Source organism: Acomys minous (assembly GCF_964271855.1).
Source record: "Acomys minous genome assembly, chromosome: 7".
NCBI classification, from domain to species: domain Eukaryota; kingdom Metazoa; phylum Chordata; class Mammalia; order Rodentia; family Muridae; genus Acomys; species Acomys minous.
This window is the reverse complement of record NC_140488.1, coordinates 35,626,659-35,770,837: the sequence shown is the minus strand read 5'-3', so window position 1 is coordinate 35,770,837 and position 144,179 is coordinate 35,626,659. Positions and strand designations below refer to the sequence as shown.

General features: G+C 38.2%; 1 protein-coding gene across 2 annotated transcripts; it reads right to left on the bottom strand.

Moving 5' to 3' along the window:
- Nucleotides 1-41,783: 41,783 nt before the first annotated feature.
- SLC6A14 (solute carrier family 6 member 14) lies at nt 41,784-110,352 on the bottom strand. Of its 2 annotated transcripts, none has more exons than XM_084788414.1 (14): nt 110,239-110,352; nt 71,294-71,450; nt 68,637-68,768; nt 66,800-66,964; nt 65,445-65,580; nt 60,703-60,835; nt 58,807-58,947; nt 52,397-52,625; nt 50,532-50,657; nt 48,203-48,321; nt 47,597-47,696; nt 47,243-47,352; nt 44,297-44,464; nt 41,784-43,343 (listed from the first exon to the last, which is right to left on the bottom strand). In XM_084788414.1, exons 1-14 carry the CDS (start codon nt 110,299-110,301, stop codon nt 43,197-43,199), a joined length of 1,926 nt encoding a protein of 641 aa, XP_084644540.1. In that variant the 5' UTR covers nt 110,302-110,352; the 3' UTR covers nt 41,784-43,196. The 2 variants fall into 2 exon arrangements, with proteins under 2 accessions (XP_084644540.1, XP_084644541.1); XM_084788415.1 differs by lacking the exon at nt 110,239-110,352 and adding an exon at nt 72,451-72,618.
- Between the last annotated feature and the right edge of the window lie 33,827 nt (nt 110,353-144,179).

The window sequence follows — 144,179 nt, the reverse complement described above, 5'->3', positions numbered from 1 at the left end:
AAGGGATGGATATTTTAAAGAAAGAACCAAAATGTGAATCTTAGGAAATCAACAGCCCAACTGTCAAAAAAAGACTAGGTGAAGTGGAAGACAGAATGCGGAGGCTTATAAAGACAGGTCTTTTGAAATATCACATTCACGCATAATCAAGAAAAAAATAAAATTAGCAAAGTTGGGCAAGGTAACGCATGCCTATAATCTCAACAATCAGAAGACTGCAGCAGGAACATTGCCATGAAGTGCTGAGCAGCTTAGGCTATACAGCCATTACCGAGGCAGTCAGTGCTAAATAACAAGACATAGTATTTTTTTTTAAGCAAGAAAGAACAAAAAGAAAGACAGATACAAACAAACAAATGAAACAAGCTTTGAGTAAATGATGAAGCATTTTTTCACTGATTTATCTAAAGCAAATTAAATAAAGATTAAGGACACAATAAATCTATTCTATGAAATGCTATAAGAAAACATACTTAATGTGAATGATACCTCCTGCAGGCAAGCAGGTAAGAACCACTGTGACTCAGTGCCTATCTGCACTACGCTCTCTCTGTCAGCTTCCAGAGAAAGCAAGCTGCACCTGCAGCAGTGATAAACACTGTCACGAAAGTGCCTTTTCTCTCACATACCAACATGCCAACATACAAGAACATAAAAAGTTTAAGCAGACTTCAGGGACAAGCTGAGGTCCATAGTAACTACCAGGCAACATCTTACAGTCTCCACTGCCCCTTCACCATAGAACACTGAGGCCAAGGGCTCCTGCTTTCCACTTCCCTACACAACACCAACCCACCAAGACTTGACAAAGCAAACTTAGAGAGCACTAAGGAGAATTCTGAGAACCACACTAATTAACTCAGTACAGGTTTGCCACAAACTCACTCCACAAATTATTGAACTTAAATGGACCATTGTTGTTAGTTGCTTAATATGGTATTTGAATAATAGTTATAGCTAACAGCTGTGGTTTTTAGTAATACAAAGACTTCACCAGGCACCCGGAACTCCTGGACTGAGAATATAACTTTTAATGTACTTCCATGCTACCACAACCTAGACCCATTTGAACACTGGAAATATTTCAACTGAAAGAACATGGCTGATAAAAACTCCAAGCAATGAAACAAGCCTAGATGTATATGTCTCAACACAGTAATGTAAGAAACATGAAAATCCAAGGGGCCATATCTCCTCTAAAAATTACTAATCCCACAGTAATGGCTCCAGTGAGAGTGAATTAGATAAAGTCCCAAAGACATCAAAGGAATGTTTATAAGTATATTAAAAGAAGAAAATAAACTCATAAATGAAGTCCAAGAGAACATAAACAATACTACAAGAAAAAAAAACTCTGAATGAAATAAGGAAGTCAAAACAAGATATTAAAGCAGAATTCAGCAAAGAGGTAGAAAAGTTCAACAAAAAATCCCCACAAGCTAAATAAAGAGTTCAATGGAAAGTCTCACCAATATAATGGACCAAGGAGAAAACAAAATATCTGAGGTTGAAGACAGGATGGACAAATCAGAACATTGCAGCAAAGGCAAAAGAAAGTAAAGAATGAATGGGATGTTCAAGGTATTAAGTACCCTGTGAAAATACAAAGTCTAAGAATCACAAGAATAGCTCTGACAGTATAGAAAATATTCTCAACAAATTCACAGTAGAAAATTTCCCAAATTTAGTGAAAGAGACAGGAGATGACCAGTGTACCACAGAGACAAGATTAAAAATATGAGACCCCCCATCACATTATAATAAAACTACAGAAGATTGTACATTGATTGGAAATAACAAGAGAGAATCACAAGGTCACATACAAAGTTGGGCCCGTCAGAATAGCTCTAGATTTCTCAACAGAAATTTTAGAAGCCAGGAGAGCTTGGAATGATGTATTTCAGGTTCTGAAAGACAGCTGACAGCCCAGACTACTATGCCTAGCAAAGCTATTTGTCATAACAGATTTTAAAAAGATTTCCACTGTTTAAAAAAAAAAGAGCTAAAGGAGTTCATGACCACTAACATAGCTCTATAGAAAAGCACTTGAAGGAGTCCTTCAGACTGAAGAAAAAGACAAGCACCTGTGAGGTCACAGGAAAGAATAATGCATGCTTGAATAATGGTTAAGCAAGAGAGGAATTAAAAAGCACAAAACCTGGAGAAGCAAAGGCAGGCAGCTCTCTGTGAGTTCAAGACCAGGCTGGTCTATGTAGTGAGTTTAGGAACAGCAAGGAGACCCTGTTGTAGAATATTTGATTCCATTGTAATCCCTGAGATTGTGAACTGTAACAACCTGTCTTTGATTCCATTGTGATCTCTGAGATTGTGAACTGTAAAAACCTGTCTTTTGTTTAGTGCAGTGGAGCCCTAATACACACTTTTAATCCAAAAGCTTTCTGTACACACGATTCAATAAAGTTAACGCTAGGTCAAGTGGTGGAGCAAGAAACCAGCTGACAGGGATTAAAGAGTAGGAGGGAGTTTGCATCTAGGGGTATTTAAGACAGTAGAAGGAGCTCTTTAGCTCTTTAGCTTTTAGCTCTTCAGCTTCTTGGCCTTTGGCTTTTTGGGCTTTTCGGAGTTTGAGCTAGCAAGCCTTTGGTGTTGGGTATTTTTATTTTTATTGTTTTGTTTTGCTTTTGTTTTTCCAAACAGGGTTTCTCTCTGTACCCTTGGCTGTCCTGGACTCACTTTGTAGACCATGCTGGCCTCAAACTCACAGTGATTCCACTGCCTCTGCCTCCTGAGTGCTGGGATTAAAGGCATGTGCCACCACCACTTGGGTTTTTTGTTTTTAATACCCCATACTCACCAACTGTCAGATCATCCCAACCAAAATAAATAAATAAACAGAGAAACATCTGACTTAAATGGCAATAAATGGGTTCAACAGACATTTATAGAGGATCATTCAAATACTACAGAATACATATTCTTTTCAGCAGTCTATGGTACTGTATGTGATGTATATTACACATTTCAACACAAATCAAGTCTTAACAAATAGAAAATTAAAACAATTCCTAGTGTTCTATGTAATAAAATTGAATAAAATTGCACGCCAATAGTAAGGGAAAGTATAGAATATATACATACTCATGGAGAGTAAATAATATACTGTGGAATGATGAATGGTCATTGAAGACATCAAGAAGGAAATAAAGACATTCCTGGATTTAAAAGAAAATTAATTCACATCAAGGAAAAGCCTGTGAGATACAATGAAAACAGTCTTAGGAGGGATGTGCTTACATTAAAAAAAAATAAAGGGATCTTAAATAAAAAAAACTTGCTAATACATCTTAAGGCCTTGAAAAAAACATAAGTCTAATCCAAAATCACTGGACAGAGGTTAATAATTAAAATAACAGTAAAAATTAATAAAATGGAAATGAAAATAAAGAGAATGAAAAGAATCAATGAAATGAAGACTTCACTGAAGAGATGAGTAAGATTAGCCAACCCTTAGCTAAATGAATCCAAGGGAAGCAAACCCAATGATCATAATTAGAGAGAGAATAGAAGCCCATTACAAAGGACACCAGTGAAATTCAGAAAATCATTAAGATATCAATTAAGCTATATTTTCCACTAAACTGGAAAATTCCAAATATATGTATGAATTTCTAAATACTTATAAACTATCAAATTTAAACCAAGAATAGATGAGTAAACAGATTTACAAAAAGAAGACCATGAAAAAAAGGACATGACATCAGAAAGAGGAATGTAGCTAGAGAGGTGTGTGGGAATGGCTGGAAGGTGGAATAGAGGTTTGATATGATCAGAACACATTGTAAATATGGGTGAAATTCTCAAAAGGTAGTAAAGTTTTTTAAAGTCTCCCATTGGGGGAAAAAATACCTATGTGGATTCACTGCTAAATTTTTCTAGATCTTCGACTAATTATCGCCAATGGCAAATTTACTTCACTCTAGAGATGCAGGCATAGATCATGGCTTTGAGTTTTGGAATGTGGATGTTTAACTTGGAATGTCTGAAAAGATCTGGAAGCTAGAAAGGAGCCAGACATTAATGGACATGGAATAGTAGAGCACATGAAATGTGAAAATGCAGGGAGGGAATACGAGAAGTGACTAGATACAAACAAGGAGGAAGTGAAAAATAAGGGATATAGGTGGGTGAGAAAAAGCTCAATGAAAACGAAGATTTATGAAGAAGCCGCATGGAAACTCACTAATTCATAAGCTAATTAAAAACATAATTTTAAAAAGTCAACAGAGGTACCCTGTATAGGTGGATAATATTGATTTCAGAAATCAAGTTATTTTTAAAAAGTCTTTATTACTGAAGACACCACATACTTTGATTATAGGTCATAGGTAACTCAAGACAGAACTGAGATTGAAGCTTACTCCTTACCAAAAAAAAAGTGTCAGAAATTGTAATGCAGGTGAGAAAAGTCATCAATAATTTTACTCAACTGTGGACCTTGAATTGAACAACGTCAACATGCCAGGCAGGATGTGTACACTGGGGAAATAGTGTCATCACTGTTATTGGGGTAACCAGTTGTTTTCTCAGTGTGTCCAAGGCTTCCTAGTACTGTAGATTAGTCAAATACCCATGGCTGCAGAACTCATAGCCATAAGGAGAATTCTACAGCTTTTGTATTCTTAATGGGAAGGTTGTCAACCTGCTTCCTATAAATATTTATGTTTACGCCCATAACTCGGAGCTACTCTCAGCCTTGGTCAGAGCAATTTTTTTTTTAATAAATTCTGGTTAATGTGAAGACTTGTTTCTGGTCAAAAGTTTTGAGACTACGTGGTTGTTGAGTAATCAATGGGACATCAAATTCACCCCCTCCCAAGAGTCAGCGAACACTGCAGACGAGAAGGAAGCAGAATGTAAGAGCTAGACAATAGGGAAGAGGGCTATGAACTGCTGTCCTCTGGGCATGACATGGCCATCATACTCATGATCTCACAGCATCTGCAGTTGCCTACACAAGGCCTACATAACATTGTTCATGATGGCCAATCCGTGATAGGGGACAAACTCGTGATATCATTATCTTCAGTGCTACAGCCACTAGTGAGTTGCCTCTTCTTCAGTGGCTAGCTCCATACCGATGCCCACGAGGGTAGCCCTCAGTACACTCGGTGAGTCAAAGAACAAATATAACAGGACAAAATGAAATGTCCATTTAAGAAAGAGTTGTTAGGAAGAGTAGGCTTGGCATGACTGTGAGGAAAGCTAAGAAAGGACAGGGGATTGCACCACGATGCATTATATGCTTATGTGAAATCGTCAAATAATAACTTAAAAATAAATATATAAGAAATGAATGGAAGTAGAAAGTGTTGTATTCTGTGAGATAATCAAGGTTCGGAAAGACAAAAATATTTGTTTCTCATTTGTACACTCCGGCTTCTAAATTTTATATGTGGATACTAACACGAGAGTGAATGTATGTAGAAGTCAAGAGACTAGAAACGGTCCTCTGAGATTGGAAAAATAATCTTTAAGTATCAGGAAGATGTGGAAACAAATAGGATATGAAAGTCAAAATGAGACTATTTCAGGGAGAGGAAAAATCTGAGCAAAGTAGTGGGCAGGGAGACGGAGGAGGAGCAGACTGAAAGGGTCACTCGGAATTAAAGATGTGTGATGAACCCACATTTTTATCGCAGCAGTGTAGCTGGGTAAAACTTCTCCCAGAAGCTGTAGGTTAATAAATAAAAATTCCAGTGCTAGTATTAAAATACATCTCTATAAATTATTAGGAAGCCTCCTGAGGACCCTGAAACAATACAAGTTATTGCTACTGTTCTTGGTGCTCCATCAAAACTAGATGGTAATACCCAATTAAAAAAAAAAATACAACAGTTTGATTATAGTCCATAAAGAATTCAACCTACAACTGAACTACATGCTTTAATGCTCAGCTTTCACAGGCCCAAAGATATTATAAGGTATTCTAAGGAATAAAATTATCAACAGTATTTTTAACAAATTATGGCCCTTGTCTACTAGACTACTGATATGTCAGGCAAGATGTAACCATTAGTGTAATAGTAGTATGAGGGCTATGGGGGTACCAAACCACATTTTGATTAGAAATTGATCTCTGGTACTGTAAAATTGGTAAAAATCTCATGGCTGGGGAAGCCATAGACCCTAGCACTAAACTACTACCACTACTATTACTATTACTATTACTGTTACTGTTACTGTTACTGTTATTGTTACTACCACTACTACTACCACTAGTACCACTACCAAAACCACCACCATAACTGCCAGTCGTAGTTACTACTTTTGTTTTGCTAATGGACATGTTCTACCCATCAAACTGCCTTCTGCATATTTATGTTTATTGCCATAAGATTACTACAGCTGTCAGCTTTGGTTAGAAAATCTGCTTCTTGGAGTTGGTGCTCAGAGGAGATTTAAGTGCTGAGCATAAATGACAGTTTGAATACTCAGCTGTAAGTAGGACATCTATCTCACTTTACCCCACAAAAGATGACAGGAGAGAATATAAAAGACAAAAGAAGGATCAGTATTTTGGAATACATTCTGGCATATATGGCATGGCCATTGTAATCAGGGACTCAGAGAAACTGCCATTATCTACATAAGATATGGACATGATTGGGCCTGTCAACATTCCATTATGAGGAGTGAGAGGAACTCCTGAGGCCCAACCCTTCCCTAAGGATTTCTAGAGAGTTGATGGTTGCTTAGTGATAGAGAGAGAGTTTCTTCAGTAGTATAGCTACAGGCAACTTACCCAGGGTCCTGTAAATAAATGTTCACCACAAGTTCCTAAGCAACCTTAAGTAAACTCACTAGGTCACAGAAAAAAAATTGAATGAAAAGAGAAGGGTTTAGAAAGTTGAAGGGGATCTGTTGGAGTGGGAAGAGGCAAGGGTAATGAGAGGTGAATATTATCAAAATATATTACATGTATAAAAATGTCATAATGACTCCCTTATTATTTATAATTACTACTTAAAATTAGAAAATCAAATGTCCATAATCTTAGTGAAATCATGAATATCCATTTAGTGGAGTATTTTAGAATTCTAAATAGTAATGACCAGAAAAGATTTTCCTATGACATACTATAATCAAACTGTCAGAAGCACAGAGCAAAGACAGTATTTTAAATCTACAATGAAAAAGTACTGTCCCATTTAAAAAGCCATCTTATAATTCTTAATAGCATATTTCTCAGCTGCAAACCTGTAGTCCAGAAAGTGATTGAATGTCATATTCTAAACTCTGAAAAAAAGTAAAGCCCTCTGAATATCACCATGCTCAGCAAGGCCAGTGATTAGAAATTACGGTGAAAATAAAGCCTCAAATAAGCAGAAACTGGTGGAATCCATAAGCAAACTTTGCTTTAAAATGCTGCTTAAAAGAGCACTATATCCAGAATTGAAAGAAATATGACTACCATTATTATATGTTGTAGCTTGCAGAATATCTTACTAGACAAGTACAGCCAAACAAAATCAGAAAAAGACATGAATCAAATGCTATCAATATAAAAATGTCAGACCACAAACTCATGTGAGGAAATAACAACTGATATTTAAAGTACTCTAAAGGATGCAAATGAAAGGATAATATATCTGTACCTTTCAATAATGACTCCAAATATAAGTGGAATTAATTATCTACTTACAAACGTTGCCTTCAAGAAAATCATTTTATCAACAAAGACATACAAAGACTGAAAATGAAAGGATGAATAAATGATACCTAAACAAATGAACACCTAAAGCAAACAGAAGTCACTATACCTATAGTTGACAAAACAGATATTAAAACAAAAAAGTCATAAGGATTGAAGATGGTCACTGTATAATGATAAAGATATCAATTTATAAAAGACATATAACAACTATTAATCTATGTGTACATAATTGGAACACTCTGTTGCTTTATTATTATTAAACATTAAGAGCCAGAAGGATGTCAACACAATAATAATTTGAAATTTAAATTGCAATAAATTGGAAAACTTAGAACTGAGTAAATTTTTGCAAGTGTATAACTTACTAAAATTAAGAACATGCAATGAAATTAAAACAGTAATAATATCCCAACAAAATTGTCCAGGACATAATGTATTTAATGCTGACCCTTAACAAACTAATATTAATGATCCTGAAAGTACTGCAAAAATAGTAAGGAAAGTAATGCTAACAAACTCATGTTTTGAAACCAGTTATTAATTTGGTACCAAACCCAGACAAGAACACAACAAAGCTTTATTATCTAAATGATGTTTTGAGAAGCTGTTTAAGGTAGTAAGGAATCCCCTGGCTCACAATTCCAGGTTACAGTTAATCCCTGTGGGGAGGGCCAGGTATTTGTGATTATTTAAATGAGAATGATCCCACAGCATTTATTTATTTGAATGCTTCATCCCCATTTAGTGGAACTGTTTGGGAAGGCTTAGGAGTGTGGCCTTGTTAGAGAAGATCTGTCATGGGTGTGGTTGTGAATCAGATGTGAGCGTTCAGCTACTGCTCTAGGACCAGCCTTGTTTACCTGCAGCCACAATTCCCTCTAGGATGGTCATGGACTCTACTGCCCTCTGAACTGTGAGAACCAATAAACTCCTTCTTCTAGAAGTTGTCTTGGCCTGGTGTCTTAGAATAGCAATAGAAAAGTAACAAAGACAGCATCAAAAGGACAGGAACTTGAAATAGCATCTCTAGGCAAGAGCCTAGAGCAATAAATAAATATATACAAGCTAGTATTCATCTTTACGTCTCATTTTCATTCAGTCCAAGCTATAGCACACAAAATGATGTTGTCCACATTCAAGGTATATCCTTCCACCTAATTTATAACAATTAAGAAAATTCCTCAAGTACTATAATGACTACATATGAAGTAAATGGGAGATCTTGTCTTTTTCCTGATTTTAGTGGAATTTCCTTCGGCTTCTCTCAAAAAACTTGAAGTCTTCTCTAGAGCAATAAGATGCTTAAAGTAATGCCCTTAGCCATCAAGGAAATGCAAAACAAAACTACTTTGAGATTTCATCTTATACATTTTACACAAGACAGAATGGCTACATCAATTTAAAAAGTGATAATTCATGCTGGTGAAGATGTAGAGTAAGGGGAACAGTCATACAATGCTGGTAAGGAGTGCAAACATATAACTACTATGGAAATCAGTGTAGTGGTTTCTCAAGAACATGGGAATTGATCTACCTCAAGATCAACTAAACTCTTAGGTATATACCCAAAGGATGCTTTCTCTCACCACAAAGACACTTGCTCAATCATGTTTGTTGCTACTTTATTCATAACAGCCAGAAACCTGGATGTTACTCAAGAGAAAAAATAGATAAAGAAACTATGATACATTCACAATATGGACTATTACTCAGCCTTTAGAAAATGAAATTTGCAGGCAAATGGACAGAAATAGAAAAAAAAATATCCTGAGTGACATATCCCAGACCCAGAAAGACAAGTACGTTACGTATTTTTATATGCAGACATTGGCTGTTAATGTAATAAATGAACTAACAGTCCACAGAAGCACAGAGGTTGGGTATTGAGGGAGGGACTTGGGGGGTCAGATAGGTCTTTGTAGGAAAAAAATGAAGTATACACTTATGGATGGATAAAGGAAGAGGAATGGAACAGGAGGGTCAAGCAGAGAGGGAGGAGCATGATGAGGGGAGGAATACAGGGAGAGATAGCTAAAACGAAGAGTCATTTGATGAATGATATGGACCCAAAATACACTAGAAGCCTCCAAAATATATATGTATATGAAGGGGAATCTAAATGAAATTTTCAAATAATGGAGGAGACAGAGCCACAACTAGGTATCTCTTGTCACCAAGGGAAGCCTCCAGTACTGGGACTGGGTTATATCTGAGTTGTTGTCCAAAGGAGTCCTATGGGAAGCTCCCAAACAACCCAGGCCATTTCCAAGACTATAGATTGCCCTCCTCCTCAAACTGATAGCAAGGCCCTATTACTGAAGAAAACATTTAAAAAACTAATTGAACATGGAGAAATCAATCTGGGGCTGACATACACCCTTTACTGCTATGGGCTAGTGATCTTCATACAAGGAGGTACTGTGCATGCTATCAAAGTAGAAACATAAACACCAACCTAGCCACAAACCCTTTGATCTACAGTTATGTTTTGACTGAAATATATGATAGTACAATGGTGGCACAAAGTTTGTCAGAGTAACTAGCCAATAATTGAGTTGACTTAAGGCTCACTCCATTAAATGGAACCTATAACACACACTCCATGGGTGACAAAGTACTTGTCACAAAGTCTCTAAAAACTTGAGGTTAAGTATCCCAGGGACTTAGAAGTAAACCAATACTACTGTTCTACTAAAGTAACATACATATAAAATGACTCTTAATGACATTCTGCTATATAGATCAATGCCTTACTCAACCATCACCACAGATGCTTCCTTCCTTCTGCAGCAGATGGGAACCAACGCAGAGACACAAAACCACACGATATGCAGAGAGTGAGAGACTTTGGAATACTCAGCCTTCACTGGGATTTCTCCATCCAATCCCTTTCCTCAAGGCTCTGGGAAACCTTCAGAAAAGGAGACAAAAAGAGTGCAAGAGTTAGAGAGGATGAAGGACACCAAGGAAACAAGCCCCTTCTAAATCAACAGTATAGATGCAGATATGAACCACAGATACTGAGGCTGAATGCAGAAGGCCTGTACCTGTCTGGACCAAATGGGGCCTTAGAGCAGATAGAAGTAAAGAAATGCTCCCATCCCTAATCCAGATGCAATCTCCAATTGAAAACCATTTGCAAATAAAAAGTTACTTTTCTCCAAGGGAGGTTTACTATTAAGAGGAGGCTGCAAATTAAGCAGTAGATGGCCAGCAACAACAAAAAAAATACAAAAACAACAACAAAACAAATGTAATGACATCTTTGAAAGTTCCTTGTCCATAATAACATGTCATGGTGTTTTCCTTTCTTTTACTTTTATCCTTTTTATTATTTTTATTATTTATTTTTTTCTCTTTTTACCCTACATTTCCTTTGCATATATATTATGATTTCCAGTTTTCTGTTTTTAATGGGATTCCTGAGTGTGTAAATAAGTAGGTTTCTAAATCTATATCTGTTTCTTCTGCCTTTTCCTGAGCTCTTTTACTTATGTTTGTTTCTTTTACCTATTATGATGTGTTTCTCTTTATTTTGTTTTATTGTTATACCTTGGAAGCCTCTTTTTAATAAGAAATAGAAAGTGAACAGATCTGGATGAGAGGAAAGGAAGTGAGAAGAGTAGAGGAAGGAGAATCCATAATCGGGGGGGGGAACCTATTTTCAATAAAAGGAAAAATGTTTAATCACAAAATAGTAAGAAAATTTAAAAAAAAAAAAGAAAACTAAGCATGCATTGGGCATCTGGGCAGTAAGCAATGTCCCTGTACAGCCTCTACTCTAGTTCCTGCCTCCAGATTTTGGTCTGGAGTTCCTGGCCTGACTTCCATGGATGATGGACTATAAGGTGTAGGATACAAATAATTGCTTTTCTCTCCAAGTTGGTTTTGGGTCATGATGTTTATGCAGGAAATAGAAACCCTAACTAAGGCAGGGGCTAAAGAGCATCTCCCCTGATGCAAGCTTCAGATGCTAGTAGTTCCTCAGTCAGAGACGAAATTTGAAAACCATTTTCATATGCGCACTCCAACTTGCATTGTGGGCACCTCCCCCATAGCATCATCAACTGCCACTAACTCATTGTAAAGACTAAGCTTGTCATGCACCTCCCCCACTGTAGTTTCAACTGCCTATAACTGCTCAGTAAGGGGCAGGCCCTGGAGAGCACCTCCCTGGAACAGCTTTAGTGGCTAATAGCAACTCAGATAGGGTCAGTAAAACATCCTATCTAAGACGGCCTCCTCAGAGCTTCATCTGTCAGCAGCTCCTCAGCAAGGAATATGTCCCGGAGAGCACCTGCTCCCTGAAGCTTCAACTGTCAATATTGTATAAGTGAGGGACAGGTCCTGGAACTTACTTTCCACTGTCGATTCTACTGCCAGGAAGCCCTCGGTAAGTAAGGATAGTGTATTAGGATTTTCTAGAGGAACAGAACGTGTAGAATGACTCTATATCTATAGAAAGGGGAATTATTAGAATAAGTAAATAATTAGAGCTAAGTAAATATGTTTTATATATTTAAATAAATATTTAATTGACTCAAATAAATAAAATTTATCAGAATAAATAAATAGGCAGGACCAGCTGGGCCACAGTGTTCCAGCCAATCCAACAATGGCTGTCTGCCAATGGGAGGTCCATGAGTGCAGTTGGTGTCCAGTCTGTGAGGCTGGATGTCTCAGCTGGTCTTCAGTCTACACTAGAATCCAGAGAAGTGGGCTCTAATGCCAGTGAAGGAATTGACTTGCTAGTGATAGTGAGGTTAAGTAGGCAAAGAGAGACCAAGCCTTCTTCTTCTATGTCCTTTTTATATAGTCTGTCAGCAGAAGGTGTGACCCAGACTAAAGGTGGAATTTCCCATCTCAAAAAAAATCTGGATTCAAGGTGTTTGTTTCTTCCCACCTCAGAAGATCTGGATTAAAAATGGGTTTTCTCTCTTCAAATTATTTAGCTAAGAAAACAAAATCCCTCACAGGTATGCCCAGCCATTTCAGTTGCAGTTAATTCCAGATGTCATCAAGTTGACAATCAACAATAACTGTCATACAGGCTGGAAAGCATGTCCTTTATGGGTGTTTTAACTGTCATTAGCTCCTTGCTGAGGAATATTTCCTCTCCTTTCACAGCTTCAACAACTAGCAGCTATTCAGTAAGAGACAATGACTTGAAAACATCCTTTATGACAGCTTCAACTGCCTATAGCTGTGCAATAAGAGGGCTTGCGCTTGCTCTTTTTTGTTTGTTTTTGTTTTGTTCTGTTCTGTTTTTTCAACGTAACACAAGCTAGCATCATCAGATGGGACGAAAACTCAATTCAGAAACTACCTTCTAAAGATTGGCTTGAAGCTAACCCCTGAGGGTGTTGTCTTTATTGAGGATTACTTGGTGTGGATGGGTCTAGCTCACTGTGGGAAATGCTAGAAAATGTATAAAACTAGAAACTGTGAAGTGAACTATGTCAGACTCAGCCAGATGAATAATATATTTTCTCTTAAATACGAAGTATAATTTTTAAAGACATGAATTATTTGGATATGGCTCAGTGGTCAAGTACTTTCTTAGACTTTTTGAGTCTCACAACAAAGGTCATGAAGAAAATGTGTGGTGACATATGCCTTTAATTTTAGTATTTAGGAGGTAGAGACAGACAGGTCTTTGTGAATTTGAGGCTAGCCTTGTCTACATAACAAGTTCCACGACAGTCAGGGTTACATAGAGATACCCTGTCTGATTGAGTTTAAGGCCCAATCCATGAAATATATATAACCCATGACAGACACTGCCCATGTGACCAAGACCCTAAGAATGGATAGGTTGTTGGTCTAGGAGAAAACCAAGCACAATTGTTCTGCTAAAGGATCAAAGCAATACAAAGATTCCTGATGACATTCAGATAAACTCATAAATCATTGCCTTGCTCAGTTACCATTTTAAAAAATCCTCTTCTTGGGAATGGGAACTAATACAGAGACCCACAACTGGACAACATGCAGTAAGCAAAACATTTTGAAACACTCAGTCCTAAATGGAATCTTTTCATCAAACTCTTCCCCTCGGGACTCAGGAAACTATGCGGAAGAGGAGGCAGAAAAATTGCAAACACTAGAGGAGATGGATGACAGCCCTTGTGTTGCTTCCACGTACAATGGGACTGATGGTCATATAAACTCACAGAGACTATGGCAGTCTGTATTGGGCTTGCACAGACTTAAGCACAATGGGGTCTCCCCATTGATGGGGAAATGGGCACGGACTCTCCTTTCTCTAACTAAGAAACAATCTCCATGTGACAAAGGAAAAAATTACTTCTCTCCAGTGAAGTCTCACTGGGTATATTAACCACCCTTAAGGACATAAGGTTAGGCCCCATGTACAGCAGTACATGGAAACACAAAACGAATTTAATGGTACTTTTGTCTCATATCCTTTGTTTGGGTGATGGATGCTTTGTTTTGTTTTGTTTTGCTTTGCTTTGTTTTGTTTTGGGTTTTTTTTTTTTTTGCTTTATTTTTGTTGCTGGTTTGTTGGTTTTTGTTGTTGTTGTTGTTGTTGTTTGTTTGTTTGTTTGTTTGTTTTTATCTTAGTGGCTCTTTTTTTCCAGTTTTTCATTTTCATGGAGTGTGTGTGTGTGTGTGTCTGCAAGTGTGTTGCTTATATTTTTTCTTTTGTTTGCCTGCTTGTTTTCTGAAGAGAATGAGAAAGAGTGTAGACTTGGGTGAGTGGGAATGTGGTTCAGATCTGGGAGAAGCTGGGTGGGGTAAACTGAAATTATATGACACAAGCGTAGAGACACACACCTTTAACCCCAGCACTCTGGATATAGAGACAGGCGGTTCTCTTTGAGTTCGAGACCACCCTTATCTACATAACAAGCTCCAGGACAGCCAGAGTTGCATAGTTAGATCCTTCCTTGAAAGAGACAAACAAGCAAACATCAAAAATGAATGTATCATATTAATTTTTTATTAGAAACTTACACAAAACATGAAAATAGAAGGAACTGTATTTTGGAGGAAGGACTGTGTAGCAGAATGGGAGAGGTAACAAGAAACAAGACAGGAATATGATCAAAGTGCATTATATATATTTATGAAATGTAACAATGAAATAATTAGCATACTTTATAAATGCAAATAAGTACATATATAAGGAAATAAAGCATGCTAACTATCAAATTTTCAAATAAAATAAAATAAATAGTATTAAAATGTGAAAACTAGGGCCTGGAGAAATGGCGCAACAGTTAAGATTGCTTGTTCTTCCAGAGGACCTGAATTTGGTTCCCAGCACCTACTTCAGGCAGCATACAACCACCTGCAGCTCCCCTCTAAAGGATATGACTCTCCTTGCCTTTGTGGGTACATTCACACATATGGCAACCACTCAACACTGGCACATACAAATACACACAAATAAATCTTTTTAAAAATAAAAAGTGAAGGCTATATCAAACAATTTCTGAGGGTGAAATGAAATTGGTAAAATAACAGATTCAATATACAGAATAATTAGCTTTACGTACATCAATAGGAAATTTCCTAAGAAATAACTTCTAAAAGCAACTTGAAAACAAAACAAAACAAAAACATAGGAATAAATTTAAAGCAGTAAAATACCTACATTATAGAAGTTACAACACAAGGAAAAAATGTAAAATTAGAGTACTAAAAGTGAAGTAAACCACCTACGTTCCTGGAGCTTTAATGTCTTAATATTTCTATACAAACCAAAGTCATCTACATATTCAATGCAACACCATCAATATACCAATGACCTTGTTCCCAAAAGTATTTTTAAAAACTATCCTAAAATCCATATGAATACACAAAAATCCACAAAGAGCCAATCTTGAACAAGATCACAATACCTATTTTTTTATTTAAATTTTTTGAGAGTTTGATACAGAGATACTCTATTCACATCATTTCCACCTATCTCTATCCCCCTTCCAAATCCCCTAACATCCTCTAACTCCCTCTCAAATTCATGACATTTTTTCATTTGTTATAGATAGATAAATTGATAGATAGATAGATGGATAGATAGATAGATAGATGGATGGACAGACAAATGGACAGATGTTTAGATAGATAGACAGATAGATAGATAGATAGATAGATAGATAGATAGATAGATAGATGGATAGATGGATAGATAGATAGATGGATAGATGGACAGATGGATGGACAGACAAATGGACAGATGTTTAGATAGATAGACAGATAGATAGATAGATAGATAGATAGATAGATAGATAGATAGATGGATAGATGGACAGATGGATGGACAGACAAATGGACAGATGTTTAGATAGATAGATAGATAGATAGATAGATAGATAGATAGATAGATAGATAGACAGACATATAATTTGAATGAAATTATGACAATGGGGTAATAATGCTCTCTCCAAGAGCCATAAACTAACAAAATCCAGAGTGCCAGGGATAGGAAACATACCTTCAAGTTTTTGCTAAGGATCAAAGAAACAGCTAAAATAATATAGGTCATTGCTGGTACCTCCTCAAAGTTAAAGGTAAAACTATTGCTGAAGAAAACACTCCAACCATAGGATTTAGATGAATGAATGTGGAACCTCCATGATTACTAGCTCTCATTGTATTAGAAGATCCTATGCAGGTACCCAGAGAGAAAGGTAATCACTAGTCCTACCCAGGTGTCATTCTATGAACCACAACAATGATCAGCATATCACAATATCCCCAAGGATTCACTAGTGCCACTTATATCTTGGAGGCAGCCACAGCTGTCTAATTGGACTAAAGGCTTGTTCAATAGGAAGAAACCATACTTGGTATGGTAACTATCCACATAGCCAAACTATCCACAGCTAGTGAGGCCATGGACCCTAGAGGAGAATCTTCTACTACTACTTTCTGAAGGGGAAATAAATATGTTTTGTTGTTGTTGTTGTTGTTTAGATCACAGGTGGGGCATGAGAAAAAGGCTTGTAAGAAAGCAGGTGATGTTTATTCCCTTAGAAGTCGAACCACCATGTGAGGGAGATTGGTTATTAGTCAGCTGAAAAACATCCTTGAACAAATTCTGAGAGGAGGTATAAATGTGAGCCAAAAACAGAAAGCAGGGTCTTTGGAGACTTGGGATACTTTTGGCTGTTCATCGCTCCACTTCAAGATGCTCCTAGAGAGAACCACTTGAAGGAAGGCTTCAGGGCTCTGGCTGAGGCTCAGGGTTCTGGTTGCTCCAGGTCCCAGAAGAAGAAATCCTGCTGATTACACCATGAGAATCGTTCCTTACAGGGTCATTATTGTATTCCTTAATCTCCTTTTCCTATCGTTTAGGTTAGTCGGGTTATAAGTGAGGTACTCTCAGTTAATAAGTTCGTAATAAAATATAGTTGTTAAGAAAGTTGAGCTTACAACTTTCCTAAACCTAATTTTTTGGCTGTTTGGTTTGGTTTGGTTTTCCTAGACAGGTTTTTGTGCAACCCTGGATAGCCTGTACGTAGACCAGGCTGGTCTCTAACTCAGAGATTTACCTGCCTCTCTATCCTGGGTGCTGAAATTAAAGGCATTCACCATCACACCTGGCTAAAATCTAAACATTAGATACTTATCTTATATCTACAAATAAGCATATCTCTCACCTCTCATCAAAGAAACATCTATTTCACTGTATGGGAACCATCACAGTAATCCACAAGTAAAAATGAAGACAATAACAGACCATAAATTACTGAATCCCAGTTGATTCATCTATACTGATACCTGGTTTTAAGACATAATATAGATTCACAGTAACCAAAACAAAGTTTTATCTGTTTAAAAACAGACACATGAACAAAAGTATTTTAACAAATAGAAAATGCAGGAATGCCTCAGGCATCCATCGCCTTCATACATAACTACCCTGAATGTGCCTGATATCAGAAGCTAAGCAAGATCAGTCTTCTTTTGTGCTTGTATGATAGACCAAAAATCTTCCTTACATCTATGTAGTACTGGTTAGACACAAAGTTTCCAAATATGTGCACTAGAAAACAGACAGCTTCTTCTACAAATGGTGCCAAGAAAACTATATTCTCATGTAACATACTGGAAGTTTTCTTTCCCTCATTTTTCCCATTGTACAAAAGTAAATTCATCATTTGTAGATGTATTTTTTAAAGCTATTTTTACCTTGGATCCCTTAAACCTCTTACTCCCTATCCTCCCCAATCCCTTCCAATACCCCAACACTAGGTAGGAGAGAAAGGTTAGTGGGAAAAGAGGGTGTAGTTTTTCTTAGCTACTTCCTCCTGTTTTGGGTCTTCCTTCCTCAGGGGAAGTTCAATCTCCATTTTAGGATCTCCTCACATTGCATGAACATCAACCAGTAGTAGCAGGGGTAGGGGTGAGGAATCAACAGCCTTCTTCCTTCTTGGAGCCCCCAGTCTCTCTCTGGGTCTGGCATTTATCCTAACTGGAAAAGGCCATACCCCCACATGAGGCAGTTCACAGCTGACAAAGATCGTGCAACCCCTCTTGAGGCAATTATCAGCTGTGGACAAACTAGAGCAGGCCTCAAATCTCATACCTGGGATTAAAACAAAAATATGCTTACATGAACCAAAACTTCCACAACAATCATTGAACAAAGACCTAAATATAAAACTTCAAGTTCTGAGGCTACTAAAAGAAGAGATAGGAGAAAAATTTAAGATTTTTGTGTAAGAAATAGTGTTCTAGATAGATTTCAAAAAATAGAACAAAACCCAAACATCAACAAATGGAATGCTATAGAGCTAAAAGGGCTCAGAGCAAAGGAAATGATCGACAGAGTAAAACAACAACTTTCAGAATGGGAGAGATGTCTCTAAGCTACATACTGGAATGATTAATTCCCAGAATACATAAAAATATAAAAGACCTTGATGATCCTAACTCAAATAATCCAACTTAAAAATGGGCAAATGATCTAAACAGACATTTCTCAAAAGTAAAATTCCAAATGGCCAATAAATATACAAAAATGTTCAACATCATTAGCCATCTAGAAAATGTGAATCAAATTTACACTGAAATAACATTTCATCCTATTTAAATGGTTATAATTAAGAGATGTGAATAAAAGTGAATTCTCATATACTGTTTGTGGGAATGAAATTTAGTACACCCATTATGAAGACAACTAAATGTAAAGCTAGCATATGATCTTGGGCATGCTTAATGAAATGAAGTCAATATACAAAAGACACCCCAGTATACCCATGTTTACTTGCTACTATTCATAATATGTGTCACCCTGGGTACCCATCAACAAATGAATGCATAGAGAAAATATAGGGTATTTAACCAAAGACTGGTATCATTCATCCATGAAGAATAAAATCATGTCACTTACAGCAAAATGAATGAACTTGCAGGATAGCTCCCTAAGTAAAAGTATGTAAAAGATGAAAATAAACCTGCTGTCCTTCCTCTAATCAGAGGAAGGACAGCAGGTTACCAAGAAGAGACTTGATACCCTATGATCATATAGAGGGGGAGGTAATCCCCCTCAGCAACAGTCATAGGGGAGGGGAATAAGGGGAAATTGGGAGGGAGGGAAGAATGGGAGGATACAAGGGATGGGATAACCATTGAGATGTAACAAGAATAAATTAATAAAGGAGGAAAAAAGATGAAAATAAATATCACATATTGTCTCTCAAATATGAAAAAACAAACAGTTGATCTGTAATCAGGATGGAAAGATGTTAGGGATTAAGGATATTCTGATTTGCTTCTGTCACGATGATAAACATCATATCCAAAATCAACTTGTTGAGAGAAGTCAGGGCAGGAACTCAAGGCAGAAATTGAAGCAAAGGCCATGAAGAAATAAACTATTGGCTTGTTCTCCATGACCTTCACAGCTACCTTCTTTATATGAACCAGGATCACATGACTTGGGATGGCACTGCTTACAATAAATGTCCCACTGACACACCCACAGCACAAACTGATGGAGGAAAAATTGAGGTCTCCTCTTCTTAGGTATGTCAAGGACAGGAAGAAAAAGGAAGAAGGTGGTTAGATAGAACTGTATTCAGTTATGCAAAGATAACAATGAAGTCTATTAATATGCAACATTGATGTGTAGTAGTATAAAAATGCATATTAAATAATGGTAAACTCAAATATTCAAACAAGGAAAAATCATGTGATGTTTGAATTTCTGCTGAATAATTAGTATATATACCACCACCACATAGAATTATTATTTTAAGAATCTTGTGTTTATATATAAACTTCAATTTGTCTTTTCTGTATTGATCAGGTTGGACATTGTTAATTTCTTATTTCATATGTTTAATAGTTTTCTCCTAGGATTTTCATGCTTACTCTGAGTTCCAGTCTTTTCCCACATCTATATATTCCTATAGTAACACCACAGTGTTTTAAAAAGTTTCTTTGATATGTTTTTTTCTGTAAGCAAATATATTCTGTTTAACTTATTTTTTTAAAAAAAAATACTTTTTGGCTTTCTCATTTTAAAAACTTCCAGATGAATGTTAAAATTCTTTCTCAACTTTCAAAAATCCTTTAGGGATTTCAGTCTGAATAACAGTAATCTTACATCTGAGTTTAGGAAAATTTGACATGTTTATTATGTTTAGTCTTCCCATCCAGGAACATGTTATTCTTCCACAAAAATTTACATAAATCTTATCTCTTCCAGCACAGTTTTGCAACTCCGTGCAGCTCATTTTTATTGTTTGATTTTGAGTGTTTTATATATTATGTTGTCGTTGAAAGTAGATCTTTTGTTTTCTCATGTATTTGCCAACTAAATGGTTGTTAACATATAAGATTTTTATTTTTGCATTTGCCACTTTACTAAAAAACTGTCATTAAACCTAAGATTTTTATGTTTGATCTTTTATGATTTTATGTGAATATTTCTTACTGCATTTACTGTAATATTTAAAAAATAATAATAAACTAACATACTGATAGATCATGCATTTTGATTTCTAATTATAGTACTGCTAGTATAACATCATTAAAGATGACATTGGCCATTGTTTTTATCTGAATTTCACTTTTTTGTTTGTTTGTTTGTTTGAGACAGGGTTTCTCTGTGTAGACTTGGCTGTCCTGGCCTCATTTTGTAGGCCAGGCTGACCTCAAACTTACCACGATCCACCTGCCTCTGTCTCCTGAATGCTGGGATTAAAGGTGTGCGCCACCACCCCTGGCCTGAATGTCATGATTTTGAGGATATATGCTTTTATAACGAGGATTTTAAAAAACATGTGCTAGAGCTGGAGAGATGGTTCTGCCGTTAAGAACAAGACAGGAAAGACACTTACTTCAAACGAGACGAAAGCAGATGGTCAACTCACTATGAATGTAACATGTATGGAACTCATTATTCTCATGATTGTCACATGGTTCTAGCTGCTGTATGTAGTTTGTTTTATACATGTGTAATAAAATAAAAGTATTTTTAAAAAATAAAAAAAGAAAATATCTTTCAATTGTCTCATAATCTATACATTTTCTGATGACTTGAGACATAATCTGTGTATTGCTATTGTCCCATTGCAATGTTTCCTTTTCTCTCATGTGTTTTATGACATCCTTTTTATTTCAGATTTAGGATGTTTATTACCTATGATGTATATAGTTTTTGTTGAGATATAAATTTCCATGTTCACTGAAAAAAAATAAAAGAACATCTGTTTTTCTTGCAGAGGACACAGGTTTGGTTACCAGCACCCACATGATGGTCCATAACCGTACCCTAAGGATCCAGCAAATCTGATTCATTCTTTTGACCTCCACATGTCCAGGCCTTTATGCTATGTACATACTTTCATAGAAACAAAATACCAATACACACAAAACAAAATATGAAATTTGTGGGGGTTTTGTTGTTGTTGTTGTTGTTGTTGTTGGTTTTGAAAGATAAGGTTTCTCTGTGTAGCCCTGGCTGTCCTGGAACTCACTCTGTAGACCAGATTGGCTGAGAACTCACAGAGATCCATATACCTCTGCCTCCTGAATGGGATTAAAGGCATATATATCAATGCCTGGCAAATTTGTTTGATTTTTTAAATAAAAGCATATGCTTTATGTTGTTAATTAAAAATGTTTGTTGAAACTCAACAAATTCTTGTGCAAATTGGTGTAGTTTCATAATACAAATTTCATTTGGTCATATCTTCATGTTAATAATATCATTTTTGTGATTTGCCTTGATATTTTACTTTGGAATGCTATTCTCATTTTACACATACTCATTTTTAACTCACAATGTATTTAGCAAGATTTTCCAGCAAAAATTCTTCATAGTAGAAACATCTTATTAGGAAAATATTGTTATAAAATGTAATAGTCAGAAAATGTAATAACATAGATGTCCCTCAAGAGACGAATGGATAAAGAAACTGTGGTACATTTACACAATGGAATACTACTCAGTTATTAAAAACAAGGAAATTTTGAAATTTTCAGGCAAATGGATGAAACTATAAATGATCATCCTGAGGTAACCCAGACCCAGACACACATAGTGTATACTCACTTAAAAGCAGATTTTAGCCATATAGTATAGGATAAATATACTACATTTCACAGACCCAAAGAAGATAAGTAACAAGGAGACCCCCAAGGGAGGATGTTTAAATCTCTCTCAGAAGAGGAAATAGAATAGACAACAGAAGAAATTGAAGAGAAGGAACAACGTAGGAAAGGAAACACAGAGAGAAATGAGGGTGGAGATCAGACCTGGAAAAAAAGGGGTCGGCAGGACAGAAGACAGTAGAGAAACTGTGGGCAGGGGCATTTCTTTAACAAGCTGAAAACCTATGACAAGGTAGCCTTCTGGGAGGATATGAGGAGGAGTTCTAGCTGAGACTTCTAGTAGCAGAGGTCAGGGAGACTGAAGAAGACACTGCCTCACTTAGATAGGACTCCTTGTAAAGGGATGGGAACACCAACCCACCCACAAAATCTACAATCCAAAATGTACCCTGCCTACAAGATTTTCAGGGATAGAGAAAAGATTGAGGGACTGTCCAACCAATGCCTGGCCCAACCTAAGAGACATGGGAAAGAGCCAACTCCTGACACTATTAATAATACTCTGCTATGCTCACAGACAGGAGCCTAGCACAGCTGTCCTCTGAGAGGCTCTACCCAGCAGCAGATCGAAACAAATGCTGAGACTCATAGTCAAACATTGGGCAAAGCATAAGGAGGCATGTGGAAAAGTTCAAGGAAGGAAAAAAGAAACTGGAGGGTTCAGGAGCTCCACAAGAACACCAACAGAGCCAACTAACCAGGGCCCAGAGGGTGTTGCAGAAAATGAAGCCCCAACCAAAGACCATGAATAGACTGGACCTAGGCCTCCTACACAAACATAGCAGATGGGCAGCTCAGGCTTCCTCTAGGTCCCCTAGTAAGGTGAGTGGCAACTGTCTCTGACATAGACCTGGTTGCCTGTGGGGCTGCCTTGCCAGGTCCCAGGGAAAAAGGATGTACTCAGTCCTGATAGGACTTAATATGCTGTGGTGGGTGGCTAAAGAGGGGTTCCCCTCTTCTGATAAGTAAAGGAGGGGGATAGGAGGAAGAGGGAGGGAGGTTGGGACCAGGAGGAGAGGAGAGGGTGGGCTACAGTCAGATGTAAAATGAATAAATATATTAATTAATTAATTAATTAAACATATTAGGAAACCATTGTTATTAAATTTAATCTGATATTTCTTGAAATTATCAGATACATATATAATTCTTCAAGAGCATAAAAGCACCATAATTAATGTCAGTTGTATTTTTTTCTTTAGAACACTAGTAGTGGGATGATTTTGTATTTTATTTAATGCCATAAGCATATAATATTGCATAGTACTTGAACAAAATAGAAATGCATTAAATGCTCATTGAGAAAATGTGGAATACTGAATATACTAGACTATTTTTGGAGTATGTTTGTAAATGCTTTTCAATTTGTGTCACATTTAGCTCTATAAAGATATTTTAGGCCAATACACAAACAAGTAAAATGAAATAGTTTTTACATTTACAACTAAGGTAGACCATATATCTTATTCTCTTAGTAAACACAGCAAAAGCAATTTCTTTCTCAAGTACCTTAGTATGGTCCAGACCAAAAGGTCACCAAAAATTAAATTTAAATGTCATTCAAAGTAACATAACATGACATAGAATGAAACATTAGTTATAATAGGTATCCTATTGAGGTTACATAAACTTTTTACTTTAATCATATAGTAAACCATTTTGTAACGTCAAGAACAAGATGAAAATAGAGAGTCATAAAAGTTGTGTTGTGTGACTTTTTCACAACATACATACTTCATCCATTTTTAAAAGAAAAAAGAACATGATCTAATAATTTTTCCTCATATATGACCAATTTTAATTTCACATTTTGTTTTATTTATGTGCATATGTGCATGCCTGAGTGAGTTTATTTACCCCAGGAGCATGCAGGTGCCACAGAGGCCAGAAAAGAATACTCAGTATCCTGAAACTAGAGTTAACGGTGGTTTTAAGTTGCATGATTAAGGATGCTGGGTCGTTCTTGCCCCATATGACTAATTTAAGTATCTCCAACACACAATGCTATTGTAATTTATATGCAGTGATTTATGATTGTGGTGTTGTAGATCGGAGATCTGTAGCATGTTTTACTACTGCTCCATGTATTTACTTGAATGAATAATGTCATGCAACTCCAACTATTAAATATTCCACAGTTAAAATTATTAGAGCAACACAAAGAATGTATTAATTAACTACATCTGCAGTGTTCCCTGTTGATGAAATGTGTGATAAAAGAACATATGATCAGAAAGAAAACTTTGACATAGAAGTTTCTTAGTCATTTTTATTTTAATTGATATCAGTTCCTAAACCAAAAAGAAAGGAATATGTTTCTGTGTAGACTGTCAGAATTTAGTTTTGTAGGATACACTTGGTATGCTCTGCTTTTCTCTCGGTCAACATAAAGTTATGTCAGTTAATAGAAACATGTCAAAATACAGTCAGTTCAGTGAATCCTACTGCATGGCCATGAGCAGTCATGATCTATCCTAGTTCTAGGAGACTGAAATAGGGAAAGAAGAACTAATTTTGACAATTTTCATTAAGTTGTGATTGAAGAGATAAATTGGTGATATTCTGAAATAATTAAGACAACAGTGCTTCTTTTCCCTAATGCACAAATATCAGTAGAATGTTTCACCAACGGATGACCTCACTTTTTGGTCCATTAGCACAAGATTAGGTAGTGTATGAGAGAAAACCTACATCATCTCATATAAAAGGTGTTACAGTTTGATGGATAGCCTAATGACAATTCTTTATTCTCCCATCTTTAGCAACATAATTATAAATTTTATCTAGTTGTACTGGTCACTCATTTCTTAGCTTCATTTGCAGCAAGCTTCAGCTATATACATACATTCTGATTAATGAAACAAAAGTGGTTCCATCACAATTTGGGGAAAATATTCATACAACATAGCAATTACGTCATTCTTCTGCTTTCAAGTGAGAGCAATTAAGCAGCCATCTTAGATCATGATGTAGAAGATGTATTCAGGCAATGGCAAGCTGTTTTGGGTCCCAGATGGATTTTTAAGTCTCTCCTCCTTGTGTCAGATTTTCTGTCTCCTAATCAACTGAGATTATCTATTGAAGTTGTTGTATCTTAGGCTTTGGAGTGTAACTCAGTAGAGTGTTTGCTTGGTGTGCATGAGATCTTGGCTGCAGTTCCCTCTATTACATAAACCCGGCATGGTGGCACATATTCATAATTTTAGCACTCGGGATGAAGAGAGAAAGATAAAAAGTTCAAGGTAATTCACAGCTTTGTAACAAGTTTGAGGTCAACATGAAATATTTATGTCCTTGTCTCAGTAATATTCGTTTTCTATATAAATGATCTTGACTACAACTGAATCTAAACCTAAATGAAAGAGAAACAATTTTCAAAGAAACCATGATGATGTTACTCCTAAATATTTAGCACATGAGGACAAGGTAAAATACCCAAAATCTTTTTATCTATTTTAATACATGTAAAGCTCAGAAGTATACAAAAAGACAATGATACCACCATAGATTAGCATTTTCTTTTTTGGGGGGACGGATTCGAGACAGGGTGTCTCTGTGTAGCCTTGGCTGTCCTGGACTTGCTTTGTAGACCAGGCTGGCCTCGAACTCACAGCGATCTGCCTACCAATGCCTCCCGAGTGCTGGGATTAAAGACTCATTCGAAAATTGGGCAGCACCAGTGCCAGGGCTAGGATCTTGTGAAGCATAAAAAAGAGAAGGCTAGCTGAGCACCAGCATTCATCACCTCCTGTTTCCAGATCACAATGCATTGTGACCAGCCTCTTCGAGCTTCTGCTGCCTTAGCTTCTCTATGACAAGGAACTGTACCTTGAACACTGAGCCCAAATAAACCACAAGTTGTTCTGAACAGCAGAAAAGTAACTAAGACACATATAAAACCCATAAAAGATATTTCTCCACTCTATTGCCACCTGACCAACCTGATGGCCTACAATGTATTTGGTAAAGGCATTGATCTATGACTTTTCTCTTGTTCTGTGGGAAAAACAATTTCCACAGGGAAACATCATTCTGTTTCTGGGCCATGCTTACTTGTATTTGGCTCAGAATAAACTATCTCTTATTATCTTTGGGAAAAGTTGTGTTTTGCATTGAGAATTTTGGAGTCCAATATTTTAAAAAATATTTTATTAATTTATTCATATTACATCTCAATGGTTATCCCATCCCTTGTATCCTCCCATTTCTCCCTCCCTCCCATTTTCCCCTTACTCCCCTCCCCTATGACTGTGACTGAGGGGGACCTCCTCCCCCTGTATATGCTCATAGGGTATCAAGTCTCTTCTTGGTAGCCTGCTACGCTTCCTCTGAGTGCCACCAGGTCTCCCCATCCAGTGGACGTGGTCAAATGTGAGGCACGAGAGTTCGTGTGAAAGTCAGACCCCACTCTCCACTCAACTGTGGAGAATGTCCTGTCCATTGGCCATATCTGGGTAGGAGTTCGAAGTTTACGGTCTGTATTGTCCTTGGCTGGTGCCATAGTTTGAGGGGGGCCCCTGGGCCCAGATCCGCCCATCATAATGTTCTTCTTGTAGGTTTCTAGAACCCTCTGGATCCTTCTATTTCCCCATTCTCTCTTGCTTCTCTTACCTAGAGTTAAATTATTTCTTTTGAGCACTAAGCTAGAAGTCATGGGCAATAAACCAGAAGATGATTAATAGGAATTATACTTTAAATGAAATTTTATAGCATCTAAAAATAATAGAATTGTTAACTTATAAGAACTTAGAGTTTTGAAGACTAAAATTTTTATAAAGATGTTCAAAATAGAAAACCAATTGAAATTTTAGATGCTGCATCAAAACTAAAGATAAATAGTAAATCTAAACTCCATGCTTCCATCTATTCTCCATGCTTGTGTTCTCCACAAGAACAATTTGAGTTTCCTCCTCCATCACCATCTCCTTCCCTCTTCTCTCTAACATTCACCAAAGGAAAAGTTTAATACAAAGGGGAAATATTCCCCTCCGTCATAGACCTAGGGGAGGGAATAGGGTGAAAGCAGGAGGGAGGGAAGAACGAGAGGATACAAGTGATGGGATAACAATTGAGATGTAATCTAAATAAATTAATAAAATAAAATTAAAAAAAATAAAAAAGGAAATATTATTATGAACTTATTTAAGATAAAACCTAAAGGGACAGGAGACCCTTAAATTAGCTATGTTCTTTAAACAAAAGATTAGCTAGAAACTTTACTTATGGGGTTTCCTGATATATCTCGTTTTGAAAACAAAGTGGGAACATTTTTCTAACTTATTAGCAATAGTTTGCTGACTTATATAAATGACTACAGCTATTGGCTTCAGGAAGCAAAGCCTAGGAGTGTCTCCATTTAGGAAATTGGAGAAAGACCCTATGCACTTTAAGAAAACAGGAGTTAAAGGTAAAGCTTCCTACAAAACATTAAGATAAGATACTTACTCTACACACTGTTGCCAGAAATATTCCAAGAAGCTATTCATAAGACTAGAAAGTCAGTGTAAGATAAGGCTGAGAGAAATTATAAATGACTTCCATATGCCTGTTGATTATTTTATGTACATGGGTCTTTGCCCTCAGCCTAGCTATCTCTCTAGTTCAGCAAGGCCAACGTGTACTGCTACCAAGCATCCTAGCCTGAGCTCAATCCATGAACACAGAATATATCTCCAGTGTGGGAGTGTGTAAGTGGTAGAGATGCATCCCTTCTGCATCTCCTCTACCTTGTTCCCTCCTAACATCCGCAATATCAGAATAATACATTAATTATTTTTTAAAGATTTATTTAACATGTATGAGTATTTACCTACTTGTATGTGTGTGCACCAATTGGGTACCTGGTTCCCAGGGAACCCACAGGAAACTGTGAGATCCTCTGAAATTAAAATTGAACATAGTTGTGAGCCACCATGTGAGTGTTGAGAACTAAACCTGTGTCCCATGCAAAGAGTACCCAGTACTCTTCACCACTGAGCTATCTTTCCAATTCTTGGGAATTTTATACATGCATACAGTGAAACATAATCTAACCCCAATTCTCCCTCCAACTCCCTAGGCTCCTCCAACACAGTTCCCTCCCAATTCTATCCCCTTTCTTTATAATCCATTAAGTGCAATTAGCGATGCTCATATGTGTATGGGAGTACGGACGCCTACTAGAGCATGAGAAAACTATTGGTGGCCATGTTTTTGTTTGTTTGTTTTTGTTTTAAGAATGATTCACCCACCCTTACCAGTTTCAACTGCCAACAGCTCCTCCCTCCTAGCAGTTTGAACTGCCAACAGCTCCTCCCTCAAAGCAGTTGGAACTGCCAACAGCTCTTCAATATGGAATAGGGCCCAGGGATCTCCTCCCCAGTGACAGTTTCAACTGCCAACAGCAACTTGGTGAAGAATAGGGCCCAGAGAGCTCCTCCCCTATGGCAGTTTCTCCTTCTCTAACTGCTGGATATTTGACTAGATTGATCTTGTTCCTAGGTCTTATGAGTTCATGAGTACAACACCCATGTCATGTGCAGCAATTTACAGTTGATAGCAATCCTTCCCAGCTTCTAGCTCTTACATTCTTTATGTCTTCTCTTCCATTGTGCACCCTGAGCCTTGGTTGGGGGTGAGGAGAATGAAGAGAATGTCACATTTAGAGCTAAGCATTTAATCTCTTATTCTCCACATTTTAAACGTCTATGCCTTTCAGCACTGACTGCTGCCAATTGCAAAAAGAAACTTCTCTGGCCAATACTGAGAGCAGATCTATGGATATGAATATTTAGAAAACATTATGACAATTGCACAAAATATAAATAGGAGTTTCTATGGTAGAAGCTATGAATTTCCCAGTTGTGAGCTTTTGACAAGGATTGCAGTACTAAGCGAAATAAAACTATTTTAAAAAAATCACCAGAAAAAAATATAACAACAAAACCCTCCTGTATTACAGGCTTCAGATTCTATCAGAATTTAGTTACCCCATAATAGTCATGTGTTGTAGCACATGGGTAAACCATTGCTGTCTTTTCTCCCCTAGAAGCCGGCATAGCTCTTTCTGGCACTATAAAAATGAGACAGCAGGGAGGAAGCCAAACACACTCTTTCTGAGATGTTTTAAACTATTATTTTATTTATGTGTATTGATATTTTGCCTGCTTCTGTGTCTGTGTAGCACTTGCATGTTCACAGGGTCCAAAAGAGGCTATCCCATTCCCTGAGACTGAAGTTACAGATGGTTGTGGATAATGATGTAAATGCTGGGAATCAAACATGTGTCCTCTTGTAGAGGATCAATAGTCGTAACTACTGAGCCATCTTGACAGCCCTCTGAGGTGTTTTTTTAATTACTAAAATTCTTTGTAATAATTTTTATGTTTTGTATGGTTCAGCCTATGAAAATGATTTCACATTTGTCAAGCTTCCTGATATTGGCATACCATCTTCACATGAGAAAAAATAAGATCTTGACTAAATGCTTTCTTTAGGAATAGATACTTGAGAAAGCACACAGTCCATGGAGTTATCAAGTTGAACTCACATTGTTAGAAACCCAGAGCAGGATCACCAAAGTAGAACACTGAAATCCACCATTATTTCCTTTTGAGCATGAAAGATAATACTTAATTGTGGCTAGAAGGAAGGAAAGTCACTATCAGGCAAAAGGCAAATGTTTCAGCAAACTTGACAACACTTGAAGTTATCAAGCCTGAGAAGTAAAACAAACAAACAAAAAAACAAACCAAAACAAAAACAAAAAACAAAACACCAAAACAGCAACAACAAAACCCAAAGCCACACAAAGAGCCTAATAAATCTGTGGTATAGCACATGCTGTTGATCCCAGCACTTGGGAGGTAGAGACAGGCCAATTTTCTGTGGGTTCAAGGCCAGACTGGTGTACAGAGTGAATTACAAGCTAAGCAGAGCTATATAGTCAGACCTATTGTCCAAAATAAAATGAAATAGAAGTAAATTAAAAGGAAAGACGTTATCAGATTTTTTAAAAAGTCAAACTGTTTCATTACCACCAGACCTGTCCCACATGAAATATTATCAAGAGTCCTCTGACTTGAAAGCAAGTGCCACTAGATAGTAATTTACAACATGAAAGCATAAAGTACTTCTCTAAAAGTAGATAGATGAGCAAGTGCAAAAACAAACACAAATTTAGTTTGTTCTTCTATTTGCTTAGTGCCATAACATTTAAAAGACAGAAGCACAAATTAAATTTATGTTAGATATGTGTAAGCATTTATTTGTGGCATCAACAACATAATGAGGTTAAAGGAGCACTAAGTTAATGAAGTTATTCATATACTAAGATATAATGGAGTGGTTGCTTGCTGCTCATCCATGGGACCAGAGTTCAGTTCCTAGCAACCAGATTGGGCAGTTTACTACCACATAGAACTTCAAATCCAGCAAATCCAGTGTTCTCTTCTGGCCTCTGTGGACATACACACAGAGACCTATATTAAAAAGAAAATAATAAATTCTTGGAACTGGAAAGTCAGCTTGGGAGTTAGGAACATTGGATTCACTTATAGAAGGCCCTGGATCAGTTCTCAGAACCTACATGGTAAACTCACAATAGACTATAACTAGAGTTCCAGGGTCTCTGGCCCTTCTTGATTCTTGGAGCACTAAGTATGTACATGGTATACAAGCATACATGCAAAACAAACACAAAATATTATGTATTATACATACAATATATAAAATATTTTGAAATAGTCAAATTTTACTTTTATTTAATTTAATTTTTGATACTATTTCAATGTATATATACATATATATGATAAAAGTTTAAATCTTTTTAAATTAAAAATGTAATGGAAAAATTTCAGATTTTTACCTATTGGTAAGTGGATCATATATGCCATGTAAGTTTATTCATCTATAATGAAAAAATCATATTATGAAATGGATGAAACTGGAAGACAAAAGAAAAAGTCAATATACTGGGCAAAGTAACCCATGCTCCACGAAGAATGCTGTATTCTCTCATGTTGATCCTAGTTTTGACCCTTTGGTTCTGGTTGTTTAACACAGAGTACTTGTTAAAGCCGAAAAACTAAAATTAGGAAAGAGTTATGAGGAGATTTCCGTAAGAAAAAGGATATGTGTAGAACATAAGTAAAGGGAAAGAAAAGAGATAGAAGAGTGTGGGCAGAGAGGTTTAAGCAGAAAGGAAGGTGGAAGGATTGAAAAGAAAAGTGTGTGCAAAGGTGGGGAGAACTAAGAAGGATAAAGGGTGTATACAGAAGCCAAGAGGAAGCCTACTGTCTTGTAACCCAAATAAAAAAATATAAAAGAGGGACTGGAGATAGCTATGCAGCATGAGTAGATGGCAAAGCTCCTAGATAATACAGATTACTGAACATAGTTCCCAGTCCCCGATATCAAATACCTCCACAGGAGTGGTTCAAGGAAGCCACGGAAGCTCCCAAAACAATACAAGCTCTTGTCAATCCTCTTGGCTGCCCACCAGAACTAATGGATAAGATCATATTATGGAAGCCATTAGCATATCATGATTGTAAGATACACGGAAAACAGGCTGGCACAGGGCTGGAAGCTTCCCAGTGCTGGCTGTCTTTCATTTCACCTGAGAGTGCTGAGTGGGCAACTGAGGGGGAAAGAGACTCCAATAGTCTTGCTGAGCTGTGAACCCTTTGAACCAGAATTTCAACCTCCTGGGTCAGATATGTCCAGCTGCATGAGAGGCTTGACTGTGGTGGGTGTAGCCAACTGCCTTCTGATTGGCTTTCAGGCCTGCTCCGTCGGGGAGTAAGGTGGCAGCACATGTCTGGTACTGTAAGTCCTGGTAATAATCCTGGCCTGGGCAGGTTTTAGGCCCAGGAAAGTAACTTATTATTGATGTTTAAGAAAATTGACAAAACAAAAAACTGCCTTTTTGTAAAAAAAAAAACAAAAAAAACTAATTCTTTCATATAATGCATCCCTACTGTAGCCTCCCCCTCCACTCTTACAAGGTCCCCCACCTCCTCTGTTCCTCAGATCCACTTCTCCATTTCCCTTCAGAAAAGAGCAGGCCTCTCAGGGGTATCAAGTGAACATGGCATGACAAGCTACAATAAGACTAGGCACAAGGCCTCATATCAGGACTGGATTAGGCAACCCAGTAAGAGGAAGTATGTCCCCAAAGAAGACAAAAGAGACAGAGACAGCCCCTGATCCCACTGTTAAGAGTCCTACAAACACCTCAAGGTAAACAACCAAAGCATGTATGCAGAGAATCTAGTGCAGACCCGTGCAGGCTCCATGATTGTTTTTTGAGTCTCTGTGAGACCCCATGAGCCCTACTTGGTTGATTTTGTGGCCCATGTCCTCCTGGTGTCCTCAACCCCTCTGGCTTCTACCTTAATCTTCTACCTCTTCTGTGTGGATCCCCTGTCTCTACCTAGTGTTTGGCTGTGTGTCTCTATCTGCTCCCATCAGTTGTTGGAGGAAGCCTTTCTGGTGATGATTGGGCTGGGCACCAATCTAAGAGTATAGCAGAATATCATTAGTAATCATTTTATTCTTTTGGGGGCCAATTGTATTTGGGTTTTATCCTCAGTAGGGCTTCTAGCTTCTGGTTCCTGGCTGTCCAGGCAGTGTCCAACATGAGTTCCCTCTCATGCCTTGGACCTCAAGTCAGACCAATCATTGGTTGGCCACTCCCACAAGTTCTAAGTCATCATTGCCCCAACCAACACATCTTGCAGCCAGAACAGGTTGTGGGTCAAAGGTTTTGTGGCTAGGTTGCTGTCCCAGTCCCACCAGAAAACTGCCTTCCAAAAACTGATCCCAGTTTTAATAAGAGAAGCTGGCCCCTTCAAAGAACAGCGATGAGTGTGATGCCCATGAATGTAAGGATGTAAAGAATAAGCAACAGTCATAAAGCTCAGCCCAAAAGAAATATCTTTCTTATACCACACCCTCTGAGGTTCAGGAAACATGCAGAATATGGAAAGTTGGAACATAAGGCAAAGGTCTATGAAACATATTCTCTAGGTTTAGACAAATACTGCAATTATAAATTGACAACTAAAGTTACCAGCAGTGGGAACACACAAGATTTACTCTATAAATAACAAGAAAAAGAAGGAGGGTTGTTCATAGCACCTTACCCTTTACCTCTGAACTTTTGCCTATTGATAGTCATAGAAAGGAAAAACCACTGTCCTTAGATGTGTATGCACTGGTCAGTCCACCAAGCTCCAATAGCTAGCTTCAAACTCATAGTGGCACGGAGAACCCTGGTTAACCTTTTGTGCCATAAAATAAAATACAATCATCATAAAAATAAGAATGTTATGACCATCTTCCAAAATGATCCTTGAGCCTTAGGTTCAGAAGCTGTAGATGGATCAAAAATAGGACTGGGTTTCAGAGCTCTATGTTTTGATGTGTTATGGTTTTCTGTAATTGTCTCCATCCAAAGAGACATTTCCTTGATGAGGAGTGAGGACCTCACTTGTCTGTGTGTATAAGGACAAATGTTTAGAGTGTAGTTAGGGATTGTGCTGGTTTAGGAAAGTGTAAGTAGGTTCTTTACCAGGATCCCTGACATTAGTAGCCCTGGCTAGTTGGTTATCGCCAAGGGATGGACATCACCACTGTTCCCTTAGGGTTTTCTTGCCCTGCTGGTTGCTGTTCTTGTAGTTCATCGCTGGGTGGGACAATTTGTTGTTTCACTCCTTTGGAAACTTGCCTGATGACACTTCCTAATACAGTAAAAGCTAGTCTTCAGGGGGAAGCCTCTGGATCCTGTGTCTGAAGTATACGGTGTCTTCAGCAATAGTGATTTACATTCCTTCTCCAATGGGCAACCAAGGGCAACACACCATGACTTTTCAGAGGACAGGAAAAAATTCAGTGCAGTCTATGTGGTCATCATTGCTTTGATACCAAATTCAAAAATAGTGTTACAAAAAATATACACTCATATTTTCAAAAGATCTATATGCTTTACAAAATGTATGTCAAAAGAGTATGAAATTTTGACCTTTACTCTGTCATATAAGGAAGCTTGGAAATTACCATTCCTTATTTATTTGTTTATTTATTTATTTATTTATTTATTTATTCTTTTTTTTTTGAGCTAGGGTTTCTCTGTGTAGCCTTGGCTATCCCAGACTCACTTTGTAGACCAGGCTGGCCTTGACCTCACAGAGATCTGTGTTCCTCTGCCTAATGAGTGCTGGGATTAAAAACACATGCCACCATGTCTAGCTCCATTCCATATTTACATGGCTTTTAAAAATAAATCAAAATAAATCACTGGAATGCAATAGTTTTCCCCAGATCTACAAGAGAAAGAAAGCCACAGAACAAATTATCATCCCTTACATTTCAGAGACAATAGGTGAGTACAGAAAGATCACAACTTAGCAGTGTAGAAACACACAGGCAACAACTCACACAGGAAATACTGCCAGCCTAGGAAAATCTGAACTGAGAAACGGCTAGAGACTCTATATGAACATGACTGATTGCCAAGCTCTGGGGCAAGGGGACAGTCCTATGGAGAACTTAAAATTTTGATGAGTTGTTATCCCTGAAATGTCATCATGATCTGATAGAGAATCTTGCAGGAAAACTTTCTCAAAACAACATGGCACCAACATAAAAACAGCAAAATGAGCTAAGAGATTGTGAACAAGAGCTTGGAAATGAATCTTTTCATGTATGGCCAACTGATTTTCAAGACGTGTGCTAAAGGCCATTGCTGAGGAATTGGTTGTCTTTTCAAGGAGTACCACTGGGAAAACTGTATAGCCTCATGCAGCAGGTAAAAGAACTCACCTCTCACAATATATAAATATTACCTCAAAATAGCTAGGATAGGGGTAAAATTATAAAACTCTAGAAGAAAACATATGGGAAAATGTGGTGACTTTGGATCTGGCAACAAGTCTTAGGATATGATACCAAAAGCAAGCCCACAAAGGATAAATAAGGTGGATAAACTGAAGCTCACATTTACTTTAGGGTCTACAGTTTAAACAGCATATCAGTGGGACAACTTGAATCTGTGTCTCTGGGCCATGCTGACTTACATGTTGCTGATAATAAATAACCTCTTATCCTTTCTGGGGTGAGAGTTTGTTTTGTGTGTAGTTTGGTATCTTTTAGGACCTCTAGGAAAATATGTATATGTGATGTGTGTGTATGTGTGTGTGTTGTGTGTGTGACCTGATAGAGACCCCGACAGGTCCTGTGCTTGCTGCTTCAGGCTCTGTGAGTTCATATGTACCTTGCTTAGTTGATTCAGATGGCCTGTTCTCCTGATGTCCTCCATTACTTCTGGCTTTTATACTGTTTCTGCCTCCTCTTCTGTGTGAAAACCCCAGCTCTGAGGAGAGGAATTTGATGGAGACCTCCCATTTAGACTCTCTCTCAGCATAATGTCTGGTAGTGGATCTCTGCATCTGTTCCCATCTGTTGTCAGAGGGAGCCTCCCTCATGATTACTGAAGAAGGTGCTGAGGATAGCAGTTTATTGATGCTTTATGTGGGACCAGTACTCTTTGTTTTTAAATACATCTTTTGAGGAGTATTATTTTGTTTTACCCTAGGCTGCTGGGATATCTTGTCTCTGGTTTGGTTAACCAAGCTGTGTCAGGTTTCGTCTCATGCTGTGGACCTTAAACCATCAGGTGGCTATTCCCACAAATTTTGTTCCACCATTGTCCTAGCATATTTTGTAGGAAGGACAGATTGTAGGTGGAGGGTTTTGTGGCTGGGTTGATATCCATGTTTCTCTTTTGGTAGCTGGCAAAATATCACCCCAAGCCCAAGGGACTAGAACGAAGGGGTGAAGGCTTATGTAGACACCCAAAACTACTTTTAAATTCCATTTTACGTTCACTTGAATGGCTAAAAGCAATAGCACAAGTGATAGCTCATGCTGGTGAAGATGTGGCATATCACCCCGAGAGGTAACCCAGACCCACAAAGATGAATATGATATGTATTCACTTATATGTCGATATTAGCTGTTAAGTTACAGTTCAGAGACCCAGAGAGGGGTCAAGGAGAGATGCATTGACCTCCCTGGGAGGTGAAAATAGAATAGGTTGTATGAGCACACTGGGAGCAGGTGGGGATGGGAGCTGGGGTCAGGTGGGGCCCAGAGATGCAAGGCAAGGGAGTAGCTGGAAATAGAGTGCAGGGAGAGGTGGCTGAAATTGGAGGGCATTTGATAGGTGGTGTGGAAGCTCCTAAAATCTATGAAGGTGATCTGCCCTGCCTGACACCCCTCGAGACAGCATTTCTCTGTGTAGCCTTGACTATCCTGGACTTGCTTTGTAGACCAGGCTGGCCTCGAACTCACAGCGATCTGCCTGCCTCTGCCTCTCGAGTGTTATGATTAAAGGCGTGCACCACCGTGCCCGGCTTACCAAGGTGATCCTTTTTTTAAAATTTTAATTAATTTATTCATATTACATCTCAATGGTTATCCCATCTCTTGTATCCTCCCATTCCTCCCTCCCTCCCACTTTCACTCTATTTCCTTCCCCTATGTCTGTGACCCAAGGGGACCTCCTCCCCCACCATATGGTCATAGGGTATCAAGTCTCATCTTGGCAGCCTGCTTCCCTTCCTCTGTGTGCCCAGGCCTCCCCACCAAGGGGAGGTGGTCAAATATGGGGCACCAGAGTTCATGTCAGAGTCAGTCTCCGCTCTCCACACAACTGTGGAGAATGTCCTATCCATTGGCTAGATCTGGGTAGGGTTTCAATGTTTACTGCATGTATTGTCCTTGGTTGGTACAGTAGCTTGAGCAGACCCCCTGGGCCCCAATCTGCCTGTCATGATGTTCTTCTTGTAGGTTTCGAGGACCCTCTGGATCCTTCTATTTCCCCATTCTCCCCTACTTCTTTCACCTAGAGTCCCAATAGGAGGTCCCCTCATCTATCTTGATCTGGTAAGTCTTAATGAGGATTCCTAGTAAAGGGAGATAGGGAGTATCAGGTAGCCATCAGACAAACTTCCAAGCAGTGGGTTTGGCTTACATTCAGTTGAGTTGTTGACCAAGGTCACATGAAAATCCTCCAAACAACCCACACTAATGCTGAGACAATGGGTTGCTCTCTGGAAACTGACAGTGGGACCCCATTGCCTAGGTCAACAACCAAACAACTCATTAAGCCTGGAGTATTCCCGTTGTGCTTTAAAAAACAGCAAACAAAAAAACATTGCTCAAGTAAGCGATGGATGTTACAGCAAAGACAGACATCTTTAAGGGACAAAGGAAGGATGAAAGCTTTTTTTACATCACACATGTGATGGGTCTGTGTTCTTTTCAGCATCTTTCTGATGGAATCTCAAGCTCCCTCACTCTTTCTCTCTATTCTATTGACCTGGTCCTACACCCAGTCAGGCAGTGCCCAGGGCACCCTGCTGGCCAGGATGGTTCTGCCAGAGGACCCTGATTATGAGGTCTCATGTGCGTAGATAATGAGGAGCCGTGATGTCACCCGCAGTACATAAGGCACGGCGGCAGGCAGCTCATGCCAGTTATCACCTGGTGGTGTAGGGGAAAGCAGCTCTTTGGTGGCACGCTCCGCAAGCTTTCCTATTAGATCCAGCTACTGCTCTTGCTCCCTCCTCCTAGTGCCTGCACTAGGGCTCAGGGAGCGACCATGAGCATCGTACTCATCCTCGCGGTTGGTATTTTGATCGCTTTCTTTGTGTCATGTTTGAAGAAACTTTATCAGGTAAGCTGCCTAAGTTTAGACTGCCCTAAGATTACACTGGCTGAATATGTGGATGGGCTTATGATTATAAGATCACAGAAACAGGAAAGAAACCAAGAGAAGAGCACCAAATATGGCTGGCCCTCTCTACACTGCCCCGGCACTTGATGTCTCTCTGGTTTGTGCTTCCCAGGCTTTCATCAATGTATTCAATAGTTATGGGCAGTTAGTAGATACATATAGGTCACTAATGAGTTGATTGACTTTCCAGCGAACCTCTCACAAACCATGAGAGAACAGGAGAACTGAAAGTGCCTGTTCCCCCGAATCATAGGTTAAAAATGGACCCCTTTTCCACTGTAGCTTCTCCCCTTGCACCTTACAACATCCTTCTGGGAACTGTATAGATATACATGAAGATTTCTTCGCTAAACTTGAGTGCCCTGGTGTTTAAAGTCGTTAAGTGTTTTGACATAGGATTTGGGCCAGGGATGGAGGTACTACCATCTTTCTAAGGCACTAACAAGGCACTTTGCCTTTGCAAGGTGAACTCCATACTTTCCATTGAATCTGTGCCTGAACAAAACACACTTGGGAATCAATATTTCCTTTCAACACATTTTCAATCTCTAGGTCTTACCCAGAAACTGTCAATTTGTCTACCTAGATTCTCATGAGGTAGAATTGGGAACTTCCTTGGTGGTAGTCCTTTTGGGAGTGTGCTCAATAACAGCGCATCTGGTACATATCGTGATTTAAGTTTTAGAGACATCTCAATACTGACTTTTGTAACTTACTAGAAGCATCCCATCAGCAGTGAAAATGGGTTACTTTTTCCCTACATCATTGGGTAATTGTGTTCTCATTTTTCTTGATGGTGGCCATTCTGACTGGCATGAGATGGAACCTCAAAGTTGTTTTAATTTGCATTTCCCTAGTGGTTAGGGAAATGAACCATTTTTTAAAATATTTACTGGTCATTTGTGTTTTATCTTTAATTTTACTAGCTCATTTGTGGATCCATGGGAGAGGTTAGCAGTTTAAAATTTGTAGTTCTTTGTAAAAATTAGTTATTAGTTCCCTCTTTGACATATAGCTGGCAAAGATTTTCTCCCATTCTGTAAGCTATTTGCTCCACTAATACTTTAGTTTCTGTGCAAAAACATTTTAATTTCATGTAGTTCTGTTGTTACCACTTGGGATTCTTGTCTTATTGCAGTCTCGTTTCAGAAAGTTCCTGCATTTCAGAAAGTTCCTGCCTCCCTATATCTTGAATTATATATTCCCTACCTTTTAACATGCACAAAAATCAGTTCAAAGTGGACCAAATATCTTACTTTAAAACCACAGTTTCATTATAGGAATTAATCCGTCTTCTCTTGTTTTTCATATTGCTTTCTAAGGCATCCCATTCCATAGCCAATTCCTGTTTATTCTGTTTTGCTTTTCTTCTGCTGTAGTTTCATTAAGCTAATTAAGTGTGATTACCTTTACAGACAACTGCATGAACGGCCACCATAATACCATTTATTTTATTTTATTTTCTATTTATAAGCTTACAAACTGGGAATTTTGTATATACTCAGTTATTTCAGGTCTAAATGTGGATTTCCTAGTGTTTAAGGTTTCAAGTGCAGTGCTTTTACATAGAAGTCAAGGGCATGGGTGGAGGAGGCTACTGGACTTCCTGGAAATTTTATGTAAAAATATTGCACTTTGGATAACAAAGCAAGTTCTGTGAGGTTTTCCCTCAGTCCATATATAAGCAAAACATATTTGTGACTCAGTGACCCCCTTCAAAACATTTCTAATCTCTAGCTCTTAGGGTGAAGCAGTTGGTTTTTTAATAACTAAATTGGTATGAGATGGGATCCAGGAATTGCCAGGCTCTGATAAACCACAACAGCATAATTTCTTTTCCAGGTAATCATGTATAAAAGATCATGTGGGCCATCTTTCCCAGTTGGAAGAGAAACTTATTTAGCCTCCAACACCAATGAATACATCCCACTCAACAATTTCACCTACAGAGCTTTAACTAGTCGAACTCAAGTAACTCCCATCAGAAACAAAACTGTGTTTAACATGCAAGTTTTGGATTATCAACATGACAGAACAGGGAACTTTGTGTTCCTCAAGGGATTATACAGCTGTGTGAAGATCAATAAGAAACCCCGTGAAAGGGTTCCTGAGTATTCTGACAGCGACTGACAACAATTGAAACTCAGATGGAATCTGATTTTGGCTCTTGCTAAAGAAACATTAAAGGAGTGAAGATGTCAGATACAGACTCGGCTCTTATTTCTTTGCTATGTTTTGTTTTAAGAATCAATTACAACCAGGGGTGGTTGTGGTGCATACCTTTAATCCCAGCACTCTGGAGGCAGAGGCAGGCAGATCTCTGTGATTTCGAGGCCAGGCTGGTCTACAAAGTGAGTCCAGGACAGCCAAGGCTACACAGAGAGACCCTGTCTCAGAAAAAAAAAAAAAGAATCAATTACATGCATTGGCTAACACACACACACATATATATATATATATAATTATTAAATATATAGTACATAATGTATATAATTAATAATATACACTTAATTATATATAATAGGGAAAAGATGTAGAAGCATGCAGTACAAGAAGGAAAGGCACTTCAAATAGCAATGATAACTTCACTTAAGTTTAATTTTTCATCTCATGGATTGCAGTTTATTATTGCATTTGTTTACAAGTTTCATCAAGAGGAAGAATTACATGGACCTGTTGTCTATTATGCAGATGACTGCTTTCTATTATTATAAAATCTTTATAATGAAGGGTTGTTATTTTCTATCTTGCAGTATATGTTTTCCATAAATTAAAATGGTGATTAAATCTATTTTTCAACTGGGCGTGGTGGCACAGCCTTAAATCTCAGCACTTGGGAGCAAGAGGAAGGCAGATTGATGTGAGTTTGAGGCCAGCCTGGTCTACAAAGTGAGTCCGGGACAGCCAAGGCTACACCGAGAAACCATGTTTCAAAAAAAAAAATCTATTTTTCACACTTGAAGGTGGTGATACAAGTTCTTCAACTACTACTTTTGGACAGCTTCTGAAAAACAATTATTGCCATTATATCCTCTACCCAAATTTCTCTACAGATATCAAAAGTCCACTCTAAAATTTGCATGCACATATTTAGTTGGTGAAAATTCTAAGCCTCAAAATATAATGGGAGAATGTTTTAATACAATTTGAATTACAATGAAGAAAACTTTTTCTAAGCCTAAACTTGCCATCTATCTCACATAATAGTCTATAAAACAAAGCATAACTATGATTTAATCTCTGTATTCCTGCTCACAGCATTGGATCTATCTACAAAGATAGCCTTCAGAGTAGCAATACAAGTCTTATCATTGAGATGAATTACTTGTAGGCCTATTGTTATGCCTTCATGCCACCTTCTTTCAGAATCATGTGTACTAATTAAAGAGATGCCTTAATCAGTTAGAAGGAGGAAATATGATTGTGAGAAATTTGTTCCTTCTTGGTACTGACTTGCCCAGTACAAAATAGCTAGCAGTATATAGTGTACTTCAGCGTTATTTGTTTTTGAGTAACAGATCCCTTTGATGTTTCTATGAAAACAGTGGACTAGCCCCCCCAAAAAAATGCAAATACAAACCCACTGAAAATGATACAATGTCAATATTGTAATCTCCTAAAGCTCAGCATAACTCTTGAAATTTTCCTTATATATTCATGGTAAACTTTAATATCCTAAGCTGTGATATTTAAACCATATGTCAAAAATACATAATAAAGGACAAATCATCATTTTTGAGGAAACCAAGGTATAAAATTTTTATTAGTGACAATTAACAATTAACATCAATTAATGTATAAATGCTTTGTTACTCTTAGGCAAAAATGAAGCCATAAAAGACAAGTTTATTGCCATTCATCTTATAGACATATCATCAAAAAATGCCAGATTTAAATTCATCTAATCAATAAAAATTTTATAAACATTCTATTTGCGGTTAAGTGTAGAACTCATAGAATGTAATGAACTATTTGTTCTTTAATGCAATAAAAAAAATGAATTGTGCTTGTATTCCAAATACAACCTAAAGAAGAAAAAGATATTATGAAGGGTAAGTACCAAAAATTACAATATTTGATTTCTTAGAATTATCCCTTTGTGGCAACCTGTTCCTCATTTTTTGTCTCATTTCATGCTAAACAAACAATATAATACAAAGTTTACATAGAACACCTGAACCAGATGACATGTTTAGTCATATTTGGGTCATGGGTATTAAACAGCAACCCTCATATGATGTACAGTCCTTTTCCTACATATTTGTGACACTTCTTTTTTAAAAGAGATTTATTCATTTTTACTTTGTGTATGGGTGTTTTACTTGCATGTATTTGCACCATGTGCATGCAGTGTCATAGAAATCAGAAGAGGACATTGGATCTCCTCGAGTTGGAGTTACAGATGGTATAAGTCACCATGTGGATGCTGAGAATGAAACCTACATCTTCTGCAAAAGCCATTACTCCTAACTACTGAGAAATCTCTCCAGGTCCCATTTGTGACATTTATGAGTGAGGACTTTAATTGTGTACTACTCGCCCTTAATTACACTGAGTTATTATTTATCCCTTATATGAAAAAAGTACATATTAAGAATATAGAAACAGGCCAGGTGTGGTGGCATAGGCCATTGGTCCCAGCGGAGGCACATGGATCACTGTGAGTTCAAGGCCAGTCTGGTTTACAAAGTGAGTCCCGGACAGCCAGGGCTATACAAAGAATCCCTGTCTCAAAAAAAAAAAAAAAAAAAAAAAAAAAAAAAAAAAAAAAAAAAGAATACCGAAACAAATATGTCTTAAAAATTACAAAGTACAAAGTATGACTATTCCCTAAGTAATCATCTCACAGGAAACTTTCAGTATACTAAAAAAATACAGTAATATTTACAAATGTCATTGTAAAATAGAACTGGGTATATGTACTAACAAATAGCTAATCCTAAAGGTAAACAAGTACATTACTAAAAACTGGAAGATTCACATTTTTATATTTCATTCTTGATTAAGTAAAAAGAGTACTTACAACCCTGCACTGAGCATGACATCTACATTTCCCTGCTTGATTTGCATACAAATAAATTAAATTCCCCTACTCTATAAAATCACATTATCTTAACAATCGGATATTTTCTCAAGAGTGTCATCTCATTCTGGTTTGTCACTGCCACTAATAGTCGGGATTTCGTGGTCAGTCTCTCTTTCAGATTCAGCCATGTCTTTGTATCTCTCCCCACGATGTTTTTCCAGGTATGGACCCCAGTTAGAAGCTGGTCTACAGCAGCTTGCAATACGCTGAAACGCAACAACAAAAATCTTGTTTTAGAACTTAAGTGCTATCATCCTGAAAAAAAAATCTAATATCAAACTACACTTTTGTTGTTAAGTGACTTTGATAGCAACAATGACATAACAATCATAGAAAAATAGTGATAGCCTAAATTCTTACAACACCACCTAACAAGAAATTGTAATAAAAATGTTATTAATTGTTAATAAAATTATCCTACTAAACCAAAAATAATAATTTCAGAATTAAAACATATGAATGGTGTCACTGAGTCAGTTTTCCTCTTGTGATCAGATGAAGGGCTAAATTATTTTGCACTGGAATATGTTTCAAAAACCAAGAAAATAGAGTTTCAGGTACTGAACCATTTATTTGGCTCTGTTCTTCGATAAGCACAGAAAAATTGACTCTCCTAAGCCTATCTTGTTGTTCTACTATGAAGATTTGATCAACTCTATCATTGTAGGCTTCTGTGGAAGAAAGATGATTCAAGGACTACAAAGGATGCAAGACAGTTTACCAAGATCATCCAATTAAGTACAATTTAGTTACACTATTAGACTCTGTATTATAACCGTATGAAGATTAAAAAGTAGAGATTACGTATAGAAGAAGCAAATGAGTCATTTGTTTTTTGACACCAATAAGGATAACTGTACAGAGTTTAATGTCCTGAAGAGTGTAATAGGGACTGAGGATACAATAATGAACTTCTATAAGGAATTTACAAGTAAAATACAAGTAGATACACAAATTCATATATATATATATATATATATATATATATATATATATATATATGCATATATAACAAGATATTGTCAAACATAATATTGGGTTTAGAAGTAGAGGAAAAGAAGAGAGTCATTTCATCCCATGTGTTGTCTTATCTCTTCTATGTAATTAATTTTCATTTTATCACAGGTGCTTATACAAAATTAGGGTTAAATGTGCTTACCTGAATGATGTTTCCTTCAGCCTGAGCTATTTTTATGATCGCCATAATTGGTATCCAAATGATGCAAAAAATAATCATACACCAGCCTAGAGCAACTCCCCAGTTAGGATATGGAATATCACCATACTCAGGTCTGTGAAATTTCACCAGTGACCAGACTAGAATGGCCTAAGTAAGTAAAACATCAAAAAATTAAAGATTAAACTTTGTGTTATAGATGAATCATAATTTGAAATTTATCAAATAATAAAATGAAGCTGATATTAAGAAACTAAGATAAATGAGTAACAAGCCAGAAGATAATAATATGAAGTGAACCAAATTTCTATTTTAACTTTAAAGAAATTCTGAAAAATTTAAAGCACCCATTTATTAATAAAAGACCTATTTATTCAATGTGTATGTCACAATGCTTGATTATACATTATACATAAAAAAATCAGGTGTGTTTTACTGTCAACCCTCTATGGTTTTTTCTTTTGTATTATTTCATGTGTGTGGTTGTTTTTTCCTGTAAGTATTATTTCCTGTGCATCCTTTGTGAGCCTAGTGCCCATGGATACCAGAGGAGGAATTCAAGTTCAGACAGTTGTAAGCTGCTATCTGGATGCTGGAAATAAACCTGGTTCCTTTGGAACAGCACCCAGTGTGCATAGACTCTGAGCCATATGGCAAGCCTAATTTTTTCTTTTCTTTTTGGAAATAGGTTCCACCTATTTCCTGGCTGGCCTGGATATAGACCTGGCTGGCCCCAAACTCAGAAGCAAATTCCTGTCAAAATTGTAAAGAATTATTCATCATAAGGCTGAATATAGTTCAGTGTATACATGTGTTGCATTTTCTTATTTTTACTTTTGTCTGTTTCATATATATATATTCTCACTCTATAGCCCAGGTTTGCCTTGAACTTACTGTAGCCCATGCTGGACCTGAAATCACAGAATTCATTCTGCTTTAACTTCCTGAATGCTTGTGTTGCCAATGTGAGCCACATTGCCTTGCCTTGCCTCATTTGCTTTATGTAGTTGCCCATTGGCAGACACCTAAGCTAGTTCCACTTGTTGGCTATAGTAATAGTGCTGTAGCAAATGCTGGAGTACAGACATCTCCAAAACATATTGATTTCATCTTTTTTAAATATATCCAATGAATGGTGAAATTGTTGTACTCTTGCATACTGTTTCTCAGAATGTGAATTAGTACAGTCACAACAGAAGGCATTAGAGAGCTTTCTTAAAACTAGTGAAAAAAAATAGAATTACCTTCTCCAACACTCCTCTTGTGGGTATATATACAAGAAGGTTACACTACTAGCATGGCTTCATTCTATGCTATAAGGTAGCCAGCATGTGTGAAAAATCCGGTGAGAATGTACAAGTGCACTTAGAGATGTTTTTGACCTTAACAACTGTTATTCGTTGCACAAGAAACTATTTTCTCCCCCACACAACTCAAATTTAAACACATAGTACTGGCACATGTTATCCAAAGCACAATTCCCTCCTAGGGTCTTCTTGAGAAAAAAAACAAATTCGATATAAGTTCAAGAAGTGTGGCAAAAACCTGAGATCTGTCTGAAATCTCAGCATTCAATGAATTGAGGCAGGAGAATCAGAAGATCAAGGTCATGTGTAGCTACATACCAATTTCAAGACAAGCCTGAGATACAAAAGCCTCTCCCTCACAAAAGGTGATAAAATTCATTTCAATCAGCAATTCTCAAGCCAAGAGTTGCAACCCTCCTGGGGGTCAAATGGCCCTTTCACAGGGCTTAAGTATCAGAAAGCACAATTGTTTTCACTACAAAGTGAGTCCGGGACAGCCAAGGCTACACAGCGAGAAACCCTGTCTCGAAAAACAAACAAACAAAAATAAAGTGATAGACCAGATGGAAACTGTAAGGAAGCGGTGGATGACATGGTGAGATGGAGTGATCCGTGTATCTCAACCCAGTGTAGGAAAGAGAACAAGAAACCAAATCTAAACGTCAGGCCACATAACTGATGAAAACATATGGCAGTCCCAGTCATATCACAAGCCAACAGTTCTCACAAGTCTTGGATCCATTTGTAGGATTTGATGAGACAGTGACACATTGTGTGTGATAGGTCAGCATGGGAGAAGAAATCTATTTTGTCACTCCCCAAGTCATGTACAGCTACCTCTGCCTCTTGAATGCTGGGATTAAATGTGTGCATCACCATGCCCAGCTCTGAATATTATTTATTTGAGAAAAGGGTTATTTAAAGAAATCATCTGGCTGAATGGTGGTGGCGCACACCTTTAATCCCAGCACTTGGAAGGCAGAGACAGGAAAATCTCTGAGTTCAAAGCCACTCTGGTCAAAAGAGAGAGTGCCAGGACAACTAGGACTAAACAGAGATGTCTCAAAAACAAACAAACAAAAAAACAATATAATGAAAAATAAAGACACCATGTGCAGCTGGACGTGGTGGCACACGCCTTTAATCCCAGCACTTGGGAGGCAGAGGCAGGTGGATTGCTGTGAGTTTGAGGCCAGCCTGGTCTACAAAGCAAGTCCAGGACAGCCAAGGCTACACAGAGAGACCCTGTCTTGATAAACCAAAAACAGCAACAACAAAAAGACACCATATTGTTCTGGTCAGGCTTTGTGTTTTCTAGAAGAGAACTAAAGAAATGACTCATCATCTCTCTCAGACAATGAGTTATTTTATGATTTGCTTTGGTTAATCGTACTTGTATGGGCAATATTTAAACCCCATGGCTTCAAAAATAACATTGCAAAGGCATTTTAATACAGAGAGTGTGAAGAAACCAGCAGGGGAAAAAAAAACACAAACTAGAAAACTCTCCCAAACTATTTACTTATTTTCCCTAATGGAAAATGGTCTCCAAGTTCCTCACTAACATTTAAAGGTATGCATTATAGTATTAACACCAAATTCGATGCATATTGTTACTTACAGACAACAGAATGGGAGTGATGACAAACCAGCAAGCTTTCCACCAGAGCCAGAATATCCATCTCTTTGCTCCAATCATCATTTCTATATCTTCAATGAATCTATTCCCTCCTGAAGAAAACAATTTCGGACTATGAGTTCTTTTTATACCTTTTATAGGGATGGGGTTTGCCACCCAAATTACCCTTCTTCATTTAAACACTTTACTAAACTGCAACATTGAAGCATACACCTGGAATTCCATTTCATTCATATCGTACTTTGCTCAATAGATTGCCTTTTACTATTATATGTGCAATTATAAGTAGGATGATTATGTATAAGACTTATAAGCAAATCTGTAATCACCACTTACCATAAATCCAGATGATTCCTGCAATTTCCAAGATAGCGGCAATCAAAATCCCCCATCCAGCACAGAAATGATCTATCAGATGAACCCAGTAAATTCCAGCCTACAAGAAAACAAAACAAAAAAACAAACACACTAGTTACTTACAATTATTTTTAAAGTATTGGTTTATTTTGTGAAGTATTTAAATAGAATATGTTAAAAATAGTATATGAAAGGTAAATTTAAAGTATAAACTCAAATGTGTGTTTAATTATCTAAAAACCAAAAGGGCTTTTAAGAAATAGTATATTACAACATTAGCAAAATATAAGCATTTAGAATAGTTGGTTATATGAATAGCATATTGTATCTATGAGCTCTGTAATAGCCACCAAGAAAATATAGCTTATAATCATTTTGTTACTTGAAAAAAAGTCAGTTTTGGGTCTCCTCCTCTGAAAAACAAATACTAGCAAAGTTACAAAGGAGAAAATGGCTGAAATTTGGAAAACATAAATCCAAATAGAAATTCAACCTGTCATGAAACACCCCCTTTAACCTTAGCATATTTGTTTAGATTTTAAACTATATTCCAATTGTCTACAGAAGGTAAAATCTATACTGTACCTGAGTCACACAGACGAGACCAAGGAGAAACAAAACCAAACAGCAACCCAAAGTTATAGGAACCCTCATGCGTTTCATTGTTTGGGGAAATAAATCCTGAATTGTTGTCGTAATTGTTTCTAGAGGACACAATAGAGGGTTACAGTTCAACTGAGCAAGACAAATCAAATAATTCAATTTCTATTAGTCAAATTTACACAAATAAGCTAGATGTAAACTGGGCATTGTTCTTTTCTAACAGTCAATAAGATCTTTTCTCTTAGTCCCTGGACTTAGTTCCCAGTAGACAGAGAAAGGAGAGAGACATACAGAAAAAGAAGAGGATAAGACAGGGAAGAGAGGAGAAAATAGAGGATGAGAGGAGGAAGAGAGGACAAGGAAAGAGAAGGGCTGAGAAGGAGAGAAGAAAAAGGAGGGAGGAATGAGGAATAGTGTTTACTAAACATGGACTTGTCTAAAATCAGAAAAGTATATAAATGAAAATATATATAATATATTTGATTTTTTGAATGTTTTGGAAATCAACCAGAGGAACCTTGATTTTGTCCTAGGAAGAATAAAGTTTTAAAAATGTGTTGTATAAGACAATGATATAAAAATTATTTCAGATTTTCCAGTTGTATGCCATAGGGAAATTTCTTTTCTGTACATAGAATCATAGTGTATGTAATTTGTGTGTATGAGCATGCACACATGCATGTGCACATGCTCAGCCACAAATGGGCCATCTATATCACACATACACAAGGTTTAGAGACCATGTGTACAGAAGAGGGGAAAATATTTTAAGAGCCCTAGAAGTCATGAAGGTCTGGAGCAAATGGTTGTCTTCTGGTCATGACAGAGTCTACACACTCTTAAAAGTCACATCAGCTGTGGTTGCCTCCACGAAATCAACATTCCAGCAGGGAGCGGGAGGGGCCATGTGTTCCTACCATTAACTGAAAAGTTAGTGACAGTTGATGGCTTCTAGAGGAGTCAGTTTTCTGTAAAGGTGTGGAGGTTGATCCATGCTGTGGCGCATGACCTCAAACCTACTATGTATATGGGCAGGACAAGTTGAACTCCATGGCTTATTAAACAAAAGAAAAAATGTGGAGGTAATATCCCAAAGATGAGAGGAGGCAAGTTGAATGTGATCTAAATACATAATATGAAATTTCCAAAGAATTAATTAAAATATAATATTTTCAAACTTATTTCAAATTTTCTAGTTGTCTACCATTAGGAAATTCCTTTTGCATACAAAAACCCATACATAAGGTGAACATTCACTGTGTGAAATTTATGTTTCTGTGTGCGAGTACATGAAAGCACATGTGTAGTGGTCATGTGCACATGTGTGTTCCATGTAAGTGGGCAGAAGGCAATCTCATTTGTCATTTCTCAAGGGTTTCCCACATCATTTTTCTGAGACACAGATTCTTGGTGAACTTGGATCTCACAGATTGACTCTACTGAATAACCAGTGAGCTTCCAAGGGCTAGGCTTTCTGCAGTGCCATTTTCTCAAGAATTTATGAGGATACTGGAGATCAAAGCATGGTCATGAAGAGAGCTCAGCAATTACTTTCCCAATTAAGACCACTTCTCCAGCTGCAGTGTGTAGAATTTTTAAAAGAGGAATTAAAATACCCATAAATAGGATGATATATTATCAATTAACTAGATTTATGTGTCTTGTTAAAGTAGCATATATACCATGAAATTTCATGTTTAGATGAAATAAAATTATGCTACCTATAGATATGTGATATATATATATATATTTGTGTATCACATGTGTGCACACATATACACATGGACAAAATAGGACACTATGGTGACAATTGCCTCTACAAAAAAAAGAGAATTATGTTACTGTTTTTTTTTTTAAATCTGAAGCAAGAACCAAGTTTTCAGGGTGAAATGAGATTTTTCAAGGAACTGTCCCTAGGTACAAGGGGCAGGGAAGAGAAAGTGGTGGCTATCTTGACATTGTTTGGTTTAGTGTACATTTAATTGAGAAACAAATACAAAACTCTGAGTAAAGTAGCCAACAATTGACCCCCCAAAATACCTATCTGGAGCACCTACAATGAATCATTGATGGTTTTTGAGTGTCAAGTATAAAAGTATATTGTATTTTTATGTATTTTATTTTTTAATTAAAACAATTCATGAAGTTCATTTTGTTTTGTTTTGTTCTTTTTTTTTTTTTGAAGTTCATTTTTGTTAATAGGACCTAAAAGGAGTTTCTATTATAAAGCCTACAATATGAAATAGGATGTTTCCAAATAAAGAAAAAAGGAATAAAATATCAATTATTCTATACCAAAAGGATTACTTACCAATCGAAGCAAACTGAGAATCCAGACCTAATGTTAAAAGCATGAAGAAAAATAATATGGACCAGAATGGACCACCTGGGAGTTGAGCCAGAGCTTCTGGATAGGCAATGAAAGCCAAATCGAACCCTAAGAAAGTGTGTGGGATCTTAAATTAATTGCCAAGAAAATATACACATTTGAACATTGTTTAAAAACTCCATCATGCCTTGTAATCCACGACATACTTCTTTATCAATTAACTTATTAAAATGGTTTGCTTGGAGGCCAGAGAGATGTCTTCCCGGGTAAAAGCACTTGCCATTCAAGCTTCATGACCTGAGTTCAATTCCCAAAGGCTATGATGGAAGAAGAGAATGGTCCTCTGACCTCTAAGCAAACACTGTGACATGCACGATGCTGTTCTAGGTATCTCTCTTTTTTCTCCCATACACAGTAATAATAGATAAATATTAAACTGTTACACAAATATGAGTGTGTGGCATAAATTAAGATATTAATACAAGTTTTTCATGACAGTTGCTTTAGAACTTTAAATATTTTTTTGAGACAGGGTTTCTCTGTGTAGCCTTGGCTGTCCTGAACTCACTTTGTAGACCAGGCTGGCCTCGAACTCACAGCGATCTGCCTGCCTCTGCCTCCCGAGTGCTGGGATTAAAGGCATATTCCACCATTCCTGGCTGGAATGAATTTGTTTCCCATGATCTTGACAAATGTTTATCCATAATTATTATGAGTAATACTATTTAAGTTTATAGATACATGAAATAGTGAATATAATAAAGCTCTTGATGTACTCTCAGTTTTGATTTGATGCTACCTTTAAAAGCACTTTGTAGTTTGTTACAACTCTTCTATGTTACCCTCGGTTTTAAGTACTTTCATTTTCTCTACCTTCCTAGAGGACTGACATAGAACTCATAGCATTAGCTTTTAAACTAGGTTTTACCGCCTTCTAAATATTTACACTTGTGTAAGACATAGTGTTTCTGTGTATCAGTGCACTATGAAGAAATGGACACTAAATGATCTCCAATTTCCCTTCTTATACAGGAATCATTCATCATTCATCAATATTTCTATTATACTCAATATATAATAAAAATTTCCAAGAGGTTCCTGCTTAAAGAATCCTAGAATTCCTTTTCTATGAGTCTTTAGCCAGATAGTAAGCAACTCATAACTATTATGTTTAAGGGTCGAAGGCCATTAGACAGATTCCTTGAAAGCCAGACACAATTATACACTGAATCACTTGAACCTTCATATTATATAGATAAGCTTAAAAGTTTAAACTCAAGCTGTAATTCCTTCTGGGTAAATTGGGTCATAATTGTTTCTCTCATAAAGTGAGAGCATGCTTACCATAATACCTGAACCCTGTCACTGTGTGTTGCATGGTTCATATTAAGGATTAAATAAAATACAGGAAAAAAATGTCTTCTTTTGTCATTTTTAGACAATGTCTCATGCAGCCTCAGCTGGCCTTAGTTTCTCTCAGTAAATAAGACTAGTCTTGAACTTCTAATCCTCTTATCTCTACTTCTAAAGTGCTGTGATTACATCCATATAACACCACATCTAGTTTATGAGGTGCTTAAAATAAAACCCAGGGCATTGTGCATTCTTGGCAAGCACTCTACCAACTAAACTCTGTTCCCAACATTGGTCTTCTTGAGTAACTGTTCCCTAAAACACTCTTGTACATCCAGATGTTTTAGGAACTATTATATTAAAATAAATTATGTCAGATAAACCAAGAAAATACAATAACTCTAATCATAAGTATAGATGACTGCAAATTATACCAGAGTTTCATAAGTGAGCAATATTCAATTAATGACTTGGTAGCGTCCAGATTTAGATACCTGATTTTACAACTTGGGAGACTTCCTTTTCAGATATATGAGCCATGTGTCCCAATATAGAAAAAATAGCAAACCCAGCAAACACACTAGTGAGGCAGTTTGTCAAACAAACTATAATGGCATCAGAGTAACAGTTGTTGTTGAACTTGTTGTAAGATGACAGAGCGACTAAGCCACCCCAAGCCACAGAAAGGGAATAAAATATCTGAGTGGCAGCATCCTTCCAAACCTGTAAAAGAAAAATTTTCAAAGTTTTAAACATGTGCTCTTAAATTTAATTCATATAAAATAGTTTACAAGTAAATATGGATGTATATTAAAAAATAATGAAACGAAAGCCTAAATGTCTACCATCAAGATGAGGATAACAATGGTATGCATCATTTAATGTCGCTGCATGTTTCTTTCATGCTCTAGTAGTCACTGTGACTCTGACTGAGGGCTTTATACTTTCCTCTTTCATTATATGTGTGTTTTTTTTTTTCAAGACAGGATCTTGTTACAGCCTCTGGCTATCTTGGAACTAGCTTGATAGACCAGGCTGGCCTCAAATTCAGAGATCTACTTGCCTCTGCCTCCCAGGTGCTTGGAATTAAATTCATGCACCACCACTGCCTGGATATTCTTTATATTTAGCTTTGAATGTTTAGAGCTCATAGAAGCAATTTACACAACTGGCCTTCGTAATCCAGATTCAAGGTATTTAATCATTACCAAATAGAGCCTTATAAAATTTCAATTGGACGCCGTTTATATTTCTGTAATTTCAAAATTAAAGACTAGAGACGGGTTCATATGGTTTAACTAAAACTATGTCATTCTAATAGACAATCATGAAAACTCTGAAAGGGAGATGGGTGGACAGGGATGGTAGAGAGATAAGGAGTGAAGGTTGTCAGTATGCATGGTACACATGTACAAAAGTGTAACACAATTAAATTTTAAAAATAAACTGTCAGAGCTGGGCGTGGTGGCACACACCTTTAATCCCAGCACTCGGGAGGCAGAGGCAGGCAGATCACTGTGAGTTCGAGGCCAGCCTGGTCTACAAAGCGAGTTGAGGACAGCCAAGATAGAATAGAGAAACCCTGTCTCGAAAAAAATAAAATAAATAAAATAAAATGTCTTCGCAATCATTTTCCACTTGTTTATACCCCACAGTAAATGTTACAACTTATTCTTTCTCCTGTTAACTGATACCAGGTTGCTTAAAGTTTTGCTATGATGCAGCTTTGAATACTCTTGTATCTTCTGCTCATATAGGTGAGGATGTGGAAGGTCAAAGCTGCTATGTATCATCTTTTACTGACTCTTGCCAGGATATCCTCCAGAATGTCCCCACTGGTTAGCCCTCTCATCAGCTGAAGATGAGAGGTGCCATTCCTCTATATCGCTGTTTCTCAACTTGTGATTCATAACAGTAGCAAAATTACAGTTATGAAGTAACAAAGAAAATAATTTTGCAGTTCGGGGGAGGTCACCATAACATGAGGAACTATATTAAAGGGTTGTAGCATTTGGAAGGTTGAGAACCACTGCTTTAAACACTTGTAATTCTGGCTCTGAGAGTTGATACTCTCTTTGGCCTCTGTGCACACAGGTGCACATGAGTGAACACACACATAAATCAATCAATAAATCTTTTTTTTTAAGATAGCAGATTTTAAAACCTGTAGTATGGGTCTAACCTATAGACTAGTATTTCTCAACCTGTGGGTCGCAACCCCCTCTTGAGCACCATATATCAGATATTTATATTACTATTCATAATGGTGGCAAAATTACAGTTATGAAGTTGTCACAAAAATATTTTTATGGTTAGGGGTCACCACAACATGGGGAACTGTATTAAAGGGTCAAAGCATTTGGAAGGCTGAGGAACACTGCTCCAAAATTTTTGTCAATACTTGGTCAGATTTTTTCATATGACCTAGTTGAATATTTTGAATTAAGGGTTTTGATTACAATTGTTACTTACCACAAGTTAACATTTTCCCATGAGGTTTTTTTGTTGTTGTTTGTTTGTTTGTTTGTTTGTTTGTTTTTGTAAAATTTCTGTTGAAATACTTCACATTTTTTCTATTGTTTGCTGTATTTGATTTCTAGGAAATCTTGAATCCCACCCTCTCCTCTCTAAAATGGGGTTTGTGTAGACCAGGCTGATCTGGAATACCATAGATGGAGCTCTGAGATCTGCCTTTAAAGTACCTGGTGGAATTTAAGCTATGCATAGCACACCACACCCAGGAACTCAGTTTTGAAACTAAATTCTAAGTTTTGTGTGTTGTGTATCTTGAGTGTTCTTCCCCTCCAAACCTGTGGATTATTGTTTGTTGTCTTTACTTGGTGTCCTTCAATGAGCCAAAGTACTTTTGTTCCTGTTGTTTCATGAAGCTGAAAGTATTCAGCTTTGCTTACCCGTGTGTTTGCTTATCTGTGCTGTCTAAAAACAAAGCTTAGCTCAAATCAAATTAAACAGTTTTTCTTACAATTAAAAATGTTCAATTCCCCTGAAATTTATGTTTCACATATTAATTACATACATGTTACACATAATATATGTAACACTTTCCACTTCACACTATTTTCAACTGCTTGAGGATAACTGACATTGTAAATTGTATCAACTAGACAACAGTGACTTCCATTGGATCATGCATCCCTTCCAGACTGAAACGAGTTGCTACCTCTGCTGTATACCAAGTTCTGTTTCTTCGTCTTTATAGTTTTTAGATTACTATCCTGTAACACCTATCTGTATATCTATTCCTATGCTAAAACCATGTGATTTTAATTACTACAGCATTATAGTGCTTTTGTAATACTGTTTTATGCCTGCGTGACAGTTTCTCCACACTTTATATCTGTGGTGGAAATTTGATTGGAATTCTACTTGTTCTAGATACCAATATAACATTAAAACCACATTAATCCTTAGCAAGGATATTACTAGACAGACCACCCTGGCTCTGTGCTCTTTGTCTAATTCCACTCCTTTAATCATTATTGATGTCACAATTGGCCTTTCCTACCACTTTGTTACAGGCCAGTGGTTAAGTAAGAGATTTATTCAAGTTAATCTATTTTAAGACTTGAATTCTTTAGAAAGAAAAAAAAATCTACATATACAGATTTCAAATAATAGAGGTTATCTAACCAAAAGTCTCTTTTCAGTCGCTTAACATCACACTGAGTAGTGGAAGGCAGGCTGAATAGCATGGCTCTATATGAATAACAATTCTGGTGCTAGAATGAAAAAGAATACATTTACATCCAAAATATTCATCCCATGTTACCTCAATTTAATCTCTTTAACTCATTGGTATGTATGAGCAATAACAATAATAGCTAGAAAAGTGTTCCATAATTGTTATTATGAGAAATGATCATAGTGTGATTTCATTTACTATAGAGATGCTAAAAACAATAATTTTTATTTGAGTATTATTTCAATTGAAACAAGTTTCCTAGGGGGTAAAAATCACTGGATCTTCAAAATATACTTTTCACGCTAGATTATATAGATATATAAAGTCAGTATAAAGGGAGATGCATATGCAGGTAGATAAGTAGATAGATCTTTATAGACCAAGGTAATTTCATTTAGATATAAGAAAATCATGTTAGAAATAAGATAACCTTATTTCTTTGGCTGTGGTCCCCATCTCATGCTTCTGCTGATCTCTGAGCCTCTGCACTTGATGTACATGTGATTTAAGAAAAGCTGAGGTGGATGAGTCACACCAGTGTTGAGAAAGAATGCTAATCTGAGAAAAACTACTGTCATCACCACTGACTCCCCCAAACATGGGCTGTGGTCATTTGCTATGAGGAGTGGAGGAGTAAGAGGGCTAAATTGCATGTTTCACAAGGAGCTTTAAATGCAGGCCTGATTCTTTTTTAATAATAGAGACTCAGAAACAGAGACAAGTATAAAATGCATATGAAAACTTCAAGATAGTTTCAAGGGAGTATGAAGCCCAGGTGTCTGAAGCTTATAAAAAGCTACTTAGGCATATGAAAGGGGCTTTTCATCTGTGGTCAAAGCTATGGGGTTTAAGGAAAGTGGAAGGTGTACTTCTTAGGGAAAATGAAATAACTATACTGTGATGTACTATCAATAGTTAAAATAATTATACACCAGCTCACATCTACATGAGTTTTTTTAATGTCCCCAGTATATTAACTTATTTTATCATGTTTAATAACCTAAGAGGAAATGATCTTCTAGTTGGGAATGGATTAGTAAGCAAGGTTAAAAAGAATAAGGACTAAGACTAATTAAGAGATGCAGTAAGATGCCCTGTGGACACATCAAAGTACAGTAATCTCCAAGAATATAAAAATAAGGCATGATGGTTCTAAAATAATTAGAAATGGTGTGGTTAGTCATTTGATGGAAATTATAGAGTTCTTAAAAAATCAGAGTTTACATTTCAAGCTTTCAAAAATTAAATGAGAGATTTCCATAACTGAAACTGATCAACTTGATGTTGATTTTCAGAAAAATGCTACAACAACTGAATAAATATTTGATTTGTAAGTATTTTAAAAAGAAAATGTTGGTTGGAGAGATGGCTCAGCGGTTAAGAGCACTGACTGCTCTTCCAGAGGTCCTGAGTTCAATTCTCAGCAACCACATGGTAGCTCATAGCCATCTATAATGAGGTCTGATGCCCTCTTCTGGTGTGCAGCTGTACATGCAGATATAACATTGTATACATAATAAATAAATAAATATTTAAAATAAACAAATAAATAATAAAAAATTAAAAATAAAATATCAATGGCTGAAAGTCAGTATGATTTTTATGTAAAATACAATGGAAATTTTAAACTATTTTGGATAGCACCACTACCATGGCAGGTACTATTAGCATAAGTTTTTGCTTCAATTTTAATATAAGATTGAAAGTAAGCTAAATATGCACCAAGAATGTAATATAACTACTAAAAACATGTGAGCCTCCTATGGCTCTATCAACAGAATCATGGTGGCTGGATAAGCTTATTGTTAATGCTCTACAGTTAATATTGTAAAGCATTTTATGTGCCCATGATATACAGCCATTGTGTGAAAATAGACTAAACTTACAAGACATTTTTTTAGAGCTAAAGAGATGACTGTGAATAAGAAAACTTACTGCTAAACCTTATGATCCAAGTTCCCTGTAACCAACATAATGGAAGGCGAGAACTGACTCCCTAAAATTGCCTTCTGATTTCCACATGTGCACCATGTCATGTGTGTCCCCCAAACATACAAAATAAATAAACTTTTAAAGGGAAAAATTCAAAGTATAAGCTGTGTGTCATGATGCACGCCTTTAATCCCAGCACTTGGGAGGCAGATTGCTTTGAGTTCCAGGCCAGCCTGGTCTACAATGTGAGTCCAGGACAGCCAAGGCTACACAGAGAAACCCTGTCTCAAACAAAAAAAAAAAACAAGAGAGAGAGAGAGAGAGAGAGAGAGAGAGAGAGAGAGAGAGAGAGAAAGGAAAAGAAAAATCAAAGTATATATAATATATGTGTAGAATAGTTTTTTTTAATATGGAGAGGTTTACTAAAAAGCATGGGGAGAGAAGGAAAAGGGGACCCCCAGAGAGAGACAGACAAAGACAGAGACAGAGGAAGAGTGGAACAAGAAGAGAGCTAGTTTTATTTCTTAATTACTTAATCCATGTCAAGTTTTTGTTATAACTCTATAATACACTGAGCAAGACTTCATCTTATCTTTGACATATTAAATATTCAAGATAACAAAATTTATATTAGGCCAAACTTTCTCTGGTATTCATTTTTTTTTTCAAGACAGGGATTCTCTGTGTAGCCTTGGCTGTCCTGGACTCACTTTGTAAACCAGGCTGGCTTCGAACTCACAGTGATCTGCCTGCCTCTGCCTCCCTAGTGCTGGGATTAAAGGCGTGCGCCACCATGCCCAGTTTTTCTCTGGTATTCTTTAAAGCTACTGGAAGAGTGTTCAACAAGTCCTATAATATTAGCTTTTAATTTGAAGATGTTAGCATACGAAATATTCTTTTTTTTAAATTTTTTTTTTCTTTTCAAGACAGGGTCTCTCTGTGTAGCCTTGGCTGTCCTGGACTCACTCTTTAGACCAGGCTGGCCTCGAACTCACAGCGATCCGCCTGCCTCTGCCTCCCGAGTGCTGGGATTAAAGGCGTGCGCCACCACGCCCAGCTCACGAAATATTCTTTTACTCAAAATAGTAAACCCCAAAAATGTGTTGGTCAAATAAAATAAGTTACATTAATACAATAGCTAAAACTGATCTTAGTTCCAGCGAGAGTATTAGTGCCATTACATACTTTAATCAGATGTTCTAATGGGTAGAAACTCTAATTGTTTAACTGCATATGATCTTTAAATTTTAAATCCAAATTAATTCTTACCTCTGCTTCTCTGAGTTTTGTAAAATTTGACTGTTCTCCAATGTAATATGAAATGCCTTTTGATGCACCCTCCAAAGTTGCGCCTCGTATTAACAGAATGAAAAGGACCAAATACGGGAAAAGAGCTGTAAAATATACCACCTATCAAATAGAACAACTAAAAGTTAATGACACTTTAAAATCATGGCATATCCCTTTCTATGAGTAAAATTAGTAGCCAGTTGCAATTAGTGAAATAATTTACTCCAGGTTTCAAATGATATCAGTACAACTTAGTATAACTTCTTTTTTATGTACTCTCCACTCCAAAAGTGAATCCATTTTTTTCTTTTTTATTGTTATTTAATTAATTTATTTGGATTACAACTCAATTGTTATCCCATCACCTGTATCCTAAGGACAATACAAGTAGTAACCATTGAACCCCTACTCTGATCTACCCAGTGGACAGGACATTCTCCACAGTTATGTGGAGAGAAGGGACTGACTCTGACATAAACTATGCTGCCCCCTATTTGGCCACCTCCCCTTGGTGGGGAGGCCTGGTGGCCCTCAAAGAATGAATCCATTTTTAAGTGCTTTGATGTAGAGAGCAGTATTTCTAAGGTTCATGCTATAAGCAAACAATATATCAGCAATGATGGCTTGGGCTCTAGATCAAGCACTGTCCAAGTGGATCCTTACACATGCCCAAGGGGACTGAGTGTCTCCTCTCAGTAAACTTTTGCACTGGACTAAGAAATGTAAAGCTAGGAATGTTAGGCTATTCAGTCCCCAACTTAAAGGAAAATATGTCCTAGTACATGTCTCGATCTCACGAGAGTTTCACTAAAGTGAATACAGAGCATGCTGACCACATGTTATTTAATGTTACCATTAAGAGAGAATGAGTGTATACACGCAGCACACTGCACGTAGCACACCACTCCTGTGTTAGATTGCACAGGCTTTCAAATGAACAGATAGTAGCTCTTGAGGCTAGCTATACAATAACATGTAATTTCCTTGATTCACACATATCTTGTTAATAATATGCTTAAGGAAATAATGTAAATAAGTCACCCAAGAGACCAATAAATACCAATTGCCTAATTAAAATTGCCTTTAATAGACTTGCAAGAAAACATTACATCATAAAGGAACTAAAGGTTTCAAAAATATACAAATGGAGCCGATAGGAAAGTTTCCACTAGGTTTGAAATATTTGTAGTAGTTTTTTTTTTAAAGAAACCACATGTCATTGCATTCACGTCATTCAAAATGCTAGAGGACACTAATAAGTGTATGCAATTATTTCTGCTTTTGAGTTTTTAGCTAACATCACTTTGGTTGATTAGAAACATGTAAAATTACACTTTTCTAGGTAATATGCAATTCTTCACAGGAAATTATTTCTGTTCTTTTAAGTTGCAACTGAGCTCTCTGGTTTGTTTTGTTTTGTTTTTTAAATGAAGAGGGAAAAGGTTAATGCTTCTCAGAAGAGGACTCTTCAGTGACAGAGAAGATTCTTACTCCATTGGGAAAAAGTAATTCAAATGAATGATTACATATTTTTCTGTCTTCAACTGATGCTATTATCCTAGAAAACATTCTACACCGAACATCATTCAACATGTTTATTTTGGGACAGAAATTTTAAAACCATATTCTTAGGCCCCAGAATGCCATCTCAGCTAGTAGGGTCTGAGTTTCAAGCAATTGTACAAGGCTTATGTTAATTTTTCTTTCTTTTTAACAATAGCAATGACCATATGTATATGCTTAAAATGCAAATGTCTTGCATAAAAAAGCTTTCAAGGATTTGAATATTCTTATTATACAAAAAATCCATTAATAGTATTTGATGGAACTACAATAAAGTTGGCAACTGTATCACTAACATGACTTCCAACTTACCTTGCCAGAGGACTTGATTCCTTTAAACAGTGCTGCTCCAACTATGATCCAAGCAAGAAGAAGACAAAGTGCTAAATACCACACAATTCCGCCAGTTTCATCTATTCCACTTGACCTCTGAAGTGCCACTTTACTGAAATACATTAGACATTTTATAAGCATAGATTCAATTCTTTGCTTAAAAACTAGACTTCATAATGTGTTTATCCAAAGGGTATTCAGAATATCATATCTTAGACTTGTAAGCCTTTTATTGATAGACAATGTTTTATGAAGAGACAAATATTATTCCTTCAAAATGCAGACTTTGAACCTCAAGCTTATCCAAAGGCAGTCCACATTTCAAGCACCTACAATAAGGCTTTAGTCATGATTTCCTGCCAACATTTTTTATCTCCTGTATATAAAGAAATTAAACTTTTATCTGGTAGCTTCTTGTGACTCAATGTGGTATTTCCTCAAAATAAATTTATGAATAAGACATTTAATATTGCATTATGTATTTACTTCTTCAAAACTTGTATGTGAAATCGAATTGAAATGGCCTGATTCTTCATATATTCAATGATTTTTTGTAAAATTTCATTATTTCCCAGAGTAACATGCATACGTCTATAATGCCAGTTCTGAAGCTAGACAGATGGTTCAAAGAAGAGTCCCTTCTACTCTTCCAAAGGACCTGGATTAGGTTCTCAGCGCTCACATCAAGGGTCTCACAACAACCTCCTGTAACTCTGGTCCCAGGGAGATCTGATACTCTAGCCTTTGTAAGCACCGGTACTCACATGCCCTCTCTCTCTCTCTCTCTCTCTCTCTCTCTCTCCCCTGCTCTGTCACTCTCCTTCTTGCTCTCTTGCTCTCAAATAATAATTTAAAAACTTAAAAAAATCAGAACCTCAATTTTTAGTGTGATAATTGGAAACATTTAAAAACTCAAAATGTCAAGGGACAGGATAATCATTGAGATGTAATATGAATAAATTAATAAATTTTTTAAAAGAAAAATAAATAAATAAATAAGTAGAAACTCAAAATGTTAAAGCACCATGTTTGAGAATATATTATTGAGAGTCTTCAAAATAATTAAAATATTAAAATATTCATCATATCCTCTAGCAGTCCCACTATTTGGTGTATATTCAATAGAAATGGCATCAGGATATCCAAAAGACAACAACAGTGCAAAGTTTATCATAGCTTTCAAAGAAGGATTGTAGTGCTTTGTCATACCTTTTTGTGTCTGAGTATTTGGCAGTGGACAACTAATTACAGTGACCTTCCCTGAGGAAGACTACCTTTTCTGCTCCTAGCTTCACTCAGTTCCCTATGGTACTTTTTGTAGGGTTGAGACCATATAGCCATCTCCTCCTCCACTTTCATATGTCCACTGGTATCATCCTTGTTCAGCTCACTTTTAAGTAATCATGTCACTGAAGCTTTATAGGTGTAGTTTCTGACTTTACTAGAATACATAATTTCTTTTGGAGGGAGGTTCAAGACACAGTTTCTCTGTGTAGCCTTGGCTGTCCTGGACCTACTTTGTAGAGCAGGCTGGCTTTGAACTCACAAAGATCAATCTGCCTCTGCCTCTGCCTCCTGAGTGCTAGATTAAAGGTGTGTGCTACCACGCCCGGCAATTGGAGACCTAATTTCACAGCAACAGAAACCACTTGATCCCTTTGCTTTTACAATCTGGCACAGCCATATCTAATGGGATGAGTGAAAGTCATAAAGCCAGCACAGCTGCTTGACAAAGATCCAGCAAAGCTAAGCTGAATGATACAATCACTGTGGTGAGGTCTTTGAATTTTGGTCTTGATCTCCATGTGTTGAATGGGTTGGGGAGGGGAGCAGCTTTTAATATTGTACAACTTGGAGATATTGGATTGATGGGAAATTTCTTATGAAGCATTTATGCCTTCTGCTTCTATTATGCCAAACTGCTTCTAAGTTTTCCCGGAAAAGTCCTGAGCATACTATCCCTCCCACTTTTAGGGGAGATATCCTTATCTGGTCCTACTTGAAGGTCTTCCTTATGCCCTGGAACTTGTGACTCAAATAAAGATATCAGAGACCTTATGATGCTCTGACTCCCAAGATACTCTCGGAATATCTGCTCCTGCACTTACTCAGGAACAAGATATTCAGAACAAAGTAAACTCAAAATGGTAAATAAGACTTGGTGGGCTAGAAAGCTGGCAGCAAATCAAATTAACGCTCCTTCCTACTACCGATGGACAAAGAATGGTGTGGCTAAATGGTAAAAGAATGAAGTATTAAGATCCCCCTTTCCAGCTGAACAGTGGTGGTGCACGCCTTTAATCCCAGCATTCAGGAAGCAGAAGCAGAAGAGTCTGTGAGTTCAAGGCCAGCCTGGTTTACAAAGCAAGTTCCAGGACAGCCAGGGCTATGCAGAGAATCCCTGTCTTAATAAAGAAGATCCCCCTTTCCTAGAAAATTTAGCTCATGCAGGACCACTGTGGTATCATACGACCAAGCAACAAAAGAATACCAAGATTAGACATATAAGTAAATTCTACAAATACATAAGATATAAACATTGTATTATGCCAGAAAATGAATAATAGCTTCAGCAGTTTTGGCTTGAAGATTTTTCTTGGGCCTTGTGACAATTCGTACCCTGACCATTAAAAGTTGATAATACATTGCTTGGGACATGGCAATCTGCACAGGCCAGCTTGGAGATTTTCTTTCTGTCTAATGTCCTTGAAACTCTGCAAGATTGCTAAAAGTTGGGTTGTGGGGTTGATGAGGGAAAATGATTGCAAAAGATAACTCTGTGCCTTCAATCCCAGCACTCGGGAGGTGGAGGCAGTGGAATCGCTGTGAGTTCGAGGCCAGCCTGGTCTACAAAGTGAGTCCAGGACAGCCAAGATTACACAGAGAGACCCTATCTTAAAAAATGGAAAAGGAAAAACTTAAAAAAGATATAAAAAGATAACTCTGTTCTCTCACAGTTTATCAATAATGACTAATGACCAAGAAGAAGTTTAAACACATCCAGGAAACAAAAATGATATAATCTCTATTTTGGAACAATATGAATATACCCCTGCCTACTGAATTCTGTATGGATAAAGAAACACCCCAATTGACAGTCAGTTAGGATTTAAGGCTCCCCCGACCCCAGTGCCTGACTCCCTTCTCCCTTGACATCTCCTTATCTCCTCTGCAGGACCTGACCATTGTAGAGGCTAGCCTTTGCAATAATTTTTTGTGCCTCCTCCTTCCAAAATGTTCCCTGAGCCTTGACTGTGGAAGTGGTGATTGTTACTTTGAAGATTTTTTAGTGTGTATTACAGAGCTTTTTAATTTTTTTTTATTTTTTAATTTGTTCATTTTAACATCCTGATTGTAGCCCCCTCCCTCGTCTCTTCCCACTCCCACCCTCCTTCCCTCATGCTCCCTCCCCCCTCCCCTAGACCTCAGAGAGGGGGAGCCCTCCTCCTCTAACATCTGACCTCAGCCTATCAAGTCTCATCTGGACTGCCTGCATCCTCTTCCTCTGTGGCCTGGCTAGGCTGCCCCACCAGGGGGAAGTGATTAACAAGTGGGCACTAGAGTCCATATCGGAGGCAGCTCCTACTCTCCATCTTATAAGACCCACAAGGAGATTATGATGCCTATCTACTGCATCTGAGCAGAGGGTCTAGGTCCTCACCATGTTTGGTTCTTGGTTGATGCATCAGCTTCTGCAACACTGACACCCACTCCATCCCTCCTCCCCCCCCCCCACGCCTGTATTTGTTGGCTCCGTTGGTCTCCTTGTGGGAGCTCCTATCCCCTCCAGGTCCTTGCGTATGTATATATGAGCCATATGTATGTCTGGTGCCCATATAGGCTAAAAGAGGGTATTGGATCCTCTAGCACTTGGGTTCCAGAGACTTATGAGCCACCATGTGGAACCCAAAAGCTGGCCCTCTGCAAAAACAGAGAATGCTCTTAAACTCTGAGTCATCTTTCCAGACCCTAATAGTTTATCATTAAATTTTTCTTATTATATTCAAAATTTATATTTTGTGTGGATGTATGAGGATGTACATTCCACTGCACATGGGTGGTAGTCAGAGGACAACTTTCAGGAGTCAGTTCTCTCCTTCTACCATGTGGTTGCCAGATATCAAACTGAGATTCTCTGGTTTAGCAGCAGACACCTTTATGTGCCCATAGATCTCCTGTGCTCTACAGTTCCCTAACACTAACATTTAACTAATCATTATTAGTAAACCATTACTTCCAGTGATGTATGTATGCACTGAACAGCTAACTTGTAAAAGATACATTGTCAACAGTGAGCTAACTTTTCAGATAATTTAATTCATCTAGGTTAGGTAAACATTTGAACCAAATAAAATACTTATCTGTCATAGTTCTCCTGGCTACTTATGTGCATTAAAATGAGGAAAGGTATATAAACAGAAATATGTTCAACTCACATTATATACTTGTAGGAAAACTATAAAATAAAATGGGAGAAGGAAGCTAACCAATAGTTCATGTGGTTCTTAAAACCCTTCAATAATACCTGTTTAAGAAGCCAATGAAAGCCGGGCATGGTGGAGCACACCTGTAAACCCAGCACTCAGGAGGCAGAGACAGGTGTATCTCTGTGAGTTCGAAGCCAGCCTGACCTACAAAGGAAGTGCAGGACACACAGAAACCCTGTCTCAAAACCCACCCCCCCACACACACAAAAAAAGAAGAAGCCAATCAATACTTACTCCCAATACTGTTCACTGGGCAGTTGTCCTGGCTGAGAAACTTCACTATTATTCAAGCAGGTCAAATTGTTGATATTTACCCAGGTTATGTTCATAAACATCTCTCCTGCGTTTGTACTCACATTACAGCCAGTTACTACAAAAATGATAAATAAATAAATAAATAAATAAATAAATAAATACTATAGATACATAGATAGATCTATATGCGTAGCTGTATAAGAATGCTTTTGTGCAGGGGATACAAAGATTTTAATGGAAAATACTTAAGTTCATATTTAAATTGTTACTTAGTAAGGGTAGAAAAAAATTACGAACAGAATAAAGCATGCAACATTCAATACATCAAATCTTCTCTACAACCAGTATAATAATACTAGCTACCATTTAAACTGTGGTCATACCTAGCACTGGGGAGGCAGAGGCAGAGGCAGGCAGATCGCTGTAAGTTCCAGGCCAGCCTGGTCTACAAAGTGAATCTAGGACAGCCAAGGCTACACATGGAGACCCTGTCTAGAAAAACCAAAAAGAAGAAAATAAAATAAAATAAACTGTGGTCATATGTATAATAAAAGCTGCTATAGAATAACAGTTACTTTAGTTGAGGTTTAGTGTTTAACAGAACTTTCAGTAAGAAGGCGATTTAAGCAATCTCCATGGATACGCTGACCCCTTTAAACCCTTCAAACGCATTAAAGTTACATAAATTTACCCTCTGATTGGTATGGATAATCCCAACTGCAACATACTCCAGTATTAATGCTACATTATCTCATTCTTTACTACTACTATCTACTGGTGTTTGTTTTGGCTTTTTTTTTTTTTTTTTTTTTTTTTTGGTTTTCAAGACAGGGTTTCTCTGTGTAGCCTTGGCTGTCCTGGGCTCTCTTTGTAGGCCAAGCTGGTTTGAAACTCACAGAGACCCACCTATGTCTGCCTCCCAAGTGTTGGGATTAAAGGTGTGTGCCACCATGCCTGGCTTCCTGTTGTTAAAGATAGAAAACTGTTTAAAAACTACTGCCTCATTTTTTGTTATCTCCTGCATAGAACTTCGATTTGCAAGAGGTACTTCTAGATGTGGCCTTGCCTTTCATAAAGTCACACTGAAATTAGTTAGAAAATTATTTAATTGCACTCAGGAGGCAGAGGCAGGCAGATCGCTGTGAGTTTGAGGCCAGCCTGGTCTACAAAGTAAGTCCAAGACAGCCAAGGCTACACAGTGCAACCCTGTTTGGAAAACCAAAAGAAAAAAGAAAAAAAGAAAAAGAAAACGATTTATTATGTAAACTTATTTGAGCAATATAACAGAATTATGCAGTTAGTAATATTTTAAAAGTTAAGAGAATGAAATTTACCTATTGGGGATCTGCTACAGTTTTCGTCTGCCCAAGAAGAGGAACAATTGGCCCATGGCAGTACACTTCGAAAAGAAGCAAACAAGTAGTAAAGGCTGTAGGCAATGATGACATTATAGTAGATTGTCACAAAAACGGATATCAGGACCATCGTGATTCCCACACCTGGAAAACAAAAGAATTAAAAAGTGAAATTTGTCTTGCTGACCCATAAAAAGAGCTGCACTTGATTTCCACAAAGTATACACAAAAGCTATAATAAAAATATCTTTTCTGCATAACTAACTCGATGTTGTAATTCAGAAAAAAGGTGTATCTGGCATGGAGGGGTGTTACTCTCTCAATACATTTCTTCCTAAATTTCCTAAATGTAAAAGAATGTATTGTTATTGCTTCAAATTATATTTGTGTGTGTGTGTGTGTGTGTGCGCGTGCGCGCGTGCACGCACACACCTGTGAGTATGCACACATACTGCAGGTGCTTGCAGAGGACAGAGGCATTGAATCCTCTGGAGCTGGAGTTACAGGAGGCCCTGAAACATTGCAGGTGCTGGGGCCCAAATGTGGGTCTTCTGGAAGAGCAAAGTGCTTATAACTGCTGAGTCATCTCTCCAGATTCTTCTTCCCCAAAGGTAGAACAATTTTTATCCCTGGCATTTGGAAAATGTTTTCAGGTGGTGAGAAAGGTTACCACAGCTAAGGGACAAAGTCCATGTGTATACACAAAACATATACAAAAGAATCAACATCATCTTTGCCTTAGACTGTCATTTTTGTATTTTTTAATTGAAAGAGAAAACTATTGTTCCTGTACTCTGTGATGTTTGAATTGTATACATATTGTAGAATAAATTAACCTTCTAATTAGCAAGCACATTGCCTCCGGTGACTATTGTTTTATTGGTAAGAATTCTTTTTTTTTTTTTTTTTGGTTTTTCAAGACAGGGTTTCTCTGTGCAGCCTTGGCTGTCCTGGACTCACTTTGTAGACCAGGCTGGCCTCGAACTCACAGTCATCCGCCTGCCTCTGCCTCCCGAGTGCTGGGATTACAGGCGTGCACCACCATGCCTGACTGTTGGTAAGAATTTTTAATGGTGCACTATCTTCACTTATGAGATTATAATATACAAATATAATATATGTCATCAACTATAGTCACCATGCTTTGATTCTTTGTTTTTTATTCTCCAATTTATAAATCTATAGGTTGTAGCTCTCTTAAATTTATTTCTTTTTTTTTTATCTCCAAGACAAGGTTTCTTTGTATAGCTCTGCCTGTCCAGGAAGTCACTCTAAAGACCAGGCTGGCCTTGAACTCACAGGGATCTGCCTTCCTCTGCCTCCTGAGTGATTGGATTTAAGGTGGGCACCACTACCACCTGGCAAATTTATTTCTCTCAACTATAACACATAACTTTTTAAAAAACCAATATGGCTTCCTCTTTATCCATTTCTACCTCTGAGCATTCTGTGCTCAACTTTTATGATTCAAAGGTGTCAGAATTTTAAATTCAGTTTTTTTCCACAAAGCAGAAACTGTTATATTTGCATCTAAACCAGTGGTTCTCAACCCTTGTAATGCTGTGACCCTTTGACCCTTTAATATAGTTCCTCATGTTGTGGTGACCGCCAAGCATAACATTTTTTTCACTGCTACTTTATAACTCCAAGTTTGTTGTTTTTGAGTTGTAATGTAAATATTTCATATGCAGATGGTCTTAAGCAACCCCTATGAAAGAGTCATTTGCCTTCCCCCACACAAAAGGAGTTTTAACCCACAGATTGAGAACCGTTGATTTAGACCAACAGTCATGGTGTTTAAGTCTTAAATACCAACCTTGAAACAGTGGCAGAATCCTCCAAATTGAAACTGGACCTAAGCTAGCAAATTGTCCCAGTGAACATTCCAAGAAGAACAAAGGTAAACCAGCCAGCGCCAACATAATTGTATAGGGAATCAAGAAAGCACCTAAAAAGCAAAAAGATAAATATACTAATATATTTGAAGGTCTTGTGGACATTTTGACAAATAGCATAACATTTTAAAGTGTCCTAATATAGTAGAATTTGACTGATCTGGTTTGAGGTGCAAAATGTATTACTTTTAATGAGAAAGTACTGAATTGTAGTAACTGAGTTTCTCATTAACCAACTGGGGATAGAAATGTTACCTAAAAAAGTTACGGCACCTATTAAAAACAATAGCCTATAAAATGTCAGTGAGTGTAGCTGAAAGATCAGACATTGTAGAGCCAGATAAATATATATTAAAATGATAGCTTTATCATCTTATATTTATTTGACCTAGGGAAATTTTCTAACCTGTGAATCTTGCATTCTTATAAAATGGGAACTCAATACTATCCATCAATTTCTGTTAACAGTTCAAATGCTGGGCCTTTGGCAGTTAATAGTGAAATTTACTCATTGACTGATGAAACAATGGCAACACTTTAAGTATGTGACATGTTTTTAGTGTTAGTTCCCCTCCCTTTCTCTTTCTTTCCTTCTTCCTTTCTCAGCAATACATGGATTACTTTTAAAATGTAAGATGTAAATGGTAAGTAGGGTTCAGAATGGAAATTACTGAAAATATGTATATAGCTCCATTAATAGCCAATAAGGCTCTTTATTCAATGTTAATAAGAAAAGTACTGGTATTTTTAGAAGACTCTGCTCTTTTGAGACTTATTCAATTAACTTCCAATATGACAAGAATTAATCTCCTACATGATTATATTAGGCCCCTCCCTCCCCTTTTTTTGTTTAACTTCTTCCACCCATATTTGGGACATGATATTGCTCATTAAAATGTTTACCAAACTATAAAATCAAACAGAGACATAATGTTAAATATCCTAGCCAAACATTTTAGAAATCTTGGCAACAGTTAATAAAAACAAGACAGAGATCCTCAATGAATGAAAACAGGCTTATGGGTTATTACACTTCATTTACTCTGTTACAATTTTCCCTAATTATTTTCCTTGCTACTCATGAACTTTAAAAGGACTTAAAGAATGTTGATTAGCTATTACACAAATAATGTGATCTTTATTGTTCCATGTTAACTTTTAGAGGAAACAGGAGAAAAATAGGCAATGGCATATGAAAAATAAAATTGTTTCATTTGCATCACATTTTAAAATGCTCTATTAAAATCAGTCTAAATCATTTCCTGGAAAGTTGTGGTGATTATTGGTTGAATGTATGATGTCAAGTAACAGTGTATATCTTATTGTAAACACAATTATAAGAAGCTCAAAGGAGCCTTAGGACACAGACACCAAAAAGATCGTGATTATTGACTCATTTGCCAACTAATATTTACTTCGAAACCACTACTAGATGACCTAAGTCCTGGATGAGGGAATTTAAGCTACCCACAATTAAAGTGTTTAATAAACAGAGCTCCTTTCTTGAGTCTCTGAGGGTCAGTGTGAGTGTTTTAATACACTCAGTTAACGAGAAATGTGGTTGAAACATCACCACACAAAATCCTATTGTGCCAGGAGAAAAATAATTATACTGGCAAAATTTCAATGGTATTCAATTATGAAATACAGGCACATGTCACCTCTATCCTTCTAACCGAACCTGTAAGCACAAGTAAGTTAAAATGGTGTAAGTGAAAAGCTGTTTCCACATTACTAGAGTATTGTGCAACTCATTTTCTTTCACTGTGTGTTGCCTTACTTATTTTTGTATTTTTACTGAGCAGACCTTAACAATTTATAAGGTCTAAAAAGTATTATTTTTGAAAAAAATATAGCTTTGAACTAAATTCTATTGTATTTTATTTTTATTCTACTGGTCAGTGGAATTTGAAATAACTGAATATTGCAACTTGAAATATTATTTTATAACTATTTCTGTTCAGGCTGAAATTATAAAAATGCCTTACTCTAGCCAAGGAAACAATTTACTTGAGCTTTTAAAAAGAGCTAGAATTTCCTACTTTTTCATACTTCTAAATCAAGCAAATCTTAATTTGAGTCTGGACACATTTTTGAAAGTCCTAGTTGATGATTATATGGTTTCTCAAACAAACTCAGAAGTACTGCATGTAATAACTTTTTTTTTTTTTTTAGTTTTTCGAGACAGGGTTTCTCTGTGTATCCTTGACTGTCCTAGACTCAGTTTGTAGACCAGGCTGGCCTTGAACTGACAGTGGTCTGCCTGTCTCTGCCTCTCAAGTACTGGCATTAAAGGCGTGCGCCACCACCAGCTGCATGTAATAACTTTTATCAAGTTTATATCTGAGAGGTTTCTGAAGCAGCTTCCAAAGTTGAACTCACAGTCAATTAATAAATGTTTTGTTTATTTCTCATCCTCTTTACTAACTCAAAGTACCATATACATCTCTTTAGTTCATCATATTTCATTATATACACGTGTGACATTCTTTAAGAATATTATATACAATTATATATGCTATATTACTTTAAAATTATGTAACATCCCACTGGAATAAGAATGGAAGGGAAAGCCTACCTCCGCCGTTGTTGTAGGTCAGATATGGGAATCTCCACACATTTCCCAATCCCACTGCATATCCAACCATAGACAGAAGATAATCTGATTTTTTGGACCAGTTACCACGTTCCTGGTTTTCATCAACATGGAAGTTCTCAGATGAAGCTGTCACTTTCTAAACAAGGAAATTATTATCAACATCTTCCCTTCCTGTTATTGTTAGACATTCCACAGAAACCTATTTTCTTAAGTCCACAGAGTTACAGAAAGGAAGGGTGAAAAACTCATTGGGAGTTGTTTTCAAAATCAAGAGATTTCTCCATTCCAAGTACTAACCAGGACCAACCCTACTGAGCTTCTAAGACTAGATTGGAAGCATTCAGAGTGGTAAACCTATAGGCAAAACTAAGAAGTTTGCTGCTGGTAGGTACTTTTACTTAGCATTTGCTTCTTCAAATTAAAAAAAAAATCTGTAAGTAGATATTTTTACTGTCCCTTCAGCTAAGATCACCCAAGTTTAACATCACAAACATGAAAAGCAAACGAAAGTAGACACGTGTCAAATACAAAAGTTTTGAGTATAAATTAGGAAGAGTCAACATTTCTGAGATTATATCAGGTCGTTGAGAAATATCAGATATAGCATCTAATTAAATGAAAATCATTTCATACTCTTTATGGAATCCATATACTTTTTATGTCCCGATAGCTTCTCTCCCTGCCTTAGAACGCATTATCAGGGCTTTCCTAAAATCACAGAACAATATACAGAGCCTTTCCCCCCAGGCGGAGCACATTCTGTCTTTCTCTACTTGGGGAGGGGTTCGTTCCCAACCTGTTAGCTGCTTGAGTATGGAATGCTCCTAGGGTCAGATAAGGACAGTACATTTTTTGCATTTCCCTGCAGCATATGAGCACAGCGTAGAGAAAGACAAAGAACAGTATTCTGTAGGTGTTCCCAAGGTACACAGGTTCAGGTGCTCCTGAGTTTTCTAACTACCAGCATAAAAGTTGTTTTTCACGTCGACACTGTGTTAATATAGCAGGCATACTTGAAAAGAGTTGAAGAGAAAGAAATACGCAAAATAGTGAGCAGCTACAGAACGCAAAAATTAAGACTCTCCCCTCTCTTTTCCCTTCTCTGCCCCCACCTCCAGAAACTTCCAGACCCCTACCTCCTTCGCTCTGCACTTGAAGAAACTCGGGCACTTCAATCTGTCCATGGTTCACTCACTCCCTTGGCGTGCTCCGCCTCGTCTCTTCTCACAGTCTGGCTGAGCTCGCCTGGTGGCAGGTGCACACTCCCGCGTTGCTACCTGCCAAAGTGAGCCACCTTGCCCAGGGGTGGGACCATTTATGGAGGGAGGCGCTCTCCTCCCCCTCCCTGACGCCCAGTCCTTTCAATTACCGGAAGGGACCAAAGTGAGCCTCTGGTTTTTCCCCCAGGTAATCCTGCATGTAGCAATTCCCTGCCCCGGCCCTAGGAAAGGGCTGGGCTCTGAGCAAGTGAGCTGTGCAGCCAGAGCCAAAGAAGACTGACAACTTTTGACTCAGAGCTCTGCAGGTGCCTTAGCAGGCTTGCCTCCTTTCCTGGATTCCCGGCTTCTTTCTAACCTTGCTTCGCAGTCAGGTCTCTGTCCCGGGGCCAAGTGCTGATCTCCCCCAGTGCTAGAAGTGGGAGACACCCAATAAGTGGGGTTCATTTCGTTTGCTATGATTTTTATGAACAGACCAGACAGCTCGGGGCCTTCTGATTTCCCAAAGTTTTGCCCCTCATTCTAAAGCTCTTCACCATCTGGGGCAAATGCTGCTCCCAGAGGGGAAAGCCCCTGAATTGGGCACCTTGAAATGTAGCCAGTTAAGATAAGATTACCCCGCTGCCTGTACCTGAAAAGAACGACTTTGAATCTACGTCCTGAGCTCCTTTCTCAGCCTTCGGAATAGTTTTGCTTTTTACAAGGATTGCTTTGTGTAGTATTTCAAAGAAGCCAAACACAAACAAATTATTGAGCAGGTTTATGGGAAATTCGAACCCTAACAAAAGCCTTCACTATGCGAGAAAGGTGAGGCCTAGAAAGTAAACTGTAAGGAAACAACAACCCAGCTTAACCACAAAGGAAGGACTTAACTGCAATTCTGATCACCAGCGCAGCAACTCTTCATCAAAAGTTCAGAGAATCTACATTCAGTCTATCCATGGAAGAGGTGATGACAGTTCGACTAAATTGTACAAAGTCATGCAAACAGACAACCAGGGGAGAGCCAAAGTTTCATCTAGGCATAGTTCATTTGTTCCATGCTGGCTGACAAGGATTTTTCATTTAAAATAGAAATATGCCCTCAGGAGTCCAGGAGGCTAGAAAGGGATATATAGAGAGTGTGAGCATAGTGAGTGTGAGCATAGTGAGTGTGAGCATAATGTTGCTTTGATCTTGGTGGTGAATATCACACAGGCTTGTTTGGCTTTTTACGTGCACACTTCCTTACATCACATACACATAAGTGTATGTGGAGAGAGAGAGAGAGAGAGAGAGAGAGAGAGAGAGAGAGCACTCAAATGTCCCCTTAATAATATTCTAGACTGCTGGTATGATCTAAAGGCTAGGATAAAGGAATTATTAGCCTATCTTAGCCATAGGGGGAAAAGGTAGTGTGAAAGGATTTATAGAAGAGCTAAAAAGCCAATTGAAGACTCATCATGTGCCAGGGTAAACAGCTGGTATCTAAGGAAGTAGAAGGAGAAAAGACTCCTGGTGACAGGCAAATTATAGGGAGCATGATATATATATGAAACAGACAGCCTTCCACAGTAGATAGCTTTCTGTCATTTTTGAGATTAGAGCAACTGAGGCACAAAAGTTATGATGAAGGCTATTTTAGTGAGTATACATTTTGTAGTTTCTTGGGAGGGAACATTCATCCCATTACTAGGCATGACACTTAATTACCTGGCTGCCTACTTATCTGCATGATATCATCCCTTGCCAGTCTTGGTCACTAACGCTTAAGCTTGTGTGTCCTATTCTGTACATGGTGTTTCTCACCTATGTGACTTTACTCATGGTATTTTTTTCTCCTGGAAATTCCCACAGTCCTTATTTGGTTAGCTACTATTCACTCACTGTTTAAACCCGTGCTTAACCATCATCTTCTCTGGATCTTTCCCACAGTTTCTTTCTGTATTACAACAGACCCTATTTAGATGCTTTTCTGCATTCTTATGCTACCCTACATTCTTTTGAAATTGTGTGAAATCATTTGCCTACAGTCCTGTAAACCATAAGGCCTTTGACTACATGAAGACGACCTGAAGCCTCCTTGTATTCTAAGCACTAGAGCGCACTGCAGTTCAGAAAATGTCCATCATTTGACTCGAAGCTATGTGTTGTAGTGCAGGCCTCTAATCCTAGGTGGGAGGAGCAGGATTTTACTGTCATCTTGGGCTACATAAAGAGTTCAAGACCTGTCTGGGTTATAGGGCACTATTTCCAAATAAACAAGAATGTGACTCAGGTAGGTCTTTTAATGACTTTACTATCAAAGCAAAGGAAACCAAAACTGGTATCAAGAATTCACTTTCCAGGACGACCGAGAGAGCTCAGCTGTTAAAAGGACTTGCTTATGCAGATGACCCAGAATGGGTTCTCAGAACCTACATTAAGCAGCTCACAACTGCTTGTAACTCCCACTCCAGAAGATCCAAGGCCATATTCTCACCTCCTAGGGCACTTGCACATATAAGGTGCACACTCAGACAAACACATTCACATACAAAAAATAAAAATATATATTTTTTAAATAATTCATTTTTCAAGACATCAAGTAGTGGCAGGGGGATATTTTGTCTCCTTTAGGTACAGCATATCAATTGATGGACAAATCACACTTTCCAATTGTGTGTTTGGAAATGAGAAGGAAGATAGAAGTGGAATTTCTGAAATGGCTTATGTCCTGATGTCCTAAATTCAATACCCCGGGCCCACCTAGTGGCAAACGGAGAGCATACTTCTGAAAGCTGTCTTCTAATTTTTAACATACATGCATAGTGTCTCTCACACACACACACACACACACACACACACACACACAGAGAGAGAGAGAGAGAGAGAGAGAGAGAGAGAGAGAGAGAGAGAGAGAGAGAGAGAATATGAACTATAGAAAATGAGTACACAAAACGACAGAATGACGAAGAACTGTACAAACTCATTCACAGGAATGTGAACGAGCAGGTGTGGGAGCTCTTAAGAATAGTGTGATGAGGAAGGGTGTGGTCGCACATGCCTATAATCCCAGCACTCAGGAGGCAGAGGCGGACGGACCCTTATGAGTTCAAGGCCAGTCTGGTGCACAAAGACAGTACAGGAAAGTCAAGGTCATACAGAGAACCCCTCGGAAAAACAGACAACAAAGTTCGTGAAAGACTGAATGTACACAGGCTGTGGAATGAAAGCCTACACTATAGTCCAATAGGCAATAATAAAGTGATAATTAACTTGGGAATGACACATAACAAGCTCTGCTTTGGCTGTGAAAGAAAATCACACAAAAAACAAACAAACAAACCTAAATGAAAAGTAGTGACCCCCATTCAGTGTGTTGTGCAGTGATCAACTTTCAAATAATGGATATCTCTTCCTTGACACATACATACCACAACCAGAATATAATTAATTACCTTTTAAAAAGCACTATTGTCAGCAACTGGGAGATTTATTTAGAAGTAAGTTGCCAACATGTAAAAATCAGTGTCTAAATGTAATTTTTTTCAATAAACTAGGTTAAAAAAATTTAATCTAACATGTTGTATTTTCTATGAAGCAAGATTTTATTCAGATAAGATAGTCACTGGACTAGAATGTTTGTATAGGGTGTAAAAGGTCCTGGATTCATTTCCCAGAATTAGTGTGGGGAGAAGAAAGGGAGGGAAGAAGGGGAGGAAGAATGAGGAAGGAAGGGTGGAAAGGAAAGAGAAAGAGGTAGATCTGTCACCTACATCATACTTCCAGAGGGAGTGCTAATGACTTCGTAGTGCTAAACCAGTGAATAAGCGGACAGAGAATTCACATAGTGGATATAAAGGTTAGCAAGCCAGAGAAACTCGAAACAAAACAGTAGCTCATGGAATCTTAAGATTTATTTATTTATTTATGTATTATGTATATAGTATGTCACCTACATGTCAGAAGAGGGTACCAGATCTCATTATAGATGGCTGTTAGCCACCATGTGGTTGCTGGGAATTGAACTCAGGACCTTTGGAAGAGCAGCCACCTCTGAGCCATCTCTCCAGCTCCCAGATCATGGAGTCTTAATTCCATACCGGTTTTTTTTTGTTTGTTTGTTTGTTTCTAAATTCAGAAGGCAAATCTATAAAAGGTCATGATTTTTATTTTTATTTTTGCATTGGGCATAACATACCACAAAGCTTTTTGTAAAGTTCCAACTAACTTTATATTAAAGTGGATGTACATAGCAAAAGTACACAAGGTAAGTTGGACAGATCGATGAATTTTCACAGATCTCATGTTCCTGTCTGACTGGCAACATATGCAATACCAGCATATTAGAAGACTCCACATTACCTTTGCAAGTTTAACTTGAGTTTTGTTTTTGTTTGTTTTTTGAGACAGGGTTTCTCTGTGTAGCCTTGGCTGTCCTAGCCTCATTTTGTAGACCAGGCTGGCCTCCAACTCACAGCAATCTGCCTGCCTCTGCCTCCTGAGTGCTGGGATTAAAGGTGTGCGCCACCACTCCTAGCTTTATTGAGAACACTGTAAATTACTTCTTTGTTTTGTTTTTGCAAGACTGGGTTTCTATATGTGATAACTCTTGCTTTCCTGGACTCACTTTGTAGACCAGGCTGACCTTGTAGTCTCAGTGATTCGCTGGCCTTTGCCTCTTGAGTGCTGGGATTAAAGGTGTGCACCACCACGCTCGGCTACTACAATTACTTTTGACAACTTGTGAGCCTTAATGAATAGAAAATGATAACATATAGACTTCTTGAGACATCTAGCTTTTATTTTTAATTATATGTTAATTATATTTGAATTATGCAAAGAGATGTAGATGCATGGGCAGGCAGGTACCTATGATGCTTCTAGACGTCTGATCCCCTTAGAGCTGGAGCTTCCGGATCAGTTAGTATGTTCAATGTTTTATTTTAATGAGAAACTAAGGGCAACAACTTCTTAGAAGATTTCCTCGGCATCCTTGAGGCATAGAGCTTGTTATTCTATTCGTGTTAGTGATAACATGAAATAATCAAGCATCATTTGACTTTCCATATCAAATAGACTTCTGTACCCAAATGAAATTCCAGTTAGCCTTTGTCTCAGTAAGACAATATATTTCTCTCTATACAGTCTGTGAAGAAGGTAGAACTTAGTCCACATCTGTGCCTCCATCCCATGTGTGTCTCACATTGTGAATGCACAGGAGCCAATTGTGAGAAGTGTGGATTCAGCTGAGGCCTATGAGGACAGTCATTGTTGAGTGCTCCAGGACAGCTAGATTTCAGCAGCTACATTAAAATATAGACACATTCTTCTCAAAATATTCCAGACAAATAAGGTTTGGAGCCTAAGGAAAATATAGATGTGTAGCTAACCATCAGATATAATAATGCACCTTTTCCCTAAATCTCTCAAACCAAATTAAATCCTTAATGTGACATATTTGAATTAACTAGACAATGGAGATGATTCAGCTTTGGGGGAATTCTTTAGTAGAAAAACTAAGAAGTTTTCTCTTCTGGGACTGAAAAGCCCTCTTTTTTTTTTTCAGTACAGCAATATTTATTCTTTCATTCACACTGAAACTGAACATGAGTAGCCACCAGACTCACTCTTTTTTATCTTTTATTTTTCGTTCTTTTCTCTTTTCTTTTTTATTTTAGTTTTTTGAGACAGGGTTTCTCTGTGCTATTTCGACAGTCCTAGACTCCCTTTGTAGACCAGGCTGGCCTCAAACTCACAGAGATCCACTTGCCTCTGCCTCCTGAGTGCTAGGATTACAGGTATGTGCCACCACACCCAGCTCAGCCCCACTCTTGAAATTGTTCATACTAGTGAATATTTTACCTTGATCAGGTTAGTTGATACTATTGTATTCAACTTTTAAATGTGTTGCTGCATGGGATGCTGATTTCTGGTTTTCATAAACAGTACTGAACTTTATCTGAAATATGTGCTGTGGCTTTTAAAGTCCATGCCCTTAAGGATCTTTTGCTAGCCAGGCATGTGGCGCACACCCTTAATCCCAGCACTCAGGAGGCAGAGGCCGGCAGATAGATGTGATTCCAGGCCAGCCTGTTCTACAAAGTGAGACCAAGACAGCCAAAACTGCACAGAGAAACCCTGTCTCAAAAAAAAAAAGAAAGAAAAAGAAAAAAAAGAAAAGAAAAAAGAATATTTGCTTAGCGGGGCACAGTGGCACACATTTGCAATCCCAGCACTTAGGGAGGTAGAGGCAGGAGGATCTCTGTAAATTTGAGGCCAGCCTGGTCTACAAAGCAATCCAGGATAGCCAAGGTTAACACAGAGAAACACTGTCTCGAAAAACCAAAAGCCAAAACAAAACAAAAAAGCCATCCCACCAAAGACAGTCATTATTTCCATATGATCCACAGAATAACTGTTCTGGTGATCTACCTGAAAAAATAAACATGAAAATTTTCCCTATGGAGCCTACTTGTAATTTGTTCACTACTGGATTACTGCAAAGAGATGAAACTAAATGAACAAATAAGAGTTGCTGACACTGTGTTCACGTAGTCCTTTTTGATAGCTTTCTCTGTGATTAGGGTTAAAGTGTATCACTACATATTCTAAAGCAGTGCAAAAGGACGTGCTACAAGCCAAACCAACCATGAGAAAAAAGTATAGCTTCAATGCTTCTCGCTTGGCTGAAGCTCTTTAATGTGGAAGTGCCATGCAGTAGAATGTGAATGTGTGAGTAATACAATGCGAATTTGTTTGCCATGCCCCCCCTAAACATCAAATCTTCTTTTTACTAAAATTGACACCCAGAAGCCTATCTGAGGCATTCTTCATTAATGAACTTTCTGTTCTTAATTAATATGACATTTGATTTGGTTTTGCTTTATCACAGTCAATGCTGCACCTAACAGTAACAATGTGACTATATGTAACAATAATAATAACCACCATCACATGATGAACCTTTCTTTTCAACACCTACCATATATATACCATGCCCTACATAATCAATCATCAAAACAGCTCACCTCCAAAAAAGTACTAACATTATTCCTATTTTTACAGGTGAACAAAGCAGCCACAGAGAAGTGAAGCAACTGTCTAAAATCATAAAAGTTGAAGAATGTTGGGCTGGCATTCAGTTCGGGTAACAAAACCTATCCTGTTCCCAAATAATTATACTGTGGTGTGTGGATGTGCCTGGTACCCATTTCAGCATTTTCTCATTGTTCAATGACTTCTTTCTTGACTCTTAACATTCCTGCTTCTTGTTTACTTCTTCTCCGCCTACTGAATCTTGCCTCACCCAGTCCTTGTTCTAAACTATTTTCCCTTTCTAGGTAAGCTTCCTTCTTCTGCCCTTCCCCTCTCCATCTCTCCTTAAAACACAAAGGGCAATTAGTGTGCAACCTCTAGCCTGAATAGATAACACCATAATACCTACTGATATCTCACTGCTGAAGTCAGGACATCCTTCTCAGGAAGCTACTGAAGGGAGCCAGGGTGAGCCCATGAGGGAGCCCATTGGATCCGTTTCCTAGGTTTTACTGTCTGCAGTCGGTGATTAGTTTATGAAAATGGCACCAAGACTCCTACCAACACCCATGAGAAGAGTTACAAATCAAGTGAAGTTCAGCTCTGTAATTGGGATTCTTATAGTTCTTAATATCATTGAGGTGCATCAATCATTTACTAGTGCTCTGGGTGCCCATGACCCTGTGTTGTTGGGATCCGGTTGTTTTCAGCCTTAAGAGCGGTGATACACCTGTCCTGTAATTACACAACACCAGCTAATGCCACGGTGTGGGTTATGGCCTGACTCATTTGTTTAGAGCTTTTATGTCTAGAAATGAAGGAAGCTTTGTGAAGAAAAAATATCAGAAAATATTACTTGAAAGTACAGAAAATTAAAAACCACTCTCTTTAACACTTTATTAGATTCTTTGACCAGCTGGAGTTGCTCATTCCAATGATGTGCCCTGAGTGAAATAGGTACCATATGTATTAGGTCTATTTGTCTAAATTGTTAAGAAAAAGCCACTCGTATGGCTATTATGTGACTTCTTTATGAAAGGAAAGTTAGGAATCTAACAAATGTCAATTTTATGAAAAATTGCTTATTCTAACTAGATAGCATCTAGGAAACAGGAAACTTCCTATACTGATATCCACTTCATCAAACATTGGTAGGTACAATGAACATGTTTTTTTTTCTTGATACTTCCCTAACCAAGATATATTCAGTTTCCATTTTGCTTAAGAAGGGTTTCATGTATCGGGAGGCAGAGGCAGGTGGATTGCTGTGAGTTCAAGGCCAGCCTGGTCTACAAAATGAGTCCAGGACAGCCAAGGCTACACAGAGAAACTCGGTCTTGAAAAACTAAAAAGAAAGAAAGAAAGAAAGAAAGAAAGGAAGGAAGGAAGGAAGGGAAGGAGGGAAAGGCTTAGGTTATTCAGGCCACCAAGATGACACATAGGAATAGAGGCACTTGCTACTCAAGTTTTAGGAGATTCAGGTTTGACCCCTGCGCCCATGGTGGGAGGAGGGAATTAATTCCCAGAAATTGTCCTTTGACCTACACACATACACAACCATCAGACATGATAATATTTATTTTAAGAACAAAATAATCAAATAAAGAACTGAAATTTCAATTGAATGCAATTCACTATTCTTCCTCCTACCCCCCTGGTACTGCCACACTTCACTTCAAGGAGCTTGACAAGTCAAGGACTATAAATTGCTCTTTGCCTTCTGACCTGTCTTTTCAGAGTCCCTTTGTCCTCTGCAGGGTCCAAGGTGGGAAGAGTTATTGATACAAGCTGTGCTCAACTGCCACCGAATCACTGGCTACAAATGGCTGGTTAGCAACAACCGCTACATGTTAACTATTTAAAGCGTTGGTGCCTGGAAATTTTCTGGAGCCATATAAACATGTAGCGTCTACTGCCCTGTTCTAGGCAGTAGACCTCTTGGGCTAGGGATACAGCTCCAAACAAATTTGGGTTGGAAAATATTGTGAACTCTGTGCAATTTCTCTTGGCTTCTTCCTCTTATAGTCTTCCAGAAAACCTCTGGTTGCTGAGAACACCTTCATCACTTGGCAGCCCCCCTTGGGTTATATACCATCCAGAAGACTCAATCCTGGCTCACTTTGGCAATGCACTTGACCGATAGGAGACACATGCATGCTTTTTAATGAGAAACTTGAGTTCGGTCAGTTCTAGCGACACTTCTATTCTTTATTTTGCTGCTAATATTTTCCTTTGTTTTCAAATAGTCATAGAAGAGAATAAAAGGGCCTACTAGATAAGAAGTAGTTTTTTAAAAACAAAAAAAAGCATGCCAATATCAACTTTTATCCAGACAAGCAGTTATCTCACAGTCCCCTTTACCTTTACCCAGCCTTGAAACACTTTAAGAAAGGAAAAACCTATGGCACATATGTTTTATCATATAAAGTCTCACATGACCTTCCTAATAATGCCATGAAATAGAGAGCAAAGGGGTCAGTGTCTCCTTTTTCCACAGGAAGAACCTAAAGCACCAGGAGTATAGTACTCTACAAGGGAGTGTTTCCAAAATCCTTAAGAATTGGATGGATGACTCACTAGTTAAACTTATTTGCTATTCTTCCTAAGGACCAGAGTTTAGTTCCTAGCACCCAGGTCAGGCTGCTCACAGGCTGGAACTGAGAGTTCAGCTCCAGAGGAATCCAGCATTCTCTTCTGAACCTCTAAGACACCTACCTGCACTCACAGATATGCATAACTACACATAAACAGAAAAAGTTAAAATATTTTAAGTTTTTTATATTGAGTGGCAGTGGCAGAAATAAACTCGGTTTTCTTGTTTCCGTTGGCCTTTTGCCGCCAGGAGTTTGGTCTTACTTTTGTAAATTGTATTCATACAGATGAAGACTTTCTGAACTTCTATGGTAAAGTTTGCCTTGGGCAGGGTTGACTAAAAACAACAACAAAAACTTTATGCCGAATTTCATCATTGTACTATTGCAAGGTTCTGACATATTCATTATACTAGGGACTATGTCTATAAGGAATCAGTAGTCTTTCCAAAGGGTATGAAGATACCAAACAAGATAGTGGGTAAATAAGCAGTAAAATGTAATAAATATTTCAGTGTTCAAATTATTAAAATACTTAGAAACCATTAGGGCTTAGGAGACAACATCAGTATAACCAGACAAGAATTACTGTAAAATAGCAGAATGCTAGTCAAAAGACACCTAAAGTTTTTCGAGTAGAGCTAGAGGTAAAAGAAATGACTGGGCTATATTGCCATAGAGTTAGTTTGGCAAGGAACCTTGCTTTATTCACTGATACACCCCCATTGCCTTGAAAAAACTCTCAGTAAATACTTGTACTTTTCTGAGTTTGAGAATAGATCATTAAATTCATATATTACTCTGTGGCAAAAAAGGGAAAACTTTAGGATTCTTATCAAAAAAGGGAAATATTCCTAGAATTTTCTATAAGATACACATATTAGTTTATCTCCTTCAGCAAAAACAGACCATCACAAACTAGATCAATTATAGCCCATAGTATTTTGTTTCACTTGTAAGTTTTGGTGACTGAGAAGTTCAGAAACATGGCATTGGAAGTGCTGCATCCCAAAATAGCTGAAAGGCAAGAAAGCCTGTACACGACAGAGAGGAAATCAGGCAGAACTAATCTTTTCAACCAGGACTTTGTTTCCAATAATAAGGGCATCAATCTATTCATGAGAGCAGAACGCTCCAGAACTATCCGCCTCCCCGATACCATTAAAACGGCAAGGCAATTTCAACATCAATTCTGAAGGGAACATCTGAACCCAAACCCTAACTGTCCAGAACTATTGTAGCTTCCATTTTGGATGAGTGTTTCTTCTATACCTTACTTTGTCTGAGACTATCTCAAAGTAAAGAGAAACTGGAGGACTAAGAAGGTGGCTCAGCAGTTAAGCACTGGCTGCTTTGCTGGAGGACATGGGCTAGATTCCCAGCGCCCATGTGGCAGCTCATCGCCATCTGTAACACCAGTTCCTGGCTATCCAACACCTTCTTCTGGCCTCCTTTGTCACCAGGCATGCATGTGCTGATCAGACATACATACAGAAAAACATGAAATTTATGAAAAATAAGATTTTTTTAAATATAAAAAAGAGAATCTGTAGAGTAAACTGTGTTATATTCCCAGCCTGCTTTTTTTTTCTTTTGAAACAGAAGTAAAGGTAGAGAGGTAGGAGGATCAGAAGGTCAAGGTCGTCCTCAGCTATATACCAAGTTCCAGGCCTATGTGGACACAGGAGATTATACATCAAAAATGACATGAAATGAAGGAAAAGAAAATTAGGAACAAATACACAGACATATTTTTTTTAAATGATAAGCTATTATTCCAAAATAGCAAAAGTTAACTTTTTCCAGGTGATTGAATTATTAATTTACACACATTTTTCATAGCTAAAAGTATAACTTTTAAACCTGTGTCTGACCCTACATTCCAATTTGTTCTGGAAAGACAGAACGTGAACAGGAACATAGAAATAAATAATAATGATATGAGTGCAATGAAGGGGCCATACGAGTAGGTATTTAATGAACTAGGCATAGATACCCTTGGCCTAATCCTGGGATAATCTTCTCATTCTCTCTATATTTAATGTTTTTGTCCCTGTAGAGCTATCCATGAAAGTAACCACCGAGCACAAAAGGCAACAATTAGAGTCAAATGTTCAAATTACATCAGTCCACTGACTGATGTCCCTATGAAGAATGAGGGTGATATGTACAGTTCTAAGTATGGGGATCCCCTAGAATCTACCCTATCTATTCTTCTGTTTCCTCACCATAACATTGTTTGGAAATTTATTAATGTTTTATGTAAACTTGATTTCATGTCATGTACTTTAATCATATTGATCCCCCTACCCCAACTCCTCCCAGATCCTCTTCGCCTTCCCACCTACCAACTTCATGCTCTTTGCCTCTCTCAAAAACAAAAACAAAAGACCAAGCCAGGCATGGTGGCGCACCCCTTTAATCCTAGCACTCAGGAGGCAGAGGCAGGCTGATCGTTGTGAGTTCAAGGCCAGCCTGATCTACAAAGAGAGTCCAGGACAGCCAAGCTAACACAGTGAGAGAGAGAGACCGTGTCTCAAACACACACACACACACACACACACACACACACACACACACACACACACACACACACACACACACACAAGACCCAAACCATAGAGTCCATTTGTGTTAGCCAACTACTCCTGGCCATGGCACCTTCTCTGGAGTGATATACCCAGTGACACTGGATTGGGGACTAGTGATCTCCCCTTTCCCAGCACGTATCAACTGCAAATAGCTTCTTGATTGGGAATTGGACTCTCTTTATGTCGACTTCCTCTTCTCAGTACTAGTACTTTGTCTGTTTTGAATTTAGGCAGGCCTTGTGCAAGCAAGCCTTCACAGTCACTGGGTCAGTTCATATGTAAATCAGTCTTGCCCTGTCTGAGAGACACTGTTTCCTTGGAGTCACCTACCACCTCTGGCTGTTCTTTCTGCTTACTCTTCCTTGTACGTTCCTGATACTTGACCGGAGGGACTGAGAGCTCCAAATTCTCTCACCCTCTCTGCTTTGTAGAGTTGAGGGTCTGCATTCAAGTAACTGGAACTTAGGAATGTTAAGTATTTGCTGTCCTCCCTCTCAACGTCTTGATTGGGACTATTAGGAGAAAGGGGTGCCAGTCCTCAAAGAGCACTTCTTTGCTGGCTCACTTTCTGGGGACATTAATCCAAGCTGGGTAGCTGAAGGAGGAGTGGCTTTTCTGAGAGCTCTGTGCCCTTAGCCTTTCTTTCACCCTTGCACCCACTCTCTGTACTGTCAATTGCTCAGACACAATCTCAGAGAACTGAAGCATGAAAGGCCTGCAGCATGGCTATTTCAGGATACAAACTATACGCCGATTAGATAAGTTGATAGCGCACAGATGTATTATCTGAATTAGTGAGACACTGCTTGCTTGCTAATTAGCCCTTTCAAGAACCTGTTGCTTTAGGTTTTCTCCAAGGCTCAATGGTGCACATATTTGCCCTCTTCTTTGCTAATTGACTGTCAGGCTTACCCCTCAGTGCTAAGGGAAAACTTGATTTTTATTAAATACGCCAAGGCAGACAAAATAGGTCATGCGCGGATTCCTAGAAAAGGAAGAAAATTTGCTGTGAGTTGGAGGGCATTGGTGGCCAACCTAGGCTAAAAATTGAGATTCTGTTCTCAAAAGAAAGTGGTCTAAAACTTCCTAACATCTAGTATATGTGCTAGCTACTACTATTAAAAGTCATCTTTTGTTTACATTTTAATAAAGAAAATTCAGAGTAAAACAAAACCCTCCATAACCTCTCCACCCAAATATATCCACTAGTGTTTAGTACAGATTCAAATACTTATACACAATTTATATTGTAAAAATGTTTTAGAAATAATTTTGTACTTAGTATTCCTTGAGCCATTTTGCAGTTGTGGGGATTGAATTTATAACCCTATATATGTTAGACAAGTACTCTACTACTGTTCTATGTTTCCAAGAATTTCTTTGTGCCTTTTCTTCTGAAAAAAGATCTCTCTAACTTGCTGAGACTGGTCTTGACCTTGTTAGCCTCCTGCTTCAGCCTTTCAAACCCCTTAAATTAGGGAGCTGGACTCCAAAATTTGGTTTGAAGGTTTTGTGATGTTAATTTATCTTAAAGGTCATTATAGCATCCAATTAGATGAGTATAGCATAATTTATCTATTTATTTTTGCTAATGTCTTTTCTATAAATTTCTACTGATTGTTTCCTCAATATGCATTCTTAGAAATATGATTGATCACCAAAATACATGATTAAGGTTTCAAACATAAAGGTCAATTGCCACCCCAAGTTATAGAAATTCCCACTACCAAAAAAGCATATCAGAGTACATTGGCTATTTGTCGTATGTGACAACTATAGGGCAATATTTTCTGTACAGTTTGGAGAAACATTGACTATATCGCAAATGTATAAGTATTATACCATTTATTTGCAGTTCATACTTAATAGAATTTACTAGCTAGGACCATAAAGATTCTCTGCTTCTCTCTCTCTCTCTCTCTCTCTCTCTCTCTCTCTCTCTCTCTCATATATATATGTGTGTGTGTGTGTGTGTGTGTGTGTGTGTGTGTGTGTGTGTGTGAAAAATAAGCTTTAGGTTTAGATGTGGCCAGGAACTCAAATTAGTAGTTTTGTTATCTGATATTTCTTAGTTATAATACTGTACAATTCCACCCACATCCTAAACTTTATTAAAATGCAATAACTAGTCTAAGTCTAAATTTCCCTGTGAAAATCTTTACAAATGTCTATTGTGATCCCAGAATGAAAGACAGACTGACAAAAATATGCAAAGGGTAATGGCTTGATGTTCTGGGCATTACTTTTGGTAAGTTCAGTGAATTTTCTTGAATGGTAACAAATGCAAGAGAGTAGTGCATCTCAATTCACATGTACATCCCCATTCAGTCTCCCCAAGGTTGTAAGGTAATAGTCTCACTATACCATTTGTTGACAGTGGTGATTCTTAGAAAGGCTAAGTAACTCTAGTTCAAAAATTACAGAGTCTGTGGTAGTATCAGGGACAGACAAGCCCTACAACACAAACTCTTTGTTTCTTTGTTTGTTTGTTTAGTTTTTTTGAGACAGAGTTTCTCTGTGTAGCCATAGCTGTCATAGATGCATTTCATAGACCAGGCCAGCCTTGAACTCACAGAGATAGATCCACCTGCCTCTGCCTCTGCTTCTGCCTCTGCCTCTGCCTCTGCCTCTGCCTCTGCCTCTGCCTCCCAAGTGCTGGGATTAAATGAAAGGCATGCACCACCACACCCAGCTCAACACAAACTCTTTTGACCTCAATATAAAAAGGCTTAGTTAAAACAGAAAGAAGAGCACGGTGACAGACCCCTTTAATCTCAGCACACAGGAGGTAGAGGCAGGTGGATCTCTGTGAGCTTGAGGCCAGCCTGGTCTATAGAGTGAGTTCCAGGACAGTCAGAGCTACACAATGAGAGCCTTTCTAATAAAAAGGGTAAAACAGATATCATTTCCTATGATCAAAAATTGACACTTTTCTTCCAACATCTCATACTGTATTTTATTTTGTATTCAGCCAAAACTTTGCTGCCATGAACCAGTAATACACATTGGCAGTCTACTCATCTAATGACCTAATCTAGCTATCAGAAATATGTTAATACTGTTCTGGGAAATGGATGACCTATACCCAGGGACTCCAATTTCCATTTTATATTAGGTCTATCTTTAGATGTGCACTTTCTTATTTTACAGCATAATGTAAGAATATTTCAGCTGGGTGTGGTGGGTGTGGTGGCGCACACCTATAAATTCCAGCACTCTAGACATGGAGGCAGGCAGATCGCTGTGAGTTTGAGGCCAGCCTGGTCTACAAAGCAAGTCCAGGACAGCCAAGATAGCATAGAGAAACCCTATATCAAAAAACAATATATAATATAATATATATATATATCCTCAGATGCCTTTGCTGCCATTCATTGATGTCTAAAGAGTTCTCATGAATATCCGGAGGAAGAATTTGTCTATCTGTATGTCAGGGCATGGTATAGTAAGGATGAGGTTATAACTAATGTATGCATGAATCACCTCATTACAAAGCATCTCCCTTCCTCCTCCTCCTCGTCCCTTGTAAGGAGTGGTTTACTCTTCAGTTGTTTGTTGCTTGCTTATTTGAATAAATTATTACTAATTACTTGTTTGAGAATCCTATAAATGTTTGTGAAACAATCTTCGAGACAGCTCGTTTTGTTCACAGGAGCCACCTTAGGCGCACTAAAGCTGTTGGAATTTACAAGATAGCAGCCTCATTACAGAACTGGCATTGTCCCAGAAAAGTTCATATAAAACCACGGTCATGTAATTCATGACTATCCCTCCATGGCAGACTACGTCAAAGCTGGTGTTACTATGTTTGGGCCATTTTGCTTTCTCTTTTTTTAATTGATTAAAAATAATTTTCAATTGTATTGAAGCTATGATGAGAAAAGGCACATATATTTGAAGCATAGAACATTGAAAAATGACAGCTGCACAAGTTAGTCAACAAGCTCAAGCAGCACCTCACTTAATGCTATTGTTCAACATGTTCTTCAAAATTCATTTCACTGGAAACAACTCCAGCAGTCTCAATGCTGAGAAGCTGGAACTTAAAGGGGTGTTGGGATCAGGAGAAGTCCACTGGGAAACATCTCTTAGGATTTCTGCCCCTGTGAATTAGCCTTTGGTCATGAATTATAGGTAACAGAGCTCCAGAGGTAGAGTGTGATGGCAGAGTACAATGGTTTCGGTATGGCTTCCAAGGTTTATATGTAGGAAACATAATCTCCAATGCAATTAAGTAAAACCCTTAAGAAGAGGGTGGGTCATAAAGTCTCCACCTTTATAAATTAATTAATGGCATTCTTGTGGGACTGAACGCTTCAGAAGATTAATTTGGCCCTGTGTCCTCCTTCCACCATGTCTGACCCATCAGTAAGATCCTCACCAGATTTTGATTCCCCTTAATCTTGAACTTTACAACCTCCAAAGCTGTGAACAAATCATAAATTTCTGTTTATTATAAAATACCTAATACAAATAACTATAATAAAAAGAAGGCAAAATTATTCCAACTGTAGTATTTCATTACATTACAGAATAACTAAGACATATAGATTTTTTTCTTCCTCCCTCCCACTCACGTGTGTGTGTGTGTGTGTGTGTGTGTGTGTGTGTGTGTGTGTGTGTTTGTAGAGAGAGAGGATACTTCAGATCCACTTTTAAGAAAGTTATAGTATACAATATATAACTATATTAATGAAGCTGAAGATTAGTCCCTCAGACTGGTTTCAGTTATAACTGAAAGTTTGTACCATTTGCTCATTTCCCCATCCCTGGATATTCTATGGAAGGTTTTGGGTTGGTTTGTTTTGTTTTTTGTTTTTTTGTTTGGTTTGGTTTGGTTGGTTGGTTGGTTTTTTGAGACAAGGTTTCTCTATGTAGCCTTGGCTGTCCTGGACTTGCTTTGGAGACCAGGCTGGCCTCGAACTCACAGTGATCTGCCTGTCTCTGCCTCCCAAGTGCTGGGATTAAAGGTGTGCACTACTACACCTGGCATTGGAAAGGGTTTTCATATGCATGTGTTCACAGGATATTCAGCCACATTTTGGCTCCTTCTCAGTAGATACCAGTAACACTCCATCATCAAGTTGTGACCATTGAGAAGTTTCCCATAAGCTTGCAAACATGTCTGGAGTTTAAAATATCCTCTCAGTGATTGAGAACTAATGGTCTATGTAAAGAGTCTTCAACATGTTCCTGATGGGGTGTTGCCTTGGATATCCATGTGAAATTTTCTTGAGGTTGGGCATAAGGACCAAAATGACTACAAAGAAGAAAATTCATGACTTGAGCTAAAAAGGCTAAGAGATTAGAATGGAGGAGTTTCTGGTCTCCACTTAAAGTTTGAGGTTAGAGGTAAAGAAGAGAGAAAGGACTTGTCATAATGGTGCATACCTTTAATCCCTGCACTCAGCAGGCAGGGGCAGGCAGATGTGAGTTCAAAGCCAGGCCAGTCTGCATAGTGAGTTTCAGAACAGCCAGAGCTACACAGTGAGACCCTGTCTCAAACAAACAAACAAAACAAAAACCAGAAAGGAGTGGTGACATACGCCTTTAGTCCCTGCACTCAGGAGCCAGAGGCAGATGGATTGCTGTGAGTTCGAGGCCAACCTGGTCTACAAAGTGAGTCCAGGACAGCTAAGGCTAACACAAAGAGACCCTGTCTTGAAAAACCAACCAAGCAAACAAACAAAAACCAAAAAAACAATGAACTCTGGTGTCCCCCATTTGATCACTTCTGTGTGGTGTGGAGGCCCTGCAGGCACACAGAGGAAGGGGATTCAGGCTATCCAGATGAGACCTGATATGCTGTGGTCATATGGTGCAGGAGGAGGACTCCACCTGTCAGAGGTCTAGAGGAGGGGAATAGGGCAGAAGAGGGAGGGAGGGTGGGAACAGAAAGATAAGAGTGGGGTCATACATGTCCCCTGGAGGGGGAGACCTGGTGGCACTCAGAGGAAGGACAGCAGGTTACCAAGAAGAGACTTGATAGCCTATGATCATATACAGGGGGAGGTAATCCCCCTCAGGAACAGTCATAGGGGAGGGGAGTAAGGGGAAAATGGGAGGGAGGGAAGAATGGGAGGATACAAGGGATGGGATAACCATTGAGATGTAACAAGAATAAATTAATAAAAAAATTTTTAAAAAGAGTGGGGTCATAACAATTGGGATGTAATCTGAATAAATTATAATAAATTAAAATTTTTAAGCAGAAAAAAATGACAGTAGCAGTTAAGTGGTTAGAGTATACAAGGGGTTTGTCTTAAAAACTAAAGTGAGCTCTTTTGTCTCTAGCGCTCACTAATGTGACTGACTGCTCTTCAAGGTAGACCAATTGGAAGTTCCATATACTGTATCAAGAAACAAATTATTTACTGTTTCCTTTTTCCCATATTCCTTTTTGTAGGAATATTCGAGTTAACAAAACATTCTAGGCCTCAATTTCTTCTTCTGTAAATGGCTATGAGATGTCTTTCCTAACAAATTCAATTTGTCCTTGTGTGGTGACACACAGTTGTAAACTCAGGAGGCTGACACAGGAAGATCAGGAACTGAAGGGAGGATTGGGCCATATAGAGAACTTAATATCGAGAAAACATACGTACATGTAACATACATACTATGTCTGCATTATTAGATAATAAATATATCTGAACTATATTGAAATACTAATGACTTCAGTTTCTGTAATAGTATGAATCTTCTTGTGAATCTCAGCTCTCCCACTTACTGTTGACGAATTACTTAAGCAATCTGCTTCTCAGTTTTCTCATACGTAAAATGAGAACAAGCTCATGCCACTTCCTTTACCAGGTTGTTGTGAGAATTCCATATAAAACTATTCATAAAGTTCCGTTCGAGTCAGGTAACTCCAGTCACGTCAACAACAAAGAAAACATCCATTCCATTGTTTTTCCCACCTTGCCGTTTTTGATGTGAAAAATACAAAAATAAAGGAAAACAAAAGCAAAATCATGCTTCTAAGTATATTTTTATGAGGTAAGTCATAGGAATAAAAGCTTTCCTAGATCTTCTTTCAAAAAATCACTCCCTCTCCAAATGGAATTGAACCTTTATGATTGTAGCAGAAAAAAAATGATGTCCTGAATTCTTAATTTATGCACCAACAGCTGAGGTTAGGAGGGCAACGTAAGTCACCGATACAGTCTAGAGAATCAGTGCTTCATAAAACTTCACAAGAGCCGGTGTACCGGGAAGTGGAAAGCCCCAGCCACGCTGGAACCACTACAAGGATTATTCAAATCGTGTGAGGTAAAAGACAGTGTAGCTGAGTCTAGCTGGCCTTTAGCCAGCTAAATCATGTTAGACCTGTTTGATTCATGTGTGGTTGAATTGGCTTGTGACAAAACATTTAATTATGAGGCCAAAATGTTGACCTTTTCGGGACCACTGAGAAAAATCCAAATAAATTTCAATTTCAGAGTTGAAGCTAAAGTCCTTACCATTTAAATCACAATGTAATTACTATCCCAGGTTCAACCACTAAGTGGGAAGTTATCAATTTGAAGAGGGGGGAAAAAAAAGAGGGGGAAACATGTTTTTCATGTACACAAGCTTGGCACTGGCATGGCTTGCTATAAATATCCACTATATTGTTCTGCCCTCCCTTTTTCATTCTTTTGTATAGTGGCACAGCATCTGAGAAACTTCAGGACTTTTGAGAATTATGGGAGGATGTTCTGTTCCTGACTCAGCTTCCCTAAGCCTCTTGTTTCTTTGCCGTATTGGTATAATGAAGTAATAGAGAACATATACTGAACCTTTGACAGATCCAAAGCACCCAGAAATTTTTCATCATCCATAAAAAAATTACAACCTAAGGAGGAACTGAGCTGTTTCTCCGCTGTTAGTCTATCTGGATGGCCTAGTTTAAACCAGTCCAGGTTCCAGGCTTACTGCAGGAGTCTCTACTATTTGTGTATGCTTTTGAAGCATTTCTTTCCACATTACGCTCACACTCAACAAGTGAAGGCAAAAAATAAGAAAAATTTTCAAGTGTCTCACCCACCAAAGCATAATGATACATCATATGAACAACTTAAGAGTTTTCTGGGTAGGCATCCTTTTTGAGTAAACAGAAAGTATCTGTCTGGGGCCATCAGGCAGTGTCTGCTGCCAAGTCTGATGATCTGAATTTGAACTCTGCCACCCACACAATGGAAGAAATGAGTCTACTCCCACAAGTTAGCTGTAGTCTGACCTACTCATACTGTGACACACACACACACACACACACACACACACACACACACACACACACACACACGAGAGAGAGAGAGAGAGAAAGAGAGAGAGAGACAGAGAGACAGAGAGACAGAGAGACAGAGAGACAGAGACAGAGAGACAGAGAGACAGAAAGACTAAGAGAAATAAAGAATAAATTAAATATAATAATTTTTTTAATCTTAAAGGTCAATACAAAAGAATTCTGTGCTGGGAGTGGTGGCTCTTAGCCTCTATTCAGCACTTAACAGACCAAGGTAAAGCAATTGACATGAGTTTGAGGCCAGCCTAAACTACATCCTAAGTTCCAGGCCAAGCAGAGCCACATAAAACACCCTTGCTTCAACCTCACTTCTCATATCTACACATATGTATGTGTCCATTGTTGTCTTGTTTATGTTATATATAAATTTTGAAATTCAGGCTATTTATGGGAAAACACAGATTAAATATACAGCTCATTGACTTTTCTCAAAGCAGACGTATCCCCGTGTGTTTATCACTGAGATCCAAAACTAAAATATCGTGAAATAAAATACTTAGTGCTTTGTACATCTCTCCCCAGCTCTCCGCCCACAAACCAAAACAACTACCATGGCTTCTTTCACTGTCCGCCTCTCTTATATTTCCAACTTTGTGTAAATGAAATTATAGAGTATGCATTTGTTTTTCTATCCAGTCTCCTCTATGTCTCATTACATTTCTAAGATCACCCAGGTGTGTAAAAGTAACTTTTGTTCCTGACTCAATTGTCTAGGAGGTTTACGGCCTCCTTCTGCTAACCTAGGCCTAGTCTTGGAAGCTTGTAGACTCCATACAATCTAACGTAGGCCTAGAATGTTTTCAGCCTCTGAGATTTACTTCTTAATAAGTTCACTCTTGTTCTTCCCGAGCTCTGAGCTGCCTGGTTCAGCTCAGCTATTCTGCCTCAAACTCCTCTCCCAGATGACTGATTTAATCTGGCTTCTCTCTCAGCCCAGAATTGCTCTGCTTGGCCTCAATCTAATTCTGCAATCTGCTCTAATCTGGCTTCTTCTCATTTTCTGGCTCACTCTGTCTTCACCTGAATTCTCTCTCTCTGCAACCCATCTCTCTATTGCTGGCCTGGTAAGACTGCCTCGTTCTCTCTGTAAAACTGCCTCTTAAGTAACTTTCCTTCCCTCTCTCTTTTCCTGAGATTTGGCCATATCTCTGCCACTCAATTAGACATCACTTTCAAACATGAGTGATTTCTTCTACAGACTATCTTTACCTTTGATTGGGATTAAAGGCATGTACCACCATGCCTGGATCTAAGCTTTTCTTTACCTGATATTTGCTCTACCAGGCTGGCCTTGAACTCAGATCTGTTTGCCTCTGCCTCCTGCATTAAAGACATGTTTGTATTCTAGTGGGATCAGACACACCTAGAAGATCTTTGGATGTGATCTCTTGCCGACTGGATCACATAGACCTAGACGGCCTTTGTATGTGATCTCTTGCTGGAACAGCCATGTTCTGAATTGACATTCTCTACACAAATGATTGCCTAGAGGTTCAATGTATTAATGCACAAATTATTTATTCATTAGAAACTTGATGAGTATTTGGATTGCTTCTAATTCTTGGCTATTAGGAGTAATGTTAGGAGCATTCCTTTATGTATGTTTGGTACATTCATGTTCATTTTTTTTCTTGCATCTAGTTAAAAGCAGAATTAGTGGGCAGCTAAGCTACATTAGGCTAAGTATAGATACAGTCCAGCAGTTTCTTGAAATGATCGTATAAGTGTATACTATACCTGTGCCTCTAGCAGTTCCTGCAAGTGCCAGATGCTTTGCCTCCTCGTAAATACTAGTTGTTATCTGCCTTTCATAATAGCTTTCTGAATAATTTTCTTTAATTATGTGTAGGTTTGTGTCAGTATGTGTTTGTGAATGCAGGTGCCCACAAAATCCAGAAGAGGGCATTAGATACCCTCGAGCTCAAAATACAGGCAGTTCTAAGCCAATGGGCATGGGTGCTGAGAGCCAAATTCAGGTCTGCTCCAAGAGCAGCAAGTGCTGTTAACCAGTCTCTCCAGGTGCTTTAATTTACAATTCCCTGCTGACTGGTGGTATTGAGAAGCATTTCACTGTTCATTTGAATATTTGCTCTCTTAAAAGTATCTGATCAGGATTGGATTCAGCTCAGTGCTTGAAAGCGTTTGAGCATTTGCATGTGTAAGGCTATGGGTCCCATCCTCAGCACCACTAAAATCAATGTGCAATTATACTGAAAATGTTCATATTTGTATGAGGGCATCTCATCAAGCTAGCTGTGGTGATGCACACCTGCAACCCCAGAATTAAAGAGTCTTAAACAAGAGGATGGCCATGAGTTTGAAAGTATCGTGGACTACATAACAAGAGCTTGTCTCAAAAAGTACCTGACTAGTGTAGCTCAGTCGTTTCTCTATCATATTTGTCTGTCCTTGTTGATTTATGGTTCTTTAGATATTGTAGTTGCATCATCTTTTTGACCACACCTTTTTGTAAGAATTCTCCATCTGCAGCTTATTGTTTTACTTTCTATGATGTTTTGATGAAAACAAACAACAAAAAAAATTTTTGGCTTTTCGAGACAGAGTTTCTCTGTGTACTCCTGGCTGTCCTGGACTCGCTTTGTAGACCAGGCTGGCCTCGAACTCACAGCGATCTGCCTGCCTCTGCCTCCTGAGTGCTGGGATTAAAGGTGTGCACCACCACACCAACACGCCCAGCTTAAAAAAAAATTTTTTTTTACGAATTCTTAATGTTCAGTTTTATATCATCATTTTTTTATTAATAATGACTTTATTGGCTAGTGAAATGCCTCTAAGCCTGATGACCTGATTTGGATCCACAGAATCCACATGGTAGAAGGCAAAAACTAATTCTTTCAAGATGACCTCTGACCTCCACATATGTGCTATAGCAAAATATAAATAAATAATTTAAAATTATGATTTTGTGTTCTATTTCTAAAAAACTTTTGGCCCAAAACCAGCACACTACTCTATTATTTTTCTCTTACACATTTAGATCTTTTCTCCATTTGTAATTAAACTTTATTATGGTCTAAAGTGAGATTTCTTTTTTTAATAGTATTTTTATAATTTATTAATTTATTCATATTACATCTCAATGGTTATCCCATCCCTTGTATCCTCCCATTCCTCCCTCCCTCCCATTTTCCCCTTACTCCCCTCCCCTATGACTGTGACTGAGGGGGACCTCCTCCTCCTGTATATGCTCATAGGGTATCAAGTCTCTTCTTGGTAGCCTGCTATCCTTCCTCTGAGTGCCACCAGGCCCCCCCATTCAGGGGACATGGTCAAATATGGGGCACCAGAGTTCCTGTGAAAGATTTCTTTTTACCCCATTTCCAAAAATATGTTACAAGTCTTACAATTATTGATAACTCCAAGCCAGGCAGTGGTGGTGCATGCCTTTAATCCCAGGACTCGGGAGGCAGAGGCAGGTGGATCTCTGTGAGTTCGAGACCAGCCTGATCTACAGAGTGAGTCTAGGACAGCCTGGGCTACACAGACAAACCCTGTCTAAAAAGGAAAGAAAGAAAGAAAGAAAGAAAGAAAGAAAGAAAGAAAGAAAGAAAGGAAAACCCCATTTTTCCCTCATGAACCGAAACACCACTTTTTCCCCCCTAAGTCAAGTATCTAGATGTGCTCACCTGCTTATGAATTCTCTGTTCTTCCTCATAGTGCTATTTAGATAATTATGTATATTGATGTTACATATTTCATTTGATTTTCCCTAAATATTTTATTTTATGGTATTATATATGTCAGGTGTTCTTGCTGTTACGTTGCTGGAGAAAGGGTCTCACTATGAAAGCCTGGCTAGTCTATTGCTCTCTATATAGACTAGCTTGGCCTTGAATTCACATAGCTCTACCTGCCTTTCCATCCTTCATCCCAGGCTTAAAAGTGTATATGAAGCTAGGGAAAAGGCTCAACAGTTAATAACACTTGTTATTCTTACATTGGACCCAGGTCCCAGTCATTCATAATTCCGGTTCCAAGGGCTCCACCACCCTCTCTGAATACCACAAGCACTGGACACACACACATATTCACATACACACATGAAAACAAAACCATCCTATATGTAAAATAAATAAATCTAAAAAGAAGGTGTGTACTCACAGGCTCCTATGACTGTTTCTGGCATATATAAATTAAGTTATATGTCTCATCTTATGTAACCTTAAAGATACATTGCTTTATTTCAGTAACGTGCTGATTCTGTTAGAGATTTCTCCATATACAATCTCATCTGCTAGTGACAGTTTTCTTTCTCTCTTTCTAACTGTGTGCATGCTTTTACTGCTTTCTTGCACTGTTTGGGACCTCTGGTGTCATGATTAAAGAACTTTCCATTGTGCTGTATGGAGGGGAAAGGTTCTTTAATCATGTTTTTTTTTTGTATTCTTTTTGATTAAACAATCACATTGCCGTGATAACTTCCTAGTTTGTGAAATGTTTTATCTTGGTTTTTTTGTTTGTTTGTTTTTTCAAGACAGGGTTTCTCTGTGTAGCCTTGGCTGCTTTGGACTAGCTTTGTAGACCAGGCTGGCCTCAAACTAAGTGATCCGCCTACCTCTGCTTCCTGAGTGCTGAGATTAAAGGCATGTGCCACCATGCCCAGCTATGTTTTTATCTTTTAAATTTGAATGGAAATCAAATTTTCTTAGTTTTAGGTGTCTAGTGATAATAATTTGTTCTTCATCCTATTACTTAGATCTGTTGGTTTTAATAATGCTAAATTACACTTGTATTTCTGAAATAAGCCTTTCCTAACCTTTTATGGTATATCTTATCCTTTTTAATATACTATATTGTCCTTTCTAATATAACCTCAGAACTTATTTGCTAATATGTTAAGGTTTTCCATTATAGGTCTCTTTGAATGTTTTAAATTTTTATATGTGCAAATCAAACTGTGGCAATAAATCATGGGTCTGCATTATCTAGTTTAGTGACTGAAATCTTCTGCATAATGCTGTGTCACAATCTAAACTCATTAGTGAATATGTAATCTCCTTTCAGAATTTTGACGTCATAAACTCTTATGTGCATAATTATCTCGTGTGAATATGTTTGGCAGAGCACTAATCATCACTGATGGGACATGTCATTTTAACTAAACTGTTACTTAAGTATCAATTGACGAGACACAGAAACTCAGATTTCCTGGTTGTTTTCTGTTTCAGTGACATGAAAGCTCCCTAATAAGCTTGAGCTTGCTCATTGGTTTTATATATATATATATATGAATCTGAGCAGTTTCTTTCCTCTATCTATTCTTCTTTGGTAGTATTTCTCTAGTACATGGAAACAAATACACTTCCTACCCTGAAAACTGCTGGCTTGGTAGAATATATGACATTAAGGAGACATTCCTTTTACATTATCACCAGAAGATCTATGCAAATATGTTCTTTGTGTGACTCTTCCACTCATCATACAAAGCATGCAAAACTTAATCACATCAGTTAGAGGTGACTAATTAGGATCAGAGTAGCTGTCTCTTAGGAAGTAAATGAGTCACATGCTCTGGCTACAACTTTTAACCTGAGAGTGATAACATGAAATAAATAGAAAGCACTTTGGAAATAGTGCCCTAGCTAGTGGTTGAAAATTACTGGCTCTTAGGCCAGAAATGCTATATGCCTCATAGCAATTGTGAGTCTGTAGGGCAAAATCAAATGTACCTATTTCTGTGGCCTGTATGCCTGGTTCTACTTCTATCTTCTGGGGCTACAAGACCTTGTATAAAACTTTATGTGACGACCCTTCAACTATTTGAAAATGAGTGCTCATTTCTAAGTGCATAGTTTACATAATTTTAATAAAGATTATTGTGTAAAACCAGCTCACTAAAGAACATTAACTTTATAAAAGCTCATACACAACATATTTTCAGGAAATAATTCATGAAGCTTGTTGGCAAATATAAGGCCATTCAAATTCCTATCAAACAATCCAGGTTAATACCTTGCAACAAATGGTCAATTTATTTTGTTGTTGTTTTCGTTTTTGTCTTTTTGTTTGTTTTTGTTTTTCAAGACAGGGTTTCCCTCTGTAGCCTTGGCTGTCCTGGACTCACTCTGTAGACCAGGCTGGCCTCGAACTCACAGAGATCTGCCTGTCTCTGCCTCCCAAGGGCTGTGATTAAAGGCGTGCGCTTTTGTTGTTTCTTATAGAGGCAGAGCAACTCTGCTATCCAGGCTGTCCTGGATCTCACTATGCAGCATAGTCTGGCTTCAACCTCACAATAATCCTCCTGCCTCAGTTTCCCCAATGTTGAGATTAGAGGCACAAACCTTGACACACTGCTTAATTTTAAAAGCAGATGGACTTAGCCATTTGTTAATGTCTTTTAGTATAGTATTAGCATTAGGATATTAATAAAGTGTTGCGAGGCAATAATTTAATAATTATTTGAATCATCAAAATTTTGAACAATAACAATTTAGGAAAAGGAAAGAAGGTATGAATGCTTTGTCTTTGAAGTTTTGTGTGTTTTTTGGTTTTTCTTTTCTTTCTTTCTTTCTTTTTTTTTCTTTTTTCTTTTTTCTTTCTTTCTTTTTTTTTTTTCTGAGACAGGGTTTCTGTGTAGCCTTGGCTGTCCTGGACTCACACTGTAGACCAGGCTGGCCTCAAACTCACAGTGATCCACCTGTCTCTGCCCCTGAGTACAGGGATGACAGGCATGCACCACCACGCCCAGCGTTTTGTGTTTTTAAAAAAATCTTTTCTATAAAAAAAAAAAGTTTAGGGTTGTAGGAAATCTCTAAAGAGCTGTTGGTGTTGGAGTAGAGATCTCTATATGCCCAGGCATCACATTTATGGGTCAAAGATCCTACAAAGAATGAGTAGACTTTACTTTTTGCCATATTCCCCAAACAATTGAGTGTAACAACCATCTAAAAAACATTTATATCAGCTGGGTGGTGCTGGCACATGCCTTGACTCAGGAGGCAGAGACAGGTGGATCTCTGTTGAGTTCAAGGTCAGCCTGGTTGTAGACTGCGAGTCTAGGACAGTCAAGGCTACACAGAGAAACCCTGTCTTGAAAAAAAAACCAAAAGAAAAAGAAAAAAATTATATCTAGAGATAACGTAACATGTATGGGAAGGTGTACATAGGTTTCTAAAAGATTTGATCATTAATTATCACCATTATCAGCAGCAGCAGCAGCAGCAGCAGCAGCAGCATTATTATTATTAGAGAGGGCTGGGAATATAACTCAATAGCAATATTCACTTTGCCTGTGTCACATCCTAGGTCCAGCTCCATTGCAGGGGAGAAAAGCCAGGTCCTGTGGCACAGACCTGCATTCCCAGAACTTTGGAAGTAGACGCAGGAAGATCAGTACCTCAGGATTAAAGGCATGTGCCACCACGCCCGGCTCTACCACCTCAGGATTTTCTTAGCTGTAAGCTAAACTATTGGGATATATTTGGGAGGCTACTTTATTGGACTCTTATACAATACCATCCTTCTCCATTCCAATTCTTCCAACACAATAACACCAGGTAGGAGAGACAGAAGACTAGAGGAGGAAAGGGCATAGGTCTCTTTAGATTACTTCCTGCTGGTTGGGGTCATTGGGATCATTGGAGCAAGTCCAATCGTCATAGTCAGGATCTCTCCAACTTCCAAACCATGACAAGAGCAAGCAGGAGCAACAGGGAGAAGCCTTCACCTCTGCGCCCTTCCCCCCCCTCCTCCTCCCCATCATCCTCTTCCTCCTCTCCTTCTCCTTCTTCTTTTTTCTTTTTCTTCAGAGCAACCCATCTGTCTCTGGTCTCTGGAATTTATACCATCTCAAGAGACCCCAGAATTACCAACTTAATTATCTGCAGCTGGCAAAAATCACTCCCCTGATAGTGCACAAGGCAAATCATAATTAGCAGCCCCCCAAATCCTACACCTGCGATTTTAAAAAAATTACATAACATAATTGGGTTATTTTGTTTTGTTTTGTTTTGGTTTTTGAGACAGAGTTTCTCTGGGTAATAGCCTTGGCTGTCCTGGAACTCACTCTGTAGACCAAGCTAGCCTCGAACTCACAGTGATCCACCTGCTTCTGCCTCCCAACTGCTGGGATTAAAGGCATGTGCCACCACAGCCAGCCATAACTGGGATTTATTTATTTATTTATTTATTTATTTATTTATTTATTTACTTTTGAGACAGGGTTTCTCTGTGTATTCTTGGCTGTCCTGGACTCACATTGTAGACCAGGCTGGCCTCGAACTCACAGTGGTTCGCCTGCCTCTGCCTCCAGAGTGCTGGGATTAAAGGCATGTGCCACTATGCCCAGCCATAACGGAGTTTTAAAGAAACCAAAATTCTCACTACACTAAACCAGACTGGACTAGACAAAGTCCTGTCTTGGAAAAAAATCCAGCTGTTTAGTATCTCAATAGAGCAGTAGGTCTCAGGTTGTGGGTCACATATCAGATATCTTGCATGCATATATTTACATTATGATTCATAACAGTAGCAAAATTACAGTTATGAGGTAGCAAGTAAATACATAATTTTATGGTTAAGGGTCATAATTCCAGGAATTGTACTAAGGGTTGCAACATTAGGAAGGTTGAGAACAACTGCAATAGAAGAATACAACAGCTTCATATGATTTGCAGGATAGGGCTTTCAGTGGCAAGTATTAACAGTCAACATCCTTCCTAGGAAACATAATCTTTACCACTCTCACCATCAAAATGCCCTAGACTTCATTTCATCCAGGGAAAGATAGAGTTTATGAACTCCCAAGCTGACAAACTAGGCTGGAAGATTACTTCACACATACCTGCTTTCATGAGGTTACCTAGAATATGAAAAGAAAATCATCATTTTCCAAAAATTAATTCACAAATGCATTGTTTATCCTTTGACATTTCTTTCACAAAGTCATTAGGCTCCCTTCTCTGCTCTATGAGAGTGCACCAGGAGTGGGGATGTTCCTCTGTAACAATACCCTCCCCCCAAATTCCCATTGCCTTCCAGAGAACCACTGTTCCCACACCTAAGTGTGAGTGTGTTGTGTGGTTCCTAGTCCCTGTTTATCTCACCAAGACTTCTGGGTTCTTATAACCTTGCCGATACATGTATAAATATTTCCTTCAGTAAATTTTATCTCAAAATCCAAGGCAAGTAAGTATTTCATTTCTTGGTGGAATTGTGGCCGACAGACGTTTCTTCCCATACCGTATCTTAGGTAGACCTGAGGCTTGGGTTCTGTTCTTTAGAAGATTCAAATATGTGTACTGTGTTCCACACAGAATCAGCCTCTTAAGGCTTTGGAGTTCATCAGTTATCACAGTTTGTATATCTCTACCTCAAGAATGCTGTAGTTGGGCTGGAGAGATGGCTCAGAGGTTAACATCATTGACTGCTCTTCCAGAGGCCCTGAGTTAAATTCCTAGCAACCACATGGTGGCTCACACCCATCTATAATGAGATTTGGTGCCCTCTTCCGGCCTGCAGGTGCATATGCAGGCAGAGCACTGTATACATCATAGTAAATAAATACATCGTAAAAAAAAAAATACTGTAGTTGACAAGAACAAACATCAAATATTTGCATCCCAGAAAGTGAAAGGAAGTGGCTGTAAGATGACTCAGCAGGTGAAGGTGCCTACTGTCATGCCTAAGGACCTAAATTCTATCCCCACACTCCATATGGTGGAAGGAGAGTACCAACTTTCACAAATTAGCCTCTGATCTCCACACAGAGGTCATGTAACATAAATATAAACATTGCATGCACATAAACAAATAAATAAATAAATGTGACAAAGAAATTAATAGATATAAGAAATATTATAAAATGATAGGAACAGTTCTGTTCATTGCAATAACAGTATTATATCTTTATCATTTGATATTTTAATGATGCATTAAAATTGTAGGTTTTTGTAGGGTACAATAAAATGTCTCAATACAGGTATACACTGTAATATTCAAAATAGGGAAAATATCTGTGTATATGTATCTTTCTTAAATATTTGTTTATTTATTTTACATACGAGTACTTTATCTTCATGTATACCAGTAGAGGGCATCAGATCACATTATAGATGGTTGTGAGCCACAATGTGGTTGCTGGTAATTAAACTCAGGATCTCTGGAAGAGCAGACAGTGCTCTTAACTGCTAAACCATCTCTCCAGCCCCATATGTATCATTTCTTTATGATAAATAGCACCCTATATATGCTCTTTTGGTTTTAAAAAATATAGGATACTATCATTATCTATTGTCACTGTACCAAGCAACCAAATATCACATGAATAGATTTTTTTTCTAGACAAGGTTTCTCTGTGTAGCTTTGGCTGTCCTGGACTCACTTTATAGACCAACCTGGCCTGGAACTTAACAACGACCCACCTGTCTCTGCCTCTCCAATGCTGGGATTAAAGGTGTGCACCACTACACTCAGCAGAACAGACTTTTAAAAATGTGCTGCATGTACACAAGAAAATACTGCATGGATTTAAAGTGTCCTGGCATGAGTTTCCCCTCTTTAAAAAATGAAAGGAAAGGAAAGGAACAACAGAAATGGAAAGCTATTAGGCACAGGGTATAAAGTTTCAGAAAGATGAGATGTTTGCCAACAAGCTTGATGATCTGAGTTTAGTTCCAGAAACCCATAATTGTGGACGGAGAACCAACAGCTGAGAATTGTCTACACACACACACACATACACACACACACACACACACACACACTCACACATGCACATATACACATACTGTGGCATAGGCACATACACAAAATGAAATAATTGTAAAAATCCTTTAAAACATTTTCTGCCTCATAAGTAGAAAATAGATGTAAATATGCATGTATATATGTAAGTATGTGTATATATATATATACATGTAAAGAAAGTTCAGTGACATATATATGCACATATATACACAAAACAAATACATTATATATATATATAACCACAGATACAAAAATTATAATATGATACAACAGGGTGTTTCTTAGCAATAAAAGAACCAACTACTGCACACAGTTTTACATAGATAAAACTCATAGGTGTTTTATTAAGAAAAATAATAGAGAAAACAATACATACCTTTTGCATATAATGTTATATATCCACTACCAGGCAGAACTAATATATACTGTAAGAGTCCATAATGATTTCCAGAATGGAATTAAATAAACTGTGAAAAGGTGTGTTTCTAAGTGATAAGAATATGATTATTTGAAGTGGCAGATACAAGAATGCACACAATTTTTAAACACTTAATATTTCTTTATTATACACTTTGTTAATTATCCCCCAAAATAATATGCCAAATAAAGAGCATCTGTCAAGGCAAAACCATAAGCAAGAGCAAAGAATGAAGATGCACTTTAGAAAACAAAGGTAGTGTGCAGTTTTGTTCAGAGAAATTCTCAGTATGCTTGGCTGTACATTCCAGTCACCTGGGGGAGCTTTTACAACTACAGATCCCAGCGGCAACTCAGAGATCCAATATTTAATTGGCTTGTGATGAACCCCAAGCGTCAGTGACTAATACAACCCAGACAACTCCTCTATGAAGGCACATTACAAAATTTGGAGTGAAAAGTGTGAGAAAGATTAAGATAGACAAATAGTGAATTTCTAGACACATGTTACGAAAATTTAGTTCTCACGAATGGAGATCCAGATACACTAAAGATTTTTAAACAAGACAGTGAAAATAAGCAGAGACTAGTAAGATTCATCTCACACCTGTGTTCTCTGGCAAACAACCCAGTGGTGGAGCAGGATGAGCAGGGTGGCCAAAAGACTCAGGCAAGGGGTAATGTGAGACAGATCTAATGCTGTAGCCTTGGGAATTTAAGGAGATATTAATGCATTTTCCAGCCTGCAATTTTAAAAAGTAGGTTATGAGTGAACTGATTCATTCGCATAATCTGTTTTTGTTTGTTGAGGGTTATTTTGTCAGAGTCTAGGAACAACACAATATAAAGTTGCAAATCTAAGAATAGCAGGAATAGAGGAAGAATTCCAGCTCTATGATACTGCAAACATTTTCAACAAAACCATAGAATATTTCTCTAACCAAAAGAAGGAGATGCATATCAGTGTATAAGAAACATACAGAATACCAGATAGATTGGATCAGAAAAAAAATGGCTTTGACATAAGAAACAAAACATCAATGTCAAGGATAGACATCCTTAGAGTAAAAGGATGGAAAAAGATATTCCAAGAAAATGGACCTAAGAAGCAAGCTAATATAGCCATTTTCATTTCTTTTTTTCTTTTTTCTTTCTTTCTTTTTGTTTTTTGTTTGTTTGGTTGGTTGGTTGGTTTTTGGTTTTTTTCAAGACAGGGTTTCTCTGGACTCTCTTTGCAAACCAGGCTAGCCTTGAACTCACAGCGATCTGCCTACCTCTGCCTCCCAAGTGCTGGCATTAAAGGTATGTGCCACCACTGCCTGGTTTAATATAGCCATTTTCTTTTCTTTTCTTTTCTTTTTTTTTCAAAACAGGGTTTCTCTGTGTAGCCTTGGCTATCCTGGACTCACTTTGTAGACCAGGCTGGCCTCGAACTCACAGCGATCCGCCTGCCTCTGCCTCCTGAGTGCTGGGATTAAAGGCATGTGCCACCATATCTGGCTAATATAGCCATTTTCATTTCTGAAAATAAAAAAGATTTTAAACTGAAAATAATCAGAAGAGATAGAAAAGGACACTACGTACTCATAACAGGAAAAAAAATCCATCAAAAGAACCTTTCAATTCTTAACATCTACGCACTAAACACAAGAGTACCTAAATAAACAAAAGAAGCAGGAGTTAGATATAAAGTAAGGAACTGGAGGTGGGTGTGGGACATATAGATCTCCATGGAAAAGAGAAATAGAATAGATAGTTCTGGATGGATAGGAAAAGGACTACAATGGAAGGATCAAGTTGGTAAAGAGAGGAAAGAGGGGGATGAGGAAAATAAAACAAGAGAGACAGTCAAAATTAAAGGCTATTTGGAAGGTAGTGTGGAAACCTATTTTTACAATAGATGCTTCCTAAAATATATAATATATGAAAGTGATCTAAATGAAATCCTCAAATAATGGGAGATACAGAGCTTTATCTGGGCATTTCTTGTCATCAAATGAAGCTTCCACTATACATCTAATTGAATTGTTGGTCAAATGTGTTTCATAAGGAATCACCAAGCAAGCCAGGCTGTTACTAAGAATATAGATTTCTCTTCACAAACTGATTGTAAGTCCGTATTGCTGAAGACACAACTCATTGAACATGGAGAAGTCGATCTGCTGCCCACATGGAGCCTTCAACCCTACTCTCTAATGTCTTTGGTAGAGGAAGGTACTCTTCTTGTTACCAATGGAGAAATATAGATACCAGTCCAGCTATACAACCTTTGGTCTACAATTGTGTCCTGTTTGCACAACGTGCTAGTGCAACTGCGACACAAAGCTTGTGGGAGTAACCAACTAATATATGATTTGTCTTAAGCCTCACTCCACAAGATGGAATCCACACTAGACACTGCTTGACTGACCAAGTGCCTGAGACTAGATAGTCCAGGATCTATGGTAAACCAAATATGTACAGTTCTACTAAGTGGGCACAGGAATAGAATGACTCCTAATGACATGCTGCTCTATTTACAGATCAATGCCTTGCTCTGCCATTGTCGTCTTCCTCCTGCAGGAAATGGGAACAAATACAGAGACCCACAGCCAGACATTACACAGGGAGTGAGAGACCTTGGAACACTGAGCTATAAACAAGAAGCCACCATCAAATCCCTCCCCTAGACAAGGCCCTCGAAATGAACAAGATCTAAGCAGATATGAACTCACAGAACGTGAGGCAGCATGCACAGGGCCCACACAGGTCTACATCAGACGGGGCCCTAGAGCTGAAAAGATAAGTTGGCATGTGCCCCAGGACACATGACTCCAGGACAGGAGAAATCTTGTCTATGGGAGGGGGGAGGAAGGAAAGGAAGAATGGAAAACCAGAAAAAAATAGTTTGTTCCCCCAGTGAGACTCCCTTGGGAAAACTATTTTTCCCCCCTCTGGTTTTTCTTTCTTTCTTTCTTTCTTTCTTTTTTTTTTTTTTTTTTGGCTGGGGTTGAGGCTTTCTGACAAAGTCTCTCTGTGTTAACCTTGGCTATCTAGGCTGGCCTCAAACTCACAACGATCCGCCTGCCTGTGCCTCCTAAGTGCTGGGATTAAAGGCGTGCGCCACCACTCCCTGCAACAAACTATTCTTAAGGGTAGGGCAAATGCACATCAGTAGATGGCCAATAGAGTACAAACCCAGCACCCTTGAAAGTCCCTTGTCTCATAATACTATACCAGAATCTTGTTTTTCATCTATTTGTTAACTTTACCTTAATTTTTTATTTTATATTATTCATATTTTTCTTGGTTTTCGTCCTATAGGTTCTTTGTGTATATATAACGGCTTCCAGTTTAGTGTTTTTATGGGATTCCTGAGAGTGCAAATGAGTAGATCTCTATGTCTCTTTTTTTTGTGCCCCTTCTTGAACTATTTTCCTTCTGTTTGTTTTGTCCTAGTCACCTGTATTAGTTTTTGCTTTATCTTATTAAACTATAATAAGATAATTATTCTTTTTATTTTCTTGTGAGAGACAGAAGAGGTGGAGGAATCTGGACTGGAGGGGGTGGTAGGGAGGAACAGAGAAGAACAGAAGGAGGAGCAATCAGAATCAGCATACATTATGGAAGAAAAAAGGTATTTGGGGGTGGAGTTAAGACAGGGTTTCTCTCTGTAGCCTTGGCTGTCCTGAACATGCTTTGTAAACCAGGTTGGCCTCAAACTCACAGCCTCTGCCTCTGAGTGCTAGGATGAAAGGTATATGCCACCACGCCCAGTTGAAAAAGACTATTTCCAATAAAAGGGAAGAAAAAAATAAGGAAGGAAGGAAAGAAGGTAGGACGGAAGGAAGGAAAGAAGGGAAGAAAGAAGGAAAGGAAAGGAAAGGAAAGGAATGGAAAGGAAAGGAATGGAAAGGAAAGGAAAGGAAAGGAAAGGAAAGGAAAGGAAAGGAAAGGAAAGGAAAGGAAAGGAAGAAAGAGTCCCTGTACTCCAAGGATTGCATTCTCAAGAAAGGCAGTGACATTTTAAAATGCAATGGATATTTGGGATATATGAGGGAATTATGGGAGAAATTTTGAAGAGCACAGTTTTTGTTACTTACTTGTTTATATTTGAGGGATGCCCTGATAGGTTAGAATGTGGACTAAATAATGGAAAACCTACTAAACAAAAGAGTTAGAGCACATGAGATAGGCCTGTCATAGAGGAATACATTGTTAGACTCCTATAGATCAATGACACTGGATAACTTTGGAAAAAATACGGCAGGGTAGCTCTGGTGGTTCATGCCTATAATCCCAGCACTGAGGCTGAGGATTTCTATTGAGAGTTCAAGTCTAGTTTAGGTTATATGAGTACCAAGAAGCTTAAGCTAGACTGAGAAAATTTATAGAAACAAAGTCAGAAAAAAGAGAGTGTGTGTGTGTGTGTGTGTCAGGGGGAGGGGAGGCAGGTTACTGTGTGGGAGAGAAGAAAGGTGGTGAAGGAAAACTAAGTCTCAAGTCAAAAGTCGCATTGGAGGCTTGCAAGATGACTGAGCAGTAAATAGGTTTTGTTGTTCAAGCCTGGTGAACTAAGTTTGATGCCCAGGACCCTCGTGGCAAAAAGCTGACTTCCGCAAGTTATTCTCGGGCTTTACACTCCCCCCACGGCACTGGGTCAGGCCCCACCCCTCCCCCACCACACCCACCCACATACACGTACACACACACTTTCAGGTCTTCAAGGTCTTCAATTCTAGTGTCCGTGCAATCACAGAATGTTTCTACTGTCTACTCTACCCTACCCTACACACACACACACACACACTTTTTTTTAATGTTACAGAGTTCTGTCAGTAGCAAAGTTATTTTTCTATTGTACCTTACAGGAGTCCCAACTGCAGAAAAGTGATTAAATTTGCATTAACATTGAGTACCAAACAGACCCTTTTTAAAATTAATTTATTTCCCAGGCGTGGTGGTGCACACCTTTAATGCCAGCACTCAGGAGGCGGAGGCAGACTGATCTCTGTGAGTTCAAGGCCATCATGGTCTACAAAGCAAGTCCAGGACAGCCAAGGCTACATAGAGAAACTCTGTCCCGAAAAAAACAAAAATAAATTTATTTATTTATTTATTTATTTATTTATTTATTTATTTATTTATTCATTTTACATCCCTATCGTTGCCCCCTCTTCTTTTGGTCTCACCCTCCTTCCCTCTTTGCCCTCCTCCTCCCTCCTCTTTTCTGGGCCCCACCTCCTTCCCTCCCCCTTCCCGTACTGCTCAGAAAAAAGGAGCCCCACCCAGACACCCCCAACACATCAAGTGAAATCAAAACTGAGCACGTGTTCTTCCCTTGTGACCTGGGAAGGAAGCCCCATCAGGGGGCAGTGATCAAAAAGTAGACAAAGGAAACAGAGTCCATGTCAGAGACATTTTTTTTTTTTTGCCATGTTGGGAATTGAACCTTGAGGCAGATCTCCAACCCTGAGACAAACTCTTACGTGGTGGGGTCATCTGCTCCTGATGGTAACTACCAAAGTAGGTGGACACATAATTCAGCATTCCTATAAGACTATCCAGGTCCTGATACAGTTTCTTAAAAGTATATCGTAATTTCTGCTAAACGTCAGCTTCCTGGACCTCGTGATTATACATTGTAAACACAATGAAAAGTGTTACTGAGTGTCAAATAACATTTGAAGTTCTTATATCATAATATTTCTACTGCTCTTACCAGCTTCATTTGGAGCCTGGGAGCTAGAGAACAGAAAGCATTAGCATAGCATACATGGTCATTTGCAAGGCAATCTATTTGGAAAGCCACAGCCCTTCCTACATCTTCATCATCACCGCCATGATTCCTGAGCCTTGCATTCCCCAAGACACTCTAGCCAAGTGATAATGCTTTTTACAACAGCCACAAAGCCTCAGCCTATGGTGAAAAACTTCAATACCCTTCATTTTCCAGATCTTGGAATCCACAAGAAGTATTTCCAGTGTGCTCCATAACTATCTTACAGCACCCTCACACACACACACATACACACGACCCTCCGTCGTACTTTAGCTTTCCTCAGCCAGGTGCAGTTACCATACAGTGCCCAAAAGTCACAAGTATTCCTAGCAAAAGAACCAATGATGTTGATACCTGACAGAAGTACCGCCTCCAGTTCCAGTAGCTACTGTCTGCATGAAGACTGTCTCCATCCATCTTGGAAGGAGCTGATGTCCACAGCAAGGATGCAGGCTCACGCTCTTGTTGCTACTGAAACTAATAGAGCGGTCTACGGGTTTTTACAGGAGCCACTGGCTCCACCCCTGCTGACGCAGAGCGTTCTTATCTATCTAAATGATTGGCTCAAAGCAGCCCGTTTAGGTTTTGCTCATGCCATTATCCAATCAGGGTAAGACTCCGGCCGGATTTCACATGGGCTGAGTCTAAATGATAACGTGAGGAACAGCTCAGAAAACCTCCTTATTCATCATGATCCGCAGTTCCTTTAACCAAGGGAGTGTGCCTCCCGCCTCTTTTCAGGCAAAAGAAGCATTCTATTATAGAGTCCCTTGCTGATTTTCCCACAGATTTATCAATTTTCAAGGGGAGACTGATGTGGGTTTCAGTAAATACTTCAGCAGGACATCGTGGTCCTTCTGTGATCTAGCACTCCTCACTTGTCGAGGCTGAGTCAGGATTATCTGCGTGAGCTCAAGGCTAACCCGAGTTATAAAATTTCTCCTATCTCAGAACAATAAACAAAGAAGCCACTCTTCCCTCTATATCTGTAGACAGAACTCGTGGATGAGAAAAAAACAGGCAAAATCCAGTTACATACAATAAAGTATTTACACTTTCACAAAAAAGGCCAGATTTATTATATTATTATATTCTGGGGAACAAATTCTTTATAAGCAATAAAGTTGAGGCAAAAACAATCAGGGGGCTAGAGAGATGGCTCATCAGACAAAGAGTGTGTGCAGCTCTTGTAAAGAATTTGAAGACAATTCCCAGAACCCATGTCTGATGGCTCAGGAACACCAGCCAGACATAAACGCCAACTTCAGGGGTGGGGTTCAATAGAATCTTCTGGACTCCCCAGGCAACTGCACTTAAACAGATACAAACTGCCACCTGAAAATACACACACACACACCCACAAAATTTCCTTTAAATCCTAAAAAGATAATGTATTTTATACAGACCCCCAAAGCTCTCACTCTTGGCTTTAATCTAGCAATATTTGTTATAGGAGCTGGAGGAAGGAGAATTGAGCTCAAGACCATCCTTAGCAATACAGTGAGTTCCAGTCCATCCTATGTTCCAGGAGACTGACTCAAAAACAAAGAAATGAAGAGGGAGAATGAAAGTAATGTGGAAATGATCCTTATGGTTATACTCACACAAGCTCTACTTAGAGCTGCTAGGGTTGGCACTCACAGCTAATATATATCCAGTTCAATGTACTTGCCAAACACTGTTACATGGCTTAGTTTAAAAAACCTTCTAAATGGGCTCTATGTTTGGCCTTATACTACAGCTAAAGAAAGTATGGCCTGGAAAAAACCTAAATGATATTCATGGGGACACAAAGCTTTTAAGCAAAAAGATTGGGAATAAAAACCAGCTATGGTCAGATCTCTGAGTCTATGTTGGCAAGAACAGCCTCCTCTTACCGTTGCTGGTTACCAAAAATGCCCAAGGTCAAACAAGAGCTAAAGATGATCATCTCTTACTCTGATAAATAGGATTGGATGTTGTCCACACTTCCCTCTCATGGACTATTAGGTCATAGATTGAAATACCTACTGAGAACTATCGGAGTGGTGATGATGATGATGATGATGATGATAACAATAATATAATAATAACAATAGCACTGGAACTTGGGGCAAAGACTTCAGCAAAAACAAGTACAGAAAGGAGGACCAACCTAAACAAACGGCTTTCTCCACCAGGACATTTGCCCATTCTAAATACGTGATGAGAGAAGACTTGAAAGAAAAGCAGAGCAAGGCTCTGGTTAAAAAAAACAAGAAAACATTATGCCAATTCACAAGACTAAAAGTGAAAAGATATCATTGGGAAAGGAGCATGAAAAACCAATATCCCAAAGAGCTGCAAACCAAAGTGTCCCTGACACTGTTCTTTCTCACCTTCTAGATGTGCAAAACTAATTTGCACTGGAGGTCAACAGGCTAAGAAGCTGGGGAGAGCTGAAGAGATGTGAAACCAAGTTTTCAAGCAGTTTCTTAATCCTGTATTCCCATAAAATATGAGAGGCCCTAGTAAACACAGCTGCTCTCCCCTGAGATCCCTAGAGAGTTATAGTCTCTGCTCAGGACAAATTATAGACACTCAAAAATATGTCCCACAATCTACTCTAGATTCTGCTAAGCCTCTGATTACATCAATATGATCTTTTATTTCTTTTTTAAAGGAATTATAAAGACTCATTTTGTTTTATGTGTGTGAATGTTTTACCCGAATATTGGCCTATGCACTCACTACATGTATGTCTGGTGCCTATGAGTGTCAGAAGGAAGTGAGGAGGTCAGAGCCTCTGGAGTTATGGATAGTTGTGAGCCACTGTATGAATACTGGCACTTAAACCCAGGTCTTCTGTACGAGCAAGCACTCTTAACTGCAGAACTGTCATTCCAGCTTTCTGATAGTTTCTTTTTTTCACTTTTTTCTTAAATAATTTTTTATTTTTTATATATACATTTTTAATATATATACAATAAACTACGTACAGCAAGAAGAACCATAAGACAATCAGGAATTATATAAATGTTACATTCTTAGTGTTTTGGCTATTTGCATTTGGCAACCATGAAGAAAACATCTTTCCTGTCTTGGTGCATCTAAAATTCTGAATGTAAATAAATATTTATCATATGTCATCATTATCAACTTAAAACTTCTACCTAGACCTAAAAACATCTTAATCCCTGAACAACTAAGCTTAATTGTAAAACTAAACTATCTGGTCTTCAACCCCATCAGAGACTTGGAAGGAATAAAACTAATTACAAGACTATACTAGGGGTCTGATAGTTTCTTAAACAGACTACCAACCAAAGGATGAGGTTGACCTACCCTAAAGGAAGTTATCACAGAGAAGGTAAATTTTCATTTATAATGTCCATATATTTTCCATAATGTCAAGAAAATTGTGTGTGTATGTGAATATAAAATCTCTTGTGTCTCAAACTGGCTTCAAACTTACAATAGAATGAAGGATGACCTTGAAATCTAGATCCTGCTATCTCTATGTCTCAAGTACTGGGATTATAGGTGTGTTCCACCACATCCTTTTTTTTTTTTTCAGTGCTCAGGATCTAGCCAAAGGAATAGGGATAGGGATTCTTTGTTTTGTTTTGTTTTGTTTGGTTTGGTTTGGTGTAACAGCCTTGGCTGTCCTAGACTCACTCTGTAGACCAGGCTGGCCTCGAACTCACAGCTATTCACCTACCTCTGCCTCCTGAGTGCTGGAGTTAAAGGTGTGCACCATCATGCTAGGCTTAGGGATTGGGGATTCTTGGCGGATGCTAGGCAAGCACTCTACCAACTGTGTCACAACTCCAGCCTTGTTCAGCAGTTTTCCAAACACACTACCGTACAATTTGGTAGCACAGAAATCATTGCTGTCTAAAGCACCAAGTTTAAGACAAGGTAAAGCATGAGGGAACCTGTTATTATAATAGTAAAATATATATATCAGTATGGACTGTGACGGCTTATTCTTGCAGTCTCTGCATTCAGGGGGCTGAAGCAGAGAATTTCAAACTCCCAGCTAGCCTAATCTTACAATGAAAGACCTTGTCTCAAGAAAACTGTTACTACAGTCTTTTTTCCCACTAGTTTCTTTCTTTCTTTCGATCCCATGACAGGCACGTTGAGTTTGAAGGACAGCTTGTGACAATAAGTTCTCTCCTCCTACCACCGAGTGAGTTCTGGGGAACAAATTCAGATTGTTCTCTCTATCTCTCTCTTTTTTAAGACAGGGTTTCTCTGTGAATCCTTAACTGTCCTGGACTCATTTTGTAGACCAGACTGGCCCTAAACTCACAGAGATCCGCTGCCCTCTGCCTCCTGAGTGCTGGGATTACAAGAGTGCACCACCACTGCCTGGCCTCAGATTTATTTTTATTTATTTATGTATTTATTTATTTATTTATTTATTTTATGCATTGAGCCCTTATCCACAGGCACGTTTGCCCACTAAGCTTTCACACCAAATCTTAATAAAGTTTTGTATCATACCAGAGCAGAAAGTAAAAATATCAAAACAAAGAAACTTCAGCTAATGTACTTAATGAAATTAAAACTGATGTAAGCTCCTAATTATTATCAAGCAAGGCAGAAAATTCCCATTTATATTAAACTCCAAAAAGTTAGGGTCTTTTGTCATGGCCCTGTGGTATCCCAGTACTCAAGACAAAAGCCAGGGGACAAGAGTCTCAGGCCAAGCTAAACTATAAGGACAGATCTTGTCTCCACAGTACACAATTCAAATTTTAAATGAAATAAAATAATAAAATCAGGTAAAATGTTCATAAGTCAAGATGTGCATGTTGTAATCCCTGGGGTTCTCAAGACCTTTCCCACTCAAAAAAAATTTTTCAGACTCCAGTGAACTTGAGCTTTGTGCGTTATACTTACTGATATGCAGCACATTAGAAATTCAAGCTGCAAAACGAAAAAGAATTGAACTCATTTCAACCCATTTATATATTAACACAACTGATTTCCTTGAGAAAGAACAACAGAGTGACGTGGGCGGGGCCAGGCAGACGAGGGGGTGTGGAGCGGGAGGAGGGCTGTGAGCTTCCCCACCCCCACCCCTGCCCCCAGGGCTCCCACAGTGCTTCTGAAGGGCCCTGCTGGCTCCAGCCTGGCTGCTTTCACCCAGCCCCGCCCAGTAAGCTGCTGTCTTCCTTGGCCTCCTGCACTTTCTATACACTGGCCTGGGCCTCTCCTAGGAACCCAGCCCCAGGCAAGGGTGTAAATTCCTTGTACTGTCTTTCCAGTTTCTGCTCAAGATTTTCAAACAAATTCCTCGAGCTATACATGTAACCCTCAAATGTCTCCCTTTGCTGGTCACGGAGGGCCTGGAAAAAGCTGCACAAAAACCTGTTACTGAAAATAAGCGCTGAAACGTGACTTAATGAGCTGGGGTGGATGGGAAAGGAGGCTCTCATTTTCTGAGGAATAGGGGAGAGGAAATGGGGGAGGAGCGGGGGACTGAGAGGAAAGGAGGGATGGGGCTGCCACCAGCACGCAACGTGAATAAACAAAGGAAAAAGGGGGAGGGGCAGATATGCAGAGGAAAAAGAAAAGAAAAAAAGTATTTAAAAAAACCTTAAAGCGCTGAGTACACTACATGGGTGCAGGCAGACAGAAATGTGATAGCAACAATAAGACCTAGGAAATCTGTCTTTGAAAAGACAAGCACGAATGTGGTTTTCAACCTTTCTCAATTATTTTGCCAAATGCATCTGGTAGTGTGAAGTGTCGTCTTAGGTTTGTACTTCCGTGACCAGAATTCTGGATAGACAGTTCAGAATTTTACCTGATGCTAGTCAGCAACTACAGGGCATCTATATTGAAAGTGCACATAGTTACCTTTAGTGACATCATCTGTAGCCGAAATAAATACAAGGTTTGTGTCAGTGCGCACTCACGAATCCTCAGGTCTTAAGTCTCAATTCACATGACACTGACTCCTCCTTGAGTGTGGGAGTCTCAGTTGCATGGAGTAAATTTTACTGGGAAAGGAAAGGGTAGACGATGATGTGTTACATACAAATATAATTACAGACCAACACAATGCAGCAATTTATTCCTAAGAATACAAACTATTATTTATTGTTTTGAGGAAGATGGGAAAAATAAAAAAAAGAGGTGTAGAACGGTTCTTTGAAAAATGAACTATGTTGGATTAGTTTTTCTTAGCTTCTCATACAAGCTGGTAAGTATTCTACACTGCTTTATTTTTATCTTGACATAGTGGGTAGTTTTGCCTGTGTGTGAAGAAACTGATTTATTTCATTTTATACCTTACTATCCCTCATGAAAGGAAGCCAGGGCAGAAGAAGCTCAAGCAGGAACATGTAGGCAGGAACTGAGGCAGAGGCCATGGAGGAATTCTGCTTACTGACTCGCTCTCCACAACTTTTTGGTTTACTTTCTTTTTTTAATTTTTAATTTTCTCCCATATACATTTATATCATTACATATATGTGATAAACTACCTATAGCAAGAAGAAGCACAAAACAAAAAGGAATGATATAAATGTTGTATTCATAGTGTTTTGGCTATTTATATTTGACAGCCTTGAAGAAACCATCTTTCCTATCTTGGTGCCTCTAAAATTCTGAATGCAAATCAATATCTATCATATCATAAGGAAGTTCTTTGATGCTCTTCATCTTTGTTGAGGTAGGCTGGGTGTTGCTAGGAATTAACCTTTCTCATTGTCAATCTTTAAAAAAAAAACACTTTTAAATGCCATGTTCTGTATGTCTCTGAGATTTTTGAAGAACTTATATATTTTACCTTATCTTTCTATATAATCATTCCTATCTGTTACACCTAGGATGTATATTCTTGTTATAAAATATACTAGTAATTGATATGAACATGAATTAATCAAATAACAATTAATTTGTATAACTTAACTTACCCTAAATAGCTTGCAATAGTATTTTCAAAGCATTGGAAGTAAACCTTGTATTATAATTGAGTTGCATGGTACAATAACTCATATTAGAATATATATATTCTGTGTGTGTATGAAGAATAATCTTAAATTTGAATTCTATACCAATGTATCAAAAATTAAACTTATTTTGCATCTATATACAAAATCTTACACCAGAGAATTAAAAATAGCCTTGTAAGTAACAATTAAAGCATTAAGTTGAGGAATAGATTCACTAATGTACTTTTTGTCCTATCATCCCTATATATTTCTATATTACCCTCCTTTCTTTTCAACCTCTATCTCTAACCTAAGAATGAAAGATAAAGGAAAAGAGAGACATCCCTAAGTCCAACTTTGTTTTTTCTCTAAATAAAACAAATAATGACGTATAACAAACTCCTTATGAAAATAGACATCTATAGCCCAAGAAATCAACCAAAAGCCTACCCAACCTCCCTTAAGGGAAATGGGATGGTCTCTTAAGGTTTCTTCTGGTTGATTTGGGACAAATAATACCTTTATAGGGCCCCAAAAAAATTGGGGGAATGGTTAAACAAGCTAGGAATAGCATTTCTGGTCCAGTTTCTAAATGTTGAGAAATTCCAGGCTTAATTAGAGTCCTGAGTGAGACAGTATGAAATGCTGGACCAATTGGGATTGGAAGCTTTCCTCAAAGCTGTCCTGGGAGCTGTCTTGTTCTGATGAGGAACAGCAACTGGGGCACTTGCTGCTGGAACATGAAGGATGCAGGAGGTCAGTGTCCAGTATGCTGAGAGCAATGAACCCTGTCAGGTCTGATCCAGCGTCAGTGTCCAGTTCTTTTTTTCTGAAAACATAATTTCTCACAAGTATTATACAATCCTAAAATTATAAGTGTATGAGATGTGCATGATGCACAGAACAATTAAGGCTCTTTGTACAGCAGAAAAAATGCATCAGTAAATCTTCATTCATGCCATATGAAGATGGCATCTAATAATAAATCACAGGGATTCTGTGGCCAACAAGAAGCATTGTCTACGCATAGACATTCATGTCTCAGCCAGTCTCAGAGCTATTCCCATGTAGTGGGATTAACAATATAAGTTACCTGCTTGTTCTGCAGTTTGAATTCTTCACATCCTCGTTGTAGCCCCCTCCCTCATTGCCTCCCTATCCTACCCTACCCTCCTTCCTTCATCCTCTCTCCCTACCTCCCCTAGCCCTCAGAAAGGGAAGTTCTCCTCCACTAACTTCAGCCTATCAAGTCTCATCTGTACTACCTGTGTCTTCTTCCTCTGTGGCTTGGCAAGGCTGCCCTGTTAGGGAGAAGTGATCAACATTAAGGAGCCAGAGTCCTTGTCAGAAGCACTCCCTACCTCCCTTTACTGTGGGACCCACAAGGAGGCTGTGCTGCGTATCTACTACATCTGAGCAGAGGATCTAGGACCATACCATACAAGGTCCTTAGTTGGTGCATCAGTCTCGGTATTGTAGTGTGGTTATCCTGTATTATGTAGCTAATGTCCGCTTATGAGTGAATATATACCATGCGTGACTTTCTGGGGACTGGGTTACCTCACTCAGGATGATCTTTTCTAGTTCCATCCATTTGCCTGCAAATTTCAAGATTTCCTTGTTTTTAATAGCTGATTAGTATTCAATTATGTAAATGTACCACAGATTTTTAAAAATCCATTCTTCAGTTGAGGGACATCTACTTTGTTTCCAGATTTTAGATATTACAAGTAAAGCTGCTATGAACATAGTTGAGCAAATGTCCTTGTTGTATGGTGGATCATCTTTTGGGTATATGCACAGGAGTGGTATGACTGGTTCTTGAGGTAACACTATTCCCAATCTCCTGAGAAAGGGCCAGATTGATTTTCAAAGTGGTTGTACAAGTTTGTACTCTCACCAGCAATGGAGGAGTGTTCCCCCCTTCTCCACATCCTCGCCAGCATGAGCTGTCACTTGAGTTTTTTAATCTTAGCTGTTCAGATAGGTGTAAGGTGGAATCTCAGAGTAGTTTTGATTTGCATTTCCCTGATGACTAGGGATGTCGAGCATTTTTTAAAAGTGGTTCTCAGCCATTCAACATTCCTCTGTTGAGAATTCTGTTTAGTTCTGTACCCCAGTTTTAAATTGGATTATTTGTTTTGATGGTCTTTAATTTCTTGAGTTCTTTATATATTGTGGATATTAGCCTTTTGTCCAATGTAGGATTAGTGAAGATACTTTCTCAGTCTGTAGGCTGTCATTTTGTTCTGTTGACAGTGTCCTTTGCCTTGCAGAAGAGTTTCAGTTTCATGAGGTCCCATTTATTAATTGTTGATCTTAGAGCCTGAGCTTTTAGTGTTCTGTTCAGGAAGTTGCCTCTTGTGCCAATGAGCTCAAGGCTTTTCCCCACTTTTTCTTCTAACATATATAGTGTGTCTGGTTTTATGTTGAGGTCTTTAATCTATTTGGACTTTAGTTTTATGCAGGGTGATAGATATTGATCTATTTTCATTTTTCTACATGTAGCCATCAAGTTAGACTAGCACAATTTGTTGAAGATGCTATTTTTCCCCATTGTATGGATTTGGCTTCTTTGTCAAAAATCAGGTGTCCATAGGTGTGTGGGATTATTTACGTGTCTTCAATTACATTCCACTAATCAACCAGCCTATTTCTCTATGCCAGTACCATGCAGTTTTTACGACTGTTGCTCTATAATATAGCTTGAGCTCCAGGATGGGGATTCCTTCAGAAGATCTTTTATTGTATATGATTGTTTTAGCTATTCTGGGTTTTTTGCTTCTCCATATGAAGCTGAGAAATGATTCTTCCAAGCTGGTAAAGAATTGTGTGGGTATTTTGATGGGAATTGCATTGAATCTGTAGATTGCCTTTGATAAGATTGCCATTTTTACTATATTGATTCTCCCAATCCATGAGCATGGGAGATCTTTCCATTTTCTGAAATCTTCTTCAAATTCTTTCTTCAGAGATTTGAAGGTTTTTTTTTTTCATACAAGTCTTTCACTTGGTTGATTAGAGTTACACTATGATACTTTGTATTATTTGTGGCTATTGTGAAGGGTGTAGTTTCCCTAACTTCTTTCTCAGCCTGTTTGTCATTTTTATACAAGAGAGCTATGACCCAGTGTGTTTTAACAGACTCGGTCTCTAAAAATTGCCTGGGAAGGCCTTGAACTCTGGTTGGCCTTTTTTAGTCTCCCAGTTTGGGGATCACAAGCACTTACCACTGATGTCAGAAACAACGCCGTTTTAAAAAATTATATATTGTCAGGTTAAAGTCATCTTGATCTACACAGCAAGGTCCTGTCTCAGAAAGAGAAAATATAAAGGTGAAAGAAAAACTGTAAATGAATTTTGTTTAGAGACAGAAGGTATTTGATTTTGAGTTGAAGTGTTTTTTTGAGATAGTCCCATGTAACCCAAGGTGGCCTCAGACTCTATTTAGCCAGAGATAACCTCTATCTTTTGATAACTCCTGCCTCCCCCCTTCCAAGTGCTGGGACTACATATGTGGCATACCCAGTTATGTGGGATGCTGGGAATTGAACCTAGGGCTTACTGCATGTTAGGTAAGAATGATACCAATGGAGTCCAAGTCTAATCTTTTTTAAGATTTATTTTTAATTTATATATTCAGTTTACATCCTGTCATAGCCTCCCCTCCTCTCCTCCCTGTCCCACCCTCCCATCCCCTTCCCCCTACTCCTTCTTCTCCTCAGAAAAGGGGAGCCCCCTCCCCACCAACCCATCCCACCACATCAAGTCACATTAGGGCTGAGTTCCTCCTTATCCACTGAGGCCAGGCAAGGAAGCCAGGTTAGGGCGAAGTGATCAAAAGCACCAACAGAGTCTGTATCATAGAGAGTGCCCACTCAACTTACTAGGGGGGACCCACATGACAATTAAAGTGTCCATCAGTTACACATGTGTAGAGGACCTAGGTCCAGTTCATTCACTGTCCTTGGTTGGTGCTTCCATCTCTGTAAGCTCCTATGGGTCTATGTTAGTTGACTCTGTTGGTTTTCTTGAAACACTCTTGCCCTATCTGCATCCTTCTATCCTTCCCTCCCACTCTTCCACAGGAATCCCTGAGGTCTGTGCCTAATGCTTAGTTGTGAGTCTTGGCAGCTGATTTGATCAGCTGCTGGGTAGGGCCTCTCAGAGGACGTTTGTACATGTTACACAAGCACTCTACCTAGTGAGCTATATGCCCACCTCAAGGTCATGAAATCTTTAACAAATATGCTCAACTTTGTACAAATAAAAAGTCTAACTTAATGAAAGCATTATTCATTTTAAAATAAGTCAATGATCAAAATAGGCATTTCTCAAAAGAAGAAGCAGAAATGTCCAACAAATATATGGAAAGCTGTTTATTAACATTAATTATCAAGGAACTTCCATTCAAAACAGAGCCTAGTTAGACTATCCAGTATGAAAAAGATTTAATTTTATGAAGAAAATTAATTTTAATGACTTTAGACCAATCCAGCTGCTAATTTCTATACATGCTTACTAAAAACAGTAAAATATGATATCTTCTTCCTAAGTTAAATTACAAAAAAAGTTTACAAAAGCTCAAATTATATATATTTATTTTAAAATTTCAACAATACCAATATGCCATGAGTGAGCAACAGTGTGTTTTTGGAGCCATCTGAAGAAAATTATAGAAAAAGAAAAGTAGATGGCAAGATGGCTCAGTAGATAAAAACACACACAGAGCAAGCCTGATCATCTGAGTTTATACCTCAGAACCCAAAAAGGCAGAAAAGAATAAACTCCTAAACATTGCCTTCTAATCTCCGCATGAGGATCCACACTCATAGGCTTAAGAATAAAAATAAATTTTAAATGAAATAGATGAATAAAGTAAAAACAAGATTCCACAGAACAAAGTTCAATAAACCAGAATATTTTCTCAAAAATGTGCTAGCAGACACATATTTATAATAGATGCACATCAATTTAAGGGTGGTTTAGGTAAATGTGCGTACATTTCAGCATAAGGAATCTATATTTGTTACAGAATAACAGGACTTCAAAGACCAGCTCAGGACTAATCAAATTCGATCTGTAGGGGTTATCTTAGCGAAGGTATACCAACTCACAGGCTACCAACCCAGACCTAAAGTATGAAAAGTGCCTGAAACACTGGTAAATCCAGTGGGCAACTTTGGAGATAGTCAGTTGTGGTGCCTTTTCAACTACAGCATGAATATGAACCCGCAGAGGATCTTGTTAAAATTCAGGCACTGATTCAATAGGTCTGGAAGAAAGAGTGGCATCCCCAGGCAAGCACCAGTAAATATTTGAGAAAGAATTTCATATTTTGTTGGCATTATCGAGTAGGAGACCCTTCAGTTGGGCACATCTCCGAGAAACCTTTTCAGTTGCTGTCAGCTTGATGCCAGATGTGCTTGAGAGAAAGCATCCAAGACATCTCTGAGTTAGGAGTCCCAATGAGCCAACGTGAACTGAGAAACAGAAAAGTGTCATTTGGGATAATTCTAAAATGCTGCCAGTATTGCATAATTGTCTGTTTATTCAATGCATTTATTCATAGTTCGACCAATATGAATCCTAAGATCTGAAAGAGAATGTAATTGGTTGGGGTCTCACTGATTAAGGTTCAAACTACTAACATTATCACATTTATCATCTTCCAGCCTTGTCCTTCCTATTTATTGCCTTTGTCACAAATATTCCTGGAAAAGTGCCAAAATAGTTTTTAAGTGGATATGAAGGAAAACATAAAACATATTATTATCTTGGTAAAATATTGACAGCCTGAAGACTGAAAATCTAACCATTCAAAGTTTAAAGTTAGAATTCTCTCACCCAGGCTGGCCCCACTGTCACACTGGGTAAATCAGAGGTCAACACTCGTCATTATTTACAAGCCCTGGCTCTAATCTAAAGATCTCTATAGGCATCAGCAAGGCTTCATTATTTGGTCCATGTTGCATTGATGTTAGATAACTAAGGCTATTGATTTCATTAAATATCTCCAAACAAACTAAACAGTCCTCAGCAGGCAAAAGCAGTTCATGTGACAGATGGTTATTTTTTCCCAACTAGTAGGGACAAGAATTATACATCTAAACTATCCACATATAGAGATAACTAAAACTTTTGCTGCTTCTACGATGGAGTCATTTTCTGTAATACTGCTATTATGGCTATACCCAATACTTAATATAAAGAGATCACAGTTGTAAAAAACAAACCAACTTTGCTAAAATTAGCTGTTATATCTCCAAGAAGAATAATTCCTTCTTGAACTTTAGCTTATTATACTTTTAAAGAACTAAAGATGTCTGTGTGCTTTAAAAAATGTGCTTTGCTGGGAGTGGTGGTGCACGCCTTTAATCCCAGCACTCAGGAGGCAGAGGCAGGAGGATCCCTGTTGAGTTCAAGGTCAGCCTGGTCTACAAAGCGAGTCCAGGACAGCCAGGGCAACACAGAGAAACCCTGTCTCAAAAAAACAAAAAAGAAAAAAATATGTGCTTTATTCCACAAACTGATTTGGTGGTAGATAATGAAAAAGTTCTGAAATTCATTATAATGCTCATTGCACAACTCTTAAATACACTAAAATGCCTGTTATATTATACAATCCAATTAGGTAAATTGTGTGGTATGTGAATTTTATTAACAAAAACTGTTGCTTATAAAATCTCCCAATATTTTCAATCATTCATCTACATACACTTCCAACTTCTCCTCCCCCTCTGCCTACTTCTTGTTCTTCTTCTTTTTTTTTTTTTTGGTTCTTTTGGAGAGTCTCAGGTAGCACAGACTGAACTCGAACTTGCTATGTTGCCAAGGAGGGCCTTAAATTTCTGATCTTCTTATGGCCATCACTCAACTAGGGTCTAGCCCAGGGATTCGCACATGCTAGGCAAACACTCTACTAACCAAGCTACATTCCCAGGTCTCATTGCAAACTACATGAAATACTTTTTTCTAAACTGTGATTTGAAAATATTTGAGGATTGAAGCTATTATATATTATCCTCAGTATCAAAAGGAATTAAAATACATCGAAGTTGACTTTGAGAAAACTTAACAGAATATACAATTTATGTAAAAATAAATGCTTTTTTCCCCTGTTTCTCAATGTGTATGTGTGCTTTTCTTGTATGTATGTCTGTGCCTTTGGAGGCCAGAAGAAGGTGTTGTGACAGATGCCCTTGAACTGGAGATACAGACAGTTGTGAACCATCATATTGGAGCCTCATGAAAATCAAACATAAGACCTTGGAAAGAACAGCAAGTGCTCTTAACTATGGTTCTATCTCTCCACCCCAGGAATAGACCTTTTATGATTTATATCTCCAAGATCAGAAGTAATTCGTTTGAAACTAAGAGACAGACCTTTCAGTAGGAACTTTGAATGTTCTTTCCGTAAAGTACTAGAACTTTGAAAGATCTTAAAGAGAGTCTAGTCCTGATCTTAACACTCAAGAGCCTGAGGCAGGAGAACGGGGAGGATGAAGCCAGTCTAGGTTATATAGCAATTACAAAGGTAGCCTGACATACATAGTAATAACCTGTTTCAAAAGGAAAAGGAAAAGACAGAATGGGATGAGAAAAGGGAGGGATGCATGCGAAGAAGAAAGGAAGGGGGAGGAGCAGAGACAAGGAGGGAGGAACAGAGTGGGGAAGGGAGTGAGGCAGGCAGGCAGGCAGGCAGGCTATCTCTCTTCAGTCCTCTGGTTTTACCATAAGAAAACTGAAAGGAGTTAAAAAGAAACAAAGAGACAGATGGGGGAGAAAGAAAGAAAGAAAGAAAGAAAGAAAGAAAGAAAGAAAGAAAGAAAGAAGAGAGAGAGAGAGAAGAAAAAAGACAGGAAAGAAGAAAAAGGTCACTAAAATAAGGCACATGAATTACGGGTAGAATAACAGAACACAGGCTTCCTGGCTTGTGATCTGAGACTCTTGTTAGAGAGTTGGATCCCAGCCACTTACAGCAGGAAAACTTCCAATATACTGTGATCCTGAAGTCAAGGATTTGATCTCTGACTACATCTCCAACCTTATGTTCCTCTTCCTTCCAGCTCCCATGGCCTCTGTTTCTCTAACATATCAGAGAACATTTTTTCATTTTGTGTTACATCCACCTACAAAACTTTTCTTCCAGATGTTGTTTTAATGTTTAGTTCCTATTTATACTTTCAATCTATTTGTGACAACTCTGTTTGTTTGCTTGCTTGTTTGTTTCAAGACAAGGATTCTGTGTGTGGCCTTGGCTGTCCTGAACTCACTTTGTAGACCAGGCTGGCCTCGAACTTACAGAGATCCACCTGCCTCTGCTTCCCAAGTGCTAAGATTAAGGGTATATGCCACCCCGCCAGGTTTTCTGAAAACTCTTAAAAGAGAATTTTCCTAATGTCCTATTTAAAGTAGCCATCTCTCACTACCATTAACCAATCTCACTTCATCACAGCACTTGCCAATCCACTTATGGTTTTTATCATCAGCTAAGTCCATGTTTTTAAATATTGTCCTACATTTGTTTCTGGTTTTAAAACATGAACTCGGCTATCTTGGCCTATACTAGACTATAGTTTCAACAGCAGCAATTCCTCACTATCCTTGGTACCAATTTCTGCCATAGTTAGCGTTCCTATTGCTGTAATAAAACACCATGGCCAAAGCAATTTGCTTTGTACTTCCACATCAACGTCCAGCATTGAAGGAATCCTGGGCATGAACTCAAATAGGGCAAGACAGGAGCTGATGCAAAGGCCATAGTGGAATGCTGCTCACTGGCTTGCTCAGCTGCTGTCTTAGATTACACAGGATTGCTATCCCAGGGGTGGTACCCTCCCACAGGAAGCTAGGTCCTCCCACATCAATCAACAATCAAGAAAATCTACCACAAGCTTGCCCATAGGCCAAAAGGTTTACCTAGAATTCCACACCTGGCAAAATACCTTGCTAAAATCAAGCAAACAAAGAAACAAACAAACAAAAAAAATAAAGATGGCTTTAGATAACCAAAGGGTAAAATAAGTCATTTCCAGAAGCCCTTCAATATAGGAATTGTTGAAGCTCTAGATTCACCTTTAGCCAGGAGAACAATTATATTATATAGAGAGATAACTCCCCAGGAAAAGGTGGATGGCACTGGAAATTGTAGAACATGGAAACAGATAGGTAGGTGGTAGATTAAATAGATAGATGATAGAGATCGATAGGTGTAGAAGACTAGATAGACAGATGTCTGACTGATAGATGATAGATGAATAGAAGATAGAATCTGCAAAAGGCAACCGAACAAAACCCACCACAGTGTGCTGTGGAATTTAAAACCTCCTACAAGTAAATTAAAGCAATAATTGCAGAAAGGGCAGATCAAAGAAATGGAGATTTAGCATTGTAAGAGTCTTTTTTCCCTTTTTCCTTTAAAAAGTTTTCATTTATTGTGAGTGACTCTGTGTGTGTGTGTGAGAGAGAGAGAGAGAAAGAGAGAAAGAGACAGACAGACAGAGATAGAGAGAGACAAAGAGAGACATAGAGAGAGAACAGCAGGGCAGGCATGTGGCAGTCAAGTAGACAACATTCAGCAGTTAGTTATCTCTTGCCATCATGAGTTCCAGCACAGAACTCATGTTTGCACAGAAAGTGCTTTTACCTGCTGAGCCATCTCACTGACCCAGTTTAGATTTTGTGTTTTGTTTGTTTGTTTGTTTGTTTGATGGTTGTTGTTTGTTGAGACAGAAACTCACGAAGCCCAAGCTAGCCTCAAACTCCTTATGTAGTTGAAAAAGGATAACCTTGAATTTATGCTTCACAGGCAGGTACCAACATACTCAGTTCTCTTCAGTGCTAAATACGAAACACAGGACTTTTTGCAGGACAGACGAGCACTCCAAGAACCAGGCTCTATCTTTGTCCGATACAATTTTGTCAATTCCTATGAAATAATTCAGTATCACTTAAAATCAGAACATGATGAAGATGCCACAGAACTATCAAAAGAAAGAGATGGGAAGCCAAAGATAGATATAAAAATACTCATAAAGATACTGAATCAAAAAAGAAAGGCAGAAAAGAACGCTGGGAAAGATGGAACAAACAGAAAATAAGCAAAGAGTGACAGATACAGTCTAAAGTATGTCAGTGGTAGCATTAAATGTACATAATGTAAACACTCTAATTTAGATTGTGACAAGGGATTTAAATGTATCATGTAATTATTACACTCTGCTTATAATAAACATTCCTTAAATATAAATAAAAAGTAGTGCAAAAGTAGAGCCATCAAAAAAGATATTTTAGCTCACTACAGTGGTTCATGTCTATAATTCCAGCACTCGGGAGATGCGCACCAAAGGATTAAGAGTTCAAGTTCATCTTCCTTCATAGCAAATTAGAAGGCAGCCAGGGCTAAAGAAAAGAAAAATAGATATTCTATGCTAACCATGTTTATGAGAAAGCTAGAGTGGCCTTATCAATATCAGACAAAGCAGATTCTGTAGCAGAGAGCTTTGTTTATTTGCTTGAAGGTCACATACTTCATGGTTTCTGTATCATAATGGAGCCCTGCTCTGCCTTATTGCAGAGACCCTTCTCTTTGTGTCATCTTATCTCATGGTATCTTTGGTGAAGTGTATTTTGGAGAAATACAGTGGAACATTCTCAAGAAAAGCATCATCCCTATCCAAAGAACACCTAATTAGTGGTCAGGAAAGTGACTGGCTTTCTCACCCCAATTCCAGCTCTTAGTACCTATGCAAGCAGAGTACATTGTTTCACCTCCCTGGGCCTCAGTGATCTCTCCAAATGAGTTATGATCTTGGATCATAGTTTTCCCAAAGACACATGTGCAGTCACTGTTCTAGCCAAATTTTGACCTTGCTCTAAAACTTACATTCCCCATAGGACAGGGCTTGGCAGCAGACAACAGTAAGACTGCGTGCAGGAGACTGTACTGCGTGAGAGGTTCTTAGGAACCCAGTTCCCTAGGACATGAGGTGGAGCTGGTAATGCACAGGAGGAATAGAAGGATCTGGAGACAAAATTGGAAAAAGCCAAGTTTACAGTCTTGGCCAATGAACTGTTAAGGTTGTACTGAGGTGATGCTAAATCCTGCCGCTCAGCAAGCCTTCCCTAGCCAGGATGATGACGCATTTGCAGCTCATTTCCTGACACTAAGCCAGTTTTAGACTTGGATCAATGGTCTCCCAACCCCCTTCAGTCCCAGCAGGCAGTTGAGAATTAGGCTGAGGATGTTGCAATATCCGTGGAGAAAATTCAGTTATACACATTTAATAATAGTTTTGAAATATGTCACTGCATCTGTCTTGGGCCATTTGGATACTTTTCAGCTATGTGTACAAAAGACATTAAACACATTCGTTCAGCTGAATATGTGCTCGCTTTAAGCAAAAACACAGAATTCCACAGAAAGGCCGCTCAAACACAATATTTTTTTGGGGAAAAGTATTCACCTTGCTTGGTGTATTTGCTTTCTCTTCCAGGATCCTTTTTATTATCTGTTGAACAGCACATATTTGTATTTCTTAATTTTGTGGACAGTCAACACTAACTTTCTCAAGTCTATGACTGTCTCTAAACTTCCTGGCTCAGACCTCCAAGGTATCTATTGTCCCTTATTCTGCTTCTAGATGTCTCATCTTCTAACACTCAAGAAAAAAAAAGGTGTACTCTACTCTTTTTGTTTTTAACAGTTTTCCCCCTGAAATAATGGAAGGATACATAGAGAAGAGAAGAAATGGAGTATTCATTGAAAGTCACAAATGCAAATAATATTTAGCCTAGGATGGCCATGCTCCACGTTTTATTTTATTTTATTTTATTTTATTTTATTCTTTCAAGACATGTTCTTGGGCATAACAGGCTGGCCTCAAATTCACTACGTAGCTGGAGATGGCCTGGAATTTATGATCCTCCTGCCTCTGCCTCTTAAGTGCTGGAAATACAGATGTGTATCACCACTCCATGATATGACTTTAGGCCTTACCCAGTCCAACTTGCCTATTTTACAGAGGAAAACTTTGTAGAATCATAGTGAATTCAAAATTGACCTGGGATAAAAATTCAGGCACACGCAAAGCCAATACCTCTGTGGATTGTTATTCACTCATCCTCCTACATAATGTTCTGATATCGTGAATTTTATTAATTATTTTAGTGGTGCTAATTTTAAACAAGTTGAGAGGAAATTGGAAATTTGTAAACATGGATGTCACAACACAAAACCTCCCGTGATAGTAGATCTATATTTTATTTCAAGGTCTATTCATTCACTTTCATCATCAAGCAAAAGTTACTAAGAAATGTGACAGTAGATCAGTCAACAAATATCCTATTTTTGATGTGAAAAAAATTGTCTACTTCTGGAAGATACCTACACCTCCTCTATGGATACCAAGTTCTATATTTTTCAAAATGAAATCAGTGTTTTAGTCCAGTCATGCTTCACTTTCTCTAAGGTACAGTTGTTGAACTCACCCCAGGCTCCGAAAAGTAAGTAAAATGAATTGCAAATGTTGTACAAAACGAGCAACTTACTTTTCTGTGGGCATTACTCATTTGACAGAGTGCTTGCCTACTTTTCATGAGGCTGGGGTTTGATTCTCAGCACCATATATAAAACTGGTCATGGTTATATACACCTATAATCCAAACATTATACAGGTGAAGACACAGGCCCAGAAGTTAATAGTGAATTCAAGGCTAGCCTGAACTAGAGACCTTTTCTCAAAAGAAAAAGAGAAAAGAAGAGCATTACTTTTCATTTTTATGCTTGAAATGTGTGCATATATGGTTATAGGTATTATATTATATATACATATTTTATGTGTGGTGTGTGTGTATATCTCCCAGTAAGTAAAATATAAGAAATCAGATGTCAAATACAGTCTGCAGTTTAGTGCCATTTATGCAAATTTAAAAGATATACACACAGATTTGTTTTAAACAAAAAAATTATTTAGCTCAGTGAGTAACAGCATTTACTGCAAAAGCATGAAGGACTCAGTTCAACTCTCCAGCACCTATATTAAAAGCCAGGTATGTTCCCCACATGTAACCCCAACAGTGTGGAACCTGGAGACAGAAGGATTATTGTTTTTAAATTACATGTATTATCTATAGGACCGGCTAGCAATCAGTCAAGACAAAGACACTTGTTATATTTTAAAATAGCCTTAGTTAACCTGGGGCAGGGCAGATATCAATCCTCTAAACTCTTTTCCATAGTAGGGCCTCAGGCATGGGATCCCTGCCTTAATCCCATGCCATCTGCTTCTAATAACTTCTATCAAGTTACCTCCCATCCATAATCCCAAATACTTGCTAATGTTCTTCATCCGGGCCGCATTCTCCATCCATGCTGGCCATGTGCTTGTCCTCCAGCTAACCCATAGTGGCCATCCTCTCTTCCCTTCAGGTCTCTCTCTTTCTCCTCCTGGCTGTCTCTCTTCTTTTTCTTCCCTGGTCCCCTCTCTTGCCTAGCCCACCTATCTCCTTTGTCCTGTCCAGGTGGGATGGCATGTGCTTGCTGACAGACTCTCTTGATTTCACTGAGACATACTGCCTCAAGGGAGTAAGGTATAGAGTGATGCAGCAAGCTAGCCGGGGTCCTCCATTGGCTCCTGCACAGGTGCATGTATGCTCACATCCATTCACATTTACATAGACATTCTACACACATTTGCATTCGCATACATACCCACAAAATGCATACCCCCAAAAAATGTAGAGATTTTGGAAAAACATAAATAAGGTTATCCACATAAAATGCATTTCAATAACTGGCTATAGTAAAAGAAGGGGAACATAAGTGAGACTAGGGGATAAAAATAAATAAGTAGAAAGTAGAATATAAATAGATGATGGGTAGATAGATAGATAGATAGATAGATAGATAGATAGATAGATAGATAATAGATGATAAATAGATAGATAGATAATAGATAGATGATAAATAGATAGATAGATAGATAGATAGATAGATAGATAGATAGATAGATAGATGATAGATAGATAGATAGATGATAGATAGATAGATAATAGATGCATAGATAGATGATAGGTAGGTGGGTAGATAGGAAAATAAATGAATATAAAGATATATGACAACCAGGCAGTGGTGGCACACACCTTTAATCCCAGCACCCGGGAGGCAGAGGCAGGCGGATCGCTGTGAGTTCAAGGCCAGCCTGGTCTACAAAGAGAGTCCAGGACAGCCAAGGCTACACAGAGAGAGACCCTGTCTCAGAAAAAACAAAAACAAAAAACAAACAAACAAGCAAACAAGATAAATGACAGCTAGGCAGTAGAGCTTTGCAGGGTTTAGCGGTGGTGATGGGCAGTAACTAAGGCACATTATGTAGTCAAATCTCACCCTTTGAACTTTAAAAAAGCAAATGAAACCAAAACAAAGCAACTTTTTTTTTTAAATTTTCAATCTGGAAAAGAGATCTGACAACAGATGTTTTATTGTTCCTTTTGTATTAAAGTCAGATTATTAGGTTTAGAGGCAAAACTGAAATGACTTTAGGTATTGGAGTTGTGGCAGGTAGGTCCATCTTTATAGTTACGGATTTATCAGTTGCCCCTCAATCACATGTGACTTTGTGCATTCAGTTAAACTTACTCCAGTGCCAATCACGAATATAAAAGTGATAACTGTATGTCAATCCTAATTTAGACATGAAATCTTTAAGCAGCTGCATGTATAGTTAATTTCATTGGGAAACGAGATTCAAAGTTTTCCTTGGGTTTGCTAATTTGTACTTTAACTAATTTTAGTCTAATTTTTTCATTTGAGTCATTGTTTTTATTTCCTTTTTTTCTTCAAGTTAAATGCTTGGCCACACTTCTGGTCCATAGTGCATCAATAATGTGTTTTATTCTGCAGCTATTAAGCACATGACATATTTCCAGTACAAGCATGTAACAGTATAAGTTTCCATTCTCTGTTCTAAAACACATCAGAAAACGTCTCATTATACCTCCTTAATTAAATGTGTAAACAGAAACTTCCGGAAGACAAGCTCCTTCCTTTCCTAGGCTTCCCAGCAGTGTAGTCTCCTTGGCCAGCATTTGAACTCTCTTTGGTGAAGAGAGGAGGGGGAAGAAGTAAGGCAAGGGGACTGAGTCCATCCACCCACCCACCACAGCCCCATTTCTATTTCTAATTAGATCACCAATGAACTATAGGGGGGAAAATAGGAAAAGGAAGTATAATGCAGTAGTTATGTCCTGGAGCTTTGAGAGTTGAAAAATAATAACAATAACAAAATTAGGCCTGAATCCAGATCAACCTGAGTGACCGGGAAAGCTACCTAACCTCTTTGAACATCTCTTCATATGAGGATAATAATAGTACCTATCTTTCAAGGTGACTGTAAACATTCCGTATGATAGCTATGCAAAGCACAGTGCCTGACACACTCATAAGTGCTCAACGTGGGTCATGTAATAGCAGTAGCATTAGCAGGATGTGAACCAGAGGAAAATAGTAACAGCCACATACTAAAATCTCTGCCATAAGCAACCACACAGCATCCAAAATTTAGTCTTGCAAAATATAGGGCGGTATCATTCTGAGGTGAAGTGTGATGACCAGGTGAACTGGGACAGTGAGAAGGACTCCTTTCAAAGGTCCAGCTGTGTTAATGAAATCCATCTGGCTTCCAGATGTCACTTGGTAACTCTTAGTGGAAGTTGTCTACTCCACTAAAATAAATTCCCCCTTCTCGCAGAGAGCCTAAGGCTTTCTTGGGAAAATAACCAGCCTCTATTTAAGAATGAGGTAAGATGTGATATGTTAGCCAATCACTGCTTGTGTTCCATTTGTGCCTTCTGTAGGATTTTTTCTCTAGTAACAGAAAAACAGTCAAATATCCTATATCTTTCAGCAAGTTCACTTTCTATGAATCTACCTTGTTTGTGGAAGATATGTAAATATTAAAATGTGTCTATCTGTTTACACTTGGCTACCTAATATCCACTGACCTATTTACATCACTGTTACGTTTGGTTCACTAGCTCTGGCTTTTGTTTTAGAGAGCAGACAGGCTTGAAGTAATGACAGCGATGTGTTTGAGTGTAGTTAGGATGGCTGTTAATAAATATCACTGTTTCTTACTCGCAGTGGCAACAACTTAAAGGGTATCGGCAGTGCTCTAACATTTGCAGAATGCTTAGAGTTAGATGATGTTCTCACTGGCCGCTAGGACAAGACTTGCCAAGTTTATTACACTGTTTCCATCACCTTGGATATGTGCATAGATCAGAACAGAAGTAAACTGCCAAGTGACCCCATGCTGTAATGCAGAATCCCTGTAGACAACAAACAAGGAATCCTAAATTTCTTGGTCCATGTTTTGGGTATGAGATAACTAGATCTCAGTCCCTCCAAATGGATCCATGAAAACTCTTCCACAAATGAGATCACCTCCATACATAAATAGATTTCTTGCTTGACTAATCACCACCTGTCTGGGCAATTCAAAAACACAGCAGCATGATATCTTTGTGTATAAAATGCCAACAATATGTGTAAATACATACCAAAGTGACTATTTCAAAGTTCAGTTCATGCATTGTTAATACTAGCTAAAGCACTGACTTGCAGATGAGGTGGTCTGCTTGTCACACAGTGTGTTGCTTCTGTAAAACTGTACCGTTAAAACCATGTTGCCTCCTGCTAATGTGTTACCATGTCAAGTCTGTTGTTACTCCTATCTGTATTTGGACCAAGCTTTAGAACTTTTTAGTGGGTACCCAGGTTCCATGGTAGCAAATCTGATGCATAGTCTCCATTCTTGCAGGACAGCCAGGGGCGCAACCACAAGGTGAGGAGACAGATGAGTCCCACAGAGCTTCTTCAACCATTCCTCCTTGACTATGGATACACCACATACATGCCTTTTCTTCCTGCATGATTTTGAATTTATGTTAAAAGTGAGTTCTTGGTTGCTATAGTTCTTTTCTCATTGCTGTGACAAAATAGCTGACAAACAATCTAAGTAAGAGTTTATCTTGGCTTGTAATTTAAGAAGGGATATACTTCATCATGGTGTGAAAGCTGTAAGGACAAGAGCAGCTCCAGCTGTGATAGCTGTGGTGTGAGGCATCTGCTCACATTTCATCTGCAGCCAGAAAACAGAGAGAGATGACTTCTGGTATTCTGATGGCTTCTTCATCCACTCCCTCTTTTAGCTACTCTGGGACTTCATCTTATCAGAGAATCCTACCCACATTTAAGGTGGGTCTTCCTTAGATAAACTTCTTTAGAAATTCACTCTCAAACATGCTTAGAAATGTGTTTCTTAGGTGATTACACATCTACTCAGGTTGACAATGAAGATTAATCACCAGAGTTGGTGAAGAAGAATTAATGAAACACGTGTTTTTAAATTATTCTCCACAATTCTCCTTATGTAGAAGCCATCTTGAAACCAACTTGCTTTCTGGTTAAATGGACCCTGATGATAAAGATTAGGGAATGCAGAATGGGTAGATGGCACAATGAGTATGAATACTTGCTATAGTAGCATCATGACCAAATTCAAATCCCCAGAATCATGTCAAAAGTTGGACTTGGCTGTACATGTGCCCTGTAACTACAGTGTTATTAGGGAGGAGGTGGATACAGAAAGATCACTGGGGCTTACTTACTGGTTGCCAGCCTAGCTCCAGATTCGGGAAGAAAGCAGTCTCATGGTGTGGTAAGGTGGAAATGATAGAGCAGGATACCCAATATCTTCCTCTGACCTCCTTGTGTATACATGGGCACACACACACACACACACACACACACACACACACTTACAAGGCGTAGGGACTATAAAATAATCATTGTCTCTGAAGCAATCATGACTAATTCAGTTGACAATATTGGAGTTGGAACATGGGAAAGTTAGTACAAGAAATGAGATGGACCAAAGTGATGATTGCATTTTCAACTGAGGCCAGGAAAAGATAATCGGATAGTCATTTTATTTGTAACAGTTGGAGTTTGCTCCAAATAATTGCACTGAGGCTGAAGCATGGACTGGTATCAATATCACCATTAGAAAACTGGATTCCTGTATGCTGTGCTGCTATTGCTAAGAGAAAATAAGAAAGGTAAGAAGCAAGGTAAAGACAGAAGAAATAATCTATAGCATATATTTCTCCTTCAGCATTTTTAATTAATTGATTTGCTTTGGTCAACTACTTTGCATAGTCCTAACTGGCCATCTCTTATCACCAAATAAATGTGGACTTAGCTCACATCTAATTGTTGGAATGGGAATCACCAAACAACCCATGCTGGTGCCAAGGGAATAAGTTGTTCTTCACAAACTGAGAGCACAGACCTATTGTTGAAGACAACACTTACACAGTTCATTGAACATGAAAAGTTAAGCTGGTACCTACATAAAGCCTTCATCATTGCATTCAAGCATCTTTGGTACAGGAATATATGCTACCAAAAGAGAAATATAAACACTAAGCCAGCCACAAACTCTTTGATCTACAATAGTATCATGCCTGCAAAATATGATAGGGCAATGGTGGCATACAGCCTGTAGGAGTAACTAACCAATAACTGATTTGACTTAAGTTCTACTCCATGAGATGAAATCCACACCCTACACTGCTTGGATGACCAAGAACCAGACTAGATAAAGTACTGATAAAATGATTTCTAATGATATTCTGCTATACTCTCTTGTTCAACCATCATCAGAGAAGCTTCTTCCTGAAGCAGATGGGAACAAATACAGAGACCAACAGCTAGATATTTACACACACACACACACACACACACACACACACACACACACACACACAACTGTACACTAGTCTTGGTGTATAGTCTTAACTAAGACTTGCAGTTTCATTCTAGGGATTATATGAGCATCTAATTGAAATGTTTTAATATACATTGTGTGTAGTACTGTTCCAATAAAACTTTATTGTAGAAATTAAAACTTTATTAAGAAATTAAAATTTTCTCTTCCAAAGTACAAATGAAGTAGCTTTACGTGGTCAAGGAGAAAATTGTTAGATGTAGGTTTCAAATAGTTGCTGTCCTACTGGGTAAGTATGACAATGACTACTCACTTAGTATTATATCTCTGAGGCTTGAACAACCTCTGAAACCCCTTACCATTTTAGCAAGGGAATTAGAAAGACTGGTCACTCATTTTCTATGGGTAACACATATTCTTAAAGTCGATTTTCTCCTCAGAAACCTCATATTATTTTGTTGTTTCAAATTTGTCCAATTGGAGAGAGAACAAATTAACTCAAACATGGGGACACAAATGCAGAGAAATACATCAACATATTTATGGTTTTGGTCATTTGACAAATACAAATATGTATCATGTACTTAATGCATACAAGGTACCAATGCTCTTCCACAAGAAAATCTATCCATTTTTATTAAATCCTTGTGTATAGTCAAGCATATTTGAAATGCTTTATTCAATCCCCTAACCCCCAAGTATAAGTTGCATCTTAGTTCCAAATACCCCTCTTATATTTGATATAAAACCATTAGTATGTTCTACTTAATTATTCAATAAATTTTGAGCATAGAGAACATCATAGAATTATAGTGCCAAACATATATATTATGTGATTATGGAGAAATGTATAGACTCTTGAGCTGTAACAGTTTTTTTTCATAAGGAATAAAGGAGGATGTTTGCAAATGGTTGAGGTTGAAGCTACAACTAGAACTTTAAACAGACATTTAAAGATCAGTAGTTTTTCACCATTCAAAATTTTATAGGTCTAGGTGTTTCTCCAAACAAGAGGTAATGACAAAGGTGTATAGTTCAAATACAAATAAAGTGTGTTTGAGGGGAAGCAAATAATCCTGTTTGTCTTGAAAGAAAGGTACACACTTGGAGCACTAATGAAATTTGAGTACAAAGAATGAGAATTCTACTGTGGATATCTTTGAAAAAGAAAGGTGGGGCATATAGGGATCATTGGAGTAGAACTATTTATGAGTACAGAAAAATTCCTTTTGCGACCATTTGTGATTTAGGCATCACTGGTGCTTGTGGTAAAGTAAGGCATGAGTGGTAATAATGTTGTTGATATAAATGGATAAACATGGAATTTGGTATTGTGAGATACATTACCACTACCTCTTTATAGTAGGGTGAACATGATGGTTTTAAAGTAAAAAGGTACTCCTTTTTTTCCCCTTTAATTTATTCTTTTTTTCTCCTTTATTAATTTATTCTTGTTACATCTCAATGGTTATCCCATCCCTTGTATCCTCCCATTCTTCCCTCCCTCCCATTTTCCCCTTACTCCCCTCCCCTATGACTGTTCCTGAGGGGGATTACCTCCCCCTTATATGTTCATAGGGTATCAAGTCTCTTCTTGTAACCTGCTGTCCTTCCTCTGAGTGCCACCAGGTCTCCCCCTCCAGGGGACATCGTCGAAGGTGAGGCACTAGAGTATGTGAGAAAGTAATATCCCACTCTCCACTCTACTGTGGAGAATGTTCTGTCCATTGTCTAGATCTGGGTAGAGGTTTAAGGTTTACCGCCTGTATTGTCCTTGGCTGGTGCCTTAGTTTGAGCGGGACCCCTGGGCCCAAATCTGCCTATCATAATGTTCTACTTTTAGGTTTCTAGGACCCTCTGGATCCTTCTACTTTGCCATTCTTCCATGCTTCTCTCATCTAGAGTCCCAATAGAATGTCCTCCCCTCTGTCTCAGTTTCCTGGTAAGTGAAGGCTTTCGTGGGACATGCCCCTTGGGCTAATATGCAGATATAAGTGAGTATATACCATTTGAGTCTTTCTGCTTCTGGGTTAACTCATTCATTATGATCATTTCTAGTTCAATCCATTTATCCACAAATTTCGGGAATTCCTTGTTTTTAATAGCTGAGTAGTATTCCATAGTGTATATGTACCACAGTTTCTTTATCCATTCTTCTACTGATGGACACTTAGGCTGTTTCCATGTTCTGGCTATTATGAATAAGGCTGCTATGAACATGGTTGAGCAAATTTTCTTGTTGTGTGCTGGAGCATCTTCTGGGTATATTCCAAGGAGTGGAATAGCTGGGTCTTGAGGAAGCCCTATTCCCATTTTTCTGAGATAGCACCAGATAGATTTCCAAAGTGGCTGTACTAGTTTGCATTCCCACCAGCAATGAAGGAGTGTTCCTCTCTCCCCACATCCTAGCTAGCATGTGGTGTCGCTTGAATTTTTGATCTTAGCCATTCTGATGGGTGTAAGATGGAATCTCAGAGTTGTTTTGATTTGCATTTCCCTGATGATTAAGGAGGTTGAGTCCCGCTCAAACTAAGGCACCAGCCAAGGACAATACAGGCGGTAAACCTTAAACCCCTACCCAGATCTAGACAATGGACAGAACATTCTCCACAGTAGAGTGGAGAGTGGGATATTACTTTCTCACATACTCTGGTGCCTCACCTTTGACCATGTCCCCTGGAGGGGGAGACCTGGTGGCACTCAGAGGAAGGACAGCAGGTTACCAAGAAGAGACTTGATACCCTATGAACATATACAGGGGGAGGTAATCCCCCTCAGGAACAGTCATAGGGGAGGGGAATAAGGGGAAAATGGGAGGGAGGGAAGAATGGGAGGATACAAGGGATGGGATAACCTTTGAGATGTAACAAGAATAAATTAATAAATAAAAAAAAAGGAGGTTGAGCATTTCTTTAAGTGTTTCTCAGCCATTTGATATTCCTCTGTTGAGAATTCTCTGTTTAGTTCCAAGCCCCATTTCTCAATTGGGTTATTTGGTTTGGTGGTGTTTAATTTCTTGAGTTCTTTATATATTTTGGATATTGGACCTTTGTTAGATGTAGGGTTGGTGAAGATCTTTTCCCAGTCTGTAGGCTGTTGCTTTGTTCTCTTGACAGTGTCTCCTGCCTTACAGAAGCTTCTCAGCCTCATGAGGTCCCATTTATTAATTGTTGACATTAATGTCTGGGCTGTTGGTGTTCTGTTCAGGAAGTTGTCTCCTGTGCCAATTCGTTCCAGGCTCTTCCCCACTTTTTCTTCTAAGTGACTTAGTGTCTCTGGTTTTATGTTGAGGTCTTTAATCCACTTGGATTTGAGTTTTGTACAAGGTGACAAATATGGGTCCAGTTGCATTTTTTAGGAAAACTACACCCTTCACATTAGCCACAAGCAATATAAAATACTTAGGAGTTACTCTAACTAAGCAAGTGAAGGACTTGTTTGAAAAAAATTTCAAAACTCTAAAGAAAGAGATTGAAGAGGACATGAGAAGATGGAAGGATCTTCCTTGCTCATGGATCGGGAGAATTAACATAGTAAAAATGGCCATCCTACCAAAATCAATCTACAGATTCAATGCAATCCCTATCAAAATACCTACACAATTTTTTAAAGACATTGAAAGTTCAATTCTGAACTTCATATGGAAAAACAAAAAACCTAGAATAGCTAAAACAATCTTGTACAATAAAAGGTGCTCTGGAGGAGTCTCCATACCTGATCTCAAACTGTACTATAAAGCAATAGTAATTAAAACAGCATGGTAATGGCACAGCAACAGGCTGGTTGATCAGTGGAATCGAATCGAAGACCCAGATATGAATCCACACACATATGGTCACTTGATTTTCGACAAAGAAGCCAAATCCATTCTATGGAAAAAAGATAGCATCTTCAACAAATGGTGCTGGTCTAACTGGATGTCTAGGTACTCCTTTTTTAAAAGGTGTTTTTAATAATTCTTTGAGAATTTCATACAATGTATTTTGATCATAAGCACTTCCAACTCCCTCCCCTTTAGATCCTCCCAGATCAAAGAATTAATTCTTTACATAAAAGGAAGGGTGTAGAGAGAGAGAGACTATTATCTCAAGAGGATATACAAAGAAAAGCACAGTAAAATAGAAAACCATGAGTAGTAGATCCGTAAGAGATGGTTACTGAAAATGATATAAGCTAGACAATGTCCTTCCTTAGTTTCTTCTCTCTCACACAAATCCAGAGATGGAAAAGGAGAGGCTGTAAAGAGACCCTGGGGAACTAAGGCTACCAAATCTAGAGGCAGATAAAAATTTAAGATTCTTGGTTTAAAAAAAAAAAGGAAATTCAGAGATTAAAAAAAAGGAAGACATATAGTGAGTGATCACACATCACATAGAGAAACTGATCCAGAATTATCTCTGGACTGTCTCTAGAAACTGATGTCAGGAGCAAACAAAGGAGCCCATTTATTTAGAAGTTTCCACAGTGACAAGAGAATCAGCTAAAACTGTAGCAGAGAAAAGACAGGAATGAGAACACACACACACACATACACACACACACACACACACACACACACACACATACATACACACACATACATACACACACACGCACACACACACACACACACACACACACACACACACACACACAGAGGAAGTTTTTTTTCATAGATCTATTCCTAGTAAAAAGCCTTGGGAAAACAGCATTGTAATTCTCCTCCTCCCTTGGCTAAGATGATTAAACATTCCAAAGCCCTTGAAATGTAAGTTAGTGACAAAGGGCAGCATATTTCTTAAAGGAAGTATGGGGAAAGCAGAGGGCTAAGTCTCAAGTGTGTGTTTACTTTTGAACACAGACAATTGTTCCTCAAACACTATCATCATGGGTCAAGGGCTACCCACCCCTTCAGACCAACATTTCTAACATGTAATATGAAAGATTGTGTTGGGGATGGGAAAATGATGGCTCAACGGGTAACACATGCTGTGCAAACGTGAAGACCTTAATTTGAATTCTCACAGCCTAGGTAAAGCACATGCCTGCAATCGGAGGCTTCTATAGTAAGATGGAGAATGGAGACAAACTCCTGCTGGCCTGCATAAGCACGGGGGAATATCAGAGACCTCATTTCAAACAACATATAAGGCAAAGATAGACACTGGAGGGTTGTCCTCTAACCCCCCACATGAGTGTGCCTGTGCATGCACACACTCTCAGAAGACAAGTTTTATGCATCATTAGGCATAGGGAGTCAAAGAGACCTCTGGCACTGTTAACAATAGCCTCATCTGGAATACGCAAATGAATTGACTCTTTAAATGTCTAGTCCTCTTTCCCGCCCCATTCCTATGGAGATAATGGAAGAACACAGTTCCAGTTTCATGCTGCTGGCTATTAATCATCTTCCTAAATATTTTTTACTTCTGGCCTCTTTTTCAAGCCTTGCCTGTCTAAATGAGTGACCCTCCCAAAGAATTATTTCTCTCTTTTTTGTTTGCATGCACTAACATTTTATCTTGAGACAAATTCCCACTCTGTAATCCAGACTGGGCTTAAACTCACAAAAAATAATCCTGTTTAAGTATCCTAAATTCTGGGATTATAGACATGAGCTTAAATATACTGCTAAAAGGGATAGCAGCAATTGTCTTATCCTACCTTATTTTTCTTCTCTGTGCTCTTTTTTTTTAATTAAACCAAAACTAAGTGTTTATCTGGATGTAGGTAACTCAATAGTTTATTTTTTTTTTTGCTTTTCTTTTTTTATTTTTAACTTTTTTATTTTTAATTTATTTACTTCACATCCAAATTGTAGCCCCTCTCTTGTCTTCTCCTAGTCCCTCATCCCTCCCCCACTCTCATCTTCCTTCCCTCATATCCACTCCACCCCTCCCCTAGTCCTCAGAAAGGGGGCATCATCCTCCCTTATCATCTGACCCCACCTATTTATTTTTTATTCATTTTAACATTTTAATTTAAATAGAATTACATCAATTTCCCCATTTTATTTCCTCCATTCACCCCGACAAACCTCTCTTATAACCATCACTCTCAAGTTAATAGCCTCTTTATCACCACCACCACCATCGTCATTGTTACATAGATACATGTGATATATATATATATATATATATATATATATATATATATAACCTGTTGAGTCCATTTTTGTTGTTTGTGTCTATATGGGTTCAATACTAACTAGTCTGCATCGAACAACACTTCTCCTTAGAAGAGGCTGAATTTTTTTGACTGCCAGCAGTCACCAGAAAAGTCTCAAGGAACCATATGAGTCAGGAAAACCTAGGAAGGGAATAGCAAGACACAACTGAGATCAGGTGGGAAACAGAATACGGGGAAGGAGGCTGCCAGTGAGGAAAAGGAAATGAAGTCAATACAGAATGAGAAGGAGGGAAAAGGAGTAAATAGCACCAAGGTTGTTTAATAAGGACTTAAGGAATCATAATTTTGTTCACCTAAAATTATATAAAACATCAAGGTAGTTTAATAAGGGCTTAAGGAATCATGATTTTGTTTACCTCAAATTATATAAAATACATGCACAGACACACACACACACACACACACACACACACACACACACACACATTCCTTAAAAGGAGTTAAGCCACTTGTGACAATGTTCTGCACAAGAACCACAAACTAACAACAAAACTCTAGTACAAGATTGGAGCCACCTCATTTTGAATGATTGGTTCCGGTAACACAGGTGACTCTCAAAATAGTATAAATTATCAATGTAGCTTTTGCTGCCTCTGTGGGCTGGGGCTGTGCCTCTATTGCTGAAGAAAATACATGTTTGGGGCACAGGACTTGTATGATTCAAGCTGGATCTGATTTGAAAACCTCTTCCCCTTGATCTAACTTCCATGGTTACAGAAAATACTATGCAAAATGCCAGGTAGGAGTTGGGGGAGCAATTAAGCAATCTCACCCAGATGCAGCACCTATGAACCAAGACAGTTACTACTATGCAATAAGTGGCACTCGCATGTCAGTGACAACCAACAACTTTCTAAAGTGGACTTAAGGCTCATTCAACAAGAGGAAAATCATGCTCATAGTAGAATCCTACCCAGCTTCATGGACCTATTGAAGTCAAAGACCTTAGAAAAGAATCTACTATTGCCACTTTGATAGGCCAGAGTAATTCTTTTTTTTTTAATTTATTTATTTACTACATATACAGTATTTTGCCTGCATGTACTCCTGCTGTCCAGAAAGGGGCACCAGATCTCATTATAGATGGTTGTGAGCCACCATGTGGTTGCTGGGAATTGAACTCAGGACCTTTGGAAGAACAGACAATGCTCTTAACTTCTGAGCCACCTCTCCATCCCAGCCAGAATAATTCTTTAGTACATTTTAAATCTTATTCTTATACCCACAGTTATAAGGGTAGCTACCACTCCTCAACACTGAGGCCTTGTATATGAAAAACAAAAACTTCAACACTATGCTATATTCTCAAACCTCTATCATGATATTTAACTCCACACATATTAAGATAATTTTTATCCAGGTAACAGAAAATGAATATCTTTAAGAAAATAGAAATATCTGAACCCTTGCATACTGTTGATGGGAATATAAATTAGTACAATCAGTATCAAAACACTAAGGAGCTTACTCGCAAAACTAAACACAGCCACTTCCATATGGTTCTGCCTGCCTATTTCTGGATATATATATTCTATAATAACTGAGAACTGGATCTTGAAGAGATTGCAGCACCATCCACTAGAGTCAAGAAATAGCAGCAATTCAAATGTCTACCCATTGATGAATGGATTACAGAAGTGGTCCATACACAAACATACAGAGAGGAAAATATTTGGAGGCTTTTAAAAAGAAAAAAGTGGGAAGGGGGTTGGCTTTTGTTCTGAGACAGGAACTCTCTATAGCTCAAGCTAGCCTGGAACAACATATTGTGTAGCCCAGGTTGGCCAAAAACCCATGGCAAATTTCCTGTGTTCTGAGAGCTGACTTAAAAGAGTATATGCCACCATATTCAGTTAAGGCATGCTACAATATGAATGAAACTTAAGGACTTTAGTATAAGTTAAACAATACAACCACAAAATAACAAATGCTTAATGTAGTCAACCTGTATGAAACAGAAAAGAGAATGGTGGTTCCCTGGAGCACAGGGGACAGGCAGTGATAGCTTGGTTTTCCAAGAGGAAGTTCTCGATGTCTGTTGCATAAGTCTTTTTATAATTACAAAAGTGCTCTGTACCCTTAAAAATGGTTAAGATGACAAGTTTTATGTTATACTTTTATTACTATAATAAAAACACAAAAGAGGGAAGGGATGTTATTAAAGAAACAATCTTGAGCACTTTATAAAGTAGTTAAGTAAATCATTCCTAAACTTCTGATGTTCAAATATAGTGTGTAACAAGTGAGCAGAGCAAGTTTCTCATAGTTGTTTCTTGTGCCAGTCTGACCAAAGGAGAGCAATACAGAATATGCTGAAAGACTAAACTGACCAAGGAACAAGAACATGAAGTATGTCTCCCTTATGTTTGTTTTTAAGTCGGCCTCACTTCACATTGATTGGAATTGCCTGCTTCAGTCCCAC

What these genes read in the sequence shown, in the direction of transcription:
- SLC6A14 (XM_084788414.1), bottom strand. Translation starts at nt 110,301, where the DNA reads ATGGATGGAGACAGTCTTCATGCAGACAGTAGCTACTGGAACTGGAGG. An exon ending in GTCTCGTCTGTGTGACTCAG is followed by an intron (nt 47,697 to 48,202) that starts GTACAGTATAGA and finishes GTTTTCTTGTAG; the next exon opens with GCTGGAATTTACTGGGTTCA. An exon ending in AGGAATCATCTGGATTTATG is followed by an intron (nt 47,353 to 47,596) that starts GTAAGTGGTGAT and finishes TGTTTTCTTCAG; the next exon opens with GAGGGAATAGATTCATTGAA.